At 45.0% G+C, this 113,510-nt stretch overlaps 3 protein-coding genes and 3 pseudogenes across 6 annotated transcripts; 4 read left to right on the plus strand and 2 right to left on the minus strand.

Moving 5' to 3' along the window:
- Positions 1 to 3,721: 3,721 nt before the first annotated feature.
- Positions 3,722 to 4,975, plus strand: LOC110591384 (annotated as a pseudogene).
- A 1,977-nt stretch (positions 4,976 to 6,952) lies between these two features.
- On the plus strand, positions 6,953 to 8,774 carry LOC110591299 (annotated as a pseudogene).
- A 10,165-nt stretch (positions 8,775 to 18,939) lies between these two features.
- Positions 18,940 to 21,285, plus strand: HSD17B10 (hydroxysteroid 17-beta dehydrogenase 10). Of its 3 annotated transcripts, none has more exons than XM_021699005.1 (6): positions 18,940 to 18,992; positions 19,365 to 19,529; positions 20,157 to 20,321; positions 20,434 to 20,562; positions 20,644 to 20,752; positions 20,952 to 21,285. In XM_021699005.1, exons 1-6 carry the CDS (start codon positions 18,966 to 18,968, stop codon positions 21,140 to 21,142), a joined length of 786 nt encoding a protein of 261 aa, XP_021554680.1. In that variant the 5' UTR covers positions 18,940 to 18,965; the 3' UTR covers positions 21,143 to 21,285. The 3 variants fall into 3 exon arrangements, with proteins under 3 accessions (XP_021554680.1, XP_044767501.1, XP_021554624.1); XM_044911566.1 differs by having other exon boundaries at positions 18,950 to 18,992; positions 20,644 to 20,725; XM_021698949.1 differs by lacking the exon at positions 18,940 to 18,992 and adding an exon at positions 18,999 to 19,304.
- Positions 21,286 to 21,584: 299 nt separating this feature from the next.
- On the minus strand, positions 21,585 to 30,533 carry RIBC1 (RIB43A domain with coiled-coils 1). 2 transcript variants are annotated; one of them, XM_021698768.1, is made up of 6 exons: positions 30,204 to 30,533; positions 28,785 to 28,866; positions 28,236 to 28,580; positions 22,604 to 22,722; positions 21,773 to 22,167; positions 21,585 to 21,666 (listed from the first exon to the last, which is right to left on the minus strand). In XM_021698768.1, the coding sequence occupies exons 1-6, from the start codon at positions 30,318 to 30,320 to the stop codon at positions 21,585 to 21,587; spliced, it is 1,140 nt and encodes a 379-aa protein (XP_021554443.1). In that variant the 5' UTR covers positions 30,321 to 30,533. The 2 variants fall into 2 exon arrangements, with proteins under 2 accessions (XP_021554443.1, XP_021554521.1); XM_021698846.1 differs by lacking the exons at positions 21,585 to 21,666; positions 28,236 to 28,580 and having other exon boundaries at positions 21,769 to 22,167.
- A 3,046-nt stretch (positions 30,534 to 33,579) lies between these two features.
- On the plus strand, positions 33,580 to 67,422 carry SMC1A (structural maintenance of chromosomes 1A). Its single transcript, XM_021703601.1, has 25 exons — positions 33,580 to 33,787; positions 38,958 to 39,146; positions 39,258 to 39,370; positions 40,335 to 40,538; positions 40,632 to 40,870; positions 41,539 to 41,797; positions 41,879 to 42,019; positions 42,812 to 42,894; positions 43,017 to 43,224; positions 44,204 to 44,389; positions 44,480 to 44,659; positions 44,764 to 44,910; positions 45,008 to 45,145; positions 45,984 to 46,100; positions 46,206 to 46,312; positions 49,498 to 49,639; positions 51,685 to 51,830; positions 51,921 to 52,074; positions 53,135 to 53,245; positions 62,760 to 62,916; positions 63,397 to 63,551; positions 63,673 to 63,824; positions 64,953 to 65,022; positions 65,309 to 65,419; positions 65,859 to 67,422. The coding sequence occupies exons 1-25, from the start codon at positions 33,679 to 33,681 to the stop codon at positions 65,940 to 65,942; spliced, it is 3,702 nt and encodes a 1,233-aa protein (XP_021559276.1). The 5' UTR covers positions 33,580 to 33,678; the 3' UTR covers positions 65,943 to 67,422.
- Positions 67,423 to 108,106: 40,684 nt separating this feature from the next.
- LOC110591215 lies at positions 108,107 to 112,001 on the minus strand (annotated as a pseudogene).
- Between the last annotated feature and the right edge of the window lie 1,509 nt (positions 112,002 to 113,510).

The following is a 113,510-nucleotide window of genomic DNA, read 5'->3' on the forward strand; positions in this document are numbered from 1 at the left end:
GGTGCCACCTGGCTCCTTGTTTCTAGCCTTCATTCTTACCTGCTTGCTTCTCTGCCTTCCCTTCAAGCTGTCCACATCCTCTTTCCTTCCTCCCCCAGCAAAAAAATGGATTTCTTAAGGAATAGCTGAGAATTACAATCTAAAACAAGCAAGCTAAGACAAAACCATAGGCAAGTCTGGAAAACCAAGGAGAGGTTTGCTGGTAAAATAATTGAGAGTTTTATTTGTTTGAAGATTTTATTTATTCTTATTTCAGAGAGAGAGCACCAGCAGGGGGAGAGAGAGGGATAAGCAGATTCTGCACAGAGCGCAGAGCTGACCCAGGTCTCTATCTTGAGATCACTACTGGAGCTGAAACCAAGAGTTGTGGGCTCAGCCGACTGAGACACCCAGGCACCCCCTGAGAGTTTTATTTTTAGGTTTAACATTACTTGGTGGCCCCAAAGGGTATCCAGAGAAGACACACCCTCCCCGCCACAACTCCAAGGCTAGTGAGCAAATAGGTATCTATATGCACAGAGCCCATTGGGCTCACTGCTTTCTTGCAGACCCTGAGGTTTTGAAAGTAAGTTTTCTCCTGGTTTGCTAGCTGGATGCTTTGTGTCTGAGCTCTCCAGAATTTATTCAGGATCTATTTAAGGCCTTGTTTGTTTGTTGTTGTTTTTAAATCTCTGGCAGTACTCATTTGTCCTGGTGGAACTGTGCTGACCTTTAGTCTCAGTCCTGTTTGGAACCAGACTGTTCCTGTTGGAACTGGTGCCAGTTTGAAATGTGTAGGACTTTGGACAAACTCTATTTTGGGATGGGACTGTTCTGGTTGGAACTGTTCATTTTGGAACTGTGCTGGCCTTTGTTCCAATTCCTCTGGAACTGGGCCTTTCCTACTGGAATTGTGCTGACCTTTGGCCTGATCCTTCTGGAACCAGGCTGTACCTCTCAAAAGTGTGCTGTTGAGGAATTGTCTCTTTGCTCTAGAGAAAAACCTCTAAGAAATGGGATTCCAGTTATCAAAATGCTTTGAGAGCGCTCCTCCTTTCTGAGACTCTGGCTGGTTTTATGTTTAAAAACTATGGTTCCTCCACATGCACGTTCATAAGTCAGTGGACTGACTTAACCAAAGAAATTTAAAACTTTAATGAACATTATCTTGAGCTTTTGATCTCCCCAAACTTGCTTCCTCAATTAAATCAGAAAGCTGCAGTTCCTAAAAAGAAATAAATTTTTTAAAGGGCAAAAAGGAGGAAAAGAAGAAACGGAATGCCTATTTTAAGTGGTACCTGAGGCTTCCAGATGTTTTCAGGATTCTAAGTTTGTCTCTGCAAAAGACTATTTCTAAATTAACTGAGGAAAACCATTGAAAGAAGCCAAAATGGCTTCCGAGGTCTCTTTTTCCCTTCCCCCATTTTCTTTGATACCTGCAGATACATGGTGGCCACCTTATGCTCAGTCCCTGCATCTGGCTCCATTTTCCTCTATTCTATCTGCTGAACTTTCCTTTTCCTCTGAATCTTTCCCCTCTTGCTCCTCTCTTGAACCTATTGAAACCTACCTTTTCAAAGTTAAGTCTTCTGAGGATCTAAATAAACCTCAAATCATGTTGCCTGGATTAGGTACAAATTGTGAGCCATAAAGAATTTCCTAAAGTGACTGAGGACGCCCATAAGTTTGCCAAAGAATTTAACATAGCTATTCAAACTTATCAGCCTGGTTTATCAGGTTTCTATCAATAGTCCACATGTTTGTTGGTGAGGACCAAGCCAAACATTGGATGAAACTAGCCACAATGGGTCATCCCGAAGGGGATTTAGAGAAACAAACCACTAACTTTTGTCAAGATGCTAGAACACTCGCTGGAAATCTCCACCGAGCAGTTACAGTAACTTTTCCCAAGTATACTGATTGGAACAAAATTCAGCCTTACATACAAAAGCTTGAAACTGTTCATGACTATTACAATGAATTCCAAATTGTCTTTTAAGAATATTCTGGTCTGGGCACCTGGGAGGCTTGTTAGTTAAATGTCTGCCTTTGGCTCGGATCATAATCTCAGGGGCCTGGGATCGAGTCCTGAGTCCAGCTCCCTGCTCTGCAGGGAGTCTGCTTCTCCCTCTGCCCCTTCTCCCACTCTCTCTCAAATAAATAAAATCTTTTTTTTTAATTTATTTTATTTATTTTTTTGAAGATTTTATTTATTTATTTGACAGAGAGGGACACAGCGAGAGAGGGAACACAAGCAGGGGGACTGGGAGAGGAAGAAGCAGGCTTCCCACGGAGCAGGGAGCCCGATGTGGGGCTCAATCCTAGGACCCTGGGACCATGACCTGAGCCCAAGGCAGATGCTTAATGACTGAGCCACTCAGGTGCCCCCAAATCTTTTTTTTAAAGAATATTCTGGTCTTCCTTTATATGTTGAATCCGCTGGGTGGCATTTAACTCTACGTTTATTAACAGGCTGAACTGGGCTCTTTCTCTTTTAGTTAAAAGGAACAGGACAGAATGGGAAACTGCCTACTCCAGATTTAGTTAATATGGCAAACCAGCTTGCTTGCATCCTAGGTGAGTCACCTAAAAGAAAGACTGCTACGATTCTCAATTTTCAACTCTGGCAAATGAAGGCCCTTAAACAAAACCAAAAACTTTCAAGTTTCTGTTATTATTGCAAAGAGCCAGACATTCAAGATAATGTTCTTATTAAAAAGAAAGATTGTTACAGGCGCCTGGGTGGCTCAGTCGTTAAGCGTCTGCCTTCGGCTCAGGTCATGATCCCAGGGTCCTGGCATCAAGCCTGGCATCAGGCTCCCTGCTCAGCGGGAAGCCTGCTTCTCCCTCTCCCGCTCCCCCTGCTTGTGTTCCCTCTCTCACTGTGTCTCTCTCTGTCAGATAAATAAAATCTTTTTTAAAAAAAAGAAAGATTGTTACAACTTTAAGTGCTCCAGGCACCTTCTGTCCTCCACCTTCTGTCAGTCTTTCCAATGTCTTCTTAATTCCCAGTGACTGGGGCTCTGAGGAACTACAAGGCTCATCTCAATCTTCCCTCTTAATTGGCCTAGAGAAACCATTCTCCAGATTGGGACTGAATCTTTGTCCTTATTGACACCAGAGCTATAGCCTCGGTGCTTAATCCCACTGCTATAAAAGCAGCCCCTGCCTTGGAGTCCTAAAACAGCTCAAATAGTGGAGATCTCTGATAAACTTCAACAAGTTCCTGTCTCTGAACCTAATCCCTTTTGTCTAGGTCCTTTGAGAGCTCTGATCCTTTTTCTCCTTCGTTACTCTGCCCCTATTCATTTATTGGGCTGATATTTCTTAGAAAAGTATCATGCCAGAATTTCTCCCAGTTGGGGGGAAATAATTCTAGAATTTGACAGTAGTAATCAAAATAGTCATTTTGGGGAATTAAATGATTGTTTGACATCTTTTATTTGTTCTGTCTCTGATGCCACTATAGGGTGAGCCCAGGGACACTGATCATTTGTTCCTATTGGATCAGCTATTATCCTCTTTATGGGCAAAAGTCTCAACTGATGTTGGCGGAATCCACACTGCACCTCCCATCAAGATTCAAATAGATCCCTCAAAACCTCTTTCCATAATTAATGCCCTATAAATAAAGAAGCCCTTCAGGGCATCAAGCCCATAATAGAAGATTACAAGGCTCAGGGCCTCATTATCCCCTGCACTAGTTCCTGTAACAATCCTATTTTACCTGCGAGAAAACCCAATGGCCAAGGATGGAGGTTTGTTCAGAACCTCTGAACAATAAATAATACTGTCATCCCTCAGCACCCTGTTTTTCCTAACCCCCATGTGCTGTTAACATTCATTCCCACTGAAAGCAAATTTTTCACTGTAACTGATCTATCATTGCATTTTTAGTATTCCAAATGATAAGGATAGCCAATATCTTTTTGCCTTCACTCGGGAGGAATGGCAATACACCTTGATAGGTGTACATCTGTCCCAGGGTTTTACAGAGAGTCCTTACTTTTCACAAACTTTAAAAGCTCATTTGGATGATATAAGGTTTTCTTTTTTTTTTTTTTAAAGATTCTATCTATTCATTTGAAACAGAGAGATACAGAGAGAGAGAGAGAGAGCATGAGCAGGGGAGAGGCAGAGGGCGAGGGAGAAGCAGGCTCCTCACCGAGTCAGGAGCCAGACGTGGGGCTCGATCCCGGGACCCTGGGATCACGACCCGAGCTGAAGGCAGACGCTCAACCATCTGAGCCACCCAGGTGCCCCAATATAAAGTTTTCTGCAGGCTCCACCTTGTTATAATACATAGATGATTTGCCTCTCTGCTCCCTTACTCAAACCTCTTCACAGGGGACAGCATCCACCTGTTAACACTTTTGGCCTTGGACCCCGCCAGAGCCACCTCTGCCAGCAACATGTTTAAGGCAATTCAGGTCTGTGGGGCCAGCCAGTCTGAGTCTGCTCACCTTGAGTCTATGCATCATCTAAAAAGGACTCACTTCACACAACTTCCGTGAGGGTTAATGAGCTTTCATTCTAGTCCATTCCCGAGGGTCAATCTAAATATGTGGGGGAGCCAAGGACCCAACTTGATGAAAGCATCTCACACCTCCAACATTACTGTGAGCCATATACAAGTTGGTGTCAAGAAATGCACTCACAAACTAAGCCCAAGATCCTGAGCTTGGTTCAATAGAAGTTAGCTATGAATATCTCCAAAATGTACCTCCTGGATTTTTTCCCAAGACTTGGTGTTATTGGTTTTGCTGGCATTGTTGGACTTCTTTTGGCTAGAGGTTCAAGAATAAGGAAGCTGGTGTATCCCCCTGGGTTCATGGGAGTAGCTGCCTCTGTTTATTATGCACAACAACCCATCGTATTTGTCCAGGTCAGTAGGGAGAAATTATATGACTGGGGTTTACGAGGATACATAGTCATAGATTTGTGGAAGAAGAACTTTCAAAAGCCAGGAAGTGTGAAGAATTCACCTGGAAATTAATAGAATGCTCCATGCTCTGCTCATTTTTTTTCATGGAGCCTAATGCGGGGCTTGAACTCACGACCCTGAGATCAAGACCTGAGCTGAGATCAAGAGTCGGATGCCCATGGGACACCTGGATGGCTCAGTTGGTTAAGTGTCTGCCTTTGGCTCAGGTCATGATCCCGGGGTCCTGGGATCGAGTCCCGTATCAGGCTCCTTGCTCAGTGGGAAGCCTGCTTCTCCCTCTGCCTGCCGCATCCCCTGCTTGTGCTCTCTCTCTCTGATAAATAAAAATCTTAAAAAAAAGAAAAAGAGTCGGACGCCTAACCAACTGAGTCACCCAGGCGTCCCTGCTGTGCCCATTTTAATCAGTTACAGGTAAATATTGGAAACTCCATGCAGTAAACCAATATTTCTACAGAAAAATGGCAGAGAAATCAGTACTGAATGTAGTAAATTGGCTTTCTTCTTCAGGAAAAACTATACTGGGCTTCTTTGTTATCTTGGGTGATGCCATACTACAAGTGGACTACTCGAAAATCCTTTCACCTAGAGATAATGTCCAGCCTTAGAATCCCTCCTTCTCATGTTGCTATTTATGTACATAATTAAAATTCCAAGGTAAAAAAAAAAACAAAAAACTTTTGGCCTTAAAGGGACATAAAGTCTCCAAAGAAAAATTAGTTCGTTCAAGCTCAGGTTAGATACTTAGGGCATCCGATCTCAGAATAAGGACCTAGGTGAAACCCCTCATAACTGCTTGACATTGACAGATTACCTTTTGACTCTCCATGACACTACAGGAAACTCGTGACCAATGCAGATTTTTCATGGTTTACTGATGCTTCTTACTTAAAGGATAAAAATGGTAAATATTGTGCTAGGTATGCTACTGCATATTTCCTTTTCAAAGTCATTGAAATAGCACCTTTACATTTTGTTTACTTCAGCCTAATAGGCTGAATTATACCCTCACAAGAGTTTGTACCTTAGCCAAAGATAAAACTGCAAACATTTATACTGATAGTTGGTATGCTTTTGGGGTAGCTCGTGACTTTGGAATGTTATGGAAACAATGAGACTGCCTTACCTCCAATGGGGATGAACTTTAAAATGGCTTCTATGCCCCAGATTTATTAGATTGCCATACTTTTGCAGGCGGCTCTAGCTGTTGTTAAGGTTCCTGGGCATTCCAGACTTGACTTTCTGGAAGCCAAAGTAAACCACCTCACTGACAGACATCTCCTCCAAAATTGCTACTCTCAAGGAAACCAGTAGCCAAACCTCTGGTCTAAGGGGATATTCTGCCATATGATTTTGGAAAAATTGACTAAAAGACACCCAAGAATTTGCCCCAGAGAGGAAAAAACAACATTGGAAATCTAGTAATTGTTGGCTTGATAAAAAAGAGAGAACTCTGGTTTGTGCCAAACAACAATCCAGCCCTACCAGAAATTCTAAAATTTCCCCTGTATATGCATCAAACCATTGGTCTTTTGAGGAAACGATGGCATTCATGAACTAGTGTTGGTGGGAAAAGTTTAATAAGTCTGCAAAAAGTGCCTCTATCATCTGTCCCACCTGTCCAAAGTATAATTCAGGGAAAGTTGAGTCCCTCCCCTCAACTCCATGCGCAACGTCGTATCCCGGAAGTGAAGGGGCCATGTTGCTGGGTGACCCCGGGAGAAGTACCAGGCGAAAGGCGAATCTCGAGGAGTGGTAGCGCGCGCAGTCGGTGGCTTGACGCCCAGCCCCTGCCTGTCCCCCATACCCCAGCGGAGCTGAGAGGTGGTGCTCAGTCTCTACTGGGCCCTGCTGCGCCAGGGTCTAGAGCTTCGCTACACTGATGGAGACTTCTGTCTTGCCTCCATCTCCCGTGAGCGAGAGCAGGCTCTGGTGAGCGCAAAGGCAAGAAGGATGACAATGGCATTGGCACAGCCATTGATTTTGTGCTCTCCAAGTGACCAGCTGGTGCTAGGGGTGGGTGGAGCGGCCATGTTGGCAGTTAAGCAGATGTACAATAGGGCAATCGGTACCCCTAAGCCCCACCCGCCTAAGCCATTGGAGGGGGGGAAGGAGCTGGGAAGAACGGAACTGGATGGGCTTCCCCTCTCCCCCCTCGGCCCCCCATTGCTGAATAAGGACACGAAGACAGGCCTGAGCCGGTCCCTGCAGACCCTTCCCACAGACTCCTCAGCCTTTGACACGGATACATTCTTCCCGCCCCGGCCCAAGCCATTGGCCAGGAAGGGCCAGGTAGACTTGAAGAAGTCACGACTCTGCGTGTCCCTGGAGGAGAAACTTCTTAATGTGATCCGACCAGCACCACCCCAGAAGCCCTGACTTTGGAAGTGCAGTATGAGCGTGACAGGGATCTTGTCGTTGACTTCCTGCCATCAGGGACTCTTGGCGACACCATCTTGGTAGCCAGACCACACCAGCTAGCACAGTATGGCAACCTCTGGCGGCTGAGCCAGGGTCCTGCAGAGACGGCACACCTACGGGCTTTGGACCAGGACGATTTAGGCTGCCAGTCTCTGTGCCTCAAGATCCTCAAGGCCATATGCAAGTCCACTCGGGCTCTGGGCCACCTCACTGCCAGCCAGCTCACCAACATCATCTTCCCCTTGGCCCAGGAGGAGGCTGACTGTCCAGATATGCTGGCAGACCGATTCTTATAGGCCCTGAGGGGACCCATCAGCTACTTGGAGGCCGGAGTCCTGCCCAGTGCCCTAAACCCCAAGGTGAACTTATTTGCAGAGCTCATTCCTGAAGGTATAGATGAAGTGGGATGTACTCTCTATTGCTCACTGTCTGAGCCAGAGGTGCTGCTGCAGACAGGGCAGGTGAAGGTGGTCAGACCCTGGCTTCTCCGTTAGAAACACGTGGTTGCATAGTTGGTGCCTCACAGGGTCCCTAGGTGCCTCCTATCTTGCTGGTCATTGCCCCGGTCACTTCATGCTCATCAGAATGCCATCTCCTGTCTCCTATTTTCTCACCCAACCTTCTATTTTTGTCACCAAACACTGTGCTCCTACTCCTCCCCTCCCCCTTGCTCCAGGCTAATATTTCTGGAATGAATAGAGAAGGTGGAGCACTGGCCTGAGCTGGTGTTTTGCATTGTGGTCCAGGTTTTCTGTTCCTGTCTGCCCTGCCCTTTGGCCTGTTTCTTTTCAGTGTCTTCTCTGTCTTTTCCCCTTGTTCACGCCTTCTGTTTTGCTCTTTCCCCTGGAGTGTATCTGCCTAGTCAAGATGTTGCCTTTTCGTTGAATGTCACCAAAGAGTTCCGGTTGCACGTTTCCAAGCCGAGCTCTGCAGAGTGAGTGCTCAGACAGTATTTAGAGTTTCTGGGGGTAAAGCTAACTTTTGACCAGGTTCCTGGAGAAGAAGCCCATTTTCCCCTGCCTCCTGACCAGCTCATATTCCTAAGTGCTAAGAAGGTCTCATGGGAACACTGTTATTGACCCACACAGGGGTAAGGCTCAGTATAAACTGGATGCCAAGTTGCTTGGAGATTGTGTTCTTTGGTGGTCACCACTGAGACTGCAGTGGGGGAGCTGGTGGTGGTGAAGAGGGCCTAGGGAAGGGTGTGTGTGCCCGATGGCTGAGCCATCAGCGCTGCTGTGTGAGCAGCCCGGGGAAGACAGGGGAGGGAAGGGGCTGTCGGGACAGCACCTGTGCGAGTGCTCTTGTTCAGCCCCTTCCTTGCCTTATTGCCAACTAGGACGAGGCCTTCAAGGACACAGCCTTTGTGGTAGAGTTTGAAGGGAGGTTGAGAGGTGGCAAACACTGGCTGAAAAATCCGGTCACTGGTTGAGGCTTGGCAACCACGTTTCTTCACAAAATGACAGTACCAAGGCCCTGCTTTCCAGGACGTTGCCTGAGCGTAGGAACAGGCCCACAGCCAGCCCTTCATTCCCCAGTGTCTGCCATAGGAACGTGAGGGGGCATTTGCTGAACTCTCCAAGCCCCGCCAGAGGCCAGAGGGCAAGCAGCCGGGGCGCTGACCTCTTTCCCGTCCTGTCTCACCTCTCAGCTGGGGAGACTGGTGCTATCCAGGAAGAGCACGCAGGGGTAATACACATAGGAGAGGGAGGGCGCCTGGGTGGCTCAGTTGGTTAAGCGACTGCCTTCGGCTCAGGTCATGATCATGGAGTCCCGGGATCGAGTCCCACATCGGGCTCCCTGCTCGGCGGGGAGTCTGCTTCTCCCTCTGACCCTCCCCCCTCTCATGTGCTCTCTCTCTCATTCTCTCTCTCAAATAAATAAATAAAATCTTTAAAAAAAAAAAAAAGACACATAGGAGAGGGAGGCGGGGGCTTCCTATGCTCCTTCTGGTTTCCAGCTGCTAAAACCCCGCTGCGTATTGCAACGTCAAAAGTAGCCTGAGGGTGGGGAGGAGGGTCTCATACACTACGTCAGTGCAAAAAAAAAAAAAAATCAGGGAAAGTTGTTCATACAAATGGATTTCATACCGCTTCCCCATCTCATGGATATCAATATGTTTTAGTCAGGGTTTGCATGTTTTCTCACTGGACTAAAGCTTTCTCTTGTAGACAGGCCACTGCTGCTTCTGTGAGAAAAGATTATCCCTACCTGAGGAACCCCTCTCTAACTTCAGAGTGATCAGGGAACCCATTTTACTGGTCAGGTGCTTCAACAAGTGTGCGCTGTTTGCTTTCACTGTGCATTATCATCCCTAGTCTTCAGTTAGTCACATGAACTAGTGTCACTATTAAGACTCAATTGGCGGGGCACCTGAGTGGCTCAGTTGGTTAAGCGACTGCCTTCAGCTCAGGTCATGATTCTGGAGTCCCGGGATCGAGTCCCACATCGGGCTCCCTGCTCGGCGGGGGGTCTGCTTCTCCCTCTGATCCTCTTCCCTCTCGTGCTCTCTGTCTCTCATTCTCTCTCTCAAATAAATCAATAAAATCCTTAAAAAAAAAAAAAAGACTCAATTGGCATGAGTTGTAGCAACCCTCCAAACACTTTGGCCAAAAGCACTGTCATTGGTACTGTCATTTTGTGAAGGCCTAATTGCTTCTATTAAAAATAACTGTGCTTTGGGGCGCCTGGGTGGCTCAGTCGTTAAGCGTCTGCCTTCGGCTCAGGTCATGTTCCCGGGGTCTTGGGATCGAGCCCCGCGTCGGGCTCCCTGCTCCGCGGGAAGCCTGCTTCTCCCTCTCCCACTCCCCCTGCTTGTGTTCCCTCTTTCGCCGTGTCTCTCTCTGTCAAATGAATAAATAAAATCTTTTAAAAAAAAACTGTGCTTTGCTAGAGCAATTTTTTCGCAGTGCACTCTTGGGAAATGATAACCTTAAGCATCACACCTTGCAACCTGGAGATTTCATATGTTGGAAAGGCACCTCCAGAAAGACTCTTCAACCTCGCTGAAAAGGCCCTTATCGGGAACTTCAAACCAACCCTTATGCTGCCAAACTCCAGGGAATAGACACTTAGATTCATGTGATGCATCTGAACAAAGCACCAAACCTTGACCTGCACACCATCTGGTGACCTGAAAGTAAAGATTTCCTGGAATTGAAGGAGATGACATCTGATGAGACAGCTTTCCCAAGATGACCAGACTACACCTGTATACCTTTTTCTCACTGTTGCTTCTCTCTTTTCTGTGGAAAGACAAAGCCCTTGTCTGCATTTCCCAAGCCCTTGTGGAAGGAGGAAACCTCTTCTTTTGATTATGGCCTTTCAGAAACAAACTCATTATGATCCCAGGACAAGTTAATTTTCACTTGCTTTTTCTAAAGGGTTAGGAGGTTCAGAATTCACAAAAGTCTTTCTTTCATCTGAACTATTAACTGACTTTGGATTCTTATCCAAATGCCTGGCCTCTGAATTTGCAAACTTACAGACTATATTATCAATAACACGTCCGGTTCCAAACAGTTCTTTGAGATAGCAATATTGTTTTATTTTTATTTTTTTAATTATAAAAGATCTTATTTATTTGGGAGAGAGAGAGAGCACGAGCAGGGGAGAGGGACAGAGGGAAAGGGAGAAGCAGGCTCCCCACTGAGTAGGGATCCCGACGCGGGGCTCCATCCCAGGATCCTGGGATCATGACCTGAGCCAAAGGCAGACGCTTAACCGACTGAGCCACCCAGGTGCCCCTAATAATACTGTTTTAAAATGTCTTTGAAGTTTTGCTGTTTTGCAAAAAGTTCATCAGGTGTTGCTTCATGTTTATACTTGCACTGTATCTTCCCAAATACACTCAGTTAATTTTTTCAGTGTGTTCTTGCAGTATTCACTATCCCGTGTTCATGGCCACTTTAAGCAGAGAGGTCCAGGAGGCATACATGACTCTGGGTTTGCCTTCATAAAGAGAAACTTTCTCCTCTAAGTTGGAATAAGTGCCAATAGATATTTCAGCTGGCTACTTTCAGACCTAGTGTCTTGATGTAGAACCATCACACAGTTTGAAATTATGTTACTTCTGTTTTGTATAATTGTTTTAAATTTCGTATTTTGTTGTCTATCAAACTTAAAAAAAAAAAAAAAAAAAACGATGTACCCAGTAAGGCTATCTGGCTCAACCCTTCAGGATGATTTCCAACACTTATGCATTACGCTCCTCTCCCTACTCGTGCATGCTCTCTCTCTCTCTCTCTCTCTCTCTAATAAACAAATAGCTCTTTAAAAAAAAAGGAGGAAGAGGGGAGCCTGGGTGGCTCAGATGATTGAGCGTCTGCCTTCCACTTGGGTCATGATCCCGGGGTCCTGGGATCGAGCCCCATGTCGGGCTCCCTGCTCAGCAGGAAGCCTGCTTCTCCCTCTCCCTCTGCTCCCCTGATCTTGCTCTCTCTCTCTCTCAAATAAACAAATAAAATCTTAAAAAAAAAAAAAAGAGGAAGAGATCCCTGTTCTCTCAGGAGGGTAAGTATTGGTTCAGAGGTGGTCATACAGAACTGTGGGAGCCTGATAAGGGGTATCTCGCCAGTGGTATCTTGGGTGTTATCTGTGGGGTAGGGTTGCCAGATTTAGCAAATGAAAATACAGGATACCCACTCAGATATGAATTTCAGATAAGTAACAAATAATTTTAATATAAGTATGTCCCAAATACTGCATGGGAGATACTTATACTAAAAATTATTTGTTCATCTGAATTCAAATTTAATTACTGAGCACCCTGTATCTCATCTGGCAACAGCACTACTGTGGGTGGTATTGATGAGGGAAACAAAGGCAAGAGAAATGTAGCTTAAATTAAATCTCCTTACAGCTTACATCCCACTGATAGATACCAGAAACATACAGAGCATGACCTTACTCAAGGAACTCATGGCTGCCTTAGTGCCTTAATGTTTCCATTTTATTAAAGACTAAAATAACCTTATCTTTTAAAATTTTTATTTTATTTAAATTCAATTAGTTAACATATAGTGTATTATTAGTTTCAGAGGTAGAGTTCAGTGAGTCATCAGTTGCATATAACACCCAGTGCTCATTACATCACGTGCCCTCCTTAATGCCCATCACCCAGTTACTCCATCCCTCCACCCACCACCCTTCCAGCAACCCTCAGTCTGCTTCCTATAGCTAAGAGTCTCTTATGGTTTGTCTCCCTCTCTGATTTTGCCTTATTTTATTTCCCCCCCTTCCCCTATGATCCTCTGTTTTGTTTCTTAAATTCCACATATGAGTGAAATCATATGATAATTGTCTTTCTCTGATTGACTTATTTCGCTTAGCATAATACCCTCTAGTTCCATCCACGTCATTGCAAATGGTAAGCTTTCTTTTTTTTTAATATTGTGTGTGTGTGTGTGTGTGTGTATACACCACATCTTTATCCATTCATCTGTTGATGGACATCTGGACTCTTTCCATAGTTTGGCTATTGTGGACTTTGCTGCTTAAACGTTGGGTTGCAGGTGCCCCTTCGGATCAGTATGTTTGTATCCTTTGGGTAAATATCTAGTAGTGCAATTGCTGGGTCATAGGGTATCTCTATTTTCAACTTTTTGAGGAACCTCCATACTCTTTTCCAGAGTGGCTGCACCAGCTTGCATTCCCACCAGCAGTGTAAGAGGGTTCTCCTTTCTCCACATCCTCACCAACATTTGTTGTTTCCTGACTTGTTAATTATAGCCATTCTGACTAGTGTGAGGTGGTATCTCATTGTGGTTTTGATTTGTATTTCCCTGATTCCGAGTGATGTGGAGCATTTTTTCATGTGTCTGTTGGCCATTTGTATGTCTTCTAAAAGTAACCTTATCTTAACAGCAGCTAGCCACTCAAGGTCCTGAAAGCCTTGCTTCCAAATTCCTTCAAGACTTACGCTATCCCTAACCTCCACTAATTAAAAACTATATAATCAGTCACTCCTCACAATCCCAGTGCAGCTCTTTTTGCCCACAGGTCCTGTCCCCATGCTATAATAAAATCGCCTTTTTGCACCAAAAATTTCTCAAGAATTCTTTCTTGGCCATTTGCTCACAAACCCAAAAACTTCCAAATTTCATCATCAAGTAGTGCATTGTTGCTGGAAAGTACAGTGTTATACAGACTGAAGTCAGACAGCAGGTAGCAGACTATGGAGAGCACTGAAAACAAGGGGAAACCACTGAAAACAAGGGGAAACCACTGAAGGGGTTTAACACAAGGATGATAACATAATAAAATTTGAGTTTTATTTATTTTTTATTTTTTTAAAGATTATTTATTTATTTATTTGACACAGAGAGAGAGACAGCTAGAGAGGGAACACAAGAAGGGGGAGCGGGAGAGGGAGAAGCAGGCTCCCGGCTGATCAAGGAGCCTGATGCGGGGCTCGACCCCAGGACCCCGGGATCATGACCTGAGCCGAAGGCAGATGCTTAATGACTGAGCCACCCAGGCGCCCCAAGATTTGAGGGTTTTTTTTTTTTAAGATTTTATTTATTTATTTGACAGAGAGAGACACAGTGAGAGAGAGAACAGAAGCAGGGGGAGAGGGAGAGGGAGAAACAGGCCTCCCGCTGAGCAGGGAGCCCGATGTGGGGCTCGATCCCAGGACCCTGAGATCATGACCTGAGCCGAAGGCAGACACTTAATGACTGAGCCACCCAGGTGCCCCCAAAATTTGAGTTTTAGAAAGAGGCTTCTGCTGGCTTCTTGAAGGATCCTTTTAAGTGGGATAATTGTGAGATCTGACCAGTTGCAATAGTACAGACAAGAGATTTGGGGTGGTGATAATTGGAAGCTAGGAAAGAGGAGGTGCCAGATTCAAGAAGTATGCAGGAGTTAAATCAACAGGATCTGATAACTGATTAGAAAGAATGAAGAGGGCATCAGTCCCAAGATCTAGCTTGTGTGCCTGGAGAGATGATATTACTACCAGCTGAGATAAAGAAGTTTTAAGGGGCAATGATTGAGTTTAGTTTAGGACACGTGTTGTAGATACCTGAGGGACATCTGGTGTAGGGGGCCAGCATATGATTGGCTACCTCATTCTGAAGTTCAGTGGAGAAGGTGAGCTGGAGGCAGAGATTGGGAAATCCTCAGCAGAGAGGCAGTATCAAAACTACGAGACGGTTGAGCTCCCCAGAGACGGGGTGCAGAAGAAAAGGGGGTGCACGGAGAAGACCAAAAGGAACAGTCAGGGAAGTAGGAAGAACCAGGAGAGTTAGGTGTCATGGAAACCAAGGGGGGGGGTTCTAGGAAGAGGAAGTGATCAAACATGGCAAAATGCAGCCAGAAAGTTCTGATTATACCAAGGCTAAACAATGGCTGTCGATTTGGGCAATGGTAGAGTCATGATGAACTTAGGCTGGAATCACACAAGTTCATTCAGACATTAGTCGCATTTATTCAAATGGTAAACACTCAGCCAGCATGCATCCTCAGCACACTCTCAGATGCTAGCCACATTCTCATGTTCCCCACACGCCTTCAGAATTTAAAGCATTTATTCAAATTGTGCCCCAACAGGCACACATTTGGATGCTCCCCACACTCATCATTTGGGATCCTTTATATTTTCCAATGCCACCTTGGAGTCAGCTGGAGCCAGTGAAGCTCTGTCTTTGCAGGGGTAATGGCAGGTACCCGCAAGGGTTAAATGGGTTATCTTGTGGTTTTTATCTCCCAGGAGCAAAACCACCTTTGTTTTTCTCTCATCTCCTGGTAGGGTTAATACCCCCTGGGGATTGTGAGATAATGCTGGATGTTGCTGGTTCTGGTGACATGCTCCTTTGCTCACTTCTCGCCCACGTACCCCAAAAGTGATGATTATCTGTTGTGTGCAAAAGTTGGGTTTGCTCAGTTCCCTATTTTCTAATGATCTTGAGACAGAGTTGTGTGCAATAAAGAGAGAGGATGCTCAATGGCACAAACACCCAAGCAAATGGGAGGGGCTGGGACCCAGAGCCCAGTGGGAAGGGCAAGGCCCAAGCAGGACCTCTCTCCTCTGAGACCCAAGGAAAGGATGGATAGTGTGGGTAGAGACATTATTGAAGGTGATGAGAGAGGAAGTGTTCACTTAATGGCCTCCATTTGCTCTAAACACAGGAATTCTTAACCCAGGGTCCACAGCCCTTTCAGAGACTGTAGGGAGAATTCAAGCAGCCCATGGACTTGGATGGGGGGAAATTGCATCTTTATTTTCACTATCATCAACGCAAGGTGTAGTAGGTCCTTCTAGGGGATCTAACAAACTACAATAGTATTAGCAGTACCTGTGGCTTTGTTACCAGTGGAAATCAGATTTTCATAGCATATCAGAGTTGTTACAGATCTCTTGAAATAACATCACTATTTTGAAATCATGGTAGTCATGAGACCTGTTAATAGAGCTTGGGGTTTAATGTATAAATAAAGAAGCACATATATTACTACATTACAGATGTATTTCTTTTTATTTTGGTAATTATATTTCTTTTGTAATCCTATTTTTATATCCTATCTAATGCATGCATTATTCTGCGAAGGGATTCCTTAGACTTCATCAGACTGCCAGAGGTTTTCACAGCCTAAAAAAGGCTAAGAGACACTGCTCTGAAGAGTAACAATAGCTAACATTTACATAGCTCTTGCTAAAGGCCAGGTACTGCTCTGAGTACCCTTTTTTCTTATACAGTCATTCACTCGTTTATTCCTAACAACTCTACAAGATAGGTGCTTTGATTATACCCATTTTATGAAAGAGGAGACTGAGGCACAAAAGTTAAGTAACTTGCCCAAGGTCATTCAGCTAGTAAATGATGGAATTGAGATTCAAACCCAGGCCTTCTGGCTTCAGAGTTTGTGCTGAAAAGTGAAGAAGTTGAATTAGTAGGATGTCAAGGGACAAATGGTTGGAGGGTGCCAGCAAGAGTGGTTAAAGAGAGAAGGGGAATGAGAGAGGGTCTACACTGGCCAGAAGAAAAGTAGGAAGAGGCTGCTAGGTGGAAAGAAAATGGAAAGACCCATGGAATAACAGGGTTCAAGGAGATAAAAGAAGTGTGGAAGGGAGGAGAGCCAAAATGACTGGGACAACATGTTCAGAGTGAGAGATGGTGGTGTGTAGATGCCAGGGAAGTGAAGGAGTCATTCCAGGGCATGGCAAGGTTAATAATGTCGCCTAGACAGAAGTGGTTAAAATCAAGAGGAGGTGAAGGTCCCTGGAGTTAAGCAGATGAAGGAATCATGAAGCTGGGCCCCAATATTCTCCAAAGATTGTTTGATTGATTGACTGATTGATCGATTCATTCATCAGTATTGAGTGTCTAGTACATGCTAGGCAGTGCTTTGGGGATTGGGTAGCCAAGTGGTGAACCAGTAAGACAACACCCTGCCGCTGTGGGGCTTACCTTCTAGCAGGGAGAGAACTACACAACACACACATGCACGCACACACAAATAAGACTGGGTTAGACAAGGCTCAAAAGCCTTTAGGCACAATTCCATGACACAAAAGTTCTGAAAAGCATACTTTGGAGCCCAAACCCATTAGGTGACAAAACCTGACCTGAAGTAATGTGAGGCTGTCTATAGTTTTGATTCACACTCAATGTTAATAATGTTCACACTTTTCACTCTAGAAATATTAATGTTTAATTGTAAGTGATGCTCTAGACCTTTCTCAGTAGTTATGTAGTATAGAGTATATGCAGTATATAGAGTTATGTAATATAGAGTAGGTCTTCCTTTGTAAAATTGAAAAAAAAAATCTGAATTCCAAAACACACCTGGCCCCAAGATTAGAAAAAAGATTACGGGTCTGTAAGTGCTATGCAGAGAATTCAAATAGGCAATATGTTGGCTCACAAATTGGCCCCTGTACATGGAGAGCATGGAGAGACCAAAGATAGAGGCAGACTGCCCCAGATTGGTAGGTGGCAGATTTAACAAGCAAGGGAATTTACATACAAGGCTTGTCTTGGACAGCTGAAAGATGAGTAGATCTCTGCACCCACCAACTGGAATCTTAAAAATTTATATAGAGGCTTTAGCTGGGTTCAGTCATGTGTTCAGTCCAGATGGTCTCAACAACATTTTACTCTCTCAAGGCTGTGTCCCTGAAATGGCTCTGGCCGTGGGAACATTGGGCAGAGCATACATTCCAAAGACAGGGGAAGGGATGCAGAGATACCCATTGCCGGCTCCAGCTCTCAGGTCAACCAGTGGTCACCTCCTCAATAAATTCCTCCAACACAATGGGATAAGAACTAGGTGTCTACAGCTTGAGTGGTTAGGGAGAGGGAGGTGACATTTAAGCTTAGTTCTAAATGATTAAAAAACGGGAAAAAAAGGCAGTCATGTGAACATCGGGGAGAGAGAATTCCAAGCAGAAGGAACAGCTAATGCAAAGATGAACACAAAGAGGCCATGTGGCTGGAGCATATTGGGCCCAGCCAAGAGTGCTATAAATTGCTGGGAGGACTGCATGTAGTCAGAAAGATTGTGAATCTTGTACTGAATCCTTTGATGAATATGGTATAGTGACCATGAGTGTGGTGGTTATCAACAACTAGGAGGCCCGGAGGGAAGTCTTTCTGGGTGGGAAAGCATGTGGGGAGATACTTCAGATAGAGGAAACATAAAGCTGAATGGGGCTGAAAATGTAGACTAAGATTTATGGCTCGAAGACCTTGGTTTGGGGAAGAAGTCAGGGAGGAAGTCAGATTAGGTAGATTAGGTGGGCTCAAGATTCTAATCGGGATGCTGGCTGAAAGATGTTCTAGGGTGACCAAAGACCCGGGTCTAAAATGACGGTGTCTGGTTGAGGTCCCCTCGGCAATGTGTGATTTGGGCTTTGGGATTTAAAATAGGTTTGACACAGATAGAGGACAGGAGAAAAGACTGAGCTGATGAAAGATGTTTTTGCTTCTCTGGGCTTGTGCTTCTTAAGAATGTCTGTCTCAGAATGTCTGTCTCCTAGCTTCTCTGTCTCTTAGTGGCTCTCCACATCCATGTCTCTGTGATCCTGTCTGGCATCTCTGTTCCTCTCAATCTCTTCCCTAACATATTTCTCTTTGATGGCTCTCAGAATCTCCATCTTTGGATATCTATGTCTATGTCTCAGAATCTTGTTCTCTGCCCCTTCCTTTGTCTGTGTCTGTACTGTAATTATCTTTTCCCCCAACTGAACTGTGTCCTTCTGGAAGGCATGAACCTTTTCGTATTCCTCTTGGTGTCCCCAGTGACCCGCACACAGCCTGGAATATAGGGGTCTCTCCCATGTTTACGCTTGAATGAAGGCTTTTTCTGAGGAGTAAGGAAAACTCTCAATCTCCTGTCCGCCTACTCCTCGCGGAGCTGGCCGCCTGCCCAGAGATCAGCTAGAGAGTCCGGCAGAGAGCGTGGCTGGTATCGCGCTGCCGCAATCGGGTTCTCTCTCCGGGTGAAGTAACTCCGGAGGCACCTTGCGGAGGCCTCGCCCTCTCTGTCCGGGACGCGCGCAGCCGACGCCACGCCCCGAAATCGTGCTCAGCGGCCCCCCCCATCCCCCGCCCCTCCACGCCTCCGCCTCGGCCAATCAGCGCCCTCCCGCCCGTCCGGCCCGCGGAGAGTTCCTAGCAAGATGGCTGCGGCGTGCCGGGTAGTGAAGGTAGGGGGTGGCTCGCTCCTCCTGGCTGCTCCGCCGCGCCAACCGGGACCGCGCGGCCGTGGACCCAGGGGGAAAGAGATCGGTGCTGGGAGAAAGAGTCACACTTGTCTAGGCCCGGTAGTGCGGCGGTTGGGCTCGGGAGGTGAAGGTCAACTCTCCGCGGCTTATTGTGTGGGGGGTGACTGGATGGGCTGTCGGGGCATGAGACGCCGGAGGTCCGGTCCTGAAGGAGAGGAAACACACCTGGGTCACACCGCCGTCGCAGAAGCCTGGAGAACACAGGAGCCTCCGTCGCAGAAGCCTGGAGAACAGGCAGGTGAAAGGGTGGGGGTGGTGTGCGCAGTCTACCGTTGACCGTTCCTTTCTTCACAGGGCCTGGTTGCTCTAATAACCGGAGGAGCCTCTGGTCTAGGTCTGGCCACAGCAGAGCGACTGGTGGGGCAAGGGGCCACTGCTGTGCTTCTGGACCTGCCCGACTCTGATGGGGAGGTCCAAGCCAAGAAGTTAGGGAAGAGCTGCGCCTTTGCCCCAGCTGATGTAAGTGTGGGCACGAGGTCACCGAAACCCGCCTGGGAACCCGTGGGGTCCCCTTCCCTAAGGGTGCTATCTGTGTGGACAGTGGACCCATCTCCTTGTCCCTTTTGGCCTGAGCCCTCCGTCCAGCACTGTGGGAGCACCTGCAATAAGGAATGTACAAAGCCTGGATCCCCAGCAGTGGGGATGGGAATTGGATATATCGCAATCTCCTGGAGGGGGTATGTATAGTTTGAAAATGCGTATTGTGCCCTGTAATGTTATATTTACAAAGTTGAAAAACTTCATGAAACAAACTACAGAAAGTAAAGCTTGATGAAATCATCTTAGCAGGTAGAGGTACAAAAAAGCTAGTTTATCATCGTATCAGCAGTTCTCGAAACTGCTCTGGTCCACAAATCTCCAGGGGTATGTGAATTTATCAAGAGGGTATAGATTTGAAAACAGTTTTGAACACTACAGCACCTAACATTTTCACTTTTGCCCCACTCTCGTGTTTTCTTTTGGCCTCCTCCTTGCTTACGCAGTTCTGTTGTTACTCAAAGACTGGACCTGCGCTCCCCTTGCCCAGGTTTAGTGGTGTGTGTGTGTGCTGGGAGATGAATACTTTCTCCACCTCTCCCTTTGAAGGTGACCTCAGAGAAGGATGTGCAAGCAGCCCTGACTCTAGCAAAAGAAAAATTTGGCCGTGTGGATGTGGCAGTCAACTGTGCAGGCATTGCAGTGGCCATAAAGACATACAACTTAAAGAAGAATCAGGCCCATTCCTTGGAGGACTTCCAGCGAGTTCTCAATGTAAGGCCTTGGAGGATCCCCAGGGGTGTGAGTAAAAGGTATTTGGCTGTGGGTGCCTCCAAAGCTTTTAGGGGACAAAAGGCCCTACACCATGTCTCTGCTGCTCTTTCAGGTGAATCTCCTCGGCACCTTCAACGTGATCCGCCTGGTGGCCAGTGAGATGGGCCAGAATGAGCCAGACCAGGGAGGCCAGCGTGGGGTCATCATCAACACTGCCAGCGTGGCTGCCTTTGAGGGCCAGGTGTGTGGGCGAGGGCAAGGCTTGTGCCTCCTTGGTGACTTGTTAGTGTCCTTCCACGTGTGACCTCTGCTCCTTCTCCAGGTTGGACAAGCTGCATACTCTGCTTCCAAGGGGGGCATAGTGGGCATGACCCTGCCCATTGCTCGGGATCTGGCTCCCATGGGCATCCGAGTGATGACCATTGCTCCAGGTAGAGATAGTCCCTCCCTGCCACACCTGGGATTGGGTAGGATTCATGGGCATTTGAGAGGGGAAACTATCTACCAGCTAAGCAGCAATAGCCTTCCATTTCTGGGCATTGGGAAGTACCATAGGTAGAGCTAAGGTGGGGAGGGACCAGGTAAATATGAAAGGAAGGGTGGGCCTCTGATTCTGACTGTCTTGTCTAGGCCTATTTGGCACCCCGCTGCTCACCAGCCTCCCAGAAAAAGTGCGCAACTTCTTAGCCAGCCAGGTGCCCTTCCCCAGCCGACTGGGTGATCCCGCTGAGTATGCTCATCTGGTACAAGCCATCATCGAGAACCCATTCATCAATGGAGAGGTCATCCGGCTGGATGGGGCCATCCGCATGCAGCCTTGAAGGGAGAGGGCAGAGAAAACACATGCTCTTCTCTCCCTGCTTCCCTTGGAGTACTTTACTGCAGCCTGGGAGGAAGTCCCACAGCCATCTTGTAACTCTGCCCAGTAGTCACACTCTGTGCCTAATAAAGTCTCTGTTTCTCACACGGAGTGCGTAACGCTGTGTGCTGGGGAAACTGGCATGGGGAAGAAAGGTGAATGGGTGAAGACTGACAGGGTCAGATGCTCTAAGCCCAGGGGTGGGGTGGGAAAGGCAGTACCTCATACCTTTTGTGTCCCATGACAGCACACAGCCTTGATTTTACTGGTAACTTTATTACCTAGGGTCAAAGGTAGGGATAGTGGGGGAAGGAGTTGGGGGAGGGGGCCTGAAGCATTCTCCTCTCTGACTCCCAGGCTTCATGAGCTTGCTGAGGGAGAAGAGAGAGATGAGCATCTTGAGCTTAGCGGCTGCTGGTGTTGAACTGTAAGTAGTATTGGGCCGTAGGTTGATTGGTGTAGATTATAGAATTCAGATAATTCTGCCTGTGAAAGAAGTACAGAGGCATCAGCTGATGAGCTTTCCCTCTCTCCTTGGCCCTTCCCATCCCTCCCTTGGCATTCATCCACGTTGCCACCCCCTAGAACTCACTGGGCTTTTTGCTCCTTATCCAGCTGCTGATTGAAGGAGCCCAGCCCCCTTTGAAATTCAGCACAAAGTTCCCTCTCCTGCTCTTCTAGCTCCATTGTTGCTTGGGCCAAGCAAAAGTTCTGGCTTTCCCATTTGGCATCCTGTGCTTGGTCAGCCTGGCGCTGTGCCTCCTTTTCATGGTATTGCACCTCCTGGACTTTCCTGATGGCAGCTCTCTGCTCTGGAGTCATGCCCTTCCAACAATAGGGCAGGACCCGGTGGGGAGCCATAGGGTGCTGGGCAACCTGGGGGTTCTCCGTCAGTAGGTCACTCGTGATCTGGTTCTGGATCTCCATGAAGTTGGCCTCCTGTTCATGCTGCCACTCATGGCGCTGTCGCTCAGCCAGTTCAGCTGCCTGGTGGGGCCCCCAAATATGAGCATTTGGGTACCCAACTTCAGGGAGCTCTCAGTCACAGGGGAGGGGAAGACATGGCCCTACTCTCCTCCATTTCTGGGAGAGAAGAACCAGCTCTTGCCTGGCCTTTGAATGACCTAACATGGGGGGAGGGGTGGAATGGACAGGGACCTTCCCTGCCCTCTGGAAACCCTTAGACTGAGAGGCTGGGGAAGGGAGGGTGGTGTTCTGCTCTCAGGTCATCCTCAGTCTGGATATGGGGAAGAGCATCTTCTGCCCTAAGAGGGGCCTTAGGTGAAAGGGGATGTCCTCAGGTAGATGAGAGGGCTGGTGTTGCTTCAGGAAAGGTTGTGTGGGCGAAGACATGGCTAAGTTCCCCAGGACTTTGCTCAAGGGATTGGGGAGAGCCCGGTGCACTGAATGGCCCAGGCCATACCTGAGCTTTGTTGGCACTGGCCGTGGCAGACATCATGGCCACGCGACAGGACTCCTCTAGCTTGGCCAGTTGGGCGGCCCGCATGTCCATGGCTAGGCGCAGCTGGTCATTGAGCATATCTGCGCAGAGAAATATGGCCAGGGCACTATACTGGCCTGCCCCGTTCCTGGTTCACTCATTCAGCCATTTGTTCAACAAGCTTGGTGGATGTGTGGATGTGTATGCTTGGGAGGGGAATGTCCTAACTGTAGGGATGTGGAAGGAGTTACTCTTTGAGGCTTAGGGATAGCCAAAGTAGCAGCAACAAGGATTTCTCAAGTGCCTAAGTGAAAGCTGCAGAGAGATGGATCAAACATTGATCATACCACCATGGTAAGGGCAATGACAGAGGTGTATACAGGGCATTATAAGAGCTTTGGGTGGTGGGTGAGAGGAAGGCTTCCAGGAGGAGGTGATCCTCGAAATGCGAATTGCATATAGAAAGAAAGAGCAAAGGGCATGCCAAGCCATGTTTAGTCTACCAGTCTACACTGGTCTTGCTGTTTCTAGATCATGCCAGGTACTCCTGCCTCAGGGATTTGTAATAGACATTATTCTTGGCTCCTGCTCTCTTGCTTCTCCCAGGTCTTGCTCAAATATTGCCACCTCGGTGAGGCATTCCCTGTCTCTCCTACCTCAAATTGCAACCTCCTGTCCCCAACATTTATCCCCCTTCCCTGATTTATTTTTCTCCCTACCATTTGTCACCATACTCTACATTTCACTGATGTTGTCTATTGCCTGTCTCTCTCCTCACTAGGAAGTAGCCTTGTTGAGGGCAGGGATTTTTTTTTTAAGATTTTATTTATTCATTTGAGACACAGAGATACAGAGAGAGAAACAGCATGAGCAGGGGGAGAGGCAGAGGCAGAGGGAGAAGCAGGCTCCCCACTGAGCTAGGAGCCAGATGTGGGGCTTGATCCCAGGACCCTGAGATCATGACCTGAGCAGAAGGCAGACGCTTAACCATCTGAGCCACCCAGGCACCCCGAGGGCAGGGATTTTGTCTGTTTTATTCACTCCCATGCCCAGAACCTAGATCCGAGCCTGGCACATAGTAGGGGCTCAATAAATATTTGTCAAATGAATAAAGGAAACCAAGAAACAGTATGGCCTGTATCTGAAACTACAAATAGTATGCTCTTGCTGGAGCATAAAATACAAGGGGCTAGGGAGCTTTGCAGGGGCCAGACTAAAGGCCAGAAACTTGCCTCGAAGGTGGTGGGGAACATGGAAGGATCTTAAACAAGGGGGCGACACAATCAGATTTGTATTTTAGAAAGCTCCTCCTGGGGGCCAGTATAGAATACAGTCAGACTGGTGGGAGACAGTGGAGGTAGGGGAGCCATCTTGGAGGGCTCAAAGCAGACCCAATATATAGAAGGGTTACATCAGCTGTACGTGATGAGAGTAAAGGAGGGGGGCAGATTTGGATGTTTCCCAGGGTCCTGGCTTGGATGACTGGGTGCATGGTGTGGCCACCACTGGAAGTAGAAGATACAGAATGAAGAGCAGGCTAGGGAACATGGATGAATTGTTTAGGAAGGCTGAGTTGAAGGTGGTCAGTAGGCATCTGGATATCTGATTCTGTGGGTAGAGAGTCCTCAGCACAGAGATGGTGACATGGCAGCTGAAACCAGAACGAGGGCCAAGGGCACCTGAGGTAAGTATGCAGGGGAGGGAAAGCAGTGTGCCAGGGACCAAGTCTCAAGAAAGAAAGGTGTAATGGAAAAGGAGCCCACAAAGGGCAGACACAGAGGGAATGGTCAGAGAGCTAAGAGCAGAATGTACTAGTACAGAAGCCAAGGAAGAGGGAAGCTCAAGAAGGATGTGATCAGAGTCAAGTGGAGCAAGAAAGGTCCAGTCAAGGAGGAAAGACTAGATAGAGCCTCTTGTCCTTGATAACACAAAGGCATTGTGGTTTTAGTAAGAGTAGTGTCAGTGAAGTTGGGTGGGGAGAGAGGAGATCTCCCAGGGGGTTGAGGTGTGACTGGAAAGGAAGAAAAGACAGCAAGCGGAAGCAGATTTTTCAAGTATGGCTGTAAAGGAAGACAGCTAGCTCACAGCACCTAGAGGAATCACAGGGCGCAGGGAGGCTTTAGTTTTTTTAAGAGGGGTTAGACTGGGGCGCCTGGGTGGCTCAGTCGTTAAGCGTCTGCCTTCGGCTCAGGTCATGATCCCAGGGTCCTGGGATCGAGCCCCTCATTGGGCTCCCCGCTCAGTGGTGAGCCTGCTTCTCCCTCTGCCGCTCCCCCTGCTTGTGTTCCCTCTCTCGCTGTGTCTCTATCAAATAAATAAAATCTTTAAAAAGAAAAAAAAAGAGGGGTTAGACGTAAGCATGTTTACAGCAGGCACAGAAGGAATCAGTGGAAGGAGAAATGTTGAAAACACAGGGCAGGGGATACCTGAGAGAGCACAGCCTGGGGGCAGATGGAGGGAGCGGCAGGGGTAATGGGGGTCCCCTAAACACAGGCTTAAGGCTTGGCTTTGAGGAGGTACAAGGACACGGACCTCAGAGGCTGGAGGGTGGCAGGGGCTAGGGAGGATGGATAGGGGTGCGTGGTTTCATTTCATTTGGCACGGCAACCCGGAGAGGAAAGGAGCAGCACCATTTTTCAGGTGGGGACACTAAGAGGTCTGGAGGTGAAGTAAAAATGCCCAAGGTTAATAGTCAGCGAGTAGTTGGTTGGGAATTGAAGCCAGGTCCCTTGAGGGATCAGCCCACGCTCTTTTCATTACACTGCGTGCACGCTCCCTTGGTATTCTGCTGTCCCTGTAGCCTGGCTCTGCCTTCTTGTACACCCGCCTGCTGCCGGCCCCGTGGTGCCTCTGCAACCGCTCCGACAAGAATCACCAGAGACTCCGAATTTCAAAATCCAATAGACAGGTTTCTGTTCCTACCTAAATTTCGCCAGAGCATTTGCCATGATTGATGGCTCCCTCTCTGAAACGCCTCCCTTGACCTCTGGCCCTGCTTTCTCATGGTGACCAAGAGAAGGCAAGTCTGGTGGCGTGGCCGAGTGTGGGCTGTGGAGCCAGCTTGCCCGAGTCCACTTCCCGCCTCCATCCCCCACTAGCTGCATGCCTGGGCAAATTATTTCACCTCTCTGTTCTTCAGTTTCCTCCACTGAAAATGGGGATAATACCAGTGCTTGCCTCATGGAGTGGCTGGGAGGATGGCATGAGTCACGATGTGGTAGCAAGCTTAGCACAGTGTCTGATACACAGCAAGTGCCCAAGAAAGGTTAGCTATTATTATTTTATGCATCTTTTATCCTACCTCCCTGATCCCTTTATTGTGAGCTCCTTTTCCTCTACTCATTCATTCACTCAAGATACATTTACTGAGCATCTACCACGTTATCAGGCAGTGTGTAAGTCACCTGAGTTGTAATAGTAAGCTCCGACCTTTGTCCTCACAGAGTGTACTATTTGCTCACCCTTTCCCCAGGCTCCATCCAGGCTTAGCATTCTGTTCCTTTGCAAACCCTTCCCCTGCTTCGGGCCTCCAGATCTCTCCTTGCAGCCCAGACCAGCTCTATGCCATGGTAGGATCATATAGATAGATGGCTGCCTGTTGGCTGCCTCCTCGTGGCTGCAGTAGTCTTCTATCTTATCTCCTTGCCTCTAGTCTTCCCCTCTAAGCCAATCTCCACAACAGCTGGCAAAACTTTTAAGTCTAAAACACAAATCCTGTGGCCCCAGTGCACAACACCCTCTCCCTCCCGTGGCTCCTACCTCACTTAGTAAAAGCCAAAGTCTGCACCATGGCCTGGAAGGCCTACTGGATCTGGCCCCTTCACCTCTCTGACCTCATTTCCTATCACTCTTCCCCTCACTTGGTCTACTTCAGCTACTCTGGCCCCACTGCCATTCCTCAAACATTCCAGACACCCTCTCTCCTATGGGCCTTTGTACTAGCTACCTCCTCTACTTGGGACAGCTCTTCCCTCAATTGTTTGCATTGCATTGCTTACTCCCTTGTCTTCAGATCTGTATTCAAAGGTTACCTCAGTGAGGTTTTCCTTATTTAAAATGGCAACTGTGCACCCCTCTCCCAAAGTCCCCACGTCCTCCCTTTTGTGCTTTATTTTTCTCCCTAGCAACTATCTTAACCACCTTATACAGTTGACCCTTGAATAATGTGGGGCTTAGGCAACCAAATCTTTAAAAAAAAGAAAAAAAGAAAAGAAGGGGCGCCTGGGTGGCTCAGATGGTTAAGCGTCTGCCTTCGGCTCAGGTCATGATCCCAGGGTCCTGGGATCGAGCCCCGCATCAGGATCCCTGCTCAGCAGGAAGCCTGCTTCTCCCCCTACCACTCCGCCTGCTTGTGTTCCCTCTCTTGCTGTCTCTCTCTCTCTGTCAAATAAATAAACAAAATCTTTAAAAAAAAAGAAAAGAAGACCATAGGGGAGAGAAAATACGTTTATAGTATTGTATTTATTTTTAAAAATCCACATAAAAGCAGACCTGTGCAGTTCAAACCCGTGTTGTTCAAAGGTTCACTGTATATTTTACTATTTTATCTTGTTTTTTGTCTGTTGCCATTAGAGTGTGAACTCCATGACAGCAAGGATTTTTCTATTTTGTTCACTGTGCCAGGCACAAAATAGGTGGCTTAATATATGCCGAATATTGAAATGGTCTTGTCATTCTGCTTAAAACCCTTAAATGGTTAACGACTGCCTACGCGATAAAGTCACAATTCCTTAGTCTGGTGTAGAAAATTCTTGCACGTTTTCTCTTCCTCCAACCCCTCAACCCTAGGCTGCACTAACACTAAACCGTTCATGCATCCTAAACCCTTGGACTATTCACAGCCCCAGTTCTCTACCTCTTGCTGCCCCCTCTGCCTAGAATGACCTCTTCTTGACCCTCTCCCTGACTTGGAAAAATTGTACCCAACTTTCCAAAATTGATTCCTAACAGCTGACTTGTGCCACCCCCCCCATCCTGCTTCCCTTTCCTTGTGAGAATTGACCAATCCCATATTGATGTTCCCTCCGTGTCCTATAAACACTTATGTCACAGTACCCATCACAGCACCTACCAGTGTTAAAGCGTAAGTATTTGCTGATGAATGACTTGTGCATATATCTTTTCCTCTTTTCCTAAACTGATTTTCTAGAAGGGACATGGTTCTGTGAGATCATGGAGGTCATGGTCGCGTATAGTGTCACAGTAAGAGTAGCTACTGGTTACTGAGCACTGATGTTTGTGCTTTACATACAGTATCTCATTTCAGTCTCATTCGAGCTCTACGTGGCATGGATTATTATCCCCATTTTAAAGATGAGGAAGCTGAAGCGCTGAGAAGAAAATTCATTTGCCCAAACCAGGTGGTAAGTGGCAGAGCCGACAGGTCTGTCTTCACTCTGCTGCCTCCACATAATGGAGTTCCAGGCCGATTGGGTACCAATGGCTATACTGTCAGTTACTGAAGGAGGTCAGGGAGTTTGGGGTCTGCTCAGTCTAACCTTTCAGCATCAGCTCTGTGGGTAACTGGACCTCCCCACTCCCTGGGTGCCGTACCTGGCTCAGAGCAACTCCCCACCAGGCCTTGGGTCTCAGCCTGGAGGGCGCAGCTACTTACCTGTACACTTCTCATCAGCCCTGACTTGACGTTGCTCCTGCAGCTGCCTCTCCAGGCCGTTTCTGAACTGCTCCTGCTGCATTTTCAGGTACGTGGCCCTCTCCAGGTCCTCCCCAGCAAAGCACTGCAGGCTGGCTGGGCCACAGGGGGGATCACTGTGGCCCAGACAGGCTGGAAACTCCATCCAGAGTTGGCTAGAATTCCAAAGGTCAAACTCTCGGCTGCTCTTGAGCTGCTGCTTTTGCTCCCGAAATTTTTGGAGTTTCTTGGCCAGCCGACGTGTCCGTTCTGCCTGTTCCTTCTCTAGCATCTGGGCTACCAGATCATACTGCTTCTGGTAGGTACCTGGGGGTGGTGGGCAGGGACATGGAGAAGGCCCCACGGGAGAGACAGAGCCCACCCAGCATGGCCTCTGCTCCCAAGGCCCATCGGGTTTGTCCCACCACACCCCAGGCCTCAGGCGCCACTCCAAGGCAGAACTGCCCTACCTCAGCCCACTCAGGCCCTTACACTATCCTTCTTGGCTTGCCCTTAGCCTTGAGCTTTTACCATAAGCTGCCTCCTTGCTCTGTTCCGTTGCCTCTCGAAGCTTTCGCTCTTCCACTTGGCTGTTGAGGGCTTTGACATCCACCTGATCCCAAAGAAATGAGCTAAATCAGGGTAGGGGACCAACAGTGGGCCTTGAATGCTCTAACACAAACTGCTCAGAATTTACCCTCTTCAGAATCCTCCTATAGATCCTCAGTACCTACTGGATAAGGGTCTACCATCTGAACATGGTTTGTAAGCCCCTCACTGGTCTAGCCTCTGCCTCCTTCTCCATCCTTATCTCAGTACCTCCTTCCTCTGCGCCACCCTCAGAGCTCTGTGCTTACGGTTCCCTGTGATATCTGAGGTTGTTTAGAACAAAGAGCCTTTGCTCCAGCTGCTCCCTCCCCTTGGAACTCTCTTTCTTCCTCTCTTTACCCAAACTCCTATTCATCCTTCAAGATCAGCTCAGCCCTCACCTTCCTGATTCCTTAGGCAGGTGCTACTCCCACAGAATCTAGGACCTACTGTCCACATTATATTGAAGTTTGCCTCTGTCGATGATCTCCTCCACCAGGCTGTGAGCCCATTAAGGGAAGAGACTGGGCCTTAGTCAGCTTTGTACCCTACTGCCCAACCTAGTTCTTGGCCTGGACCAGACCCTGAGGAAACACTTGCCAACCGGATCTCAATCACACCACACATCTCTCAGCCAACTACTTACTTGGGTCAGGCACTGAGCCACCACCATATGTTAATATTCACTTTCACACTTCATTTAGCTTCATTTTACTGAGAAGGAGCCTGGAGCTCAGAGAAGATAGGTGACTCATTCAAAGCCACACATCTAGTAAACAGCAGACCTGGCCCTTGAGCATAGGTATGAGGTCTTTTCCAGAATACCATGCTGCATTCTGCGCGCCATCCCCCCCAAATCCACCTACCCAGCAATCTATTTTTTTCTTAAACTATCAATATTTTCTGTTTATTTTTTATTGTAATTCCTTTAAAACATTTCAAGAGAGTGTAAAAGGGAATACAGTTTAGTGAAGAGTAAGTCCCTCCCATCTCTGTCACTCAGCTGGTTAACAGTTTCTTATGTAGCCTTCCGGACAGCATTTAGGCATACAAAATACCAAATATTCTTCAGACTTCTTTTGGCTCCATGTTACCTGTCTCTTGAGAACCAGGCCACTCAGCCCAGAGCTGACTGGCGGAGAGTCACTGTCACTGGCTCCTCTTCCCCCAGTCTCTTCCCCTGCACCCCCAGCCCGCTTCCTTCCCTCACCCGGGAGTGGATGCCTTCTCTCTCTCTCCTTCCTTTCCAGCTGGAGGGCCTGCTTAAATCAATGAGGGCCGTAACAGACACTGCTACATTCCTCTGTGGGTGCAGGAGTGAGGTGACCCCTGGTCCCAAGAAAGTCCCCATTGCCTACTCACCCCCATGACTCGGGTCTGCACATTGAAGAATCGGCTCTGTCGCTCTTTTTCTCGATTTCTTCTAGCCTCGATGGCTGCCACCTCCTTGGGATCTGCTGACAGGTCTACCTTATACATCTGGAGCAAGTGTGGGGTGGAATGGCCAATCAGTGCTGACCACCATCCTTGACTACACCCCCACCCCTCTTCCTTTCTTCCTACAGCACCAATAACACCAGTTATTGATTCCTACTGATTTTACCTCCTGATATATTTCATACCTGTGCCCTACATCTATGCTGTCACCACCCTAATTCAGGCCTCACAATCAGGTGCCAGACAGTATCCTCAGGAGCCTCAGTGGCCTCCCTCGCTCCAGTGTTACCCTCTCTACTCTTTTCTCTGCACTAGCTACCAGAGTGATCTTTCTGAAAGCAAATCTGACCATGGTACACCTCAGCTTAAAAGCTTTAAAAGCAACAGGGCACCTGGCTGGCTCAGTCAGTGGAGCATGCGACTCTTGATCGCAGGGTTGTACGTTCAAGCTCCACATTGGATGTAGAGATCCCTTAAAAATAAAAAATCTTAAAAAAAAAAAAACCTTTAAAAGCAGCATTAGGGGTACCTGGGTGACTCAGTTTGTTAACCTCAGGTCATGATCCCGCCAGTGTCGGGCTCCCTGCTCAGTGGGGAGTCTGCTTCTCCCTCTGCCCCCCAGCCCCGGTCATGCTCTCTCTCTCAAATAAATAAATAAAATCTTTAAAAAATAAATAAAAGCTTTAAAGCAAGTGGCTCCCCAGTGTTTACAAGATAAAGTCTAACCCCCTTTGCCAGATTTATAAAAGTCTTCATGATCTGACCCTTGCTCATCTTTCCAAGTCTCATGCTCATTTACAACTCTCCTCCCTTCATGTTATGCTCTATTCAGTTTTCCCCATTTCAGTAAATGGCACCACTATTTCCCTTTTTATTTGTTACTTATTCTCTAGTCACGTGAAAGGCTAGAGGGCTTACATTCGCCTGTGTTCTTTCATATTTTGGGAAGCCCACTTTTGGCAACTGTGGCCAAAACCACAGCCAAAAACACTTTTGCAAACATAAATCTGATCATGTCTCTCACCTGCTTAAAATCCTCCACTGGCTTCCCGCTGCACTTAGAATCAGATCCAAACTCCTTACCATGGGTTTCAAGATCCGGCTCCCGCACACCTTTCCAATTCATCCCACATCACAGTCTCCCTCACTTAGAGTCCTCCAGGCACACTCGCCTCCTCTCAAGTCCTTCAACACAACTATTCCCATCTCAGGGCCTTTGTACGTGGCGTTTCTTTGTTCAGAATACCATTCCTCAACTCCTCCTATAGCTATTTCCAATCCTTTATTTATTTATCCTTTTTTAAAGTTTAAATTCAATTAACATATAATGTATTATTGGTTTCAGAGGTAGAGCTCAGTGATTCGTCAGTCATATATAACACCCAGTGCTCATTACATCAGGTGCCCTCGTTAATGTCCATCACCCAGTTACCCTATCCCCCCAACCCCCTGATCCTTTTTTTAAAAAACCATTTTGTGACTGAAATATTTGATGTATACAGCAGAATATATATAACCCACATGCAAGTGAAGAAGCATGATAAAAGAGACCCATGAACCAACTCCCCAACTTAAGAAATAGAACTTGATCAATATTATTAAAGTGTCTTACGTCTCTTCTCCCTCATCCTTACCCTAAGAGATAACCACTGTGCAAATGTGAACAGAGGCATTAATATACTGTGTATGAACTAAGGGTTGCTGGAGGGGAGGGAGATAAGAGGATGGGTAAAAATGTCTAGAATTTTGCCTTTCTCATTTAAGTTTTTAATCCATTTGGAATTGCACTTTATATACAGTGTGAGAGGTAGGGATCCAATTTGATTTTTTTCCAAGTTCCATCTCATCTTTTTAAATGGAACACTTGTTCCTGTCAATTATATGAGATTGCTGTCCTTTGGTCATTTTGTCCCCCTAGCCTGATTGTGACTGTTTTTCCCAGTTGAATTCATTTGTGGTTCCTCTACTAGATTCCATCAACCAAGCTTTCTCACTTTCCTGGACTTGTAATAAGACTTTTAGACTCTTCCCAGCCTCCAGATGTCATTTTAAAAGTGGTTTCAGGAATGGTTATGGCAACCACCAGACCCTTTCCATGTCTAAGTCTAAGCACTAACCCCAGCCAACTCATTCCATTTGTCACCACAATGTAAGGTCGCTGAAGGGGAAGATTTGGCAGATATTTTAAGCTTCTTGGATTGCTAAGGCCATGACCTTGTAATGAGTAGATGGTATAAGATGATAGGGGGATGAAAGTATGAAGGAGAAGGATAGAAAATTCGGGGAACAGAGAGGGCAGAGTGGGGTGGGGGAGGCAGAAAAGGAAAGGGGAAGGAGGGCAACAGGGTAGTAGACAGGAATGGAGGACGGACAGCAAGAGAAGGGGAAGGAGGAAAGCAAGGGAGGGGGCCAGAGGGGGATGGAGAGGAGGAAATGGGGTGGGGATGAAGCACGAGGAGAGATAGATAAAATGGGGAGAAAGGAAGGAGAACAGAGGTGGAGAGCAGTGGCTTAGGGACCCTGACTCCCAGGGGTTCACACAAAATACCTTTCTTAGCAAAGAGTGTCAATTTTGAAGCTCCCAGGTTGGGTCTAGGTTCAAGTGGCCAACAAGTGGCTCAGGTCCAAGACTATTCTTAAACTACAGCAACAGTCTCTGGACTCTGCTTGGAGAAAGAGGAGGGAGGCAGGGGATAGAGGCAGTACCTCTGGCCATAGCTTTCCCTAGCTTGTGACCCTGTCGCTCCAGAGTACCCTCATCTCCCTTCAAACTCCATCCCCCTTTTAACCCCAGCCCCCCTCCCACCCCACCCCATCCCTACCCCCATTCCACTGCACTTCCAACCCTACTTCACCCTCAGCTTGGTCTGAGCTCCCCTAACACCAAATCCTCCGGCCGGCCCCTCCTTCCCGTCCAGCCCTCACTCCCTGGGGTCCTTCCAATCCCCGACCCTGTTCTTGTTTGAGCCTTCCAGCAGGCTAGGCTAAAGCCGCAGCCAAGCTCCCACCTTTCTCTTGCCCTGGAGGGCATAGCCCTGCTGTGACTTGTTTCAGCAAGCGTGGACTCGCGTCCCGCCTGCTTCCTCAGATCCCAAAAGCTGCTGCGCTCTTCTACGATTCAGTGGGCAGGGTCAGCGGTTTGCGTTGCCACGCAACAAGAAAGGGGGGCGGGGCCCAAACTCCTGTTTTAAGCTCGCGCCCAGGCAACGGATTAACAAAACTTCCACGACACGCCCCTGGTTCCGCTCTCACCGGAAGCCAGAAATCCCGTTAGGCCTGGACTTATTCTCGCGAGGTTTGTCGTACGCCCGGCCTGCACTGCGGTGTTTCCCGCGCGGGCTACCCCAGTTCCCGGGTGTACGGCGCGGCCTTTTGTACAGCCGCCGGCGCCGTCGCCGTCATGGGTTTCCTGAAACTGATTGAGATCGAGAACTTTAAGTCGTACAAGGGTCGGCAGATTATCGGACCATTTCAGAGGTTCACCGCCATCATTGGACCCAATGGCTCTGGTGAGATAAACCTGGCTGCGGCCCTGCGCACGTCCCAGCCTGGACCCCCTAATCCGGTAGCAGAGTAGTACAACCCAGCCCGTGCGACCAGAAATGTCGCGAACCCTCACAGGTTCCTTTCCCTCCGGAACGGGTTCAATCCGAACCCGCTTTCCCAGCTCGGGTGCTCTGACTCGGACCTCTTCCCCAGGTGTCACTTGTCTGCTCTTTGCGCGGCCCCCGCCCCTGAGCGAGTGGTACGGGCCGATCTGTACGTTACCCCGCCCACTGCCCCCTCCCGCCAAAAGTGGCGCGTCCGGAGTTGTCAGCCAGCCGCGGGCCGCGCAGTTCCCCGCCGGACCTGCTGGATCTGGCTACTTCCCCTGCCTTGTTTGAACTCTCCGGAAAGTGTGGGGCTGCTGGTAGCCCTCCCAAGGCCTCCGGTCCCCAGCGGTACACTTTTCCCTCAGCCCAGCGCCCCCTCCCGCCTCGCATTGGTATGCTCCAATTCCTCCTTTTTTTTTACTTTCCTCCGGAGGCGGCACTTTTGAATTTCTGACCCAGCGCTCCCGTCTCCAGCGGGAGTGCTTGGGGTGTCCACCCTCCATCTCCATGTCAGAGGTGGGGAATGGCTTGAAATACCTCCTTTGTTACCACTGGAACCATTGAAAGAACTCATTCGCTCGCCAAACTTATTGAATGCTTACTGTTTTATAAGGAGTTGTTCAAGGTGCTGTGGAAACAGCGGAGAATAGAGTAAGCCTTGCTCTCAGGGGACTTGCATTCCAGAGGAGAAAGACAATAATAAAGAAGGAGAAAATAAGACAACTTTTGGCTATGATGAATGCTATACAGGAAATTAGGTTGATGGGATACAGTGACTTGGGTGTTGTCTTTAGAAAGAGCGGTCAGTAGATAACTGTATTGTATATTTGAAAGTTGCTGAGAGAATAGATCACAAGGAAAAAATTGTTTATGTGAGGTGATGGATGTTAACTTATTGTGGTAATCATTGCTTGGTATATGCAAATGTGGAATCATTATGTTGTTACTTGAAACTAATACAATGTTATATGTCAGTTATATCTCAACAAAATTTGGGGGTGGGGGAAAGGGCGGTCAACTTAACTCCTCTGAATGATACGCTATTGGAGCGCCTGGGTGACTCAGTCAGTTAAGCATCCGTTAAACTCTTGATCTCAGCTCTAGTCTTTATCTCAGGGTGGTCAGTTCAAGCCCCCCTGGGGAATGGAGCCTACTTAAAAAAAAAAAAAAAAGTAAATAATACACTATGGATTTCTCCCATCTACCCCTACAAGCAGTCTCTTTGGAATCCTGCTGTGTTCCTCCACCCCAGAAATGTTCTAGCTAAATCATTTCCTAGCATGAAGGGCTGCCCTTGCTGACATACCTCAAACTCATGAACCTTCTCTGGAGTTTTGCCTGTGTTTGGTGCTCTTTGTAGAGCAAGGTTTCTCAACAGCGGCACTGTTGACATTTCTAGCAAGGTAATTCTTTGTTGTGGGGTTGGTCCTGTGCATTGTAGGTTGTTTAGCAGCATCCTGGGCTTTTACCCACTAGGTGGTAGCACCCCCACCCCCCACGTGTGACAACCAAAAATGTCTCCAGACATTGCCAGTGTCCCCTGGGAGGTGGGATAAATCACTCCCTGCTTCCCCTTACCTCGCTTGAGAACCACTGGCCTAGAGGGCTAATGCTTGGGGTTCCACTTCAGTTTCTTAGGATTTTGGTGTGGTGGCCCCTGTGAAAAGAGCCAGAATGCACCTCTGGGCATTCAGTCCTTTCAGCATGGGTAGATTTGTATACGCAGCTGTTCCAAAAAGACCCTTAGTTTGGAGCCCCCCCCCCCCCCCCCCCACTTCTTCAAAGCCCACCTGCACAAGCCATTCCTTGGGTCTCCTCAGTGAATTACTCTTCTTCTCTGGCTCACAGTAGATACTTGGTGCATGTTAATGTTTATATTTTTCTTTCTTGTATTCATGGGATACGTTTTTGTATCTTCATCACTGGTTTATGAGTGCCCCCCCAAAGAAGACATTCCTTAAAACATTTTATCAGTATTCAGCTCATAATGCATGTTATAAAAATGTTTACAGTATTGAATGATTGCTAGTAGGGAGGGCTTTGGTTGTGAGACGTTCTTACTATCCCTGGAGAGCATGGGAGAAGCCCAAAGGTTGGGAGTGGACGCCTCGAAGTCTGACTCCCGGTCTGCTTGTTGTGTTAGCCCTGCTCTGATAAGGGAGCCGGAGCTAAGAGTTCAGACCTGTGTTAGAATAGGACTGCCATTTATTGAGCACCACTGTGTGTCAAGTACTTTATTTACTGGAACCTTTTACATTTAAATTCTCAAAATGACCCTATGAGGGAGATACCATTATCTTGGTTTTATAGGTGGGAAGGCTGAGGCACAAACCGTTATGATAACTTGCACACTGATTCTCAGAGCCAGGGTCAGAACCTGTGCCTGTCATACTTCAAAGCCTGTGCTTCTGCTGCTTCAGCCGAGAACTGTGTGCCCAGCATTATTTTAAAGGCTCTACCTATCAGTCATGGCTTTTTTAGATTTTCCAGGTGAGGGAATGGAAGGTCAGCTAAGAATTAGTGAAACTAAAAACCTGGTCTATTGGACTAGAATCCGAGCTCTTTTTTTTTTTTTTTTATATAAGATATTATTTGAGAGAGCAGGAGCAGAGGGAGAGGGACAAGCAGACTCTGCACTGAGCATGGACCCTGACATGGGGTTCAATCCCACCACCCCGAGATCACAACCTAAGCCTAAATCAAGAGTCGGATACTCAACCGAATGAGCCCGGGTACCCCTAGAACCCGAGCTCTTAATCACTGTTTTGTACTGCCTCTGTGGAAGGAACCAGGCTGCCATTTGTATAGCTGGGTAGAAAGGTGTGGGAAATCAGGTCCTCAGTTCAAGGTCATATTAACATGTTAGGGGAGAATCTTGAGATAGAATTTATAGAGATTGGCCTGTTCTCCACTCCCTTGACCCCAGCCTAAATTAAAAAAAAATTTTTACCTGAGCCTAAAATGAAGAAAGTAACAATTGTGATTCCACTATTGAAAAGATAACCACTCTTTTTTTTTTTTTTTTTTAAGACTTTATTTGTCAGAGAGAGAGAGAGTGCACAAGCAGGGGGAGCAGGCAGAGGGGGAAGCAGGCCGCCTGCCGACCAAGGAGCCCAGTGCGGGACTGGATCCCAGGACCCTGACCAGGATCCCAGGATCATGACCTGAGCTGAAGGCAGACACTTAACCGACTGAGTCGCCCAGGTGTCCCAAAGATAACCACTCTTAATGTTAAGAATCTTATTTATTTGAATAGCTCATACCTGCACACAATATAAAATTCAAAAAATCCCAAAGGATAGACAGTAAAAAGACTCCCTTCCCTGACCTGTTACCTATTTTCCTTTGGGAAGCAGCCACTGGTTACACTGTTTACATTTTCATGTATTTTTTCCTATGCCTTTGCCTTTCCCCAAGTTTTTATTATGAAAATATTCAAACCTACATGTGTGTTTTTGCTTAATCATTTGAAAGTAAGTTGCAGACTTAATGGCATTTCACTTCTAGGGATTCAGCATTTGACTCCTAAAATCATCATTTTCCTGTGTCACCACTAGACCGTGATCACACCTGGGAAAACTAATTTCCTTGTTATCTAATTATCTAGTTCGTATTCAAGCTTCCCTAATTGCTCCCCAAAATGTCTTTTGGGGTTTTTTTTTTTTTTTTTTTAAGGGAAACTGGAATTCAGTTAAAGTTTGTGCACTGCCTTTGCTTGTTTCTCGGTGATTGCTTTCTGGAGTGGTTCTCCAAACTTTTCTTTTTAGATATTGACATTTTTTTTTTTTTAAGATTTATTTATTTATTTGAGGCGGGGGGGAGTAATTGTGTGCGCATGGGGGGATGGGGGGGCAGGGCAGAGGGAGAGAAGTGGATTCCCCACTAAGCGGAAAGCCGAGCTGGGACCTGGGACTCTATCTCACAACCCTGAGATCATGACCTGAGCCAAAATCAAGAATGGATGCTTAACTGAGCCACCCAGGTGCCCCTAGACATTGACTTTTTTGAAAAGATCAGGGTAGTTGTCTTGGAGAGCATCCCAGATTCTCTCTTTGTCTTAGGATTTCCTCATGGAAAATCCTAAGATTTACCATGTTCCTCTAACTGCTATATTTCCCGTAAACTGGAAGGTAGATATAAAGGCTTGTTTAGATTGAGGTTAAATATTTTTGGCAAGATACTTCATAGATGGTGATGTACGCGTCATACTATATTACAATAAGAATATGCCCTTTTTTTGAGAGAGAGAGCACGTGTGCATGAGTGGGAGGGGCAGAGGGAGAGAATCTTAAGCAGATTCCATGCTGAGTGGGGAGCCCCATGGGGGGCTCAATCCCACAACCCTGAGATCACAACCCAAGCTAAAATCAAGAGTCTGACACCCAACCAACTGAGACACCCTGGTGCCCCTAGGAATATGCCTTTTAAAAAATTATAGTAAAATATACATAGCCAAATTTGCCATCTTAATGAGTATACAGTTCAGGCGTATTAAGTATCTTCACATTGTACAACTGATCTGAACTTTTTCATCTTGCAAAATTGAATTTGTACTCAATAAACAGCAACTCCCCATTATTACCTTCCTTCAGCTCTTGGTTGGTTTTGTTTTGTTGTTGTTGTTACTTTTTTTTTTAAGATTTTATTCATTGAGAGAGAGAGCGAGCACACAAGCAGGGGGAGCGGCAGGCAGAGGGAGAAGCAGGCTCCCCGCTGAGTAAGGAGCCCGATGCAGGACTTGATCCCAGGACCCTGGGATCATGACCTGAGCCAAAGGCAGACACTTAACCGACTGAGCCACCCAGACATCCCTGTTTTTTTACTTCTAAACTTGGTTGAGATCATACTATATTGAGTTTTATATCTGCTTATTTTTTCTATTGTGGGCATTTCCCCATGTCATTAAAAGTTGTAGAACAATCCATTGTGTGAATATGCTGTTTCCTTAGTTGGGGTTCTAGTCTTTAACTGTTCTAGGTAATAATTGCATAGGGACTGTTTCTCTGAGCTGTCGAACCAAGGCTTTGGTGGGGCGGAGCTGTGTTTCCTGACTTCCCCTCCTTTGCTTTGCCCTCTGCTCCCTTAGGTAAGTCAAATCTCATGGATGCGATCAGCTTCGTGTTGGGTGAGAAAACCAGCAACCTGCGAGTAAAGACCCTGAGGGACCTGATCCATGGAGCTCCTGTGGGCAAGCCAGCTGCCAACCGGGCCTTTGTCAGCATGGTCTACTCTGAGGAGGGTGCTGAGGACCGCACCTTTGCCCGTGTCATTGTTGGTGGGTGAGGCTGGCCAGAAGGCCCCCCCTGGGTCCTGGGAGGTGACTAGACTAGTTGGCTGGGATAGGAGGGGGGTCTGACCTTCAGCCAACTCATGCACTGTCTTGTAGGAGGTTCCTCTGAGTACAAGATCAACAACAAAGTGGTCCAGCTACATGAATACAGTGAGGAATTAGAGAAGTTAGGCATTCTCATCAAAGCTCGTAACTTCCTCGTCTTCCAGGTGAGCATTTTTAAGTTACTGGCTATCTGCTGTTTGCTGACCCTTGTCCCATCCTCAGTGGGCCTGCTCCATCTTGAGCTTCATCTCTTCCCTGAACTAATGTAGCAGCTTCCTCACTGGGCTTACTGACTCCAGTCTGGCCCCTTCCAGTTCATCTCTTAGGCTAGGTTCATCTTATGAGGGCACAGATCTGTTTCTTTCCTTTTTCTCCTTAAAGCATTTCAGTGATTTCTCATTGCCTTATAAGGTGGTTGTCAAATTGTAGTCTCTGGATCAGCATCAACTGGGGACATGTTAGAAATGCACATTCTCTGGTTCCATCCTAGACCTATAGACATAGAGACTATGGGGTGGGCCCAGCACTGGGTATTTTACCGAGCTTTCCAAGTTATTATGCATGCTGAAGCTGGAGAACCATTGCTTTAGCATAAACTCCAAACTCCTGTCATTCAGGAAACATCCTTTGGTTCTTGTCCACCTCACTAGCCCCTCATCTGCCAGTACTTTTCCCTTCCAACCCTGCATTCCAGCCCAATTAAACCATTATAGTTCCCACAATTCACCTGTTTTCTTTGGCCTGCAGGCCTTTGCATATTAATTGTCCTTTACATGAAATAATCTTCTCTCTTAACTTTCTTGGTTCTTCCCCATCTTTCAAACTCAGCTTAGATGTCACCTTTGGGAAGCTTTTCTGGACAGACACCCTTGCCAGTCTCCCACCCACAAGCTTCTTTTAGTCCTTTTTCTGTGCTACTTCTGTCACTGCATGTAACACATGGCATTGTCTTTGCTTTTGTCCCTTTTGCTTCCTGTGCACCTCAAGAGGCAGGGAATGTGTCCTTAAAGCCCAGTGTGAAATGTGGCACAGGGTCAGTGGCCTTTTTCTGAATGATCCAGTGGAAACGGGTGGAGGGAACTGGGCCGGCTAGGCTCTAAGCGGGGAGAGTGTTTTGACCTTTACTAGGGTGCTGTGGAATCTATTGCCATGAAGAACCCCAAAGAGAGGACAGCTCTATTTGAAGAGATCAGTCGCTCTGGGGAACTGGCCCAGGAATATGACAAGCGAAAGAAGGAAATGGTGAAGGCTGAAGAGGACACACAGTTTAATTACCATCGCAAAAAAAACATTGCGGCTGAACGCAAGGAGGCCAAACAGGAGAAAGAAGAGGTAGGCGGCTGGGCTGCCTGTGGGCTCTGAGGGGCCCGGATGGAGCCAGTACCTTACTGATGCACCCCTGTTTCCGTGCCCTCGTTTGCACAGGCTGACCGTTACCAGCGCCTGAAGGATGAGGTGGTGCGAGCTCAGGTGCAGCTGCAGCTCTTTAAGCTTTATCACAACGAAGTGGAAATTGAGAAGCTCAATAAGGAACTGGCCTCTAAGAACAAGGAGATCGAGAAGGACAAGAAGCGAATGGACAAGGTAGAGGATGAGCTGAAGGAGAAGAAGAAGGAGCTGGGCAAAATGATGCGGGAGCAGCAGCAGATTGAGAAGGAGATCAAGTAAGAGGCAGGCCTGGGCCTGCAACCTGTGGGAAACCAAGAGCTGTGCTGTTTCCTAGGGCTCCTCTGAGCCTAGAGTCCAGTGCTCGCACTAGTTTGTCTTCCTCTTGACTTGCTTTGGCCAGAACCAAGCACATTTCTTGACTTGCATTTTAGACAAATAGAGTATTTAAGTATTCAGACTCTGGGAAGATAGATGGGTACTCATAAAAGAGAGGCCTTGAAAGGGGTGGTGACCTTGGCAAGTGAGAGGAAGTGATGGGAGGCCCAGCTCCTAGAGTGGCTGGGAATGCCTTCCTGGAAGAGGAAAACTGGAGCTAGAAGTTTAAAGGACAGGAATTTGAAAAGGTTAGATCAGATGGGGGCAACTAAATGGGTACAGGGCATTCTTGGGAGTTGTTCCTGAGGGGCCTGGCCTGGCTAGAGCTGAGGCAGGAGGGGTAGCTTTACCTAATGGAGTGGCTGGAATGTCAGGCTGAAGCCATCAGTTCCAGGGAATAGTCAGACTGGCCGTTGTCCGAGGATCTGTGCAGCATCAGGGCCCTTGTTCTTTAGGCAATTCCCTGAGGCTGGCTGGGGGCCTCAAGCCCCCCTTTGGGTAAAAAGCCTGGGAACCCCCCCTTTTCCCACACTGCTAACTGATATACTCCTCTCCCCTCTGGCAAAAGGGAGAAGGACTCAGAGTTGAACCAGAAGCGGCCTCAGTACATCAAAGCCAAGGAGAATACCTCCCATAAAATCAAGAAGCTGGAAGCAGCCAAGAAGTCCCTACAGAATGCTCAGAAGCATTATAAGAAGCGTAAAGGTGACATGGATGAGCTGGAAAAGGAAATGCTGTCAGTAGAGAAAGCCCGACAGGAGTTTGAGGAACGGATGGAAGAGGAGAGTCAGAGTCAGGGCAGAGACTTGACCTTGGAGGAGAATCAGGTAAGCTCTGGGAGGGTTGGGGGTGGGATGGGGGATTGCTCTGCTGACAGAGACTGATTTGGTTGGTTGTTCCTAACACAGGTGAAGAAATACCACCGGTTGAAAGAAGAAGCCAGCAAGAGAGCAGCTACCTTGGCCCAGGAGCTGGAGAAGTTCAATAGAGATCAGAAAGCTGACCAGGACCGGCTGGATCTGGAAGAGCGGAAGAAAGTAGAGACAGAGGTGGGCATGTGTTATAAGATGAGGGATAATGGGCCAGAGAAAAAGAAGTGATGGTAGTCTTAACAGTAATGACAATAACTAACAACTAGTGAGCACTTACTGTGTGATAGGCGCTGTATTTTACTTGTATCCACTCATTTAATTCCTCGTTTTCCAAATGAGGAAACAGTAGTGCAGACGTGAAGTAATTTGCCTAAGGTCACATCACTATGAAGTGGCAGAACCAGGATGTGAACCTGGGTAGTCTAGCTCTGAAACCCATACTCTTATTAAGTATACCTTGCTTACAGCCTTCCTAATAACAATAATAGTTGTTATAGTGCTCCAAGAAGAGCCTACGATGTTTCAGGCATTCTGCTAAGCACTTCCTTTAAAGATCTAAAAGAAGGTGGTAGGCATTAATATTAATAGCTATACTGTGTTAAGCACTTAATATGTGCTTTATGAAGGGGAGGTCGCCTACATTTTACAGATGAGAAAACAGGTGCAGAAAGGCCTGGAAAGCTTTACTTTGCCTTGGTTTGAGCCTCCCTGTTTGGTGAGGAAGCTAGCCTGAGCTAAGTAGAACACCATGAGAGGGTCTCAGGGATCTGGGAGGCCCATCAATTAGCAGAGCCACACTGAGCACTGTTGTGTGTCTGCTTTTTAGTAGGTTTCCCCCATTAGTGACATTGTCCTGGACCGTTGGGCTCTTGGATGAGTGGGCACATAGCGGGTATAAGCCAGGGCCCCGTGGTCTTGGAGTTAACTTGCTCAGCCTCTGGTCATGGTGTGTATTTGTCTTTCTTCCAGGCCAAGATCAAACAAAAGCTGCGGGAGATTGAAGAGAATCAGAAACGGATTGAGAAACTAGAGGAATACATCACCACTAGCAAGTATGTGGCTCTGCAGCCTTTCTTCTTACTTCCAGGCTTGTTCTTGTGAACCCTGTCGGTCCTGCCCCTCCCCGGGCAGGATCAGCTTGGAAGGGTAACCCCTGTGTTCCCTCACTTTGTAGGCAGTCCCTAGAGGAGCAGAAGAAGTTGGAGGGGGAGCTGACAGAGGAGGTGGAGATGGCCAAGCGGCGTATTGATGAGATCAATAAAGAGCTGAACCAGGTGATGGAACAGCTGGGGGATGCCCGTATCGACCGACAGGAGAGCAGCCGCCAACAGCGAAAGGCAGAGATTATGGAAAGCATCAAGCGCCTATACCCTGGCTCTGTGGTAAGAGTGGAAAGGGAACTAATTTCCTGAGCACTTACTCTCCCACTCACTGTCAGATAATTTTCCCAGCAGCCCTGTGAGGACAAGGTTGCTTATCCCTTGTTTACAGCTGGGGGAACAGGCTCAGAGAGGTTAAGTGACATGCCCAAAACAGCACAGCTTATAAGTGGAAGAACTACAGTTCAAACCCAATTGTTCTGACTTGTGACCTCATGTTCTTTTCATCACACCAATTGCATCTTCCTGGAGGTTTTGTCTTGCTGTGTCCACTCCTCTGTGGAAGATGGGGAGACTGGGTAGGCCTTTCGAAGAGGGAGGGGTCACAGGACAGGGATTAGTCTCCCAGGAAGTAACTGCAGCCTTCTATATATGATCTCCCTTGGCATGTACCAACCGATTCGTTTGCTTATAGGGACATCCTAGGCTTTATCAGAGCTCTTGGCCTCTTGAACCAAATCCTGAGTTTCCAGGTTCCCTGAATATTATCTCTCTATTGCTGTAATTCCGTCCCTGGGTTCAACTTAATTTGTTTCCACAAATATTTCATGATCTCTCCTCTAGACACTGCTGGGGATATAAGGATGAATTAGGCTCATTCCCTGCCCTTGAAGATCTTACCCTTTATCTGATAGTTCTTAGGGAACCATGATTGGTTTAGAGGGCATGGGGGACGTGAACTGGAAAAAGATGTATTTTGCTGGGTGCTTGTGAGAATTTGAGGTATAAGGTATCTGACATAGTGCCTGGGGCAGCAGTGGTCTGTGAAATGGTAAAAGTGAGGCTTAGAAAGATGCTTTTGGGGTTCAGGCATGACTGAAGTGATTGTTGCTTTGGGGCCAGAGTAGGGTTTTCCTCCATAGCATGGAAGCCGTGTTCCTCACACAGATTTTGGTCTGCCCCTTTCTGAGCTGGGAATTGGGGTTCTTGAGCCAGTTCCCAAAAGCCTCATGCTTCAATTTTCTCTTCTGACTTTCCTCAGTATGGCCGCCTCATTGACCTCTGTCAGCCCACACAGAAGAAGTATCAGATTGCTGTAACCAAAGTTTTGGGCAAGAACATGGATGCCATTATCGTGGACTCTGAGAAGACAGGCCGGGACTGTATTCAGTACATCAAGGAACAGCGTGGGGAGCCTGAGACCTTCTTGCCTCTTGACTACCTGGAGGTGAGGCTGGTGGGATGGGGTCAGGGCAGTGTGAGAGGGCCCCTCCTCCTAGCCCTCCATGTTCTGCCACTTACTGAGCTGTTTCCACAGGTGAAACCTACAGATGAGAAGCTCCGGGAACTGAAGGGGGCCAAGCTGGTGATTGATGTGATTCGCTATGAGCCACCCCACATCAAAAAGGCCCTGCAGTATGCTTGTGGCAATGCCCTCGTCTGTGACAATGTGGAGGATGCTCGCCGCATTGCCTTTGGAGGCCACCAGCGTCACAAGGTTTGGATTCCTGTGTCCACGTTGGAGGTGGAGCGTCCTTGTCCACATTAGTATTGGAGATTCTCCTATTCATCTTCTTCCCCTCTTCTCCCTACTGTGTGTAGACAGTGGCACTGGATGGGACCCTGTTCCAGAAGTCAGGGGTGATCTCTGGTGGGGCCAGTGACTTGAAGGCCAAGGCTCGGCGCTGGGATGAGAAAGCAGTAGATAAATTGAAAGAGAAGAAGGAGCGGTTGACAGAGGAGCTGAAAGTAAGTCAAAGGCAGCACTGTCCCTAGGGGTTAGACTCCTAAGGCCAGGCCGGCCAGTGCCCTTCTTACCCCCTACCCCTTCCCTTGTCGACTTCAGGAGCAGATGAAGGCAAAGCGGAAAGAGGCAGAGCTACGTCAGGTGCAGTCTCAGGCTCATGGACTGCAGATGCGGCTCAAGTACTCGCAGAGTGACCTGGAACAGACCAAGACACGACATCTAGCCCTGAATCTACAGGTGGGGCCTGGCCTTCATCCCTGTCCTCCAAAGGCTACCCTCACATTACATTCCTGGCTGAGGTTTCTTTGGGGGTGGGGGGGGTGGGAACTTGTCCCATCTCCCTCCACCCATCCTGCTTCAGGGAACCAAGCATAGCAGTCAGCCAGCCAGGGTTTCAGATCTCGGCTCTGTATGACGGGAGGCAACTTACTTAATGTGTCAGTATCAGGTTTTCATCTATTTGTAAAATGGGAGTTAGAATTACCACCTGCTTTATACCATTCTTACAAAGATTGAATGAATTCATACATGTAAAGTACTTAGACTGATTCCTTGAACCCAGTAAGTGCTCAGTAAATATTAGATGCTATTATTAGCATCAGTTATTCAACAGATAATCTGAGCTGTTTCGAAAAGTGAACTGAAAGTAAGTACAGGCATTTTATTCTCTGTGGGTGGGAGTTCTTCTAGGTGTGTTAATGTGTTTGATCATGGGGTGCTTCCTGAGACCAACCTGGAGGCATTATGTAAAATGTAGTATAAATATCCTTTTACCTTTTTCTAAAATCAAAAAGTCTGAATTCCAAGGGTTGTAGTTAAGGGAGTGTGGACCTATAATTGATGATGTTTACTGTGTGCCCAGCCCTGTGAATTGAAGCTGGCCGACTGGAGGCCGGGGAGGAAGCTGTGTGATGCTTCACGTGGGAGATAATGGAACCTTTACTGGGTAGTTCTAAGCTGAGTTTTCTCAGCATGTGGAGCGCTAGCTCTTCCTGTCCAGGGGCCAGTGTGCTCAGAGTGGCTCTTTCCTTCAAGGAGCCTGGTCTCTTTTTTCCCTCAACCCTGTTCCCTGCAGGAAAAGTCCAAACTGGAGAGTGAGCTAGCCAACTTTGGGCCTCGCATTAATGATATCAAGAGGATCATCCAGAGCCGAGAGAGGGAAATGAAAGACTTGAAGGAGAAGATGAACCAGGTTGGTAGGGGCTGAACCGTGCCAGCATATGTAGTGGGGCAGGACGGGGCTGGCAGCAGCACTCTGACCTGAAGGACCTTTACCCTCCCTCACTTCTCCCCTTAGGTAGAGGATGAGGTGTTTGAAGAGTTTTGTCGGGAGATTGGTGTGCGCAACATCCGGGAGTTCGAGGAAGAGAAGGTGAAGCGTCAGAATGAAATTGCCAAGAAGCGGTAGGTGGAAGTTTGGGTACAAGAGGACTCGGGGGTGTCCTTGAGCCCCCAGCCTGATATCCTGGGAAGTCACATGGCATCATAAGACAGGGAGCAGCTCTTAGAACGATGGGTGTTTACTGTAGGTCAGCTTTAAAGAACAGGGACATCAGGGAGGCAGTGTGGCATAGTCTTGTGGTTAGAGCGCCAGCTTTATCTATCTATCTATTTATTTAATTTGTTTATTATGTCAGCGCGCGCGTGCACATAAGCAGGGGGAGTAGCAGGCAGAGGGAGAGGGAGAAGCAGGCTCCCTGCTGAGCAAGGAGCGCGATACGGGACTTGATCCCAGGACCCCAGGATCATGACCTGAGCCGAAAGCGGACGCTTAACCGACTGAGCTACGCAGGCGTCCCAAGAGTGCCAGCTTTAAGCATGGTTTACCTGGGTTAGAATCCCAGCTCCCCAACTTGTTATCTTGGGCAGTGAGTGACTCGGGACCTCTCTGTCTCTGAGCCCTAGTTTCTTTATCTGTCAAGTTGGTTAATACTGATGCCTATCTCATGGCATTGGGCAGATCAGATGAACTAGTCTTTCTAAAGCATTTAGCATAATACTTAGCACCTACTAAGAGTAGTAAATGCTAGCTTTTATTATTGTCATTTTCCTGATAGGCAATGGGGTGGGGTCTGGGAGGAATGAAGTTCTAGGTTGGAAGAATAGTAAGAACAAAGCAAGTTTCTCTTCTCTTCCCCTCTTTAGTTTATCCATTCATTTAACAAACTTTTCTTGAGTACCTTCGCTGTACCAAGTTGTCCTGTGCTAGGTATTGGTGGGGAGACAGGGGTGAGACCGACAAACATGACAGTCTCTGAAAGAAGTCACCGCCTGGACCCTGGGACTCAGTCTGCAGTTCATGTAGCCCATGGCCCATATAGTAAATATTCATTGCCCTCCTACCCCTAAGCCAGTCTCAAGGGATATAGAATGGACTCAGAGACTGTCCCTGTCCTCAGGGAGTTAACGGAATAATTGGGAAGACAAGTAGGTCAACAATTTGATGCTGTACTTGATGTACATAGAAAATACAGAGGAAATGTTCAAGGAACTGCAAGTCAAGAGGAAAAATAAAAACAAGAGACCCAACAGGGAAATGGACAGAGGATGTAGTTAGCATTTCATGGAAAGAGAAGCACACATGGCTGATAACTACAAATTGATGTTCAGTCTTGTTCCTAATCAGAGAACTACAAACTAAAATAGTCTAGCAGTATTTGGTGAAAATAAGTCTACATAAGCTCTGTGACTTAGCAAAGCCACTCCTGGCTGGGTATATATCTCAGAGAGAGTCTTGCCACTGGGTCACAAAGAGACACATTCAGGCTTGTCTGTCTTGGCATCATTTGTGGTAGTAGGATGTTGGTGGCAATGTGGACAGCCATCACTTATGGAAAATATAAGTTAAATGTGATGAATATACAGACTGTACAATACTGTGTAGCAATTCAAAGCAGGAACTGGATTTATAGGCAGTAACATGGGTAAATTTATAACACTGTGCATTTGTGAAAATTTAAAAACAAGCATATTTTACAAGGATATACATTCTTAAGGCTATATACGTATGTGTGTATGTATACACGTATGTCACTTTGGAGTACATGTTCACCATAGGGAAAATAATGGGAGTGGAAATCAGGAATGGAGACAAGGGTCTTGCACAGACAGTGAACATCCGTGTGTAAGGAACTGTGGGATATAATTAACTGCACCAAAAAGTGAAAGCCCAGAAAAGTGTAATAGAAACGAAGAACCTGCTCACAGCTGTCGGGAAAGCTTTTACAGAACAAGAAGTGATGAACTAGATGCCTGTAGAGTGAGTAGGACTTAGCCAGCTGGGCAGCAGACAGAAGGAAGTTCCAGGTAGTGAGAACAGCATGCTCAGAAGTGTGAGAGAGTGTACCTTGTACTGGAAACTAAGTAGTTTTTGAATGTCTGGAGCATACAAATGGGGTCAGGAGGAAGGCGGGGGTGGTAGACAGGTCAGCAGGGGCCAGATCACAGAGGGCTTTATGAGTCATGCTTAGGAGATTGGACTTAAAATTGCATAGCTTAAAATTGTAGGGTTAATTATATTCCATTTGGATTATAGTGACTAATAGGTTTAAGCTGCTAGCATGACATCTGGCAGCATCTGTCACACCATATTGGAGGAGTGGGGAGGCAGTTGGAAATTAGCCCTGCCTGGCCTGCTAGTATCTGGATGCTGGTTATATACTCTTTTGAGTTTGCGAAGAGACAGGGAGCAGGGCAATGGCAGGAATCTAGTATTTTCTCCATGGCTTTTTTTACTACCCAAGCTCTGTTCCTTGAAGGTTCTGGGATATGGGTGTGTTGGGGGGTGATAGTTGAAAAGAGTCAAAGCCCGTGAGCAAATGTGAGCAGAATGCAGCCAGTAATACCTGTCAATAATGATGGTAACTAAAATTTATTAAGTTCTTACTGGGTGTCCAGCATGCTTCTCAGGACTTCATGCATATTAATTCATTAAAAAATCTCCCAATAACTCTTGAAGTACTTCAAGTACTATTGTTATTTCCATTTTACACGTGAGGAGACAGAGGCATGGAGAGTATAACTTGCCCGAGATTACACAACTAGTAAATGGCAGGGTTTGGATGCCAGACCTCTTTTCCCATCACATTATACTGCGATGGTGCCATAGGAGAAGGAGCCTGGATTTTGGTATTAGACCTGGCTTCCAATCTCACATGTGCCCATTTACTAGCTGTGTGGCCTTGGGCAAGGTCTTTTACCTCTTGGCCCATGTTTCCTTATTTGTAAAATTAGGATAATAATGCTTACTTCTGGAACTATTAATTAGAGGATTAGAGGTAATTATGTAAAGTACACAGAAACTTAATAAATAGGAATTATCATAGCTGGTGGGTTCAGGTGGACCTTTTTGTGCCTCCTAGGAACTTGGGAGGGCTCTGGAGTCTTCCAGTGTATAAAAGGGGATTAGTGGAGTTTGGCCCAATCTCCCCTGCCTTGTGCCATATCCACAAGGCTAGGCTGAGGGACTTAGTTCTCCATCTTCAGGGAACAGTTTTATGTGGATGTGAAGGGATGAGCTGAGTGGTGACTGAAATTCAGCAGTAACTGAATCCCTGCATCCTGAACCTAGTTCTCCTTTCTCCCCACAGTTTGGAGTTTGAGAATCAGAAGACTCGCTTGGGCATCCAGTTGGATTTTGAAAAGAACCAACTGAAAGAGGACCAGGATAAAGTACACATGTGGGAGCAGACAGTGAAAAAGGATGAAAATGAGATAGAAAAGCTCAAGAAGGTAAGGAAGGAGAGCATAAAAAGACATACTAAAAACTGGGAGGAAAAATTGGAAGAGATATGATAGAAGGATAATATCCATAATTTATAAAGCCCCATTGAAATAAGGAAACACCAAGACCTGAATAGGAAAAAAAAAATGAGTAAGAGGCACAAACAGTTCAAGATGATTCAAATAGCCCGTAAACATATACACATAATTTAGCCTTATTAGAAGTCAAAGAAATGCAAATTAAAGCAACAATCAGATGTAATTTGTTTCCTATCATGTTACCCAAGATTTAAAAAAAAAAAAACACAACCCCAGATGATTAATACTGGCCACGGTGCACAAGACCAGCATTCTTACACCATATGGCACCATCCATCAAGAGTCTTCAGGATATATTTATCCCCTCTTAGTCAGTAATACCTGAGGAAATCCAAAATGCTGGCACAGCTTCGTGCACGGAGGTTGATGTTTATTACAAACATTTATAGTTCCATATTGGAAACTGTCCAGTGTCCTCTGGGAATTCAGAGTTTAGCAAATTATGCTACGTTCATACATGTAATTGCATAGTTTAATGGTCTTCAAATTTTAGTAGTACACAGACCCCATTTAAAGACCTAAGATCTTTTTTAAAAAATCCTTGACGTTAAATACATACAAACATACATACTTAGAGCACTTCACCAAAAAGCCAGGACAGACTTATAAATTAATTTTTATAATTAACCACATTAATTTAGCGCAACAGATGATGGTGTTTTGCTGAAACCTAGTCCCTTTTCACATTGCACCAGTGTTGCTCACGGCTCAGTTCGAGTCAGGCTTGCCTGTGTCACTGGGTATCGTCCAACAACTCACTTTTCCTACATTCTTTCTCTTTAAGTTCCTGTGAAACCTTTGTTCTTCCTACAGCATCCCCTCCTGAGGTGATTTGATCCTCTTCACTTGGCTTAAACCTATCATTTGACTTTTATGTCTGCCTATGTTTGTTGTTGGGGAGGTGTGTGTGTATGTATGTGTGCGCATGCGTGCGTGTGTTTTCATTAAACCCTGATAATTAAAGTAGTCCTCTTTGCTGTCACTGGAATCTTAAACGCAAATGCAGATCGGGCAGGAGTAAGTGGACAGCTAGATGATCCAGAATCCTATTTCTATGCCTTTTTGACTTTTTATTTTGAAATCATTTGAAACTTAGCAGAAAGTGGCAAGACTACTACAGAGAACTCCTACCTACCTGCCACCAAGATTCACCAATCACGGACATGCCATATTTGCTTCTGCATTGTCTGTGTATGCATATTATTTTTATGAGCCATTTGGGAGGAAGTGGCAGATATGTCCCCTTTAAGTGACTTTAAGATCAAAATGAAAACCAAACGTTCTTCCTTTTAAAAAATCAGATCTATTAAGTAAGACTACAATCCCCTTGACTGACCACTCTCAATGCCACTCCCTTTCCTCTTCCTGGAGCTAATCCCATGTAGTGGGTATTCTTCCAGACCTTATAGGCATTTACTTAAATACTTGTACATTCATGTCGTACTCATAGAAAATACATAGTATTGTTTGTGTGGTTTTTTTTTTAAACATTGATGTTATATTGCCCATGACAGTAATTTTAATGTGGAAAAGGTGCTCAAATATAACATTAAGTCAGAATATAGGGTTTTAATTGCAATATAGTCTAAACTCTGTAGAGCCTGTCTATAAGTAGTGTTAGGAGGAAATAGGCTAAAATGTTAATTGGTTGTCTCTGGCTGGTGGGATTACGAGTGATTTTTTTTCTACTTGATACTGTTTCAATTCTTGGCACTTTTCTATATCAGGCAACTTGTATAATGGGGTGTGGGGGAGGGCAACCAAATTTGAAAAAAGATAAAGAGACACCTAAAGGGTGATGGTGGTATGGGAAAGCAGAGCTTCCTGAAGAGAGGCTCCGACACGCCTTGGAGGCTCCTTCGGCCTGGTGGAGAGGGTGGGGGGCAAGGGGAGAAGATCTTAGAGGAGATGAGGAAAACGTTCACTTCTTGTCCTGTTCCCCCTGCTGGGACCAGGAGGAGCAAAGACACATGAAGATCATAGATGAGACCATGGCCCAGTTACAAGACCTGAAGAATCAGCACCTGGCCAAGAAGTCGGAGGTGAATGACAAGAATCATGAGATGGAGGAGATTCGTAAGAAACTGGGGGGCGCCAACAAGTGAGTGGGTTCAGGCCTGGGGTTGGGGGACCTAGGTAGAGCAGGCAGCCTGCTGGATTTGGATCTCACCTTTCTACCTGGACCTTTTAGGGAAATGACCCATTTACAGAAGGAGGTAACAGCCATTGAGACCAAGCTGGAACAGAAACGCAGTGACCGCCACAATCTGCTGCAGGCTTGCAAGATGCAGGATATCAAGTTGCCGCTTTCTAAGGGCACCATGGATGACATTAGTCAAGAAGAGGTGAGTATCAGATCACGGCTGGTGGTGGGAGTGGGCAATGAACAGCATTAACCAGGGATGGGGGATGAAAGTGACCGGTGGCGGCGGGGGGGGGGTGGGGGGAAAGGGAAAAGGATGGTGGGCGGGGGTGGTGGGGGACAGAAGGAGGGATGCAGGGGAGATGAGGCAGGGTGAGGCTGTGAAGGCAGGTAGGGGAAAGGTAGTAGCCTTGGTATGAAAGGGAAGTTGAGTTGGGGGTGGTGCTGGATGTCAGTAGGTGGTGAGGGAGGGAAGCCAGGAAAAGATGAAATCATTCTGTAACCTTAGGGACTTGAGCTAAAAGCTCTAGCAGGTGTTGGATATTGCTAAGAGTGGCAATTGAGGGACATTAGCCAAGAGCAAAGGAAGATGGAAGATGGGGGACCTGAGAGATGATGGCCGAGCTGCAGTGAGGGAGGTTGGCCAGGAGACGGTTGGGTAAGGGACATCAGCAATGCAGAGGTGACAAGGCTTAGTCATAGGAAAAGGGAGGGACACTAGCCAGTAGAGGAGCCAAGGCATTTTATGCACTGAAGGTGAAGATTGGTAGCAAGGGGTGGGAACATTAACTGAGAGGTTTGCATATATCTGTCTTAGACCTGGGCATGTATCTCAGCCCCACATGTCTCTCTCCCTCCCTCTTCCCAAATAGCATTTCAGTTTAATTCAGCAAAATATTTTGAACACCAGAAATGTGCCAGGCGCCTTGGTAACATGTGACGTAATTACTCCTAATCCTAAACACAACCCTGCCAGGCAGGCAGTATCCCATGTTACAGTTGAGGGTTTGTTTAAATCAGGTTTCTGGTGTCAGGATCTGAGCCATGACTTGCCCAGGATGACAGTGTTAGTCAGTGGTAGAGCCCAACTTTGAACTGAGGTCTTTGTGCCTTCAGAGCTGCTGTCCTGCCATAGGTGCTCCAGCAAGGTGCTTCGAAAAGACTTTGAAGGCTACAAAGGAGTGCACCCCCCCCCCGGCCCCCTTTAGAGGGGCATTCTATGGCCAGTGTGCTCCATTGGACTCTCCCTCTCACCATTGCAGGGTAGCTCCCAGGGGGAGGATTCAGTGAGTGGTTCCCAGCGAACTTCCAGCATCTATGCACGAGAGGCCCTGATCGAGATTGACTACGGTGACCTGTGTGAAGACCTGAAGGTGAGGATCAGCCACAGGGGCGGCGACATCCTCCCAGCTGTTCAAAGGGAGAGTCAGCCCACCCGGGGGCCCCATGGAGACCACAGCTACAAAGAGGGGCAGGCTGGCGAGGAAGGGAGGGAGCTGTGATTTAGTGTCTCCCCTAGCTATGCACACACAGACACAGGCGCATCTTCCACCACCACCCTCAGGTGCCCCCGTCCCTGCCTGCTGCCAGTCTTCCCCTTCCACGCATGTACACTTCTCGGCCCAGGTGCACACACAAAGGACATGCTCCTTTACAGCGAGCAGATGGGCCTTGGGTGTCCTCGGTGCTCTGTCCCCGGCGCCCTTCCCTTCTCACTTTTGGCATTCTCGCATCCTGGGTATCTGTTTTCCCCCCGTGGCCCCAGCTGCCATGTGTGCTATGCTCCACAGGTACCTCAACCCCCAGCCTTCCCCAAATCTGCCCTTTCTCCTCGGTGCCAGCCACAGGTTCAAACCAGAAATCTGTGCCTCATCCTCGACTCCCCCTCTCACTTTGCATATTCATTGAATTACCAAGCCCTATCCATTTTACCTCCTAAATATCTATTGAATTCTACTTTTTTTCTGTTTCCACTGTCTCTCTAGTACAAGCCATTTCACCTCTCACATGGCCTACTGCAGGAACCTCCTAAACACTTCCTGATGCTTTCCCATCCATCCTTATGGCCAAGGGGACATGATTTTTTAAAGAAATCTTTATTGTGGAAAATTTCAAACATACACAGAGAATAATATAATGAACCCCAGTACCCATCACCCAGCTTCAACAGTTAGCAACATATGGTATCTTGTTTTCTGTACCCCTCCCTTTCCAATTGGCATATTTTAAGTCAAATTCCAGGTAACATTTCATTCATAATTAATCTCTAGAGAGAAGGACATTTTAAAAAACATAACAGTATCATACCAAAAAAAAATTGAAGACTAACTGCAATATCACCTAATACTCAGTAAATGTTTGGATTTGCACGAATATCCCATAAATACCATTCTTTTTTAAAAAAACATAGTCTGTGTATTTAAATCAGGATTCAAAGGAGGTTCATATGTTAAAAGTGGTCTCTCCTAGTCTGTACCATTTTCTTATCCCTTTTTATTTTTTTATACCTATTTATGGAAGAAACTGGGTCATTGGTCGTGTACAATTTTCTACATTCTGAATTTGGCTTGATTATGTCCTATGATGTTATTTAACGTGTTCTTCCATTCCCTGTATTTCCTGTAAACTGGTACTTAAATCTAGGGTTTGATTGAATTTAGTTAATTTTCTGTTTATTTTTGGCAGGAATATATCATAGGTGGTGCTGTCTACTTGTGAACTTTCTTTTGCGTCGCATAAGTTGACATTGAATGTCATTTCGATCTTTGTACTAAGTTTGGTCAGTGTTCAACATTACCTGTGAAATATTCTTGTCAAAAACTCAAGGATCTGATCAAGCTTTTATGGCCACCAATTATATGAAACACCAGTGCCAGAGAACGTGTTAAATAAAAACACAGGGATGCAGTTAGCTAAATCCAGACTGTGGGAAACTATGGGCCTGGTCTCTTCCACTGATAAATGAAAGAAACCAAACAGAGGGGGAAAATTTTTATTGGCTATAAGAGACAAATCAACCAACGGGAATATGTGGCATTTCTGTGAATCCATTGCAAAGAGAGGAAGCGGAATTTAGCCATTAAATGAGACCTAAGAGACAGATCAGCTAATTGCGATGTGTGTACCTTATTTGAAACCTGCTTTGAAAAACCTGTGAAGAATTTTTTTTTTTTTTTTTTTTTACAAAACAATCAGGATAATTTGAACACTGACCAAAGAATTTATGATGTTCAGAAATGCCTATGTTTTTAGGCGAGATGATGATATTGTGGCTTTATTTTTTAAGTATCCTTATCTTTTATAGCAGTGGTTCTCAATGGTGCATGGGTTTTTCCTCCCCAGGGGACTTTTGGTAATGTCCGGAGACACTTGCAACATCCACTTGTCATAATTGGTTACTGACGGTGTCTTGTAGGTAGATACAAGGGATGCTGCTAAACATCTTAACAGTGCACAAAGGACAGCCCTCACAACAATGAGTCATCTGGTGCAAAATGTCAATAGGGCTGAGATTCAGAAACCATTTTAGAGATATACTGAAGTATTTGTGGATGAAGTGGTATGTCTGAGATTTGCTTTAGAATAATTGAGGATAGAAAGGAATTGAGTATAGACTGAGATTGCTTTAGAATAATTGAAGATAGAAAGGAATTGAGTATAGATGGCAGAGTATTGGCCATGAGTTGATAATTTTTGAAGCTGGGTAATAAATATATGGGGGTACATTATATTATTCTCTGCATTTTTGTGTCTGTTGAAAATTTACATAATATAAAGTTAAGAGAAAAATAATTCTGATCACCAGGTTCAGGTATTGTTAGCCCGTCAATTTTTATAAAGTTCCCTGTCAGCCTTTCACAAGTTGGTTTTAACAGCTCTTTTTTTTTTTTTTTTAAGATTTTATTTTTATTTATTTATTTGAGAGAGAGCATGCATGCGTGAGCTGGGGGCGGGGGTCAGCGGGACAGGGAGAGATAGAATCCCAAGCAGACTCTCCACTGAGCACAGAGCCCAATGTCAGGCTCTGTCTCAGGACCCTGAGATCATGACCTGAACTGAAATCAAGAGTCGGACGCTTAACTGACTGAGCCACCCAGGCGCCCCGGTTTTAGCAGCTCTTAATGATCATTGCCTAGCTTTATCAAGGGTTGCAAAATGGTAATTTCCTAATTCTTCCTTTCCTCCTCCATTTATTTATTGGAATTCTAAAAAGAATTTTCCCATATCAACTATTTGGTTCCTTTGAAATACAGCCAGTACAGAAAAGGTAGGATAGATGCTTCATTCTTTTCCTTTATTTACCAGCTTTCGGAATGGGGCGGTTACCCTTGTAACCTTTAAAGGTTTTTAATTTGTATATTTTGTAAATTTAACTGTTTAAATGTATTTTGATGACTCTGTTGGAGTCATTTTTCTTCTTGATGCTCATATTGTCCCATCCTTGTCCAGTAGGAGCCACTTCAAGTTGATTTTTGTTGTTCTTATTTTTAGATTTTTATTGAAAATTTCACATGGCAAAAGTAAAATAGCACAGTGCTATCTTGTGTAGCCATCACCAATTTCAGCAGTTAGCAACTCGTGGCCAAACTTGTTTTATGTGCACTCCATCCACTTCCTCCTCTCTCCCCACCCCTGGGTTATTTCAAAATACAGTCAACCCTTGAACAACATGGATTTGAACTGTGCGGGTCCACTTATACATAGATTTCTTTCAGTAAATATAGTACAGTACTTGTAAATGGATTTTCTTAACATTTTCTTTTCTCTAGCTTACTTTACAATATGTGTTAATCACTGTTTATGTTACTGGTAATGCTTCCAGTCAACAGTAGGCTATTAGTAATTAAGTTTTAGGGGAGTCACAAGTTAATATATAAGTGGATTTTTGGCTGTGTGGGGGGGCTGATGCCCCAACCCCCTTGTTCAAGGGTCAGCTGCAAATTCTGGACATCATGCCATTTTATTTGTAAATATTTCAGAATGTATCTCTAAGAGAGATAATTCTTAAAAATATCCAGAATCGTTATCATACCAAAAACCCAATAATTTCTTAATTTTGAAGCTATATATTATAAAATAATTCCTTATTATTAGTATTATAATTAGTATTCACATTTCCCTGATTGTCATGCGCGCACACACACACACACACACACACCACCTCTTCTTTATCCATTCATCTGTTGATGGATGTCTGGGCTCTTTCCATGGTTTTTCCAGCTATTGTGGACATTGCTGCTATAAACATTGGGGTGCAGGTGCCCCTTTGGATCATTGCATTTGTATCTTCAGGGTAAATACTGAGTAGTGCAATTGCTGGGTCGTAGGGTAGCTCTATTTTCAACTTTTTGAGGTACCTCCATACTGTTTTCCAGAGTGGCTGCACCAACTTGCATTCCCACAGTGTAGGAGGGTTCCCCTTTCTCCACATCCTCGCCAACATCTGTCGTTTCCTGACTTGCTAATTTTAGCCATTCTGACTGGTGTGAGGTGGTTGGTTGATATGACTCTTAAGTCTCATTTAATCTATGGTAGTCCCCTTGTCTCTGCCTTCGCTTTCCATGGTTTCAGTTACCCATGGTCAACCACAGTCTGGAAGCAGATGGTCCTCCTTCGGACCTATCATCAGAAGGTCAGTAGTAGCCTACCTGGTGCTGTGTCACAGTGCCTGTGTCATTCACCTTACTTCATCTCATCGTGGAGGCTTTTTTTTTTTTTTTTTAAGATTTTATTTATTTGACAGAGAGAGACACAGCTAGAGAGGGAGCACAAGCAGGGGGAGTGGGAGAGGGAGAAGCGGGCTCTCCGCAGAGCAGGGAGCCCGATGCGGGACTCGATCCCAGGACCTGGGATCATGACCTGAGCCGAAGGCAGACGCTTAACAACTGAGCCACCCAGGAGCCCCTATGTAGGCATTTTTTATTATCTCACATCATCCCAAGAAGAAGGATGGGTACAATACAATAAGATAGTTTGAGAGCGAGGCCATTCATGTAACTTGTAATACAATATATTGTTATAATTGTTCTATTGTATTATTGCTGTTAATCTTTTACGGTAACTACTTTGTAAATTAAGCTTTATTGTAGATATGTATGTATAGGAAAAAACACAGTATGTAGGGTTTGGCACTGTCTATGGTTTTAGACATCCACTGGGGGTCTTAGAATGTAGCCCCGTGGATAAGCGAGACTACTATATAAGATGCCCCTCCCTCAGTTTTTATTTTTCTTTGCAGAATTTTTTGTTTTTGAAGAAATTGGCTCATTTCTCCTGAAGGATTTTCTACATTCTGTACTTTGTTGATTGTATCCTGTGATTTTTTTTAAAGATTATATATTTAAGAGAGAGTGTGCATGCTCTTGAGCAGGGGGAGGGACAGATGGGGAGGGAGAGGGACAGGCAGACTCGGTGCTGAGTGCAGAACCTGATGTGGGGCTCGACCCCATGACCCTGAGACTGTGACCTGAGCTGAAACCGAGAGTCAGATGCTCAACCAACTGAGCCACCCAGGAGCCCCTGTATCCTATGATTTGTCTTGATGTTCCCCCAGAACAAAGCACAAAAATAGTTCTGGTGTCCCCTGTAGTTCCTATAAGTGGGTAGTTAGATCAGTGCTGTTAAATAGAGATATAATATGACCTACATGTCATATTTTAAAAAGTAAAATTAATTTTGATGCTGTATTTTTGCTTAACCCAGTATATCCAAAAATTATTTCAGTGTGTAAATACATAAAAATTATTGATGGGATATTTGACAGTCTCTTTGTACTAAGTCTTGAAAATACAGTATCTATTTATGCTTCTGGCACATCTCAATTTGGATGCTATATTTTCCTCAGATGTATTTGATCTGTATTTAGCTATCTTAAAACTTTACAATAGAAAAAAAGAACCACATACCCATTTTTGTTCCAGATACACTTAAAAGTTTTCTAGTAACTAAGTTGAGTATCAGTTTTTAAATGAGTCAACAGTCATTAAAATCAGTAGTCACATGTGGGCTTATGGCTACTGTATTGGACAGCTCAGATCTAGAGGTTTGATTAGATTTAAGTTTGGGGGTTTGTTTTGGTCAAGAATACCTCATAAGTGACATTGTTAACGTCTATCAGGAGGTTGGTAGTGTCTGGATGTGGTTCTTTTTGTGTGATTTGCAGCTGTGGTGGTTATTGCCTAGATTGATTAATTTGTCTGTGGTTGCAAAATGGTGATCTTCTTACCCTATCATTTCTTTATTAACTGGAATACTGTAAAGAGAGATTTCCTCTTATCAGTCATTTGGTTACCCTGAGGTGCAGTTTATGTAGGAAAGGTGGATATATATGCACTTGATTCTTTTTTTTTACTAGTTTATAAAATAATGAGCCAGTTTTCTGACATTCTCAAGATTTGTTCACTGAGTTGTTTTCGTATCATTTTGAACTTACGGATTTAAACACATGAGATATGTTGCACTCTGTTGTGGTGGTTATTCTTGTTGATCAAGCTGTTGCATCTTTGGCCAGTGGGAACCTATTCAGGTTGGCTTCTGAATCATTTTGATACAACTCTACAGTCTTTTATGTCTTCCCTGCTTGGTATGTCCAGTCTCATCCTTTACATTTCCCCAAATCTGGCATTAGCCATTTCTCCCTGAGGAGCACTGACTTCTTGTAGTGGGAAATGCTGTTTAACAACTACCATCTGAACACCGGAGTGCTCGTGACTGCTGGGTTGCTCAGTGCTTCTAGAATATTTCAGTATACTGGGCTACAAGATGCATTTTTTATTTTGAAGGAAAAATGTATCGTGAGTTCATATTGATAGTTCAATTGAAATTGTAATTTTCCCAGTTTAACGTCATTGATTTTATGTTTGAGTCTCCCCCATTATTCTTGCTGAAAATCTTGGTTCCTAGCAACACTAACATAATAACATATTTATTTTATCCTATTCTGTATATAATAGTTTGAAAATCACAATGAGGTATTATTAGTAACAACTTGATTATTGAAGATTTCCTTGAGGTCCTTTTTGCCATTAAGCTAATAGCTTATTGGGCATGTACGGCCATGTTCCTATATTTTAAAGTAATTTGAAAGAATTCTCTGAATGTTGGGCACCTGGGTGGCTCAGTCGTTAAGCGTCTGCCTTCGGCTCAGGTCATGATCCCAGGGTCCTGGGATTGAGCCCCACATTGGGCTCCCTGCTCAGCGAGACGCTTGCTTCTCCTTCTCCCACTCCCTCTGCTTGTGTTCCCTCTCTCGCTGTGTCTCTCTCTCTCAAATAAATAAATAAAATCTTTAAAAAAAAAATTCTCTAAATGTTTAACCAGCTTAATATATTGTCATGTTTCTTTATTTAGTTTTCCATTTTAAGGGGGTTGCTCATTTTTGCATTTTAAAGATTTATTTTTTCCAACTTTATTTTGAACATTTTCAAACCTACAGAAAAATTGGAAGTACAGTACAGTGAACACCATATACCTTTCACTGTAGAATATTTTTCTACAATGATTATTTTTCCAGTTTTTTTCTCTCTCTCCCTCTCTCTTGATTCCCTCCCTCCACACTACACATTTTTTGTTTTTGCTGAACCATTTGAAGGAAGTTACAGACTTCAACTCTAAATACTTCAGCATGCTAAGAACAAGGGATTCTGTTCCATAACTGCAATTCCATATTACACCTAAGAAAATTAATAATAATTTCATATCTAATATCTCCCATATTCACATTTCCTTAGTTGTTCCAAAAGTGTTTTTTATAATTGTTTGTTTTAAACTGTGATCCAATCAAGGTTTATGTATTGCTTTTGGGTGTTCTGTCTTTTTAGTTTCTTTTAATGTGGAGCAGTCCCCTCACCTTTTTTCATGACACTGATCTTTTGAAGAGTCTATGTGTTGTCTTGAATGGATATGTTTGTTTCCTATCATTATTGCTTAATTTGTTCCACCTACCCTTGTGTTGCCTATAAATTGGAAGTTTGATCTAGTCTGGAGGCTTGATGGATTTGGGTTAAGTAATTTTTTGGCCAGAACATTTCACTGGTGATGCTGTGTACTCTATATTGCATCATGCCAGGAGGTATGTAATGTGAGGATGTGAGGATTCATGATGTTAAGTTTGATCCTCTGTTAAGGTATCAATTGCCAGATTTCTTACCTTTGTAAGTAGTAAGTAATCTTTAGGGGGATTCTTTGGTATCTTGTGACTATCTTGTTCCCAACAGTTTTTTGGCGCTGTGGTTTTCACATTTTGATTTAATTTTTTTTGGTAATTCTCTAAAATCTTCATATGGTTCTAAAACCAAAAGTATACTACAGGGTACATGAAGAGAAGTTTCACTTTCTTTCTTGTCCCCTTCGCCTCCGTTCCTCTGTGTGTAATCATTTTAATTAGTTTTTGGATTATTCTTCTTTGGTTGTATGTTAAAAATACGAATATATTTGTATGTAAATATACTCATATTCCTTCTCTTAGATAAAAAATTGGCATTCTATTGTGTACCTTGCATATTTCACTTAAAACCTATCCAAGAGACCGCTTCATAACAGTATATAGAGATTTGTAGAAGGGCTTTTCTAAAATATATATACGTTTGTGTGTATTCATGTCCTTCCTGTGCTTGAAGTCATTCAGTGGTACCTCACCTCCCTTGGGATAAAGTCCAAACGTCTTATAAGACTTAAAAGGCCCTTTATCATTGGGCTTCTGCACGTCTCCAGCCTTGCCTCTTCCCCCCAGCGCACACACACACACACAGTTGCTATTATTGCCATACTGAATTGCCCTTTTTTTTGGCTTTTGAAATTTATTAAAATTGATTACTTTTTTGTTTTGTTTTAAGATTTTATTTGTTTGACACAGAGAGACACAGTGAGAGAGGGAACACAAGCAGGGGGAGCGGGAGAGGGAGAAGCAGGCTTCCCGTGGAGCAGGGAGCCTGATGTGGGGCTTGATCCCAGGACCCTGGGATCATGACCTGAGCTGAAGGCAGACGCTTAACGACCGAGCCACCCAGTCGCCCCAAAATTGGTTACTTTTTTGAATTGCTTTGATTTCCTTGAATGAACCATGAGCAGATCCTTGATTTTGCATGTGATGCTCCTGTCTGCATAGACTGTTCCTTCTCCCTGTCCTCACTATTCATCCTGTGGGCCTGAGCTTAAACATATTCCTGGAGGCCTTCCCTAGCCCGAGTCTGAGTTAGGTGCCCTTCTTATGTGCTGACCCAACACCATCTGTTTATCATTGTTTTGGTGTTCACTGTACAGTGTTCTGACAGTTTACATATATGCCTTCCTCTGTTAGTCCATGAGCTCTGTAAGCACAGGAACCATGGCTCACAGGATATGAGGGCCCCAGTGGCTGGCATTTGGAAAGCATTCAGTAAATATTTATTGACTAAAAGTGGCAGAAAGGCACAAGCCCAGACATGCATTGCAATATTCATAAGACCTAAAACCAAACTCAAATGGAATTTGCTCAGATGTGGTGATCTGAGAAGAAAACGTGAGTTGCCTTATTCATTGTGGAGCTGTAGGTGGAGTCCAGACCAGCCTGTGTGGGAGCCTCTAGGTCACCCTGGGATGGTGCTGGCTCATGGCCTGGGGTGAGAGCCAGAGAGGGGCACCACCAGCTGCTCCTCCTGAGAGACAGAGAGGTTGACAGGGCCTGGGGGAAGGGCTAGAGATGAGAAAGTGGCATCAGCCTGTAATTTCCAGGGATGGTGGGAATGGTTACTGTAGGTAGGACCTGGTAGAAGGAGCCGAGCTAGGGAAGAAGAACCTGCCTTTGGCATGGGAGCAAGTCCTCAGGCCCTGCTTGGTGGAGCATCTCTTGTGGGGGTCTGAGCTCAGGGACCTGGCCCTTCCTGATGCCATTGGGCCTGGGTTTTACAGGATGCCCAGGCTGAGGAGGAGATCAAACAGGAGATGAATACACTGCAGCAGAAGCTGAATGAGCAGCAAAGTGTACTCCAGCGTATTGCTGCGCCTAACATGAAAGCCATGGAGAAGCTAGAGAGTGTCCGAGACAAGTTCCAGGAGACCTCAGATGGTAAGATTTTTCCCTTTTAGTTTTGCTGTCTAAGGGGAAGAAGAAGGCTGGAGTTATGGCAAGGGCCTGTTACACATCACAGCCTCTCCCATTTTTATGTGCTTTCTGGAAACTCCCAAGAGCCCTAAACAGTAGGGGTTAGTTATCACACCTGTTTTATGGAGTAGAAAAACCTCTCTGAGGTTCAGAGAGGGTGAATGGCCTACCCAAGTTCTCACAGCTGGTTGCTGGTTGAACCCAGGGTACAATTCATGTTTGTGTGGCTCCAAGCCCACGTTTCTTCCTTTGTGCTACGTGTCTGGCCCGATGGTTACAAGTGGTTGTAGGGCCATTTTCCTGGGGCCCTCCCCAGACATTCCTTTCCCTTTGGGATGTCCCTGCTCTGTGGATTGTCATTTACAGGTCATTCTTGCCAGGGTGTGGTCCTCTGCCTTGGCAAGCCTGGGCACTGAGGGGTCACCTGTCTTTCCCTCATGGCAGAGTTTGAGGCAGCCCGAAAGCGAGCCAAGAAAGCCAAGCAGGCATTCGAACAGATCAAGAAGGAGCGCTTTGACCGCTTCAATGCTTGTTTTGAATCTGTGGCCACCAACATCGATGAGATCTACAAGGCCCTATCCCGTAACAGCAGTGCCCAGGTAGGCTGGAGTCCCTTACGCAGCTAGCCCCCACCATCACGTTGCCGTTCCCTTTAGGCTTCCTGTCCCTGTCCTCATCTAGACCCAAACCCAGGTTCTGACCCATCTGCCTTCTCCCTAGGCATTCCTGGGCCCTGAGAACCCTGAGGAGCCCTACCTGGATGGCATCAACTACAACTGTGTGGCTCCTGGCAAACGCTTCCGGCCTATGGACAACTTGTCAGGGGGGGAGAAAACAGTGGCGGCTCTGGCCTTGCTCTTTGCCATCCACAGGTAAGGCTGCTCCTCCCAGAGCAGTTGACGGAGAGACTGAACTGAGGCCACCAGAGGCTCTGGGGCCCAAGGACATGCAGAGATCTGCAGAGGTGAAGATGTTCTGGTGGAATCTGGATTGCGTCCCTGTTTCCCTACCTACTACAGCACATCTGGCCTTGGTTTCCTGGACCTGTCTTTCCCATCCACCCTCATCCACTCAGCATGCCCTCACTGGCCCCTGCATGTATTCAGTCCCACCACCAGGCTTTTGCTTACATGGTTGCTGGCTAATTAGCCCTTTCTGTGCAAGTCTAGCTTGACCATCACCACGCCTTCACATCTCATTTTCCTCCTCCTGTTCCTCTAGGAAGCCTGCTTTGACCAGCTGTGGCATACCCTGACCTCCCCCTCCTGAATGCCAGTAGTACTGGAATCTGACCCCCACAACTTAATACTTGATTGTACAGCGTCATTCAGCGAGCATTTCTTGAGGGCTGCTCTGTACCAGACTCTGTTGGGGGATTAGGGACACAGATGTGTCAGACATGGTCTCTGTCCTTGAGGAGCTCATGGTCTAGTGAAAGCCAGATGTGTAAACAGTGAGCTAAGTGTTGTAACCGGGTGAGTGTGTGTGCTGTGGATGCACAGAGGAGGGACACCAACCCAATGCGGGGGAGGGAGTGGGTGGCCAGGAAAGGCTTTCGAGGGCAGGTAACACTTGAGCAGGAAATGCAAAAGATGAGTAGAAGTTAGCCGAGACACCAGGAGGCGTTCTAGGCAGTGGGTGCCGCATGTGCCGAGAGGCAGGGAGCCACAGCAACATGGCGCAGGTGGGTGGGGTAGACCTCCAGGTAGCTTGGACAGTGTGGTCAGAGCCTAGGACAGCTTTATCTCCCCAGCCGGTCTGGAAGCTCTGGAGAGAACCATGTCTTCTCCTGGTTCTGTAGGATCCTGGAGCACAAGGTTGGATGCACAGGAGGGTTCAGTTGGTAAACTGGCCTTCTGGGGCTCAGGCAACATTAAGACCTGGGTTTTTTAGTCTCTGAAGAAGTGGAGGGGGATGCTGGCCTGTGTGATGGGCCCTGGGGCTATCCTGCCCCACCCCTGCCCCCATCAGTGTCAGCTCACCTACTGGTTCCCTCCCAGCTACAAGCCAGCCCCCTTCTTCGTCCTGGATGAGATCGATGCTGCCCTGGATAACACCAACATTGGCAAGGTGGGTGCAAGGAAAGTGGGGCCCGGGAGGGAGGCCCCTAGGTTGGGGCTGGGTTTCAGGGAGCAACTCCTGAGTGTGCTCTAGCCGTTCCTGCTGCCTGCTCTCTGTGCCCGGGAGGCTGGGCCCAGGGTCATCCATCCACGCCGTGCTAGTCAGTGGCCTCTCAGCCTCTCTTCCCCCTACCCTCCACCCCTTACCCCATCCCTCTGCCTCTGGTTCTGATTGGAACACACAAGGGAGTGTTAGGGCTTCAGCCCTGCTAAGTGCCTGGCGGCCCCTCCCACAGGTGGCAAATTACATCAAGGAGCAGTCGACTTGCAACTTCCAGGCCATCGTCATCTCTCTCAAGGAGGAGTTCTACACCAAGGCTGAGAGCCTCATTGGAGTCTACCCCGAGGTAGGGCGGGCCTGGCTCAGGAGCCAGCCCCACTCTCCCTGCCTGACTCCCCAGGGCAGGAAGGGAAGGCTGCAGTGGAGGGCCACGGGGGCGGGGGAGCATAGGGACTCAGGTCCTGAACAGCCATCTGGGCTTGTTGGAGCCCTGCCCTAGAGGCTTAGCCTGCCCACCTGGGCAGGGCTATTGCGTCTGGGGACAGGTGGAAAGGCCAGGCAGAAGAGCCAGACAGCAGAGAAAAGGAGGAGAATGCAGAGGTAGGCAGGGAGAGAAGGCACATGGGACCGAGCACATCCTCTCACACCCAGAGAGAATCATTGCCTGGGCTTTGGGCAGGTATGTAGGGAGGAGGGTTTGAGGCCCCCAGTCCTGGGGCGCTAGACCCCCCCCCCTTAATTCTCTCCTTACAATTTCATTTTTCTTTTTCTCCCTCCTCCTTCAGCAAGGGGACTGTGTGATCAGCAAAGTCCTGACCTTCGACCTCACCAAGTACCCAGATGCCAACCCCAACCCCAATGAGCAGTAGCAGTAGTTCTGCCCTCCTGCCCTGTCTGGATCCCTAAGCTGCCCCTCTCCCAATCTCTGGATATTTGGCTCCCAACCTTCCCCTATCTCCCGTCCCTGTTTGGTATAGTCATGGGATTTAGGCACTGCTGTCAAGCATGAAGAGGAACAGAGGTGATGTTAGGTCTGGAGCAAAAATTCCTGAGCTTCAGGGAGTATCCTGGCCTTTGGAAGGAGGTGCTGAGCTGAACTGAGCTGAACAGGGCCATCTGTCCATTCCTTACCTTCCTCTCTCCTAGACCTCCCTCCCTCCCATCACCCATAATCATGGGTCCCTTGGGCCCCTTGCATCCTGCTTGTGTGTGGGTGTGTATGTGTGTATATATGTGTCCGCGTGTGTGCATATGGGCGTGCTTGCAAAATAATAAAGATATTGGAGACCCATTTTAGAAGGAGCCTAGGCTGAATTTGATTCCAAGAGAGCTTAGTATGACAGCACCCCAGAGCTGGGCAAAGGTATTCAGGACCTCATAGGAATCAGTCACGTGAAGTTGCCCTCATTCACTCATTTGTGTTCTCATTCATTTGTGTATTCGTCAGACATATATTGAGCACCTTCTGTTTGTCAGGCTCTATTCTAGAAATACAGAGCTAGATCAGATATGATCTCTACCTTCCTACCGAGGAGATGCAGTGGGTTCATGGTTTCCCATGGTCAGCTGAATCATATTTATAGGTACTTTGAATTTGAGAAGAAGATGATCACCTCCAGGCTTCCTGGAGAAGGTCACATTTGAGCTGAACCTTGACAAATTGGTAGGATTTGGTTGGGCACTAGGAGCAGAGCCTGGGCTCTGGGGACAGACATTTGTGGGTTCTAGTCCTTTTTTTAAAATCACTTACTAGTTTGATGTTGGGCAAGTCATTTGACCTTTCTGTGCCTCAGTTTCCTCATCTGTAAAATGGGGCTAACAATATTACCTACCTCATAGGATTTAATGATGTCAAGCTCCTCACTGGGGGCCTTATCCCTGCTTGGAGCCCACTAGGTGCCGACCCCTCAGAATATAAGCCTTCTCATACCTAGACCCCTGAGGGCGCTGATCCCAGTTGTTGGGGAAAGAAGGAACCTCCAAATCTGGGAGATGCTAAATGCCTTGGTTACTGAGAAAGTTCCAGGGCAGCAGTGGGGTTTACCCAGTAAGGGAAGGGCCTAAGGAAGCCTATAGCTTCAATCGTGTATGGTAACCAGGTGCCTGGGCCCCAACCCAGGACATGAGGAAGTTGGGGAGAGGTAGCCTGGGCCACATCCCAGCCGAATGTGTGTGAAGTTCCCTCTGGGAACTAACCCGTGTCAGCTGCAGGGACCGTGCAGAGGCAGCAGAGCCTGCTGCCATGAGGTCAGCCTTTGCTCGTTCACGTACACTGTCAGACCATCACCTTGTCCTGATTGTATACTGCATTCTTGTTTCTTCAAAGTTAAATCTGTTCTAATTACTCAAGTGACGCATGAATCTGTTCTCTAAGACGTTAGATTTATAAGTAGAGCTAGCCTTGTTTGACTACCATTGCCCGTCCCCCTCTAAACTGCTGTTATGTTTGTTGTACATCCATCTAGACTGTTTTAAGACTTTGACATATATGAGCTCATTGAAAATATTATTGTGTATTTAATACAAATGGTATGTTGAGTCGTTCTGCAATTTGCTTTCTTCGTTTAACAGTGTTTTTGAGATCTGTGCATGTTGTTTTTGCTAAATGTAGATTCAATTCATCCTTGTAATTGCCGTATGGAGTGCCATCATATGACTCGTATCACATCGTACCCGTTTCTTTTGTGATAGCTAGTTACGACTGTTTTCTCTTTTTGCTATTACAAAATACGACACAGGAACATTTGTGTGTGTGTATGTGCGCGCGCGCGCGTGTGTATATGAGTTTATCTAGGGTTGCTTCCTAGAAGTTGAATTGCAGAGTCATAGACTATTTATATTTTTGTTTTAAATAGATACTTCCAAATTGCCCTCCTGTACTATTTACTCGATATTTTTCTTGAGGTTGTCTTAGGTGTAACATTGTTATCTACTTCAGTTTCATCCTAAGTAGTGATATCCGTGAAACCACGGGTTTGATGTGCTAATTATGTATTTTTCTAATACATATTAAAAGGCATAACTCAAAATAAATTTGTCTGTGTTCAACCAAAGAAGTCACATACCACCAGTGGTACATGTGCTGAAGTTTGGGAAATGCTGGCATATCTGAAAGCACAATTTGGGAGTCGCCCTGGTTCAAATCCTAGCTGTAGAAACTTGAGCTCATTACTTCACCTCCCTGAATCTCAGTTTCCTCACGTAGAAAAGGACTTAATACGTGCCCTACTTTGCAGCAATGTAGGGAAGATGAAGTGTGCTGGAAGCAGTTTGGCTGGCACCTAGATCATCACAGGCCTTTCAGGGTAGCAATTGCTATTCTCCCCACTTTACAGATGAGGAAACTGAGGTCCAGGAAGGTTAAGTGACCCAGCTACCAGGTAACAGTAAGGATTTGAACCCAGGCCCCCCCCCGATTCAGTCTTGTGCTTTCTCCACTACAAGGGTGGCTATCAACCTTGGCTGTGCACCAGAATCACTTGTGAAGATTTTTCTTTTTCCTTTTTAAAAATCAAAGCAATATATACACTGGTTAGGAAGTAAAATAGTACAGAAGGGCTTATAATGCAAAGCAGCTGTTCCCTGCTGCACCCCCACATCCAAAGGGTGTGGAGCTCCTTGCTCTGGTCCCGCCCCTGGAAATCTAATTCAGTAGGTGTGGATAATAATCTGGATAACTAATTCTTACCTCACAGGGTGGAAAGGATTAGATGAGATGCCTTGGACTTAAGCCCTGGCCCACAGGGACGCAAGTGCTGCAGAGGACTTAGGTCCTGGGGCTCAGAGAGGTGAGAGGCTTTGTCCTAGATCCCAGTGGTTCATTGGCAGAACCTAAACTTCAACCAGGAGGGATCTCTGTGCTTGCCCAGTGCTTTCCCACTGTGCCACACTGCCTTCTATCAGCACAAAGGAACCACGTGCTCAGTGAAGGCTGTGCTCAGGTGAGAGCTGACGCCATAGTGTGTTTCCAGGAGCAAGCTGGATCCAAATAGAATCCCTAGGGCTTGTTGGAGGACACTAGGTTGACTCCCTTATACCCTGGACCCAGGAGCCTTGTTCTAGGGAGTTGAAGAGTGCTCCATGACCATGTTTACCTTTAACTGGGCACTTCATTCTGGGAATCACTGTGTTGCCCACCAGGGACACAAACATGAGTCAAATCTTTACCCTGCCTTTGAGGAGCTCACTAGTTAGGGGAGGCAATTCATAGAACAGCCGTTAACCATGCAGTCTGATGCCCTCTGACAGGAACATGGAAGAGGAAGGGCCTGTAGCTTATGTAGAGGTTCAGGGAAGGCATCCTCTAGTCTAGGAGGTGACACCTGAGCTGAGTCTTGAGAGACTGGTAGGAATTACCCAGTTGAAGTGGAAGGAATTTCCAGGTAGTGGGGACAGTATGCACAACGACCTGAAGGCAAGAAACAGCAAAACATTTCAGAAGTACCAAAACAAGGTTTGACAGTTCAGATTTATCTCATGAGACATTGTGGTTCCCAAACAGGCTGTGCACCAGAACCACGTGTAGCATCCCAGGCCCCAGCCTCTAAAAATTTGGTTTTTGTAACTGGGGTGAGGCCTCAGGATCTTGAGTGCTTAGAAAAATGAGCACATGACTGTAGGGTACAGCCAGGTTTGGGAACTGTGGGAGCCATGGGATGGTTTTAAGCAGGGGAGACGCTGGGTCAGATGCAAATTTAATAAACCTCTTTCTGGTCAGGCACTGGAAATGGATTAGGTTAAATGTGCATACTGTATGCTCCCATGCCTGTAGTTTCCCTGTTGGCTCAGTTTCTCACACTGTGTGTTTGCTTGTTTTGTCTCTGAATAAGCTGAAAGCACCACAGGGATGGGCCTGGGGTTATCTTGCTACTGGCATATCCCCAGCAAAAAGCACAGTGCCTGACCCCAAACAGGCACCCAATAAATAGTTTTTGAGTGAATGAATGCGTGAATGAATGCATTTGTGACGGAGAATGGAGACAGGGAGATCAGCTAGGAAGCTGTTGAAAAGCCCAGGAGGCCTACCCAAGGGCAAGGGCAGTGGGAATGGATTGGAGGCAATAAAAGTGTGAGCCAGACTTGGTGACTGAGGATTACTGGATGTGGAGGGTGACTGAGAGGATAGAATGAGTGCCCATTAGTAGCCCAGGTTCCTACCCTATCCCAGTCATTCTCTTTCTTCATCCAAGTCAGAATCTCCTTCCAGCCTCAGCCACTGGAATTCCTCCCTCAAGTTAGTTAAACGTTCTGTGTGCTGTGTGGTCCCCACCCTCCCCTCCCTTCCTCCCAGCCATTGATTCATTCTTCCAGTTCAATAAATCTTGGCTAAGCACCTCCTGTATGCAGTGAGGCTCTTCCAAGCCAGGACTCTGACTCCCTCTTTCCTACCTCAAGAGATATTTTTGAGGGCTTCCCCAGGTAAGACTCCCATCCCTTAGACAGTAACCTAAAGTGAGATGCCCAGATGTCAGACCTGTAAGGGAACTTACAGACTTTGTCCAACCCCCTCCTGAGGCCCTGGGAGGGGAAGGAACTTGCCCAAGGTCCCATTACTAGAAAGTGTCAGAGCCAGAACTGGAACCTGAGTTCCCTTTCCCCATCACCACTAGAGCCTTGATCTCTCCCATCACAGATCAGGATAGGCAGAAGTGGCCAGGGAGAAGGTGGGACTAAGGTTGGCCTTGAAGGTCAGTGTACTGGACAGGCCAAACAAGAAGCTTGCCAATTACACTGCCCCCTTCTGGAAACCCTCAGCAAACCTGCCATGCCCACAGACCCTTCTAAGGGGTTTCTTAAGCACGAGTTGCCATGCTCTGTACCATGTGACCTCACAATCCTGGCCACAAATGGTTTGGGATTGTATGTGACTCAAGGACAGCCAATCTCTAGGCTATAGCCTATTAGGTGGACGGATATAGGAACTCCACCTCATAGGGATGGCCTGTATCAAATGGCCTCCAGGGAGGCTAAATGTGAGGCATTCGGAAGTGAACAATTAATTAGCATTTAGCAAGACAGAAATGGTGGTGGATGAGGGGTGCCAGAAGCTGAACAGCAAAAGCAAGGAGAAAGCTGCAGGGACCATGAAACATTTATATCATAAGAACACGGGGCCACAAGGTAGCAGAAGCCATGAAGCAGCAAGACAACAATGGGCCAAAAGGACACAGAAGCCATGAAGCAATAGGAGCCACAATGTAGCAGGAGCCACGAGGAACAGAAACCATGGGACAAAAACCCTGAATGTGAGATCCACGAAGCAGCAGAAGGCTTGAACAGACAAGATCCACGAGGCAGCAGAAGCAATGAGACTCTCAGAGCCACAAGGTAGCAAGGCAACAGGAATCGAAGAGGCTGCAGGAATGACAAAGCAAACAGAAGCTGCAACACAAGAGAAGCCCTGGATGAACTAGAACCGAAGACCCAGAAGCCAGGAAGCTGCAGGAGCCAGGAGGCCAAGAAGCCATGAGGCCCCCGAAGGCCAAGTGCTAGCGAGGAGGGTAGCAGGAAAAAAGAAAGAAAGAAAGGTAGTCTGAGTAGCAGTAGGAGGAGTATAAATACAGCCAGAAAGAAGTTGAGTCACCATTTTGGGAAGCACTAGAGAAGGGAGCAACAGATGCCTGCAGCTGAGGGGGTGACAAGATAAGCCAGGCTCTAGAGCTGCTTTGGATCATGAACCATTTTTGAGTTTCTGTTCCTCCATGAGGCTGCCTGTGTAGCTGTTTTTGTCTTCCTTATTTCCCTATGAATGCTTCAATAAATCTCCATCACTAACCTGAGTGTGTCTGTTCTTGTAATCTAAAAGAAGTTAACACTGTGGTGTGCACTATAGATGGGTGGAAAGCAGGGCAGAAGGTCTTCCAGGTGGGTCTGAAACAAGACACAGGTGGGAATTCACTCATTCTTTCTCTCACATCCTCACTGGCACAGCACTTCTCATTCATTTACGTACTGGCTTCTTTTTCTCATTCATTCATCCACTCATCGTTCATTTGTTCACCTATTCGTGGAGAACTCACTCATTTTCACATATTAACTCCTGCACTCAGGCATTGATATAAGCATTCACTCATTAGTTGGCTCATTTGTTCTTTCTCGGATCCACTCAGTCATCATTTTTGCACCCGTTTGGTCCACAAGCATACATTGAGTTCCTGCATCATGTCAGGCCCTGTGCTAGGTTCTGGGGATGAGATATACTCCCCAAATTCTAGGAATTCACAGTTTAATTGGGGACGCAGATAAGTAAGCAGATAAGTGCACCAAAGGCGAGAGATTATACAGCGGAAGTCTAGATGAGGCAGGGTGAGACTACAGGACCATTCCTCTGTGGGGTGGGGAAGGATGGAGGGAGTACTCAGGTAAGCCTTTATAGGGAAGGGGCGCTTGAACTGAATCTTGAAGGAAGAGTTGGTGTTTACCATGTAGAAAGGGGCTATAGAACGTCCAAGCAGAGGAGCTGCCTAAGCAAAGTTCTGTGAAGAGTGTGGAAGTGCATGGATTTTGGGGGAAATGGGCATTGTCCCATGTGGTGGAAGAAGTGGCGGAAGCCAGGCAGTTGAGCTTAGCTTTGACCCTGTGGGCAATGGGAAGCTGTAGAAGGGTTTGAAGCAGGGAAGTGACGGAGTCAGATTGGTATTTTTAGGAAGATCACTGGTAGCCGGTGTGAAAGATGGTTGCAGGCATGAGATACTGACCCAAGTAATATACTTGGAGAGAGAACATGCGTCATAATTTGAGCCACGAATGAAGACTTGAGAGTCCCTGAGGAGAGAGGAAAAAGTTCTACCAGGGGACCAAGGAAGACTTTTTGGAGGAGGAATTTGAGCTGAGCCTTGAAAAATAAATAGGGAGGATCCCAACTGATAGGAGGAGTAAGGGCTTTCCAGGCCTGGGAGATGAAAACAAGCCAGGAGGTGGGGGTAAATAAGGCGACTGCAGGCTAACAAAGCTTGCAGTTTGACTGCAGAAGAGCTGCATGGAAGGGAGAGGCAGGAAGGGAGACTGCAAGTTTCCCGAAGTTTTTTCTATTCTGCTGCCATTAGGTCTGCAGGAACAAGGGAATTTGGAGGGAGGAAGTGGTGGGCAGGAGTGTCCTTTTTCTGTGTTTTTAAAAATTAAATACATGTTCATTTAAAAATAGAAGTAATATAGGCACATTATTTAGAAGACAAATCAATAAACTTAAATCAGTTACAAAAGGACATGAAAAATGAGTTCTACAGCCCCACTCCCACCCTACCACTTTTCGTTATTAGCAACCACTTTTAGTTATTTCTTCTGCTTGTGACCTCCATATCTAAATATTGTGTTATGTGAGCATTTGTCTTTTATCAATTTCAGACATTAATCCATTGGTGTCCTGCTATGACAAATGATTTAGATCACACCAAGTTCAACTCTTGTCTTCCCCACTTCTCATATAATTTAGTTTTTGTACTCTTCTGAATTTAAATAACACCTTTATTTCACTTTCCATGACTTAGAGGCAATATTTCTTGACCAGAACTTTGTTAGATGAGAATGTCTTTTCTTTTTTGCTCCCTTCTCCACTGTCAACCTCCCCAACTTCTGTCATCTGGTCTTATATATTGTCAAAGTTGATAACATTGAATTCTGTAATCATGAGTAAGGTTTTTTCAGTATGCGTGTTGTCTGTAGTTTGATAGTTTGATTTGAAAAGTTGAAAAGCGGTAAGCAATTATATTAATATGACTGTAAATATTGTTTACTGAAGAAGCCATTTAATGTACTTTTTATAATTTTTCCTTGTAGTTTTTCATTTTTTCCCTCGTTTCTAATTCTCTTTTTATCTTTCACTGTTTTACTTTATAATATGTTCCAGTTTTCTTCTTCTCAAAAATCTCTATTACATTAAATATTCCATCAAGCCTACTTTTTTTTCCCCTCCAGGATACCTTCTTCCTGGAACCCTCTTATACTCTTTCTCAAATCTGAACTAGTTGCTCTCTAGGCCTGATGGATGGGCTGTCATTTCAGGACCTTCCTTCACTGCTTTCCTTGCTTAGATCCACTATTTGCTGGTTCCCAGGGTTTTTGTTTTGTTTATTTTTTTCATTGTTTTGATGGAGCACATCCTCAAGTAACTTTCTCAGAAAAGTTCGTAGGAGTTAGACTTCCTGAGTCTTTGCATGTCTGAAAATAAATTTATTCCATCCTTATACTTGGCTATAAAGTTTGAGGTTCAACATCATTTCCTCACAGAACTTTGAAGGCATTGCTCCACTTCTAGCATCAAATTTTGATGAGAAACAGTCTGATAACAGTCTGAGTCTCATGGCTTTATAGGTAACTTTCCCCACATCTTCCCCCCCCCCCTTCCAGGATCTCAATGACACAAATATTAGATCTTTTGTTATAGTTTCACAGGTCCCTAAGGTTCTGTTCACTATTTTTTCCGGTCTATTTTCTCTTTGTTTTTCAGATTGGGTAATTTCTATTGTTCTATCTGCAAGTTCACTGATTCTTTACTCTGTTCTCTCCATTTTGATGTTAGCCCAATCCATTGAGGTTTTTGTTTTGGTTATTGTATTTTTCACTTCTAAAATTTCCATTTGATTCTTCTTTTTATCTTCTGTTTCTTTGCTGACAGTTTCTATTTTTAAATTTGCTTTAAGCATGTTGTTAACTGTACATTGAGGCATTTTTGTGATGGCTCTTAAAAACCCTTGTCAGATAATTTTTAACATATCAGTGTTGGAGTCTCTTGAGTGTCTTTTCTTACTTCAAGTTGAGATGTTCTTGGTTCTTGGTTCTTGGTATGATGAGTAATTTTCTGTTGAAACCTGGGCATTCTGTTTCAGCTTGCTTTCTCAGACACTGTTCCAGCAGTGAAAGAGGGGACACTGCCTCATTACGGCCAGGCAGGCATGGAAGTCTAGGATTCCCCACTCAGTCTCTGTTGACAATCCAGAAGGAGGGTTTCCTCATTATTCTTCGGTGGGGAGATGGGAGTTGCCGCTCCCTACTCAACCTTCTCTGATACCACCCCACCAGGAAGGGAGAGGGGTGACTTTTTAGAGCCAGCGAGGGTAGAAGTCTAAGCTCCCCGCCTGGCATTTGCTCGTGGGACCACAGTGATTTCTGTGGTGTTGGGCAGGAGTGGAGTTATCTAATTGCCACTTTCTCTAGCACCAAGTCTGGGGTGTGCAAGTCAAAAAGCAAACCGAGGGAACTCACCACCATGTCACTTCTCTGCGCCAAGGTCTCTAGCATGTTTGCCTTCTCTTCACTTCTCAGAGTCTTCTTAGGTTTATATACAATGCCCCAGGATTTTAGCTGTAGTTGGGGAGAGAAATAGGGAAAAGTACTTCACCCACCCACCTGCCCCCACTTTAAATAGTTATTTTTTAAAAAAATTATATTCTTGGTGTTCTGAAATTTTATAATTATGTGTTTAGGTTTGGGGATTTGTCATTCGTTGTGTTGGTCCCTGGTTAGGTTCCTTCATTCTGAAGTTCTTTGGGGAATTCTCTTATTTGTTTAATACATTCCTCCCTTCCGATTTCTTTGTTCTCTCTGGGAACTCCTTCTGAATTGATCTTTTGTAGTTTTTATCTGTTCTCTCCCTCAATCTTGTTTTCCCTCCCTCCCTTCCTAGTTCTCTCCCGCTCTTCCTTTTGGGAGAAGATTGAACTTTTATTTTTCAACTCTTCTATCTCCATTTCTTTTCATTTTGACAGTCACATTTTAAAATTTCCAAATATCCATTCATGTTCCTTTTCCTTTCTTACAGCATCCTGTTCTTGTTTAATGGGTGCACTGGTATCTTGACTCTCTGGGTACAATAGAGGTATTTTTTATATATTTCTTTTTAAAAAAAATATGTTTCCTTTGAGGTTCGTTTTACCCTGTTTGCTTATTTTGGTCTCTCTTAATTTGCGATCATTTCTCAAATGCCTGGTAATCCATGGTCGTATACTCATATTTAGGAATGTAGCAACAAATACCTGATTGGAAGCTCTGTGTATGGGGGACAGTGCTAGGTGACTGGTGGCTTCCCTTTAGGATGATTGGAGGAGAACTGACTGCTCTGCTGCAGAGTCCCCAAATGCCAGAATGCAAAGATCTTTTCTCTGAGGTTGTTCAGTTTCCTTAGTTAAGAACCCTCCGGGTTTTGCCTAATGGGTAGACACTTGGCTGCTGTGAACTGTACACAAGGGGTGGGTTAATGGTTCGATATACAGCCTTCCAATTAATCTCCCTGTTTTCAGCCCAACATCTCACTCCCACTTTATATCATACCTGGCATTGTTAAGACCCAAGACACACCAGGCTTCTGCAGAGAAAGATCAACTCCTTCCTCGGTGGCATCATCTCCATGCATACTCCAGGCTATGGCTTCCTCCACCATGCTCCATCAGTTACCATTCCTCCATTACTTTCTATCTTCCAAAAATGTGTTGAAATCTCTCTTTTGCTGATGGACCTGCTCTCATTCTCTTCATCATTGTGTTTTTATACCTTTTTTTAAATTCCTTTACTATCATTTTAACAAGGTCTCAGGTGGGAGTGGAGATAAACACATGGTAAGTCTGCCATCTTGACCTGGAAATCTACTGGTCGATAACGGTTTGTTTTTAATTTTTCTGGTAATTATCTTAATATCTCTAAATAATATGCAGATTTTTCTGTTTATCAACTTATTTATCACTTTTAGACATTGTTGACTTCCTGCTATTTAAATCACCCAATGACCCTCCTCCTGTGCACCCAGTATAGCTCTATTATTAATTATATATTCTCTATTCCTTACCTTTGTACCTTTAAATAATAGACTTATACTCCTTTCAGCCTCTCAACTTCTGTCATTTATACTTTTATATTAATAAGATTAATAACATTTACATTCTGGTCTGTAACCATAATTAAGTCATCCATACTTAGCCGACAGATCATTCTAAAAGTTTAAAGTCAATAAAGTGTTTATGTTATTATAATTATGTAAATGTTGTTCCCTGAAGCTCCAATTAGTGTACTAGGATTACATTTCTTTTCTTATGCATTTTTTTTCCTGGAGTTTCTAATTGCCTTTCTTTTTTCCTTGCATTGTCTGACTTTATCTCCTTCTTAAGTTGTTCCAAATTCTCAAGGAAAGTATAAAATCATTTGAATCCCCTTTTTTCCCAGATACCTTCCTCCTGGAGCCCTCCGTCTTCCTGCTCCAATTTGGACTGATTGCTCTGTAGGCCTGCAGCACAACTGTCATCCTGGGACGTCCCTTCATTACTCTTCTGGGCTGGACCCAATCTTTCCTGGACCCCATATCTTCCTCTTTCTTAGTTTACTCCTTTGTAGTGGACTTTGTGGTTGTTTTCCAGCATCCATTCCTCTCCTCCCCCATTGTATGACAACTATACAATTTGAGTGGGGTTGACCCCACTGCCAGCTCTAGGTATAGTCCTTTATTGGTATAAACCAATCTGAGTGTCACGCCCCCTTGCCACAGTGATGATTGGTTCAGGGATGATCCAGTCACACTGAAGTTTAGGACTTTTGTTCAGTTTTTGAGGGAAGAGGTGGCCTATCTTCCCTTGGATAAGACCAAAGAAGCATGTAGCAAAGAAGCATGCAGAAGGCCTACCTGAGGATGGAGCTGACAAATGGAGAAAGCAAAAGAACCACAGAGAAATGGAACCATATTCCTGATCATACCATGCCTGAAGTCTTCCCTGCCTACGAACTTCTCCCAGTTAAGTGAGCCAATAAATTGCGTTTGTTATTTAAGCCGGCTTGAGTCGAGTTTTATATTGCTTGCACCTGAAAGCATTCTTACACTTTTTTGCTGTCTCCTTTTAGAGAGGGAATGAGTGTGTTTTGGGTTATATGAGGCACTAAGGTAGGTGGAAGCATTTTTGTAGAGTAACTTTGGGAAGAAGGGTGTATGTGGATGTTCGGCAACCAAAAGAGTGAACTCTAGTGGCTGCCTGGCATCTAAATCCTCATCCTGTTTGGGAGATTCCCCACTCCCGTGAGTCCTGGTGGGAGGCAGGGCTCCACTTCCTACTGTGGAAACTGAAGGAGGTCAGAAACTTCCTTTCCCTGCCCACCAGGCAACAAGGGTTGAATACTCTGTTCATGGCCTTGAATCTAGAGTCAACAGTACAAGGGAGACAGGAATATACAAAATTAACATATGGATGATAGATTAGGAGAATATATTTGCAATGTGCAAAAGTGGCAAAAGATTAATAACTAGAAAAAGAAGATAGTAAACCTAATAGGAAAATGGGCGAATGATACAAAGAGTAACTAACAGGAGAATCTTGAATTTACACAAGGGGAAACTTGAATATATTAAGACATTTTTAACTCTGCTAATAATTAGAAAAATTAAAATTAGGGCGCGAGGGTGGCTCAGTTGGTTAAGTGACTGCCTTCGGCTCAGATCATGATCCTGGAGTTCCGGGATCGAGTCCCGCATCGGGCTCCCTGCTCGGCAGGGAGTCTGCTTCTCCCTCTGACCCTCCTCCCTCTCATGCTCTCTCTCTCTCATTCTCTCTGTCTCAAATAAATAAATAAAATCTTTAAAAAAAAAAAAAGAAAAAATTAAAATAACAGAAATTGCTACAAGAATGACAACATGCAGAAAGTCAGGTATTATCAAATACTGGTGAAGATGTGAGGAAAATCGTGGGTGGGAGCATGAACTGATACAGGTATTCCAGAGATTAATTTGGCAGTACTTCCTGAGGTTCAGTCTGTGTAGATCCTACAACATAGCAACCGCACTCCTGAATATATATTCCAGAGAAATATATTCCTGGGAAATTCTCACACAGGTCCTTAAGGAAATATAGTTGAGGTTGTTTGTTAGTCTAGCGTTGTTTGTGTTTAATGAGGAATTGGGAGCAATCTAGATGTCCATCACCAAGGGACCAGATAAGCAAACTGTGGTATATATATAGGATGGGAAATATAAAACAATAAAAAGAAGTGAGCTAAATTTACTATAGCCATACAGATAGGTCTCCAAAGCCTAGCATTGAGTGAAAAGGTAAAAACAGCATGAGATTTACAGCATAACGCCATTTACATAATTGTCACACAACCCTGTCTGTTTTCATGGGTATGCATGTATCTAAGTAAACGTATGGAGGATGGCTTGGAAGTGTATAAACATGAAATACACTCGAGTAGCTCACTGAGGTGGGCAGTAGAATGGGAGTGGGGATGGGAACTGAAAGGGAAAAATAATAATACAATGAAATAAAGCAAAAGAGGGGCCTTGAAGGAACAGAGGAAAATAACGTGCCATGGATTGAAGAGCATGAGTAAGACAATGCCGAAGTTGACCACAAATAACTGGGCCCAGACAGGAGGGCTAGAGTTCAGCCGTAGTGGTGTGTGGTGGTAGGATGACGTCTGGGGGTTGCAGCAGTGGGGGTAGAAGGACCAGTGGCAGCATTCTAACGTGGCTGTTCACCCAGGGTGGCCTTAGCTGTGGCTTCCGTGTCTCCAGGCTTCTGTGAACTACATGATAACCTAGTAATAAGTCCCTTTTCTCCTTAAGTTAACTAAAGTCAGTATCTGTTACTGGCATCCAAGAATCCTGACTGAGACGTCATGCATTTGGTTGGAGAACATCCTCAAGTAACTTCTTGAGAAAGGTAAAATTTGGGGTCTTTGCATGTCTGAAAATGTAGCATTATTTTATCTTCATATGTGGATGATAGTTGGGCTTTAGAAGTCTATGTTCAAAATATTTTTTCTTCTGCATTTTGAAGGTACCGCATTTAGCGTGTAGTGCTGCTGATTAGAAGTTGTGTGCTAATATTATTCTCATTCCTTTCTTGGTGACCTGTTTTCCTCACCTCTGGAAGCGTACTGTTTTCTTCCATCATGTTTTTGAAATATCACAATGATGAGCACAGGAGTGTGTTTTTTTTTCCCCCATCTGTTTTGCTGGGCACCTGGTGGTTGGGCTCTTCCAATCTGAAGACTCACATTCCTCTCCTCTGAGAAATCACACTTTTCTTTCTTTGTTAATTTTCTCTCCTTTATTTTCTCTGTTCTCTCATTCTGGACCTCTTAGTAGTTGGGTGTTGGATCTCCTGGATGATTGTCTTTGTCTTTTTATTTTTTCTCATATTTTCCATGTCTTTGTTTTTTTATTCTGCAGTCTGGGACATTTTCTTGAATGTATCTTCTATTGTACTTTTTTTTTTTTTTTGGCAGTCATTTTAAATTTCTAAGCTCTCTTTCTTATTCTCCAAAGGTGCCTTTTTCATAGCATCCTTTTCTTTAATGGATGCAATATCTTCTGTGTATGTGCGCTTAATAGAGCTTTACTGGAGTCTTGGGGATTACATGATAATTACCAAGTCAGGGAGGAAAATTGTAAATGGATATCAAATATTACCTCTCCAAGAGAATGGCACCCATGCCCCTCTGAACGGGGCTGCATCCTGGCTGTCCGTCTTCTTAGCCCCCAGCACTGATACCATGTGTGAGCAAGATGATCATCCAACAATTGGATGGTTTTTGGCCATGTGCTCAGATCTCCAGCTCTCACCTTGTCATCAGAGAGAGGAGGTCATTGTTCTGTTCCCCACTCCCAGACCTACATGAGGCAATCACAGTAGTCAGCAGCACATCTCACAGAGTGGATTGTTTTTAACATTAAATAATATATATGGTGGAAATGACAATCCTGTCTAGTTCCTTTTTTGCAGCCTTTTCTTCAACAGGAGCCAACAGCAATCCAAGCCGGCATCTCTCTTGATGTGGTCCAAACTGAGTTGTCTTCTGTGAGCAAAGACCTGGGCAAAAATATGCACACACATCTCTCAGGAACAAATAATTTTCAGAGACAGTCCAGTCCAAACCCATGTTTGGGATAAAAAACGAACTCTGGAAGCAGAATGCCATTAAAGGACACCCAAATTATGTCACTGCTCAGAACATTTAACATTTGAACCAGAGTGGATGACATTTGCTGAATGCTTACTCTGTACCTGGCACTTGAATTACCTTCATTTCGTGAGGAAGGAAAGTGAGGCTTCCAGGTGTCACTCACTCAGGGTCACAGAGCTAATAAATGGCAGACAGGAAATTGCACCAGGCCTGTCTAACCACAGCCACCCCATGTAAGTGCCACACGGTGTTGTACTGGTTTCCACCAGTCACGTTACGGTTAATGGTGATAGCACAATTCTCTCTAAGATCAGGGGGTGGATACCTGAGATACCTTAGTCTAAGTAACAAACTTATTCTGCTAAATTGGCTTCCAAGGTGAATTGTCCTTTCTTCTGGAGACAGAATACTGCTACCAGCTTTTGTTTGTTTTTAATATGTTTCTTTCAGAGAAACCATAACACTTTATTTCTAAATTTTATTTTTTCATCAAAGTAACACTTGCATATGCTTAAAACAATACAGAATTGCTGAAGAGCTCACAAGAAAACCTAGCAATACGCTGTCTCCTCCCACGGCAAGCCCCTGCTTCCCAGAGGCAACTACATGAAACGATTTTACCAGTCTTTGGCTGTTTCTTTTGGCATTTACCACTCCCAGCCCCCTTCCCCTTTGTCATCTCCCAGTCAGAGGATGAAGAGCCAGATACTTTCTTAAGCTTCCTTGCAGCTTGAGAAGGTTATATGTCCCAGTTATGGCCCTGAGAGGTTTGTTGGGCGGGGGGGGGCGGGGGGGGACGCTTCTGAAAAGGCTTTTGCTTTCCGAGACACGCAGAGCTGACGCTGTCCCTTTCCTTCTTCTCTCTGCCTTGATTAGAGTTGTGCTGCCTGGAGCTGTGACAGCTATCTTGTGACAGTGAGGGGATGAACATGAGGGTGAAGACGCAACACATGAAGGAAGAAAAAGTTAGAGCCTGGTTCCCTGATGGCATCATTGAGCAGTTGAACCCATGCCACACTGATGTTAATAAATTAACTTCCTTAAAAATAAATAAATGAAGGAATAAATAAAGCCATATGTGTTCAAGGTATTGTCCTGTTGGTTTTGTGTTGCTTGTAGCTGAAAGGATTTTTAACTGAAGGACCACCATGTTTCTATATATGTTTATACTATTTCTTTTTTTTACTGAAGTATAGTTGACATACAATATTATATGTCTACTATTTCTTAACTTAGCAAATTGAGACATTGACATCTCCTTGTAGTAGAAGAGCATTTTATCCCCCTCCACACACACATCCCTATATCCCCTCCCTTTACTCGTCCAGTATGTTTATATCTCAATTTCTAGTAAATCAGCAGTTGCCACAGAGCCAAGAAATGTAACTATAATGACCTGGATTTATTTTGCCTTTTTTTGTGTGTTCCCGAACTTAATAATTGCTTGGTGTTTTTTTTCATTTGAGATGGGCTCACCCTTAGTTTTTCCCCTTTGTTTCATCAGTTTGTTCATAACGCTATTAGCATAGTTTTTCACAGATGTTCAAACTTGCCAGCCCATTGATTTAAGAAGAAACCAATAGAAAGTTGATTGATTGGGAGCCTGTGTAAGACGGAGAGGTTGGTCAAGTCCACTACTAGACTTTCCTTTAAGGTGACTGGGTGGGGACCTGCATATTCTGCTGGAGGACTCCTCTAAGCCCGAAAGTGGAGGCTTTGCTCTGGAACTGTTTGACTTCTTTAAGAAACCCTCTGTATTTTGCTTAAGTGCAGATGCTTTGCTCTTCTGATTTCTGCCGACACACACGGGGAAGGGCAGAGGGAGGGTGGGGGAGTCAACTGTTCCAACATACTCTGAATTCTCCCCCTATCGGGGGCTCTACATGTCATGCCTACCATCAGGATAGCTCTTCTGTGCCAGGGCCTCGCCAGGATTTTGCAGGGTAGACCAGGCCTCTCCTTCGTGGGTCCCCCTCCCCCATGGGGACTGTGCCTCTACCCTTCCCTGTCCTGCTTTCTCAGTTACCACTGCTCCAGCCCCTTGCTGCTTGCCAGAAAGTTGGTGAAATCTCACCCCCATCAACGGGACCTCGTCCAGCTTTTTTTGGAGATGGGCGTTTGTACACGATTCCTTTACTCTTATTTTATAGGGTCTCAGGAATTAGAGGAGACAGATGTGTTCCACCTTCTTGAAGAGAAGTTAGAATCTGAATTTTTAGCTGCCCTAGATTATCTGGATATGCCCCAAGCGTGTAGACCAACATTTGTGAACCACTGGCGATGGAAAAAACCCTGGATTTGGGAATCTGATGCATTTGAGTTTGAATTCTGACTTCTCTGACCTCCTTACTCAAGTCATATCCATGGGCCTCGATTTGCTCCTCTACAAAATGGGAATAATAATGCCTGTCTGATAGAGTTCTGGGAAGATTTCTTAGCTACTGTGTGTAAAACATCCAACGCAGGCCTTGGCAGACAGTAGGTGTTCAAAATAGGAGTGATCACTCTTTAATGGGAGCAAATGGGAAATGTGATTGGAAAGATTTGAATCAGGTTTTAGGAGAGCCTCAGACACCGGGACTTAGTCTTGTGACACTGAGCCCTAGCAGGCTTGTAATCAGAAACGTCACTTGAACCCAAAGAATATGTCAGATTGTTCCCTCAGTCTGGTGTGGGGAGGGAGCTAGAAGCCCTTGGACCAGCAGCTCTTGGGTTAAAATCTTCGTCTGCATCTGAGTTATTTGTAACCCGTTGTCATGGCAACAAGTTTGGCAAGAGAGCCAGTGCTGCAAGCTCCTGACAGTAGGGAGGGGAGGGCAGTGGGAGAAGACGGAAGATTTGGAAGGGGGGTCGTCTGTGACCAGTGCCTCACTTTCCTCTGATTTGTCTGAAGCATTCTGCTGAAGATGAGGGTGAGTGTCCTCCAGGGACAATCATTGGACATTGGAGGGTCTCCTGCTCAATCTCCTGATATTCCAGATGTGAAAATAGGTCCAGAGAGGTCCAGCAGCTGATTCAATGCCACACAGTAAGTCAGGGATGGAAACAGGATTCGACTTTTTTTAGAAAGGACTCAGGGTCATGGAACTAAAGCATAACACACCTGGAGAAGACCTTAGGAAACATTTCATACACCTTCCCACCAACACACACATGCTTTCATTGTTGTTCATACGGGAAACCTGGGACCCAGAGTGGGTGAGAACTGACTCAGGGTCACACAGCAACTCAGGTGCTGACTTGAGATCAGAACCCAGAGGCCTCAGGCCTCCCAGGCCTGGGTACTTCCTGAGGAAGTGGCTGTCTCGGGTTCATGATTCAGAGAGGCTCTTCACTGCTGCCTGCCAAGATAGAGCCTCCCAGGGTAAGATGCACTTACCTGCCTCGGCCTTTGACCCTCTCAAATCCAACACGCATGTATTCAGATCACATTTCCCCTTCCCGCACACCTTCTTCTTCTGCAGGTATGTGTTTCCCTCTGCCGATGGTAATGCTGTTGCACAAATGGCAGCCCAGCCTCACCCCTCCCTGGACCAAACCCACCTGCCGCACACCTCCCCGTCCAAATCACCCACAGGGCTAGGCACTTGTTGACCATGCTTGTATGTGATTCATTCCTCACAGTTATCATTCTCTGCCTCCTAAGTTAGCAGGTGGACATGTAGCCATGTTTCTTTTTTTCGTTCTTTTTTTAAGTAGGCTCCATGCCCAACATGGGGCTTGAACTCATGACCCTGAGATTAAGAGTCGCATGCTCTACTGACTGAGCCAGCCAGGCACCCCCAGCAGGTAGAAATCTAAAGAACCAGAGGAAGATAAAATGATTGGCCCAAGGTCACAAGGTGAGTCTTAGCTAGAATCCCTCCTTGTCCGAAAAGGTGTTTCTGCCCCTTGTAGCCCACACTGATCTCTCAGCCCTCAGAGTTCCTCCCGCCTTTATCTTTGCCTTAATCATCCGCTTGGCACTTGCACAATACATTTCCCCTGTGTCCTCTGCCTATGTGCATCCCAATCCCCCTTCTCTCATCAGATCCAATCCCTCACCAAGTCCAGCTCACCAAGTCCAGTTATCCTTTCTGTCTCTCAAATCCCACCTTTTCCCATCCTCTGCCACTGCCTTGCTTCAGCCTCAACATCCCTCATATGAGCGACCCCAAGTCTATTCCCTGGCTTCCTGCTTCCAGACTGGCCATCTTCAACCTACTATTTTGCAACCAGCAGTGAGAGAGCGGTGATGCAGAAACCGACACATTGCTTTCTTCCTTTACATTCCCCGCCCAAGTAGCATTAAAGTTCTAGTTCCTTGTTTGGCAATTAAGGCCATCCAGAGTTCCGACCTCCGCCAAACCTCTCCAGCCTCATCTCTTGCCACGCTTAGCCTCACATGCTCAGCTCTGACCACTGAACTAACGACAAGTGGTTACTACAACGTACCAGGCTCTCTCTTGTCTAGGTGTCTTTCCGTGGAAGGCCTTCACACTGAATTCCCAAACCTGATGAACTCCAAGCGGCACTTCTTCCAGGCAGCCTACCTTGATTCCCGAGTGGGATTGGATCCCCTCCTCTGGGCTCCCATGGCCCCCAGAGCTTCCCCACCTCCATCCTGTCTGCCCCCATGTGTTCTCTCTCCTAGCAGCTCAAAAGTTCCTTGAAGGCAGGAACTCTGTCTCCAGCAAAGCCTTTTGTTACTTTTCTTTCTTTCTTTAGAATTGTTTGGCCAGGTTTTAGGTTTGATTTCCTCTGTGTCTTGTTTTGGGAGATAGCAGAAAGAGAGATCATTGTTTGGGAGAAGCTGGGAAAAGCAGGGTAGGCTTGTTGGGAGCAGTAGTGTTTGAGGGAAACTTTGGAGTATGTTAGGCATGCACAGGATTAAACCTTGAAATGATACAAGATATTCAGTGAAAAATATGTCTCTTTCTCACCTCTCACTTTCGTTCTGCCGTCTTCTACTGGGGATCCACTGGTAGCACTTTTTTTGTATGTCCTTTGTGTGTGGATATTCTAAGCCTATACAAATGTGTGTGTGTGGCCATCTTTTTATTTTTTTTTAACAGCTTTATTGAGATATAATTCACCCAGTTAGAGTGTGCAATTCAACAGTTTTTAGTGTATTCACAGAGTTGTGCAATCATCACTGCAGTAAATTTTAGAATATTGTTATTACCCCAAAAGAAACCCGGTGCTACTTTGCTGTCACCCCAAAGTCCCCATCTCCCTATCCCTAGACAGCCACCAATCTCCTTTCTGTCTCTATAGATCTGCCTAATCTGAATGTTTCACGTAAATGGAATCATGATATACAGCCTTCCCCAAATGACTTCTTTCACTTAGCATGTTTTTAAGGTTCATCCGTGTTGTAGTATGGATCAATACTTCATTCTGTTTTATATATACAAACTTTATTTTAAAATTTTTTTATTTTTTTCAATTTTTTTAAGTAAACTCTACCCCCAACGTGGGGATCGAACTCACAACCCCGAGATCAAGAGTCACATGTTGTACTGAATGAGCCAGCCAGGGGCCCCTAAACTTTATTTTTTTGAGCAGCTTTAGGTTTAAATGAAAATTGGGTGGGAAGTACAAGAGTTTTCCCATATACGCCCTTACCGAACCCAGTTTCCCCTGTTATTAACACTGTGCATTACTGTGGTGCATTTATCACAATTGATAAACCAATAATGATAAATTTTTTTCTTCTTTTCAGCTTTATTGAGATATAATTGATTGATACATTAACTAAAGTCCATAGTTTACATCAGGGTTCACTCTGTGTTGTATATTCTATGGGTTTTGACAAGTGTATAATGACATTGTATCTACCATAACAATATCATACAGAGCAGTTTCACTATCCTAAATCCTCTGTGCTCTGCCTATTCAGCCCTCCCTCCCCTGACCCCTGGTAACCACTGATCTTTTTACTATCTCCATAGCTTTGCCTTTTCCAGAGTGTCGTATGGTTGGAATCATGCAATGTACATAGTCTTTTCCCATTAGCTTCCTTCACTTAAATAATATGCATTTAAGGTTCTTCTGTGTCTTTTCATGGCTTGACAGCTCACTTCTTTTTATCACTGAATAATATTTCATTGTCTGGATGTACCACAGTTTATTCACTCACATACCAAAAGACATTTTGGTTGCTTACAAGTTTTAGCAAATGTGAGTAAAGCTGCTATAAACATTCATGTGCAGGTTTTTGTGTGGACATAAGTTTTCAACTCATTTGGGTAAATACCAAGAGCATGATTTTTGGACTGTATAGTAAAAGTGTACAAGTAAGAAACTGCCAAACTGTCTTCCAAAATGGCTGTACCATTTTGCTTTCTCACCAGCAATGAATGAGAGTTCCTGTTGCTCCACCTCTTTGTTAGCATTTGGTGGTGTCAGTGTTTTGGATTTTAGCCATCCTCATAAGCATGTGGTGGTATCTCACTGTTGTTTTAACTGGCATTTTTCTAATGACATAGACGTGGAGCATCTTTTCATATGTTTATTTGCCATCTGTATCTCTTCTTTGGTGAGGTATCTTTTGGAGTCTTTTGCCCATTTTTAAATTGGACTGCTTGTTTCCTTATTTTCGAGTTTTAAGAGTTCTTTATATATTCTGGATACCAATCTTTTATCAGATATGTGTTTTGCAAATATTTTTACCCATTCTGTGGTTTTTCTTTTCATCTTCTTAGTAGTGTCTCCCACCAATAATGAAGCGCAATTTATTGATTTTTTTCTTTCATGGATTGTGCTTTTGGTGTTATATTTAGTCATTGCCAAACTCAAGGTCACCTAGATTTTCCCCAAGTTGTCTTCTGGGAATTTTATAGTTTTGTGTTTTACACTTAGGTCTGTGATCCATTTTGAGTAAATTTTGGTGAACGGTGTAAGATCTGTGTCTAGATGACTGTTTTTTACATGTGGATATCCAGTTATTTCAGCACCGTTTGTTAAAAAGACTATCCTTTCTCCTTTGGCTTGCCTTTGTTCCTTTGTGAAAAGATCAGTTAACTATTTGTGTGGATAAATTTCTAGAATCTCTGTTCTGTTCCATTGATCTATTTGTCCATTCTTTTGCCAATACTACACCACCTTGATTACTGTAACTAATAGTAAGTCTTTTTTTTTTTTAAAGATCTTATTTATTTGACAGAGAGAGACACAGTGAGAGAGGGAACACAAGCAGGGGGAGTGGGAGAGGGAGAAGCAGGCTTCCCGCTGAGCAGGGAGCCCAAGCGGGGCTCGATCCCAGAACCCTGGGATCATGACCCGAGATGAAGGCAGATGCTTAACGACTGAGCCATCCAGGTGCCCCAATAGTAAGTCTTGAAGTTAGGTAATGTCAGTCCTCAGACTTTATTTTTCTCCTCCAGTATCATGTTGGCTATTCTGGGTCTCTTGCATTTACAGATAAACTTTACAATCAGTTTGTTGATATCCACAAAATAACTTGGCGGGATTTTTATTGGGATTGCGTTGAATCTATAGATCAAGTTGGGAAGCACTGACATCTTGACAATATTGAGTCTTCCATTCATATATATGCTCCATTTATCTTCTTTGATTTATCAGTTTTATAGTTTATATAGATCATATACATATTTTGTTAGATTTATACCTATATATTTCATTTTTTCAGTGTTAATGCAAGTAGTATTGTGTTTTTTATTTAAAATCCCAATTGCTTATTGCAGTATGTAGGCAAGAAATTGACTTTTATATGTTAACCTTATATCCTACAACCTTGTGATAATTGTTATTATTTCCAGCAGGTTTTTTGTTGATTATTTGGGATTTTCTACATAAACAATTATGTCATCTGTGAATAAAGACAGTTATAATTCTTCCTTCACAATCTGTATACCTTTTATTTCCTTTTCTTGTGTTATTTCATTAGTTAGTTGATTAAGAGTGATAAGAGCAGACATCCTTGCCCTGTTCCCGATCTTAGTGGGAAAGCATCTAGTTTCTTACCATTAGGTAGGATGCATGCTAGCTCTAGGTTTTTTGTACATGTTCTTTAACCATGTTTTTTTAATTAGGAATTTTTCCCCTAAATTTTTATTTAGACAATTTCAGATTTACAGAAAAGTTCCAAGAATAGCACAAAGAACTGCTATATGTTTTTCACCCAGATTCCCCAAATGTTAACATTTTACCACATTTGTTTATCCTACTCTATTTCTCTCTCTGTCTGATATATATATTTCTATATTTCATATATATATTTCTATGTTTCATATATATGTATATTTCTTTTTTCTCCTGAACTAGTCAGTTGCAGACATGATGCCCCTTTACCCATAAATACTTCAATGTGTATTCCGTTTTTTAAGATTTTCTTTGTTTATTTGAGAGAGAGGGAGAGTGAGAGAGAGCACAAGCAGGGGGAGGGGCAGAAGGAGAGGGAGAAGCAGACTCCCACTGAGGAGGGAGCCCAGCGCGGGGCTCAATCCCAGGACCTGGGGATCATGACTTGAGCCGAAGGCAGATGCTTAACCACTTAGCCACCCAGTCGCCCCTCAATGTGTATTTCTTAAAACAAAGAATTATCTTACATAATCACAGAGCAATTATCAGTCAGGAAATTCACATTGATAAATATAATTTACAGAACTTATTTAGAACTGACCAGTTTCCTCAACAATGTCCTTTACAGCAAAAGAAAACTCTTAATCATGTGCATTCAGTCATCATACCTCTTTAGTCCCCTTTGATAGGCAAGAGTTCTTTGTTTTTTCTTTGTGTCTTCTGACACTGACATTTTTGAAGAGTGCAGGCTATTTTTAGACTGTCCCTTAATTTGGGTTTGTCTGATGTTTCCTCATGATGAAATTCATGCTATAAATTTTGGTAGGAATATCACAGAAGTAATGCTGTGCATCATATCAGAAGGCACGGAATGACTATTTGTGTTTCTCCACTATAAAGTTACTATTTTTCCCTTTGTAATTAATGAGTATTTTGTGGAGAGCTACACTGAGATTATGTAAATATCCTGTTTTCCTCAAACTTTTATCCACAAGTTTTAATATTCACTGATGATTCTCAAGGTTGTTGAATGGTGGTTTTCAAATGCCTTCATTCTTTTGACATGGATTAGTTGACTTTCCACTATAAGGGAGAGCTTTCCCTTCTTCTAAATGTATTTGTTTATATCCCCATGAACTCATTGTTGTCTATTGTATTCAATGGGTTATAACATATTAGTATCATTCTTTATTATGACGTTCAAAATGCCCCAGATTTGGCCAGCAGGAGGCCCTCCAAGCCGGCTTCTGTGTCCTTTTGGCAGGTCTCCACTTTGAGAACTTCCTTGTTTTCTGACACCACAAGATGCCCAAGGGCCATCTTGTGCTTTCCCTTCCCCAGCCCTGGAATCAGCAATTTTTCAAGAGTCCCAGTTCTTTTTAGTTGAGAATGGCATTTAGGAACCAAATTTGGGCACTAGATGTTATATATAGCTATACTTTTGGAATTTTGGTTTTCTATTTTGGGGAACAAGAAAGCAGAAGCCACACCACTGACAACCAAATGCTCTTTGTTAGAAGTGTTGGGAGGTGGGCAATGTCTGCCTGTAGAAGTTCTTGTGTATTGGTGTTTTTTGAAAGCATGTTGAACCTTGGGTTGAGGTACCACAGAGATTCATGGGAAGGAGCAAAACCAAAGATGAGTAGCAATGAGACTGGCCTGGAAGAGCTGAAAGAATAACAGCCAATAGATTCTATTTAGTGAGATCTTGCTGTGTGCCAGACAGTGGGTTAGGAGCTTTACAAACATTATCTCTGCTCCCCTACAGTAATTCTGGAAGGTGTGGTGAGGTTGACTGACTGGCTAGTAATAACTGAGCCATGATAAGAACACCGAGAGGGAGGAAGAAGGTGGGAGAAGCTATCGAAGAGAAAAAACAACATATCTCTGTGCTTGGAGAAAGCAGTCTGGTGTAATAGGTTAAGAATTTGAAGACTGAGACTCTAGTCTCAGCTCTGCCACTCATTGTGAGATCTGAGGTGGCCCTGTACCCTCTTTGAACCTTAGTTTCATTGCTTGGCCACCTCACAGGATTGTTATGAGAATCAAATTAAATGATGGCTCCAAAGCAGACTTGTAAACCCTGAAGCATTACACACATGGAAATGGTTGTTATTTACCTGGCCTAATGAGCCTGGAGTCCCTTCTTCCACCAGAGACCACAATTCTCTTGGAAATGCAATTGATCTAAGTTACAGGAGAACCCTGAAGACCCATGTTCCTTCTTATCCCCATGCTCCAGGGGACTTCTAGGACATTCCCTTGGCAAATTGTGACTCTTGGTATTCACATCCTTGTGTAATCCCCTCCTTGAGTGTGGGCTGACATAGGGACTTAATTCTAACTGATAGAAAGTGGCCAAGGTGACGGAATGTCACTTAGAGATTTAGCTACATAAGACTGTGACTTCCATCTTGCTAATGGACTCTCTTTCTTGCTGGCTTTGATGAAGCAAGTTGCTGTGTTAGGGAGGTCCATGTGCCAAGGAAGTGAAGGCCAACATCCAGCCAGGAACTGAGTCTCTTAGTCCAGCAGTCCTTGAGGAACTGAAAATCTGCCAACAATAAGGTGATCTTGGAGGTGCATCCTTCCACTGTCAGGCTTTCAGATGAGACCCCATCCATGGCAGACATCTTGATTGCAGCATTGTGAAAGACCCTGAAACAGAGAACTCAGCAGAGGACCTGGACCCAGCTAAGCCCACAGAAACTATGAGATGAATAAATGTTGTTTTTTTTTAAGCAACCAAGTTTATAGTTATCTTTTACTCAGCAATAGGTAACTAATTATAGTAACCATCACTTATATAAGCTCCTCTAATCATCTATTCTCTCCTGTATTTCATACAACTCTGTGCTTTCCCTCCCTTTAGCCAAACTTGAAATGCCTCTCTTCCTCCAAAACCTTTCTGCTGTACCCTCTGGAAACTTCATTCTATAGCTAACAAGGTCTCCTGTAGGTTAAGAAATATGTGAATAAACAGAGAGACATATCTAGTTCCTGCATGGTCATACTCAGTACTATAAAGATGTGAATTCCCCTCAAATTAATTTATAAATCTAAATGCAACCAAAATCATTTTTCATTCACATTACAGTCCTAAATTACATACAGTTCTAAATTATATAGTAAACATCCAGAAATAACCAGGGAAATTCTGAAAAAGAAGAGTAATGAATACCAATCAGTGTTATCACTTATTGAAACACATTGTAAGGCTACAGCAATTAAAACACAGTGGTACTGATTCAAAACCGACAATTCAATCAATGGGACACAACAGAAAGCTCAGGAAAAGGTCATTCGGTCTATGGAGAATTTAGTATATTGAAAGATAATATTTTAATTCATTGGTGAAAAGATAGATTATGCAGTAAGTGGTTTGGGGATAATTGGCTTGTGATTTGGCAAAAATAAAGTTGGATCTCTATCTCATTGCTTACACCAAAATAAGTTTCAGAAGTATTAAAAATATCAATGTTCAGCCTTCTCCCCTCAATACTTTATTCATAATCACACAAAAAGACTGAAAACAGGGGCACCTGGGTGGCTCAGTTGGTTAAGCATCTGCCTTCAGCTCAGGTCCTGATCCCAGGGTCCTGGGATCGAGCTCCACATCGGGCTCCATACTCAGCAGGGAGCCTGCTTCTCCCTCTCCCTCTGCCTGCCTGCCTACTTGTGATCTCTCTCTCTCTGTCAAATAAAGAAATAAAATCTAATAAAAAAAAAAAAAGACTGAAAACAACCCAAATGCCCATTAACAGGTAAATGGATGAACAAAATGTGGTACAGCCATACAATGGATATTAGCCAACACTAAAAAGTAATGAACTAAAATGGACCTTGACTTGGAGAGATTATGCTGGATTATTTGTGGGAGAGATCAATGTAATCACAAGGGAGGGAGGAGAGTCAGAGTCAGAGAAGATGTGACATCAGATGCAGAGATCAGAAAGAGATCTGAAGATGCCTCAGTGCTGGCTTTGAAGATGAAGAAGGGGCCATGAGCCAAAGAATCCAAGAGTAAAAGTGTAAAAGCTGGAAAAAGCAAGGAAATAATTCTTTCTCAGTCTCCAGAAAAAAAAAACAGTCTTTGATTTTAGTACCAAAAGGATCATTTCAGACTTCTGATCTCCAGAGCTGCAAGATAATAAATTTGCACTCTTTTAAGCCAATAAGCTTGTGGTAATTTGTTACAGCAGCAATAGGAAGTCTGATGTATATAGTTAAAAAAACCAAAACTATATAAATAGGTGTACACTGATATGCAGTGCTCGCACCCTGTCCTGGTTCACTTGTTTCCCCTTGAACACTATAGATAACTGGTTTTATTAATTTCTTGTTCATTCATCCAATGTTTCTTTATGCCAATATGAGCAAATGTGAATATTTATCCCTATTTTCTCCTTTCTTACACAAAAGGTAACATACTATATATACTTTTCTGTCTTTCATTTTTTCCCCAAGTAACAATGTAAGGCTAGGTAAATTTAACTGTGTACAAATGTACACTTCAATTTAGTGAGTGACACTGTACATAAAGTCAAAGGACACACTTGGAAAAACATTTGCATGTAATCCACAGTAAAAATAAAAAGCTGATTGTCCACTGATAAGGAATTACTCAAGTAAATTATGTTGCATTCATATAATGGAATACTATGCAGTCATTCGAACACATGTAAAGTCAAGGAAGAAATTAGAATTGGGTGATGGTCAAAAAGAACGTTAGCCTTACATTAATGCTTCAGAATTTTTTAAAGGATCATCTACTCCTATATTACTTGTGTAATTAAATATTATTAAAACTAAAAAAAGTCATTCAAACACATGTAAAATCAAGGAAGAAATTAGAATTGGGTGATGGTCAAAAAGAACTTTAGCCTTGCATTAATGCTTCAGAATTTTTTAAAGGATCATCTACTCCTATATTACTTGTGTAATTAGAAATTATTAAAACTAAAAACAGGGGGGAATTAACAAGAAAGTATATATCTATATAACTCAGAATAATGTCAAATATATAGTGTTAAGTGAAAAGGCACTTGCAAAATAGTAACCAAAGTATGATCCTATTTTTGATAAAACATTACTATTAGCATAGAAAAATATATAAAGACTATATAACAAACTTAATAGTTATCTCAAGGGTGTGAGATTATGAGGGACTTTTGGCTTTCTACATTAAATGTTTATGTAATATTCAAATTTTTAAACATGTATCACTTTCATAACCAGAAAAAAAAATGAAGATATATATATTTAAATATTCTAACCACCTATATCCTTTACTAGTCATGGTTCTTGATTGTAAATAATGCATTACAGCACTGATGACTTTGGTTAACTGTAGCAGAAAATGAAATTACTGGCAGGTGTGGCCAAGTCATTTGCCGTTTGCTGGATATCCTTGTGCCTCCCCACATTTCCCAGTCCTTTCAGAGTTAGATGAGGCCACGTGAAGAGTTCTGGCCAGTAGAGCATTGAAGAACTGATGCTCAATCCTTCTGCTCTCTGTTCCGCTAAGGCAACCATGGAGGCCTCAAGTGCTAGATGAGACAGCCACAAGATGTCAGCCTGTATCCCTGAGTTCCCATTTGGAAAGGAGCAGTCTTGAAAAGTCACAGAACTTGCTATAGATTTTGCATGAGCAAAAAATAAACTTTTATGTGTTGTTATTGAGATTTGGGGTTCATTTATTATCAAAACATAAACCATCCCCTCTTGACTAACAGAAAATGGTGTCACATATTTCATGGGGTCCATAAGAGCCTGGAGAACCAGATAGGGTCAGGAACCACAGGTGGCATGACATGACACAGCAAAGATTTTGTTGCCAGAATGGTCATATAACATGATGCTGTTGCCTCCATTGCCAACTAATACTTACCACTACAGCTGGACCCTGTTGTCCCTTGATACCATTGCTGTACTATCAGATTTTTGACTTTGTTGGTTGAAAAATCACTAACTGACTGCACACCTTTGCATCACTCTCTCAACATTCAAGGTTCCAGGCAGGATCATGTGATTTGCCATCCTGAGGTCACATGACTATGCACTAGCCATGAGGGGATGGGGAGAAGAAATATGTGCCCTCCTTCCTGGTTTTAGTAGTGCATGGTAGGGCCCTGCTTCCAAACCTATCTTGTGATTCCTCCCAAATAGGAAGAGTGTTTGAATTCTGAACAGCCAAAATACCTATGTTCACTCCAGTCTTCAGATCCTTCACTAACCAATCTGTTACCTCCTGACTTAAGTGAAACTTGCCTCTCTCCCCTGAAAAGTGGAAATCTGCCCAATCTGCCATTCTCTAGCCAGTAATATCCTCAATCATATGCCTTATTGTCCTTCCATCACAGCCCCAACCCCAGATGAATACAACTCTCCACCTTCTCTATATTAATCTGACGCTCATACAATTGCTTAGTTGGAAACCAATAAAAAGTCATGGTCCCCAACCTCTACTGCACCCTGGGAATCCTGTTTCCCTGCTCTCTTCTCCAAGTCTCCATAGCAGCTTTGCCAAATCTCCATTTCCTTAGCCCTCTTACACTTTCCTCGTCCCCCTCACTTCACTTCCTACTGAACTTAAAATGAAGATCCCAAGCAGCAATGCTCTCAACAAACTACCTGCAAACTCATGAGCATCTACACCTGACGAATCCTTGCTCTTTCCTTTCTGTCATAGTGAAGAGATGCCCTTTTTCATGCTGACTAATCCTTCTGCTGATGTTCTGTGCCCCTTGCCCCACTACTTCCTCAGGAACCTTGACCTATCAGTTTTCTCTCTCCCTCCTCTATCTTCAGTCCCTCCCTCTCTACTGACCCAGCCTTTAAACATGTTCAAGTCTCTTGCATCTTAAGAAAATTTCAATAACATCAAAAATAATATAGTTCTTAGGAATAAATTTAACCAAGGATATACAAGAGTTGTACACTAAAAACTACAAAACATTACAGAATGGAATTAAATAAGAACTAAATAAATGGAAAGACATCCCATATTCATGGATTGGAAGATTTAACTTTGTTAAGATGGCGATACCACCCAAGCCATCTATCAAACAAATGCAATCCCTATCAACATCCTAATGATCCTAATATAGCATTGCATGACAACTATGCTTCAAAAATAACCCCAATGATCTTTTTTGCAAAAAAGGAAAAGTTAAACCTATCATTTATATGGAACTGCAAGGGACCGCACATAGCCAACAATTTTGAAAGAAGAAAACAAAGTTGGAAGACTCACACTTCCCAGCTTCAAAACTTGCTACAAAGCTACAGTAATCAAACAGGGTAATACTGGCATAAGGATAGACATATAGATCAATGGAATAGAATTTGGTGTCCAAAATAAGCCGAAACATTGGGTGCCTGGGTGGCTCAGTCATTATGCGTCTGCCTTCGGCTCAGGTCATGATCCCAGGGTCCTGGGATCGAGTCCCGCATCGGGCTCCCTGCTCTGCAGGGAGCCTGCTTCTCCCTCTCCCACTCCCCCTGCTTGTATTCCCTCTCTTGCTGTGTCTCTCTCTGTTAAATAAACAAATAAAATCTTTTAAAAAATTAAAAAATAAAAATGCAGTTTTATTGAGATATAATTAAATAGCATAAAATTCACCTGCTTTAAATATACAGTTTAATTGGTTGTAACATATTTACAGTGTTGTATAAGACCTGAAGTCGTAGAAGAAAACATACAGGGTAAGCTCCTTGACAATGGTCTTGGCAATGATTTTTTGGATTTGATACCAAAAACAAAGGCAACAAAAGCAAAAATGAATAAGTGTAACTACATCAAACTAAAAAGCTTCTGCACAGCAAAGGAAAAGTCATTATGCTGCACATCTTTTTGAAATGGAAAGACAGCCTATGGAATGGGTGAAGATATTTGCAAATCATGTAACTGATAATGGTTAATATTCATAATATATAAAGAACTCATACAAATCACTAACAAAAAAACCAAACAAGATTAAAAATGGGCAGAGGAACTGAAGAGACATACAAACGGCCAACAGGTACATGAAAGGTGCTCAATATCACTAATCATCAGGGAAATTCACATCAAAATCACAATATCGCTTCATACCTGTTAGAATGGCTATCATAAAAAAGACAAGAGATAAGTGTTGGAAAAGACGTGGAGAAAAGGGAACTCCTGTGCACTGTTGGTGGGAAAGCAAATTGGTGCAGCCACTATGGAAAACAGCATGGAGGTCCCTCAAAAAATTAAATCTTGAACTACCATATGATCCAGCAATCCTACTTCTGGGTATATATCCAAAGGAAATAAAAACAGAGCCTCAAAGAGATATCTGCATTCACATGTTCATTACAGCATTATTCACAATAGCCAAGATATGGAAAGAACCTAAGAGTCCAACAAAGCATGAATGGATAAAGAATATGTGATATACATCCACATATTATATATTCAGATAGATATTCAGGCTATTATTCAGCTACGTGAAAGAAGGAAATCCTGCCATTTGCGACAACATGGATGGACCTTGAGGTCATTATGCTAAGTGAAATAAGCCAGACAGAGAAAAACAAATAATACATGGTTATCAGGCAATGTGTGGAATCTAAAAGAAAAAAAATCAAACCCAGAGAAACAGACAGTAGAAAAATGGTTGCCAAGGGCAGGGGAGTGGAGAAGATGGGGGAGAGGTTGGTAAAAGGGTAAAAACTTTCAGCTATAAGAAGAGTAAGTCTGACAGGGCACCTGGGTGGCTCAGTCGGTTAAGCGTCTGCCTTCGGCTCAGGTCATGATCCCAGGGTCCTGGGATCGAGTTCCGTATCGGGATCCCTGCTCAGAGGGGAACCGGCTTCTCCCTCTCCTTTCCCCCTGCTCATGCTCTCTCTTGCTATCTCTGTCTCTCTCTAATAAATAAAATCTTAAAAAAAACTAAAAGTAAACTCCTTTAAAGAAGTTTGAGGATCTAATACATAACGTGGTGACTAGAGTTTACAACACTGTATTGTATAATTGAAATTAGCTAAGAAAAGTAGAACTTAAATGTTCTCACCAAAAATAATAATTAAATTAAATTAACAACAACAACAATGCCTCAGTGCCTCATTGTTCTCTAGCTCCTGCCCTATTTCTCTGCTCTCTGTCATGGGCAAGCGGCTTGAAAATGTTGTTTACACTCGTGTCCATGCTTCCTCACCTCCTGTTCACTTTTTTCTTCTTTTAATCTTTTTTTCCTCCAGTATCCTCTTAACCCATTGCATTTTACCTTCCACTCCTTCCTTCTTAACCCATTGTAATTTGCCATCCAGCCCCATCACTCCCTGTTCTCTGCAAGACAACCAGTGACCTTGCTGCTAAATCTAGTGGATGGTTTTCAGACTTTGTTTCATGTAATATTTGGCATGTTGACCCCTTCCCTCCATTTGGAAGATTATTTGCCCTTGGTTTCTGTGACACCACACTCTCCTGGTTCTATTTTTTACTCTTTGGCCACTACTTCTTGGTCCCTTTTGTGGGCCCCTCTCCCTCTTCCTTTCCTCAAATGTTGGTATCTGACAGGGTTATATCCAAGGCCCTTTTCTCTTCTCAGTCTGAACAGCCACGGTGGGTGATCTCATCCATTTCTATGGCCCTAATAACCATCTACATGCTGATGGCTCCCAATTCTATAGCTCCTGCCTACATTTCTTTCCTGAACTCCAGATCCATATATCCAATTGCCTCCTGAATATCTCCCCTTGGATATCACACAGACGCTTTAAAGTCACCAGGTCCAAAATCGAATTCAGTATTTTCCCTCTGAAACCTGTTCTTCTTCTTTGGGTGTTCTCTGTCTCAGTGAATCGTTCCACCATCCTCCCAGCCACGTCAGCCATAAATCCAGGCTTCTTCTTTGACTCACTCTGTTAACTACTCCATGCAATCTATTCACTAATAGTGCTGATTTTTACCTCCTAAGTATTCTCTTTTTCAGAGATTCTACACAGGGGTTCATGGGCCCTGGAGGGTTTTAGAAAATCCATGAACATGCTGAGTTGTAGGCAAAATTTGGTATGATTATGTGTATTAGCATTTTTCTGGGAGAGTGTGCAGGCCATAGCTTTCATCACACTCTCATACAGGTCTGTGACTTGACAGAAAGTTAAGCATATGGGCGCCTGGGTGTCTCAGTCAGTTAAGCGTCTACCTTTGGCTCAGGTCATGATCCTGGGATCTAGCCCCACATCGGGCTCCTTGCTCAGCGGGAGGTCTGCTTCTTCCTCTCCCTCTGCCCCTGCTCGTGTGCTCTCTCTCTCCCTCAAATAAATAAATAAAATCTTTTTTTTTTTAAGATTTTATTTATTTATTCATGAGAGACAGAGAGAAACAGAGGGAGAAGCAGGCTCCCAAGGAGCGGGAAGCCCGATGTGGGACTCGATCCCAGGGTCCTGGGATCGAGTGCTGCATCCGGCTCCCTGCTCAGCGGGGAGTCTGCTTCTCCCTCTGCCTCTGTCTCTCTCTGTCTCTTATGAATAAATAAAATCTTTAAAAAAAATAAAAAAAGAAAGTTAAGCATATCCACTTCTCTTCATCCACCCCTCCACTCTGACCAGATGTAGTCACTACAGAGGGTTATTTCTCCATATAATAGTCTCTTTGCTCTCTAAGGCCTGCAAATAAGGAGGGGATCTTGCTGAGGAAATGGGCTGAGGCTAGCAGGGCCGGAAGCACTCTATTCCTAGAGGCTCCTGTGTGCTACTGTGGCCTGCTCCTCTCCCCACTTTCTGCCAACAGATCATTTATTCTTTCCCTTTTCCTCCCCTCCCCATCTTTCTTTCTTCATCTTCTCCAAAACTCTATCCCCCATTCTCTTTCCCTTCCCCTTCCTTCTCCAGCTCCTCCCTCATGCTTCATTAACACATAATTATAGGGTAATCAGATCTTTGATACACATAGCTTGAAGCCTCTTAAAACCAAGACTAGAGGCAGCTTCACCCTGTTCATTGGTTCCCACTTGCAGAGAACGCCCAGCAACCCCTCCGAAGAAGAGGAAAGGGGACTGAGCTTGAGGTGTGGTGTCTGTAAGTAGGGAGACACCAACCCCAAGTATAGCTGTAGTAGGTTAAGAGAAATATGTGGGGCAGGCCAAGGAATCATAGACCTTACAGTTTTTTATTAAAACTTAAAGTTTGGAAGAAATTTTTTTTAAAGGTTTTTTTATTTATTCATTCGAGACACAGAGATACAGAGAGAGAGAGAGAGAATATGAGCAGGGGGAAAAGCAGAGGGAGGGGGGAGAAGCAGGCCCCCCACTGAGCAGGAAGCCCGATGTGGGGCTTGATCCCAGGACCCTGGGATCATGACCTGAGCCGAAGGCAGATGCTCAACCAACTGAGCCACCCAGGCGCCCCTGGAAGAAATTTTTAAAAGGATCTAACCTGATCTTCCTCTCATCTCATACAGATGGTTCTTCTTGCTTCCCCTCTTTTCTTCATCCTGTACATCCATCAACAAGTTTTGGGGCTCTATTTTAAAATATATTTCATTTTTTTCCATTGACCTATGTGTCTATTCTTTCTTTTAATACCACTGCCTTATGTACTGTAGTTTTATAGTGTTGTAGCTATCTTGAAATCGGTAGTGTGAATCGTCCAACTTTGTTCTTCAGTATCGTTTTGGTTGTGCTAGGTTTTTGGCTTTTCCATATAAACTTTAGAATCACTTTGTTTATATCTACAAAATAGTTTGGTTGTATTTTAACTGAAATTATGTTAAATTCTATAGATCAAGTTGGGAAGAACTGACATATTTAACAACATTGAGTCTTCCTATCCATGAACATGGAATATCTCTCCATTTATTTAGATCTTCTTTGGTTTCTTTTATTTGTGTTTTGTAGCTTTTCACATTCAGATCCTGTACATAATTTGATATTTTGTTACATTTATACCTAAGTATCTCATTGTTTTGCAGCTGCTATAAATAGTACCATTTTATTAAAAGTTCTAATTCTAATTTTTCATTGCTGGTATATAAGAAAGCAATGATTTTTGTGTATTGAAGTTGTATCTGCAACCTTGCTATATATGTTCTCATTAGTTCCAGAAGGTTGTGTGTGTGTGTGTGTGTGTGTGTGTGTGTAGATTGTTTGGGGTTTTCTACAATGCTACAAATTTTGATAAATTGTATTTTCATTTTCATTTAATTCAAAATATTTTAAACTTTCTCTTGAGACTTCTTCTTTGACCCATGCATTATTTAGAAATGTGCTGTCCAATTTCTAAACACTTGGGGATTTTCCAGCTATTTTCTGTTATGGATTTCTGGTTTAATTCCACTGTGGTCTGAGAACATACTTCGTGTGATTTCTATTCTTTTAAATTTGTTAAGATGTGTTTTCTGGCCCAGAATATGGTCTATCTTGGTGAGTGTTCACTGCAGACTTGAGAAGAATGTGCACTCTGATGTTGGATGGAGTAATCTATAAATGTCAATGAGATCAAGTTGATTGATAATGATGTTCAAGTAAAAATATATCCCAAATCCGTCCACTTACTTTCTCCACCATCACTATCCTAGCCAAAGCTATAATGGTCTCTCACCTGGACCTCCAGGCTGGTTTCATAACTAGCCTTCTAACTTGTCTACCTGTTTCCTGTTTTGACCTCACTATAATCCATTCTCTTCACATCACACAGAATGATCATAGATCATATAACTCCCAGCTCAAAGTCTCCATTGGCTTTTCATTGTTGTACCTACAATAAAAGCTAAATGCTTTCCCATGGCTGGCATGGCTGGACACAGTCTTTTTTTAACTTATTTTTTTTAATTCAAGTATAATTAACATACGGTGTTATATTAGTTTCAGGTGTACAATATAGTGATTCAACAATTCTATACATGACTCAGTGTTAATCATGATAAGTGTACTCTTAATCTCTACCATTTCACCATGTCCCTACCCACCTCTGGCAACCATCAGTTTATTCTGTATATTTTTGAGTCTTTTTGTTTGTTTGTTTGTGTCTTTTTTCCTTTGTTTTGTTTCTTAAATTCTGCATATGAGTGAAATCACATGGTATATTTGTCTTTGTCTGACTGACTTATTTCACTTAGCATTATACCCTTTAGCTCCATCCATGTTGTTGCAAATGGCAAGATTTCATTCTTTTTTTTTATGACTGAGTAATATGCCCTACACAGCCTTGCTCCAGAACTTCTTTCCTGCCTCATCTGGTATCAGTCTCCCCTCTTGCTCTCTCTAGTCAGACTTCTTCCTGAAGCCCCTTGAATATACCAAACTCATTCTCTCCTTAGGGCCTTTGCCCTTGTGTTTCACCCTGCCTGGGATGCCATGCCTCTGGATCTTCATGAAATGACTGCCTTCTTGTCATTCAATCTTGCCTTAACTGTCACCTCCTTGGAGAGACCATCCTTGCCTATTCTATTTTATCTTGTTCCACATCCCTACCCAGTCACACTGCCTTTGTACATTTTTTTCATTTGTTTTCAAAGAACTTTTAACTTTTGAAAATGATCTTCTTGTATGTGTTGGTTGTTTGTGTCTTTCATCTTTTCTCTAAAATGTGAGCAGCAAGAGAGCTGGGACCCTCTTAACCACTGAGTTGTCTATACCTAGAACAGAGCCTGGTACCTAAATATTTACTGAATGGCTGCACTTCTGCTTGAACATTTCCAGTGACTTGGAGCTGACTGCTTTGATCTATGAGGCAGCCAATGCCTCTGTGGGTGGTTTTGTAATTTAGAGATTTCATTTTTCTCTTGAGCTAAATACTGCATTCTTGACCATATAAACAGATTAGAAAAGAAAAAAAACATGATCATTACAAAAGATGCTGAGGAAGCCTTTGATAAAATTTAACACCTGTTAGTGACCAAAAAAAAAAAAAAGAAAGAAAAAAATCTTAACGTACTAGGAATAAGAAGGAACATCCTTAACCCGATAAAAGAATCCTCCAAAACCTTATAGCAAACATATATAATGGTGAAACTTCAAATTTTTCCTTTTAAGATGAATAACAAAACAGGGATGCCCATTATTTCCCCTTTTGTTCAGCATTGAACTGGAGATCCTGCACAGCAAGACAAGGACATAAAATAACAGGAGTAAGGATTTGGAAGGAAGAAACAAAACTGTCATTTAAATCTACTTTCTCAGATCTTTCACCCACTCGTCCTCCTTCTGTTTTCTGGAGGCCCACAGACCAAAGCTGTCCCCTCTTCTGCATGACAGCCCAGGTCTTCTTCCCTCTCTGGTCCTCAGTCACCTCAGCTGGAAAATGATGGGCTGGACAAAGTAATCCAAAAAGCTCCTTGTGGTTCCATCTTGCCATGATTTATGAGTCTGTATCTTCTCTACTACTAAACACCTCTATTTTCCTTAACAGTTTCTAATAGTGATGACTTCCAGAGCCCTCATTTCCTACCAACACACTCCATCTTGTTTTTTTAAAAGGTATGATGCCCAGAACTGGGCAGAAGGTGAAGAAAGGATAGAGCACAAAAAGACTGGAGTAGAGGGAGATAGACTGAAAACAAAGCCTAAAAATGAAATGGTAGAAAGAGGCAGCAGAAGGAATGGGCAAGGGACAGCAGTTGAGGGAGAAATTGTCTGGTGGGAGAGAGCTCCTTGACTTCTTTCCCTGGGATGGGAGGATGGTCCCCTGCACGGTTTTGGGGACAGTGATGGGAACTGAGTTTGTAGTTGGTCACATGCATTTGATGGCTCTGTCAGTCTTCCTTCCAGCTTTCCTACCCCTAAGCTGTAGGACTCTCCTTTCCATAACTGAGGTTGGGGGAGGAATATTGACAAAAGCCAGCTCAGGATGGGAAGGGAGGCTGCACTGAGCCAGGTCCCTGTCCAGGAGGCAGGAACCCCATCACAGTGGGAGGGAGCAGCAAGCCAACAGCTGAGTGAGACAAGGCCTGGGTTATTTTTTTTCCAGTTTGTTGGCATGTGGGTGGATTTTTCTCCTTTTTTCTTCTCTCCTGCTCTCTGCCGTTTCCACAGAGATGTGGGAGTTTGCAAATTTGTCTCCGTGGAGGGGAGAGGCAAGAGCTGATTTGGGGGGTCCTTGACAGGGACGAGGGGAGCACCAAAGGACACAGCAATTCTGGTAGCAAGAAACTAGGACCTATTCCCTGATGGTATCACTGGGGCAAGGAAGGCTCTCACTCTCCTTTCCTCTTAAGGCCGCAGGGATGCCTTCTCACCTCTGCTCAGCTCTTGGCTCTCAAATCCATCCCACCTGGTAATTGCAAAAATCTCTCTCTGCTTCTTTCTTTGCTCTGCAGTGCCAAATGCCTTTTCCTCAGGGCCCTGAACAAACTATGGGCACACCTGACACTCGTGCCCAGAGGCTGCTCTCCTCCCCAGCACCTGTGGGGGTTTGGTGGTGGGAGGCCAAGGAGCCTTCCTTTTTTTCCAGTTATGCATTTAAAGCATAAAAAAAACCCCAGTACCTATAGCACATGCTAAGTGTCAGATGAGCGTTTCAGGGGAAAGCTTTCTGAAAGGATTGAGAGGTGGGTAGTTTAGGAAAGGCTTCCTGGAGGACGTGGGACCTAGACAAATTGACAAAGTAGGCAAGGGCATGCCAGGCAGGGGCAGAGAGCACAGCACTGTGCGTCTGGACACCTACATGATGATCCCAGTTCTGCTACAAATTTGTAATGTGATGTTGAACAAGGAATTTGCTTCTCTTGGGCTTTCTTTTCTCATCTGGAAATCAGGCTGGATATCTCAAGTTCTACAGATCTCTGGAGCTGGAATCCTGATTCCTGGCCTTGGGGGTTATGAGCCATCAAATGAGATCATGTGTATGCATCGTGCACTGAACACCATCAAGGGGTAGGATGACCAACTGTCACTGTTTGTCTGGGACTCAGAGGTTCCCCGGAAAGCGGAACTTGAGTGCTGAAACGATCCCGGGCAAACCAGGATGGTTGATCACCCTAACAAGGACCACATCCACTACTTGTTATTATCGTCATCATGATCATTATTACCACTAGAGGGCAACACTCTCTTATGCCTGGGAGTAGGTCTTACCCGCCCCCACGCCCCCAAAGGTGCAGAACTGCCCCCTCATTCCAGAACCAGTCAATCCTCAGAGTCTTTCTCCTGTAGAGGACATCACTGAGGAACAGAGAGATCTGTGGATTTCGAATACCAGGAGCGTCCTTTTGGTCTTGCCAGCCTCATGTGGTCTGATTTTGCCTGTTGTGCCTGGTACTTAGGTGCCCAGTCTGTCCTACTGTGGCAGAACTACCCTGCTTCTCCGGGTACTGGGGAAACAGATGCTACCCACAACTTCGGTTTGTCTGAACACAACAGGGACTTTCTTTTCTTTCTTCCTTCCTTTTTTTTTTTTTTTTTCTTTCTTTTTTTAGGTAATCTCTACACCCAACGTGGGGCTTGATCTCACGACCCCAAGATCAAGAGTCCCATGCTCTAATGACTGAGCCAGCCAGGCGCCCCCAACAAGCACTTTCTCAAGGCTCTGCTGTTGGCCCCCTGCTTTGTCTGGCAGTGTAATTATTCTACAAGGCCAGATCCGTTGATACAAGAGCTGGCTTTCTCCCTCCTACGGAATTAACTTCTGTATTACTATATATCCCTTATCACAGTGAATTGTAGTTATAATTTATCTATCTATACAACCCCATTAGATTGTTGATTCATGCATTCAACAAACATTGATTGCTTATTGCTTACCTACCATGTCCCAGGCTTTTTGCCAGACTCGTGGTACAGTGGAGAGCAAAACAGACGGAGTATCTGCCCTTGTAGAGCTAACAGTCTAGTGAAGGAGGCAGGAGGAAAGCAAACAAAGAACCGCACAAATCAATGTGTAATTACATACTTGCTAAGCTCAAGGAAGGAGAACGACTCGCTGAGAGCGTTTATCAGAGGGATCTGCCTCATCTGGGAGTGTGACGCTGAGGAATTGACATTTGAACTGAGATCTGAAGGATGAATAGGCAGTAAGTAGGCAAAGGCAGGGAAAAGAGCTTTCCATGCCAAAAGAACAGCAGGTGTGTAGGGCCCAAGAGGGGAAGAGCCCAGCTCCCAGGAGGAGCCGTTTGCTCCTTGAGGGCACAGCCTGCCTCTTGTTCAGCTCTCGCTATAGCTCCAGGCCTGGCACACAGATATGCCAAATCAATGCCTGTTGCATTGAATTGGATGAAATTTTGTCATGGAAAGCATCGTGGGCTGGGGGTGGGGGTGTCAAAAGACGTAGCTTCTATTTCCAGCGCTTCTGGGCAATTCAATTCCATTTTCCAACTGCTTACAGTGCATTCATCATGTGCAAGGACCTGCGGCCACGTCTAGTTGGGGGATTGAAAGGTAAACAAAATTATCTCTGCCCTTTAGCAGCACATGGTCGGTGAAGTGGCTGACCCGTAGACAGGCAGGCCCCTTGCTCTCTCTGGGCCTCTTTCTCTCCAGTTCTAAAGTGAGGGGCTGGGGTTATAGGAATCTCTAAGCCTCCTTCCAGCTCTAACAGTCTTGAGGCGCTCTTTCTTGGATAACAGCAGGGAGCAATGGAGCTGATTCTTTTGTTTCTCCTGCCCTATAGGAGTCACATGGACTAGAACTGGGGAAATGCGGCCTGGGATTCTGTTTATGGACCATTTTCCCATGTACAAGGATCTCAGAAGCAGTTAGGGTTCGCTGCTTTTGACTAGAGTGTTCTGGCATTTGATGAACTTTTGTTTCTTTCTTTCCTGTCTCCTTTCCCCAGCTGCCCCCCTTGCCCCAGTCTTCTTTTCTACACCTAGAGCTGCATTTTGCATATATTAGGGCTGGAAAGGGCCTTTTAAATCATTTTATCCAACCCCTCCATCTAGTGTTTACATTCCCTATGCAACAGACCCTCCAAATGAGGCCATCCAGCCACTATTTGAAGACCTCCAGTGACAGTGAACTCACCGTCTTTGCTTAGCTTTGCCTCTGAGAGGATTCTTCCCTCTGGGAATTTGTCTTCCTGTACTTTTCATACCTTGCTTCTGGTTGTGCCCTGCGGAGCTAAGCACAATAATTCCACTGCATTGCCCCTCTGACAGCCTATTGGATATTTGAAGCCGGTAATCATGTCTTCATAAGCCTGCTCTCTTCTAGGTCAAATATCATCTGTTCCTGCAAATGTTCTTCACTAGTTCAAATCCCCTTAGCATCTGTAAATATAGTTTAGTTTATGTAAGATTTATATCCCGCCTACTTTAAAGAGGATATTAGGAGACTCATCAGTTATAACATGAAAGAAAGACAATTAGGGATAAAAATGTGGAAGAAAACAGACCAGAGACCATGTAAAGGAAGCACGAATAGATGTTGCCAGGTACCCAAAATGAACTGGCTTATAATTGGACTCTGAATTTGGCTCAAAATTTTATGGCAGCTAGGACAAATTTGGAAACACATTGGGTTATGTGGTTTTATGTTCTGACAGGATCAAGCTTACAAATCATCTTCAGAGAGAAAATTTTTCCTGAAACAAAACTCCCGACTAGCCTATTAGGATTGCTTTCTGTGAGACTGTTCAAGACTGACAGGTACTTTGGATATATCTTGCCCCTTCCCCCACTAGGGGAAAGAGGGCTGGAAGGATGATTAATTAATTAACTAAATGCTGTCTCAGTTTTAAGCACCGCTATCTCTTTAGGGATCCCCACAGAGATGAGAGACTTCCTTTTCCCTTCCTTCTTCTTTCTCCTAGGTTCCTCACAGTCACCTTCTTAGTGTTCTGCTCTTTAAAGTCTGCAATCTTAAGACTCTTTGGAACACCAGACCTCAGGAAATCGCCCAAGTAAGGAACTGTAGCCTAGTGGTCACACAGCAAGTATGTGCAAATCATTTCTCTGGGGTCCTCAGTGTCCTCATCTGAAAAGTGAGTTAATCTCCAACGTCCCTTCAGCTCTGACATTCTGGACCTGTAAACTCTTTGATGGAAAGACCAATGATTGCTTGTTGTTGTCGTTGTTGTTTTTTAATTTTTGATTTTCCCATCTCGTGTCTGGCAGCTAACCGGTATAAGAGAAGATCTGTTTATGGACAGAGCTGTGAGAACCCAATAGGAAAAACCAATTTGAACAGATGCTACCTTTGCATCTGAGGAAAATATTTCCTGGCTCTCATTATCATGACGAGTTCTTGTTGACTAGATACTGGTAGTGGCGAGATGTGGTTTTCAGGGCTCTTTCCTGCTCTGGCTCCATATTCCTTGGCAAAGTTGACCCTAGGATAAGGAGAATGAGAGCAATCACACCAGGTGCTGGGGCTTCTGGGAAATGACCCTGGGAGCCAGCAGGCAGGAGAAAACAAACGTACCACAGTTTCTGCTGAACCACAATGAACCAAGACAAAACTCACCTCGTAGTGTGTAATATTTGGTACATATGATATCCATGTGGACCGCCCTCGCCACCTACCATGTTACTCTCTTGCTTAAAAATGTTCCATGCCTTTTCATTGCCTATAAGGGAAGGTCCTGATGTTCCAGCTTAGCAATGGAGTCTTCTCTAAGCGAAATCAAGCCATGTCTTCCCACTACCTCCTATCCCTTACAACACACACACACACACACACACACACACACACCTGCTCACGCACGCATCTCTTGTGCTCTCTTCAACCAAACTGTGTGTGGCTCCCTAAACACACACGGTTTTACTGACTGTTCCTTTCCTTCTGCCACACGTGGTTCCCTTCAACAGGTATTTTCCAGCTCTTCCGCTTGGACCTGTTGAAACCCTAAGCTCAGCTCAAACACCTTCACAGCCATAAAGACCTCCCAGCACCCCAGTCCTGCAATGCCTCTGCTCTGGCGCTTTACACATTGTCTGGTTAGTCCCGTTTGTGACCCATGGTTGTAGCTCTCTGACTAGATGGGGAGCTCCCTGAGGGCACAGGCTATGTCTGATTCACCCAGGGCCCTCCATCCTCCTTCCCTGTTTTGTCTTTCTCCAGAGCACCTATCACTACCTGTGTCCGTCTCCTAGGGCTGCTGTAACAAAGCACCCCAAACCGGGTGACTTAAAGCAATGGAAACTTATTCTCTCAGGGTTCTGGGGGCCAGAAGTCTGAAATCAAGGTGCTGGCAGGGCCATGCTCTCTCTCTGAAGTCTCTAGGGAAGAATCCTTCCTTGTCACTTCCTACCTTCTGGTGGCTGCTGGCAATCCTTAGCATTCCTTGGCTTGTAGACGGCAATCTCTGCCTCTGTCTTCACATGTCATTCTCCTCGGGCGTGTGTGTGTGTGTGTGTGTGTGTGTGTGTGTGTGTGTGTCTATGCCCACATTTCCCTCTTCCTAGAGGGACACCAGTCATTGGATTAGGACCCACACTAATAGAGCATGACCTCACCTTAACTTGATGACATCTGCCAAGACCTTTATTTCCAAATAAGCTTGCATGCACAAGGTGGGCATCAAGTTTTGAGGGCTACTATTCAATCTGGTATACCATCCAGCATGCTCTGTATATTCTATTTGTTTATTGTCTCTCTGTCCCACTAGATTTGTTAGTGTCATGAGGTTAGGGATTGTTGTCTATTTTGTTCATTACTCTATCCTCAGTGTCTAGAACAGTGCTTGACACATAGTAGAGACTTAACAAGTATTTTGTGAATGAATGTTCCTACCCATTTGCCCCATGCCCCACAGGGAATCTGAATGAAAGAAGCAAGGATAAAGATGAGAATGCAGGTATTGCCTAGAACATAATAAATACTCTGTAAGTATTCACTGGATGAATAGAAGTATTTGATGGATGTGTTAACACTTATGGGGCACCTTTTTTGTATAAAGCTCTGAGAAAAGGTATAAAGAAGCGAGAAGGAAACATCTGAGCATCCCGGCTATGCCTCCGTGTGACCCTGGGCAAGTCATTCAACCTCTGGGTTTCACTCTCCTTACCCGTAACATGGAGGTAATAACACTACCTACCTCATAGGATTGTCATGAGGATTAAGTGAGCTCATACATGTAAAATGCTTAGCACAGTGCCTGGCACATGGTGAGCTCCATAGATGTGTTAGTTATTATTACTGTATCTGCTCTTATGTGCTACACTCTGTGGAAGGTATTTGGTTTTTTTTAAACTAGCCTTATCGAGATAAAATTCACGTATCATAAAATTCTCCCTTTAAAAATGTACAGTTCAGTGATTTTTAATTAACAGAGTTGTGCAACCATCACCACAATCGAATTTCATTTTTTATTTACTGTATTTTTAGAGAGGGAGAGAGAAGGGTGTAGGGGCAGAGGGAAAGGGAGAGAGAGAATCTTAAAACAGCCTACACGCCCAGTGAGGAGCCCACCTCGGGGCTCCATCTCACAACCCTGAGATCATGACCTGGGCTGAAATCAAGAGTCAGAGGCTTAACCAACTGAGCCACCCAGGCGTCCCACCACAATCTAATTTTAGAACATTTTCATTCTCCCTCAGAAAAACCTCATACCTGTTAGTAGTCACTCCCCTTCCCCCAACACATGCCCCAGCCCCTGGCAAGCACTACTCTGCTTTTTGTCTCTATGAATTTGCCTATTCTGGAATTTTATATAAGTGAAATCACGATATGTGGTCTTTTTTTTTTTTTTTTTAAGCAAGAGGGTGTGCATGCAGGGGGGAAGGGGCAGAAGAAGAGGGAGAGTGAGGAACTTAAGCAGGCTCCATACCCAGCATGGAGCCCAATAGGGGGTTCAATCTCACGACCCTGAGATCATGACCTGAGCCAAAATCAAGAGTCGGCCGCTGAAGCAACTGAGCCGCCCAGGCGCCCCACGATATGTGGCCTTTTGTGTCTCATTTAGCATAATGTGGTATAATGTTTTTAAGGTTTATCCATGTTTTAGCATGGATCAGCACTTTATTCCTTTTTGTGGCTGAATAATACTCCATTGGGTGGATATGGCACATTTTGTTTGCCCATTCATCAACAGATGAACATTTGATTATTTCTACTTTTTGGTTATTACAAATAATGCTGCTATGAACATTCATGTACATGTTTCTTGGTGGACATATGTTTTCATTTCTCTTGGCTATATACCTAGGAGTGGAATTCCCGGGTCATGTGGTAACTCTATGTTTAACATTTTGAGAAAATTTCAAACTGTTTTCCCAAGTGGCCACACCATTTTGCATCCCCAAAGACCACCCAATGGTTGTTCCTATCCATTCAGTGGCCAAAGCAGTGGGAGATGCGGACCAGTCTTCTGTAGTGGGCTGAGCGCTCCAGTCTTCAATAGGGAACTTCTGGAAAGGCACCAAGGGCACATGCACACCTTCAGATCAGTTTGTGACCTTGGGTTGAGTAACAGTAAACTCAGGAGCTGGAGCAGTCCATTCACCTCGAAATGCCTCCTTGGACACAGCCTTTTCAGCAGTGGCCTGCTCTTCCTTTTCAACCTCTTCAGGATCGCTGTAGAAGTAGAGATCAGGCATGACCTCCCCTGGGTGCTCATGGGAGATGATGGCACGCATGCGTAGAAAGAACTTCCTGGTCCAGCACCCACCACATCAGACCCACTGAGGGTTCTGCCTTGTTGTTGCACGGGATGGCAATGCCCACATGGCCCAGAGGAGAGTCTGTGTTCCACAGAGCGATGGTAGGCAGGTTAACATAAGACACCTCTGTGACAGGCCGGTGGTCAGCCCTGGGACTGGTCACCACCAGAAGTCATGGCTCCTGGGAGGCTGCCAGCAGCTGGCTAGGGAAGCTTCCAGGAGTGAAGCGGCCAGCAGTAGGAGTGGCTCCGGTAGCAACAGCGAACTTCAGCACAGCTTGCTGGCCACTATTCCTGGACGATATGATACTGGCATCAGCCAGGTTTTCAGTGGCAACAATGGTACAAGCCACCAGCAGAAGGTTCTCCCAGGTTCTCTTCAGATTTAAGATGTAGATGCCTTCACTTTTCCTTTTGTAGATGTACTGTTCCACTTGGAAGTCAAGCTTGGTGCCACCTAGAAGGGTTCCTGCTGCAAGGAATTTAAGGACAGCCTCCTCCTTCATCTACAGGACACCAAGGGCTCTGGAAATCGTGAAAGTTATGACAGGAACCCAGAACAACACCGTGTGGGTAGCACAGAAAGCTCAGTGTGTGTGTGTGTGTGTGTGTGTGTGTGTGTGTGTGTGTGTTTCTCATTGTGGTTTTTGATCTGCATTTCTCTGGTGGCTAATGGTGGTGAGTGTCTTTTCATGAGCCTATTGGTCCTTTGTACATCTTCCTCAGAGCAATGTCTCTTCAAATTCTTCGCCCATTCAAAAAAATTGGGTCGTCTTCTTTGTTGTTGGGCTCTAAGAGTTCTTTGTGTATTTTGAACACAAAACACTTATCAGATATACCATTTGCAAATATTTTCTCCTATTCTGTGGGTTTTGTTCTCTGTGCCAAATGATTTTACCTGCTTTTTTCCAAGACCACTCCTGTGAGGCAGGTGTTATTATTTGGGGAAATGGAAGTTCAGAGAGGAGAAGATAGAATTTAAATCCATTTTTGTCTGACTGTAAAATGGATGCTTTCTCCTCTACCCCAACCTGCTCACAGAGATGAATGAAGACATGTTTCTGGCTTTAAGGAGCTCAGCCTGGCAGGGGACATAAAACAAAGAACACAAACGAATGTGCTTTAAAGCAGAGTTCCACTTGTCCCACAGTACCCCAGGAGAAGTGTAGAGAAGTGCAATGGGAGGTTGAGAGGAGAGCGAAAGCAAGCGCTTCCGGCCAGGGAAATCGAGGTTGGCTTCAGTAAGGTGACATTTAAGTCTTGAAGGATGGCTACAGTTCCACTGGCTGAAGACGATGGACAGAGTGGAGAAGAACATTTCCAAAGGAGGGCAGAAAGTGAGAGTTGAATGAATGAATGGAGCTTTGATCCTAAGACCAACTGCCATGGGGAGTCCCAGAACTCGTTGGGATGGGATCCTGGGACTGCCTTGGTTGGAGCACCCCAGGACCAGCCAACCTTGGCGATCCTGGGGTTCACTGGGGTAGGGGATCTGGATGCTGCCTTGGATGGAGAGTTTAGGAACTGGCTGGAGTGGGGGGGATGACTGTGATGTTGTGTGTGGGGAAAAGGGGGTGATGTTCCGGGGGCTGCCTGGGAAGGGGGAGCTGTGGACTGCCTGGGCTGGAGGGACACGGGGCTGGCTGGGATGGAAGAATGGTCCACGGACTGGCGAGGATGAGAGATCCTGGGACTACCCGGGATGTGGGCGGGAGGGAGGTCGCCTGAGATAGGACGTCCAGGGGTTGGCTGGGATGGGGAATCTGACACTTGGGATTGGCAGACCCAGGGCATGCGGAGTCCGTGGGGGTGCCCGGACCCGGAGGCTGGCGGAGACGGGGGTTCCAGGGATGTCTTAGATGAGGATCTCGGGCTGAGAGGACCCGAGGGACACTGGAACGGACCGGGATGGAGGGCTTCGTTGGGCTGCGTTAGGCGAAGACCCTGGGAGCGGTGGCACGGAGAGATCTCCCGCAGCCTGTGATGCGGCCGGCCCCGGCCTGGCGCGGGTGTCTCGGGGCGGGTCCGCCTTCGGG

The sequence above is a fragment of the Neomonachus schauinslandi genome, chromosome X (assembly GCF_002201575.2).
Source record: "Neomonachus schauinslandi chromosome X, ASM220157v2, whole genome shotgun sequence".
In the NCBI taxonomy this organism is placed as follows: domain Eukaryota; kingdom Metazoa; phylum Chordata; class Mammalia; order Carnivora; family Phocidae; genus Neomonachus; species Neomonachus schauinslandi.

Coding starts and splice junctions, on each gene's coding strand:
- HSD17B10 (XM_021698949.1), top strand. CDS start 19,179: ATGGGCTGTCGGGGCATGAGACGCCGGAGGTCCGGTCCTGAAGGAGAG. Junction 19,530..20,156: donor GCGCCTTTGCCCCAGCTGAT/GTAAGTGTGGGC, acceptor CTCCCTTTGAAG/GTGACCTCAGAGAAGGATGT. Junction 20,753..20,951: donor AGTGATGACCATTGCTCCAG/GTAGAGATAGTC, acceptor TGTCTTGTCTAG/GCCTATTTGGCACCCCGCTG.
- RIBC1 (XM_021698768.1), bottom strand. CDS start 30,320: ATGTATAAGGTAGACCTGTCAGCAGATCCCAAGGAGGTGGCAGCCATC. Junction 22,723..28,235: donor GGCTGATGAGAAGTGTACAG/GTAAGTAGCTGC, acceptor TTCTCTGCGCAG/ATATGCTCAATGACCAGCTG. Junction 22,168..22,603: donor CCAGTGCCAACAAAGCTCAG/GTATGGCCTGGG, acceptor GGGCCCCACCAG/GCAGCTGAACTGGCTGAGCG.
- SMC1A (XM_021703601.1), top strand. CDS start 33,679: ATGGGTTTCCTGAAACTGATTGAGATCGAGAACTTTAAGTCGTACAAG. Junction 39,147..39,257: donor CTTTGCCCGTGTCATTGTTG/GTGGGTGAGGCT, acceptor ACTGTCTTGTAG/GAGGTTCCTCTGAGTACAAG. Junction 63,825..64,952: donor TTGCTCTTTGCCATCCACAG/GTAAGGCTGCTC, acceptor GTTCCCTCCCAG/CTACAAGCCAGCCCCCTTCT.